This window comes from Colletes gigas, unplaced genomic scaffold (assembly GCF_013123115.1).
Source record: "Colletes gigas isolate AHSC1104 unplaced genomic scaffold, ASM1312311v1 Colletes_gigas_Sc00049, whole genome shotgun sequence".
In the NCBI taxonomy this organism is placed as follows: Eukaryota; Metazoa; Arthropoda; class Insecta; order Hymenoptera; family Colletidae; genus Colletes; species Colletes gigas.
The window spans coordinates 562,280-665,579 of NW_025106678.1; the positions used below are offsets into that span (position 1 = coordinate 562,280).

The following is a 103,300-nucleotide window of genomic DNA, read 5'->3' on the forward strand; positions in this document are numbered from 1 at the left end:
AATTGTCGTGAAATGGCGCGTGCCCGGCCTGGCGACCGGTTACGAGGAAAATGTGCGCGTCGCGAAGACAACGACAACGAATAGTGGAAGCGTCCACCCAATGACTCCGCGCCCTTCCTTCTCGTGCCGTAGGATAACGCGTTACGCAGAGGAAAAAGCCGAAACGATACGAGAATCGGCCGTGTTAGAGGGGCGACCGCTCGCCGTGAGTTCTTGTGGGATTCTGTCCACGAAATGCAGTTATCCCGGTGACTTCGCGGGGGGAAGGGGGGGTTGAGTAGGAGTAGAGAAACGAGGAGAGGGAGGGGGGTGTACGGGGGAAACGTGGAGGAAGGACGAGAACGAGGGGCGGGAGGGGACCGGGGGTGGGCAACAGAGAGCATTTAGAGGGGTTGCTACCGGTGGTAGGGGGTCGTTGGCTGTAACCAGCGCTCCCTTTCGCCCCCTAGTCAGCCTCGGCGTCGAAAGCACGAGGTGCTCGTTCCCCCGTGCCGATTGGACGACGGTGGGATACGTTGCCCGGACGACCGCCAATGCCGTTCGCCGTTCGCTCGCTTCACCCCTACTCACGCGGCAAGATGGCGGACTTACCAATAAAAATTCTTCTGGAAAATAACCTGCGAGCGATTTTCTTTCCACCCTGCTATCTAGCTTTTCCAACATCTCACACGAGCGAATCGCGCCGCGTACGTGTCACCACCATCATCGCACGGGAAGGACGTCCCTTCTACCATCGTCGCGTTTATGCTTCTACGGTCCTATCCCTCCGCTTCGACCTCGTCTTCGTCGTCTTCCTCTCGTCACACTCTTCCCAACCCTTAACATTATACGCTCGGTCTCTCTTTTTTCTTCCACCGTGCCCGGCGCCGTCTTCCTTTTTATTATCCCGCGGCAGATAGCTTTTTTAATTCTTTTCCTACCACCCTACGCCACCCCCCACCGCCCACCTGCACCGTCGCCCGAACCCCCCACGCAACCCCCCTCCCCCCAGTACCCCCTAACCCAGGACTGCCCGCCGTTTTCGGTATTTGATTGTAACGTACACCCCGCGCGTCTGATCCGGCTACTTTTGTAAGCGAGCAACCCTTTGTTACACGGCGCATCGTTTATCCGCGCGAGACCGCATTCGGTTCGCGCTTAGTAATGAAAAAGATAGGTTTTCCAACGAATTTTCAGCCCCGACCGTCTTTGTATCACCGGACTCAGCCTTTCGCTAGTAATTCGGTAAGCGAGCCCCACCCCTTCCGCCCGCGCCTCCACGCGTATCGTGCGTGAACAGTTATTTCCTTCTTTCCTTCCAGCCTCCTCTTTTATTTTGTTTAGGCTCTTTCGCGTTACTCATTCCATCATCGTGGCCAGGCTTTTAACAGTGCTTTTCATTATTTCGTTGCAACGAACGTGTTTCTGCGTCTCTTTAGTTCCGGGCTCTCATTGATACCAAAGTACGGGAGGGCGAGGGAAATTACATTCCGCGCCGCAAAGAGGTGCCCCTGGATGTTGATTGTATTTTTTTTTTCTTTTTTTAATTTATCGCTGCACGCAATTTTTTGTCTTATCGTTTATTTTTTCACAGCTTCTTTGTAGATTCGTTGCTGTTTTCGATTCTACGAGCGATTCCTTTACGACAACGACAATCTGCAATCCTTTTCTAAAATCTATTGTAGGTACTTTCGTGTTCTTTTTCACGAACAAGGCAAGATTAAAAATTTTAACTTGTGTTTACTTTCAAGTTCCACCAGTTTACCTGGATAACACGATATTAAAAATAGCACAATTTACATTAATAATTCCACAATCAATGCAAATGTGTCGAAACCTTTTAACATACGTTCGAAGTATTTTAACAAAATCGAAATTCAGATTGTGAATCATTCAACTTTTACTCTTTTAGATTGTGTTGGTCGAAACAAGAACGTGGAAATTTTGGTGGCGCCCCCGGGGAAAAATGAGTATTTCTTAATTATCGTATCATTTTCGAAATAACTTCCAATCCTATAAATTCCAACGGAGGAAAATATAATAAATAATAGTAGCGACGAATGAAATAAAATCTGACTCGGGAGAGGATTGGTCGTGGAGAACAAAGCCTTGATGAGGGTAACTAGTTTAATCTACCTCTACCTGTACGTTCCAGGCCATGTTTTTCGACCCTCCTCGGGAAAATCTTAAACGAATGTAAAAAACTAGTTCGTACAAACCGCGAGGAAACATAAAATGTACGAATACGATAAACGCTAATATAGAAATTTTAAAAAAACAAGGGAAGAGATTGAAAATATAATTAAAATTAGATAAAAATTTTGATAATTTTAAAAACTATATAAGATACAAATTAAAATGATGGACGACCAATTATAAAGTGATTTTATAATTAATTATTGCCTCTGACTCTGGAGTCTGCAGTGTATGATTGACAGATCGCATGAATAAAAGATCGTATGCGCGTTAGGTAGAAATTTGTAGCACAACGCTGAAAATAAATCGAAAATGCGAAATAAAATTTCTCCGCGCAGTGCCCCGTTTTCAGGAAAATCGATTTCCAAATTTCGTGCGCCACGTGTTCGGTCGAGTATGACTTCGCTGTGTCTATTACTCGTCCCGACTTTAACGGTGTTCGTAAAAATTGATCGCCGGCGTGATGCTATCCGTTTTCCGTCCATTTTGCTCTATGAATAGTTAAAATCAATTAAAACAGATTTTTATATAATAGCGTACCCGTCGTCGATGCTTACAAACGCCCACGCGGACAGAAGTAATGCGTAACAGGCCCGATCGCGCATAAAACAAATTTTCATAAATTCGAAAACAGAGCTCGACATAAAAAAACTTTATATTTCGAGCTGTTGAATATCACTTACGAATCTGAAAACGGTCAAATTCAATGGAAAAATATTATTCACCTTCGATTTTAAAAAATCTGTGATTTTGAAATTTGTATTCATTGTTCAACTCTGCTGTATCATAATATAGCATACTATATTTAAAAATTGTAAAAATATCGATAGTTATTATAAACACAAAGCTACTCGACATAGGACAAATATAAAAATATAATTAAAATTAGAACGAAATAATTTATAAATTCGATGCTACGAAATGAAAACATTTATTTGCTTATAAAAATTAATTAGTAACCAAATTCAGTTTAAAAAGAATATAATATGTTTTCTCATTTTGATTATAGCAGTTATCGGTTTTGAGGGATGTTTTTTCCGATTCCTATGTGTTTTTATTCAAATGTAACTCAAAGTTGGAAATTGTAATAGTTTAGTAGCCACTAGTAGAGAATTTTTCCGTTATTCGCCCCTTGCAAGTATACTATTCGGGCTATCGGAATGTTGGTATAGTGATTTTCGGTAATTTCGACCCCCACCATGATTCGAAATGATTCACGTGCTCAGGCTAGCCCGAGTCGAAGGTGGTTCCACGTTCTCCGACAAACTTCCACAAAACCCTTCGATTCGTCTACTTACTTGACGCCCTCTTCGTTCGACCCTCCTTCAGAACGTGGCGAGAGAGTTCCTTCGCCCGAGGGTGAGATCGAACAACCGTGCAGCCGAAGAGTATGAGAAAGAACGGCTATGAAGGAGAAACGCACAGTTTCGAGAGCTTCAGCGTCTTCCAAGTTTGTCCAAGTTTGGTAAGAAAAAAAAGAAGAAAGAAAAAGAAGTTCGGTCATCGTTTCCGCAGTGATAGCAAAAGTCAGTTCGTTAGTTATATTTTCCATATCTGGGTCACGCGATAAAACCATTGCTCGACCGTATGTACACCGAAATTAATTAATTAATCGAACGCCATTTTTTTAAACACATTCAAATTTTGTTCTTTCCACTCCTCAATACTCAAACGATAATATCAAGCAGACGATAACAGCTTTTCCCCTAAAAAAAAAAAAAAAAATGAAATTTAGTTTTAATTCTAAACTTGGCTAATTAAAAATAATTTGTTAAATATCGCTAATGGGAATTAAAATTGAGGTGAGATTTATATTTATCGAGTCCTGAACAATTCGTGACGCTTGAAGAATATTTTGGCAAAAAAAAAAAAAAAAAACAGATTCTAATTGTCCTAATAATGTACAATTTAATTTGAATATATTGGAAAGCTACGATCGTAATTTAGATGTATATTTGAAACAGATAAATACGCGTGTAAATGTTCGTACGCGAGGGACAAAATGTTTCACATTTTTAGAAGCACAATAACGTTTCGTGTTGCTCGCGTCTACCACGTATCACATCACTGTAACATAATGCAGTTACATAGTTACGTCGAATATTTTACCTGAAACCCTTCGTGTTTTGTTTTACAGCATACAATTTTTCGAGACGACAGAAACACGCGATTCCCTGCACACTATTATCACGTGGTTAACGAATATCTTAATTATTTTTATCGAAACGTTACGCTAAATTACTTTAATTATAAAATAAAATAGTAAATAATTTCTGCAAAATATTTCTCCTTAAATTCTAACTAGTGGGGTATTTCGACATTCTGGAAATTTATTATAATTGAAACAATTATTACTTTTTATTTTTCGAAAGTAGTTATATTTTGTAATGGCCCACGATACTAGCTATGTTTTAAAATATACGATACCATTTAAGGATTGATAAACACCCAGTATTGGCAACAGTTATAATAAGTATCCTTTCGAACCTCAATTTTTTAGTTTGAATTGAAGTTGGAAATAAAATGAAAAAAAGAAAAGTGCAAAGAATTTTTTTATAATTTTTTATTTGCAACAGAAACTAATTTCTTATCTAAGTAAATATGTTATATATTAATAAGCATTATAGATATGTTTCATTTCACTTGCAACCTTCAAATGGTATTTGCTATATAATTTTTGATTAAACGACCATAGGAACAAGTTGAAATGAAATTTACAGTTTATTAACATTCTCATTATTAAATTTTGACAAAGACTCGACGTTGCTAAGTATTATACATAGCCTTAAGTGTACAACGTCAGCGAACGTGCACCATTTGTCGACGGCATATAAAAGATGAAGTATCGCGTCGAGGAACAGCAATTTAATCTCTTTGAATCTCACTTTGAAAACAGAACGCCCACCACACGTGTCACGAGCCTCGAAGGCTGCAATACTATTGACAATAGCCAAAAAACTTACGGGCTGATAGTATCAAAAGCTGGCCAATTCGAGGATCGAAACGTCCCCATTGAGGTTTCTCTTTTCCTTTCGATAATAATTCGTTGAAATCTGTTTTATGCGCTTCTTTGTTGACGATTCCCATGATTCGAAACGAAAATTAAGTTCCATTTAAATTCATTTCACACGTTCTCAAAAACAACGTGAAACGTGAATTGAAATTTAGTTGTTAAAATGGTAACATAATAAATTAGAAAGAAAAAGTAATTTGAACGAAATTAGAGTATGGCTACTTATACGTTGATACGTATCACTGCGTTTGAACCAAAAGTAGTATATCGAGTGTGAATCTAGAGTAAATAAAATAACATTCGTCGTTCATTTTATTTTGTACTTTACTCTCTATGTATTTTGGAAATATTAATATCATGGAACCTAACTTTACAATCTGTAATTCGTAAAATTACAGTATAAGCTTGTAAGTTAAAGAAAATCGTCCATTTAAATGGTATTAACAGAAAATTTTTATACAAATCCTGATCGGAGATGTCAGAGAGAGCTCTGAAGTCTTTGATTTATAAAATTTAAAGAACTATTTGTACATGATGTTTCTTTCAGAGTGGTTTGAAATCTGTTGAGAGTCGAAGTACTTAAAAATTGAATAATTTACAATTGAAACAGTAGGTGAATAAAAGATTCAATATGCATGCATTTGAAATTCATCGTACGCGAATTCCACATGGATTTCCATGTAACGTCAAACCACTGTTTCTACATGATCGCCGTTTCACGGATCTAATTTATAAGGGGTAGATCGCTTAGATTAGATCAGATCTTTTCGATTGGAAAGCCGACGGTCTACATGGACCATATGCAGGTTGTACTTTATAAGGGTGCTCCGAGCGCGCTATTTAATCGATAAGATGCAAAAGTGAAAATAAACTTTGCGCAATTTTTCGAAACCATCTTTCGCGGGGAAAAAATTTCCATTACGAATATTTCTAATTATTTTCCGGTACAAATCTTGTATAAATTTAACGAATAAACAACATACAACTATCTATTTACATTCCACAACATTTCGAAAATATGTTAAGATTTTAAATCCACGCAAAATAGATGCTCCTTGAAAAATAAAGAGAAAAGGTAAAAATTCTCGATTTCGAGAGCTTCGAAGTTCCGAGATCTCGCAAAGTTTAAAAATCAAACTTCAACGTTTCAAGTAACATAAAAATTCTGTATTTTTTAAATCTAATTTTTCCTATTAACTATATTTTCATCTAAGCAGATTGTAATTGACCGAATTTTTAATGGGAATTTTTTATCGTGTATTTTAACGATATTGTTCGTTAGTGAGCATATTTATGTTTTAGTCGATGAATAATAAAGTGCAAATAAGAGCACTTAATGTGTAATGATGTTAGTTAGGGGGAAATAAGAATCACTTGTTTGCTATTTTCGATACAAATATCTCCTATAGGGTGTAGTTTTGGGGTAAAAATACCTTGCTGATCGTGATCGTTGATTGAAATCGTGCTTTGGTTTGGCTGATAATCATACTTCGCCCATACGGGATATCCGCCCACTCATTTCCTCGTGCGGCGCATGCGCGGTCGCAAGTACACTCGTTCGTGTTATAAGTCTATATAGCTTATTGGCCAGGAAATATGTACCCTTATATACTCTCTATTTATGCAGCAAAGCGGAAAATATTATATATTCACGCTATAATCTATTCATAGCACATGCTTAATACGTATGCGTAAAATAAAGTTAGATGTTTTGTGAATAATAACTGGGCTGCGAATTAAGTATTATAATTATGGTCAACGTTGCCACGAAACTCTCCAATAATTCATATTCTAACTTTCTATCCATCTAACTTCTGAATTCTCTCACTTTTCTACAAACAGTCTATTTACCATAAAATAAAACAATTTTTTCATACAAATATTCAAATTATAAACACCGATCGTGGATTAAATTTCTTATTTTATTTTTAGAAGCTCGACGGAACAAGATCATCGTGATCGAGTGGAAATAGTTTTAAAAGTATCTTTATCGAAATAAATGAAGATTGATATTACTTTCGAACATTTTGTTAAAATGGCTAGCTATAATGAAAAACTCTACGTTCGATGCGTGACTCCGTTTAGCGGATAAAAAGTCGATAAAAAAAAAATGCTTCAACGATAGAAAAATCTTGTCGGTGTTTTTGGATTGGAGGGTCGGTTCGTACGTCATATTTTCGAAAGTTACAGCGGCACCGCGAGGGAAGCGTGCTCCTTGAAAGAAATTCTATACTATTGCTGACAATGCATCAGTTTGTTCGTGGCTAGTGTGACAGATTTCGACCACGCCCTGTCGATATGGTGTGCACCCCCCTTTTCAGAATATCCCTGCACCCTCGATCAGTGCATTGGAAATTCACTAGCCTTTATCTGCGCGCAGTGCCTCTTCGAGGATCGTACGTGATGTCTCCGTTTTCGTACGAATGTTCGTCAAAGACTTTCAAACGCAAACTTTCTTCTCCGTTTTATCGAATGGCCTATTTGCATGCGCGATGGACCGCAACGGAAGTAGAAACGTCGTTCACGAATATCGCAAAACCCAGGTAAACAGGCTTGGAACAATCCACAATGGCTAAGTCTATCAGAGTAGCTTAAAATTGGCAACGATTAGACTCAATTAAGCCTTTAGTTTTCTTTTTTTCATATGGATAGTTTGAAAAAGAGGACTGTAACATAGTTATTTTAACTATATTTTAAAATTTCCTGTGTCCTGTATTCTTCTTTACAAGAGAAGGATGAAGAGAAAAATCATCGTGAAGAAATTAAAATTAGATTGTCTTAAAAATCACGAAAATTAAAATTATTTTCCGGTATTTTTTTGTAACATAATTTTCCTTTTTATCGAACAGACCGTGTTGACGATTTCACGTTAGAATCTTATTTAAACCCAAAGCCACAGAAGGATTAAGTTATTTCCCCGATCTTTGATTTCGATCGTAAATAAATTTCTTTTTTCGATATTTTTTAATAAGTAGACATCATTGTAAGTAACTATGTGGTCGAAACAGTGTACCAAAGTGCACACAAGTCGCACGACAAAATAAAATGAAAGCGTCGGCGACGTTAATATTTTTTTAGATCTTGAAAAGGATGGGCGTGTTTCGGGCTCTATTTTCATAATTGGCCTATTCAAATAGCGAGCAATATTTTGACATGGTTTTATCGGTGACACGTGCGGCGATCGAATTGGCAAGCACGTGTCGCTTGACTCCTTCAACTTCCCGATAATGGCCGCTTTTGTTCAATTTAAACGTTCCCTTAAGTGTGAACCGCCCCTTACGTGGCCACTGTATCAGGATTTTTAAAGCAAATATCAAACATTGTTCAATCAGCGCCATTTATTAAAGAATGACACCGTAATTCGTAATTGTATATTACATATACACGTCACAAAAATTTATTTTCATACATAATTTAAATGGCAATTGATAAAAGATAAATTTGTACGACGATCATAAAATTTCTGTTCCAATATTGTAAATAAAAACAAGAAATTGATATTATTGATTTTCGTCTTACTTTGGCCACTAGAATTTCCCAATTAAAATTGTTCCCAGGGGTGGTTGAACACCCTGTATAATCATAGATCTCCCATTTTTTAAATTTCTTTTAAATTTACACCTTTAAAGTTACAACAAATATGACGAATTATATTTTATTATCGTAATAAAAAACGAGCAGAATTTTATCTGCAAGTAATCTTTTGCTCGATAAATATAAAATATCAGTTCATTTTTAATTCAGATTGCAATTCTTCTTAAATAAATAGGGGCTCAAGAGTTGGACAAGAATTTTGCTCATATCTGGTTAGAATAAACGTATTAACTGACTGCAAGCTAGGTCAATAACATCATAAATGTGCAATACATACGAAATCGTAATAATCGTATTATCTCATATATGTACTAAAAATTCTAGGATTTAATAATATTACATAACTCTATGAAGCTCACAGATAGTGTCTCAATATTTAAAAAAAAATATGCCACGATACATTAAACAAAATTAATTAATTCTTCAGCCTAACAAAATTGCATCAAATCAAGAATTGCTATTTTTTGCTTTCTAAACCATGAAATAGCCATTCGTCGAAATGTTAAGATTTTTCGTACACACCTTTGGGGATGACCCGTTATTTTTTTACGTCTGTAAAAATGATCGAGCTCCGTGGCGGGTCGAGATCGATCCGAGGGATGGCCCGATTCGATCCCTCGATCCACCACGTTTCCTAAATAGTTTCCTCCGCTCTGCCTCCCTTTGTCATCGTCGTTCTCCGCCTTCGGTCTCCCTTTTCTCGCTCTCCCGTTTTCTTTTTTCCCCCGGCCGCGTGTTTAGCCAAGAGCCCTCACGGGCGGAAGCGTCACGTACAGGTCTGAAACAAAAACGTAGCGACGTCAAATGCGATTACGAGAGCTGCGAGAGCAGCTCCAGAACGCGGATGCTGCGCTAGGTTGGGTGGAGAACGCTGTGCGAGCGGGTGGAGGATGCCTGGCAAGGGTGGACCAGGGGAATGGGGGATGCGGACAACAGAGGATACAGGAAAGAGAGAGAACTCGAGGGAAAGAGAGTTGGCTCGGGGCTGAATCTATATAACGGCTAGGCTTAAAAATTATTCGCTCCACCCTCCGCGAAGAAAATAATCTTCCAGGTTGCTGGGCCCTTACCAATTAAAATTACCTGCACAAATAAAATTGCGATTTTTCCACGATTTTTTCAAGACTTTTATTACACTGGACAAACGTTCTTATTGCTATTTATTCTCTTTACTCGAGTTTACTAAATCGTAGATTATACTGTAAATAATGGATAGAGTTGAGGAAGAACTATCCTAAGTTTACTAGGCAAGGATTAAATAAATAAAATAAAAAAATATATTCTCTGTAATATAGAAAAAGTAAACATGTAAACTCGAAGTCATCTTAAGCCTAGAATTAAATGGATAAAATTTGAAAAATATTCTCCTTACTCTTTTATGAACTTCTTACCCTCTTTTCTAATAAGAACGAGAGGAACTTTGGATTGAAATAAAATGTTAATACTTGTTATATTTCAATGTACATTTGACTATAATTGAATGTGGTACAATTGAAAGTCCTATCGCTTTTATTAGTTCGACATTAATTATCGTAGAGATCGGATAAACATAAAATATTTGCATTAAATAAATTTGTTTATATACAGGGTGTTCTGCCACCGGTATTTAACATGATACGAGGTAAAAATTTAGAAAAGAAAATCATTGATGGCCTAAGAAACATGAAATCAATATCCAAACTATCTCAACGTTTAGAAAAACAATTTCTTCAACGATTGCATTTAGAAAATTTATAAAAACAGTCGACTTAAGAAAACAGTAATTAAATAAAACTGTAAGATTCGATATTTATCGATATTCGTACGAAAATAGTACATGGTCGTTTAGTAGTGGTAAATCTTAAAATCCAAGAAACTAAAAAGCAAAAACGAGTTATTTGAAATATTAAAAATTCGAGAACTTTTAGAACGGCAGAATCGCGATATAGAAACATTTAAATAATATTACAATTTCTGTAATTAACTGATTTAACTTACGTTTTATGTCAATAAAATATTAGCATGTTCACAGTTGATTTATAGGTTTCATAATATTAACAGCATTGACCCCCCTCCATTTTGCAATACATTTCATTCGAACCAACGTATCGCTCCTACCATTATTCTGTTTTATTTTTGAAAATACACAATTCACTTTTTAAACCAAATCGTGTAAAAAAGTATAGCAACTGTTTGACCCCAGCATTGCCAAATTTCATTTTACGTGTCACGTGTTGTACTATCTGAAGCACAAAGCACCGAATGCTAATTTATTAAATTATATGTTATAGACAGTGCACAATACGTATAATAATATAATTTTATTTGTATCAGAGAACGTAAATAAACCTGTAGATTATTATTACAGGTACTAAATTTAAATTCCATTCCACGTTGTTTCTGTAATGTACATATATATTGTAATATATTCATCAAAAATGCAATTTATTTATTTATTTCGAGCTATGCCCCAGAAAATAATAATAACACATCTTTATTGTATATGTTACAAAATTTACTATTGAGTATAGACAGAAAAAAAGGGAAATAAAACACTTCTATCGAGACATATCCTAAAAAATATAAAAATATAATACGTTTCCATTATACCAAAATTGTAACTATAAAAAAAAGATTTCCATCAAGTTATAAGCCAGAAAATAATTTTAATTGAAATGGCACGTTTTCGTTATATCAGGTTTGTATACACGGAGAAATGCAATATCGAGTAAACAAATAATAAAAAAAATAAAACATCTCCATTAAATTATAACACAAAAAAAAGAAAATAATAATATGTGTATTATAGCAATACTGGTCACATTAAGAAACGTAGTGTACTGGGTGAACAAAGAAAAGAAGAAATATTTCCATCGAGTTATACCTCAGAAAATTATAATAATTCTATATATTTTTATTGAATTATAACACAAAAAATGGGAAATAATAACATGTTTATTGTAATAATACTGTGTATAACAAGAAATGTATTACTAAGTGAACGAAGAAAAGAAGAGATGTTTCTATCGAGTTATACCCCCCAAAATATGTTGCAATAATACTGTGTATAACTAGAAATGTATCACTAAGTGAACAAAGAAAAGAAGAAATATTTCTATCGAGTTATATCCCACAAATATGTTGCAATAATACTGTCTATAACAAGAAATGTATTACCAAGTGAACAAAGAAAAGAAGAGATACTTCTATCGAGTTATACATCACAAAAAATAATAATAATTCTGCACACCAAGAGATCCACTTTTAAACAACGAAATAGAGAAAGAAAAGTACACATTTCTATGGAATTATAACCCAGAAGATAATAACAATAATAACGATACGTCTTTACTCGATAAAAATGGTATGTATTGAGGAATGCATTGTCGAATGAAGAAAGGAACGAAGAAAAGCATTGTACAGGAGTAAAAAGGAGTATACGTGCGGTACAAAGGGAAGGTACCAGCTGTGTTAACGTAACCTCGAATAAGAGATACGTTAAAAATTCCCAAAGAAGAGCGGAAGATGGAAGTGCAGGGCTCTGGAACCTCGGTATCCATCTATGGGTACGCCGGATAACAGGATGGAGGGGACCGCGTTCGAGACGAGGGAGGAGAGAAGGTGAACGCTTATGAGGGGTGGAGAATTGTCATAGACGCGGGGGTGGTCGGGTTCGGGGTTGATTTTGCGAGAGCTCGGAGCGATAGCTCGGCCCGAATGTGTGCCTCCGCGTATCTGTGCGTGCGTGCACGAAAAATCAATCGGTACATTCGACGCACAGAGCTTCGGGCAGCTATGATTCTAGAGATGTAAATGGAAGAGAAACCCCTCCATCGGGTTCACGGTTTCCCTTTTTCTAAATCGAGTCTAAGATCGAACTGTAAGACGAACACTCGAAGAATTAAACTCGAGACGTCGCGAAAGGAATTCTTAAAAATTTTTACGAACGCATTCACCGTGAAAGAATGTACTGTATACTCCATTTTGAATGCTCCAAATGTAGCGGCTGCTTCAGAGAATGTTTCGAATCGAAATTCTGTTTTCTATTCTTTGCTTTTTTTTTAAATTACTCATAAAAATTGGGAATCAAATCTTTTCGTACAGAATCATAAACTTTGTTGTATCTAGGCTTAGAAATTACGTACAGACGAGATCGAAAGGTGGATTTTTTATGGTTATTAGAGATTAGACTTTAAAAACGTGAACGACTTTGTAAATATTTTTGCCTCGAAATTTATGATTTTTTATTTGTATTATATTGCTATAGGACCTTTAGAAAGGCTTTCAACATAGATCGAAGAAGAATCTCTTACGAACAAAAATTAATTTCTAATTATTTCTCCTTTCTTCTGATTTTAATTTCTGTGATCAAATAAAATAATTATTATCAAAGACTTAGTAGCGATTTAAATTTGTAAATATCTCCTATGAATTTTATGAAATAAAAAATTTGTCATCGAACTTCAACATTTTGGATCTTTACTTTTGTCTACATAGGTATGTGGCTGTGCGCCTAACCGAACGTATAAAAAATATATATGTTTGTTGAGGCTTGTTATTTTTAGGAAAATTATTTTATACGTGTTAATATCGTATTTACCTGGATATTTATTTGGAAATATTGAAGTTGAATAAGAAAAAATTAGAAAAGTTAGGAGCTTATTTTTCAGGCGACACCCGTTAGAATTAATGTTTCAACATTGGCGGCGGGGTGATGGTCGCCAAGCCTCCATTAAAAAGTTGTTAAACGCAGCCTGACGGCGCCCTGCGGCAAATTGGAACCCCATCATAAGTCTTCATGGTATATAATGTATATGGCTGTTAGAGCAAGCCATCTACAAGATAGCGATATCGAAGTAATTAAGTATTCGATGAAGATATTTTGATCGACCTTATGGATGAAACTGATATTCACCAATGGATCTATAGCCAAGTATAAAGAATCCCGTTTTCACCATTTTTCTATTAAAACGTTACGACCTTTAATTTACATCCACTTCTGCCAAAAAATATTAATTCTGAATTGTAACTATAAAAGTGAAGAAAATAAAATATATACTAAAAAAAAAAACGTGCAATTAAATAAATATAAAAAGATACCTCCGATCGCTGAAAACCGTAAAAGGTGTAAATTTTTAAAAATATCAATTTTTTTAAAAAGAAGTAATCAACGAATATCTTTCGATTACAAGTAGGACAAAAATTAACGTTCTTTCGCAAATAAATAATTCGTGCAAATCTGCAACGAAGCAAATATTAAAATATTAATAAGGCAATAATTTTTTTAACATTCGTATCCGATCAAATAACACTTTTCGTTCTCTTCACCATTTTTGTAATTATTTTCCAAACCTGGAAAAACCAATTCTTATAAATGCTCTTTCTCTTCGCGTTTAAGATTTTAGTGGCAAATAATAGTCCATTGATTATAACCTTTTATTCTTTTATACTTCTTATTTCATTATTCCAATATTTCCCATTCTAGTGGAGAAAATACGAAGGTATAAAAACTGATGTACATCGATCGATCGCAGACAGATTTCGTCCCGAAGTTACTCAAATATCGCGGATACCAATTTATGACTGTACTCCGGCAGAATTTGCAGCTTAATTTTAACCAGAACGGTACAGCATTAATTATATCTTATTCAATTGGATACGAATTCTGTTTCAATATCCCGAAGGAAATGAATCCATTAACCGTAATGATAATGTCGTTGATTTATGTCCAGCCTTTGATATAATTGCACGTTTGCAATTACATTCTTCTTTGTCCACCCGTTCGGAAATAATGTTGCACGCAAACGGCGCGGCAGGATAATTTTTATAGTTTAGCGTCTTCGAAGACGCGATAAATTTGTTTGACATTTTCCTTCCATATCTCTCGTCTCCTCTGCCACTGCCTTTTTTTTTTTCTAAAAAAAAAAGAACTCTCGAACAAGTTCAACGTTTTCTACGTAACGCTGACTGAAAACTCTTAGCCAAAGCAACGAGAGGTTCAAAATAAGAGAAAAAGTGCGCCGTAAAAAGCATCGAAGTGGCAGAGTTTCGAGAGAGGATGGTTTAAAAGTACGTGGAATGGGAAAGGTGTGTGAAGGATGTACGGGGCGCTGCTGTAAAAATATAAACTTACGTAAATAAACAGTCTATCAAAACCGGTTTGATACGTTACGTGAAAATTCTGACGAGTGTGCATTTTTTTCCAAGAATTATTAAATACTAGTATTGGCTAACTAAATTCAGCTCGAGTGGTAAGAGCACATGGTTATTTAATAGTTTAACTGTGTATTGTAACAAATCTGAAAAAGTATTTTCAGCATATGCTTTAAAAGGAAAATCTTTGTATAAATTTATGCACGGTGATAGTTCCATTGAAGAACACGTGCATCAGAAGTTTTTGTTTAAAATGACAATTTCACCTGTTTCGTTCTTTGCAAGATTCCCTCGATGGACAAAGTTTCGATTCCTGAAACGCCATTAAACTTGATTAGTATTTTTAGATATTTCTTATTCAAGAATCATTCTACAAATTACTATTACATTTTCGCCAATTTCTTAATCGGGAAATAAAGAAATAAAGAAATTTTTCTTTCGTATTTTCTTAAACTTAGCTACTCGAGAATATTACGTAAACTAATTCGAACACCGTCCACGCGTAGCACATTTTCAGAACAGATTCCCGTGAAAACGAAACCACCCCTGTACGAAAAACTTTCATTCGTCATTTTCGACTTATTTTTGCAGAAAAAAATCACCCCTTTCCCGGCGATATCGTAAATTCGGCCGCACCCTGTACATCGATCGATAGTGAGAAAATAGATATTTCGTTTCGAAACCAATTGCGGGGGCATCGAACGGAAAGAAACAATACGGAAAAATTGGAAAAACTAGAAAAAGAGATCTCAGGGTTTCCATGTTTTCCGAAACGATCGTTTCGAGAAATATCAATTGGTACACGATTAACCCCCTCGTGTCCACTGTATTTCTTCTCGATACGCGCCACCTGCAATTTCTATTGTTATTACAAGACCACGAATACTTCGTTACATTTTTTATGAAAAATAGATAAAAATTTGGGACCTGAACAAGAATTTGTTTCGTCGTTAGGGTGGTATCTCGAGAAATACCGAGCATTCGTCGAACATTCGAAGACGATTACCGAGCAATCGACGAATGCTCGAGCAAAATAAATTTTTCTGAAATAGGGGATCAAAAGGATTATTCTATCTATCTCTACGAAACTCGAATAATTTGTATTTACTTCGACAGTGATGTTATTTTTTTAAACTTTTGCTATGTTGGGTATGTACACCCTGCTAATCGCGATCTAATGTATCTTCTTTTACGGGTAATATAATCGCGTAACACTTTTTAGTGGGATAAATTGCTCCCAGTTATTTTTAAAATACCCATAACGGAACTTGCAAGCTATCTTCCCTGAAATTTCGCAACACTCGAAGGTTTAACGCGCTTTAACCAAGGGGGGGATACTTAACCCTCGATTATACATGTCGGCCGGATGGGACTTCCCCGAAGATTGGTGGTTATCCTACGAAAGATTATTTTGAAATCCAGCGGTTTTCCGCGCGCACAACGGCGAAAGGTCGCGCGAAGGTTCGTGAGGGCGAAGAAAAAAACGAAAGGGTGCGTATAAAAACCGCGGTAAGTCGGAAACCGCGATGCGGCATTTTCAATTCTTTTTGCCAGCGAACGTCCCTCTTTTTTACGTACGCACAGGGTGGATGGGGTCAGCTTTCAGAGTAACGTGGTTAAGGAAATATTTTTAAAATAATTGTGTACTTACCTCGGTGCAACAAGCTGGACGGAGAAATGGCCTGTGAATCGAGTCGAAGAGGAACGGCGAAAAAAAAAAGAAGGGAGGACGAAGCTTTATAGACGCCCCCGCTCCTCCCCCGGTTCCACCCTCTTACGTGTATTTAGCTGAAAAATGAGACGGCGGGCTGAAGCACGATACAAGAACAATTTTTATATTTCTCGATATTGTTATTAACGGAATCTGAATCTATTTCTATGGGGGTCGCGAGGTTTTGGATTTTTGATAAATTATAATAGTGATACTAAACTTTTTTAAATTCACGACATTATTGAATAATGTTACAAATACGATAATGCGAAAATTATATCGTAAATTTTGTATTGGAATGTGAAATAATAAAATTTATATTTGGGTGGAAATGGATCCAGAGTCCGCCATTCGAGGGTTAAAATGAGGATTTTGAAAGCATTTGAAGTTTATTTAAACAGTTTAAAACAATTTTTTAAAGGAATTAGTAAACATTTTTGAATGTATTTCTCATTTTCAAGCTTTAAATTTAAGGGTTGTTTGAATCTTTTGCGGTGAAAATAAACTCATGCTAATACTAATGCTAATTTCTAATAAACTCATGTCCATAATAATACGAATTCGACGTTGAATATAATGGCTCAAGAACAACTATTTACAATTTATACATTTGAAAAGAAAAATAGAGTCTATGCAAATGTTACTATCAAGTATGTACTCAAGGAACAAAATGGTACTTTATTCACGTCCTCCAAGTAAAGTGCAGGCAAATGACATACAGTTAACCCTTTCATTCCCATTGTAGCCATACGGCAATTCGGAATTGTTGAATAAAATATTACCACCATCTATGTTTTTTAAATCCCTGTTATATTCATGCCTTACTTTTTATATTCCAACTATCATTCAAAATAATCTAATTTTAATTCCACACCCAAAAGTAGACTTTCAACAATAAATTCCACAGCTAGCAAATTAAGGGGTCAAGCATTGCAATATTTAGTAGATCTTGAAATATAAAAAAAACTCGAATATTATCTCTATCTCCAAGGAAAAATTAATTTTGTGCACTTTTGGGGGTTTTTGAGGCACCGGTATTCCAACTATCATTCGAAATAATCTGATTTCAATTCCACAACCCAAAAGTAGACTTTCAACAATAAATTCCACAGCTAGCAAATTAAGGAGTCAAGCATTACAATATTTAATAGATATTGAAATATAAAAAAAACTCGAATGTTATCTCTATATCCAAGAAAAAATTAATTTTGTGCACTTTTTGGGGTTTTTGAGCCACCGGTATTCCAACTATCATTCGAAATAATCTGATTTTAATTCTACGCCCAAGAGTAGACTTTCAACAATAAATTCCACGACTAACAAATTGAGGAGTCAAGCATTACAATATTTAATAGATATTGAAATATAAAAAAAACTCGAATATTATCTCTATCTCCGGGGAAAAATTAATTTTGTGCACTTTTTGGGGTTTTTGAGCCACCGGTATTCCAACTATCATTCGAAATAATCTGATTTCAATTCCACACCCAAAAGTAGACTTTCAACAATAAATTCCACAGCTAACAAATTAAGGGGTCAAGCATTGCAATATTTAGTAGATCTTGAAATATAAAAAAAACTCGAATATTATCTCTATCTCCGGGAAGAAATTAATTTTGTGCACTTTTTGGGGTTTTTGAGCCACTGGTATTCCAACAATCGGCCATTCGAAATAATCTGCAAAATCACAGCTAGCAAATTAAGGGGTCAAGCATAACAATCTTAAACTATAAAAGAAACTCGAATATCATCTCTATCTCCAAGGAAAAATTAATTTTGTGCACTTGTTGGGGTTTTTGAGCCACCGACCCTCGAATTTCTGAGTCCGCTCCGACCGTGCTCAAATCGTCGATCGAACATCGGATGTTCGTTTTAATTCGTGGCTGCGAGCGGAACGGAATCATAGAAAATATGGGAAAAAAAGAGGAGTGGGTGGGTGGTGGGGGAATAGCGAGAACTGTTCGTCCGTGTATTTTCGATAATTATTCGACAGTCGATTTGCGCGCGGAGTGAAACGCGGGATGAAAGGTAGTTACCGAGCTGGGCTAGAGAGTGGGGGATTTCGAGAGTCGTGTTCAACCATCCGGAAGCTATGAATATATTATTTGACGGGCAGTTTCGGTAGTCTCCGATCGGATGGAGCGTCGATCATGGCTGGCGCATCCCTTTGGGCCATTTTCATGCGTCAAATACGACACACCTCGATCGAGCGGCTGCTGCGAAATGAAAACAAAAATACTATTAAACGAACGGTATAGTTTTCAGGGAATGGGCGCGACCTGATTCCTGCAACGATCTAAAAATACACCGAGTCCCCGTGTACACTTACTTTAGACGACGAGTGGGTTCGACGGTGGGTCAACAGGTAGGGGCGACGCACCCCGTATGGTTTTGGGGAACGCGTAAACAACGGTTCGCCTAATCGGTGATCCCTTCGAAACGCCAAGAATGGCAACGATGGAAAGGACAATGCTAGAGATTGGCCAATTTTCGACCTGGCTGGCGACTAAAGTTTCTTACAGCGCTAACTTCCAGTCCTATTTGCTTCTAAAGTCTGTTTATTAGCCAAATTTTGCACCCCCAAACTATCATGTGTTCTTAAAATTGAAAAAATCGGCCATTTTGAATACCGAGAAACGGATTTACGGTAGCTTAGAAAATTAGTAGCCAAATTATATGTCCTATATGTAGACTGTGGATGTTCATGCACTTGTGGGAAATTTTAATTTTCAAAAATATAAGAAATACTTAAAGAAAAGAAATACGAATTATTATATTAAAGGATTGAGACACCCTATACGAAGCTCCTATTTCATTAATTTTATTAATAGAAATATGAATTTGTATAAAGAAAATTGTGTCGCACGATTCAACTATGTAACTATGATTATTGTACAAACACGATATCTAAACCTTTTATACATCAATATTTAAAACTTTTCAATCTACCTTCGGAAAATTGGTGATTTATTAGTTTGAGTAATGGGTTTTCTAATATTTTCTGAATGACTATTTTACTGATATATTAGCAAGTTTTATTAACGATGGTGTTCCCAAATTTCTACCAATTTTGTTATATTTTTCCCCATTGTCTTGTAGAACCAGAGAATGTCCATAGTTTACCCAATTTTTTCAGATTGCTTTCTCGTCATTTTTTCACCCCTTTCCTGATTTTGATGAAACTTCGTAGGTTTATAAAGCAAACCAAACGTCAATACTTCCTTTTTGATCATAATGGATCAAGTTCGAGGAAACTACCCTCCAAAGTTTCAGCCTTCCGGTGCTTTCTTCGAAACTATTGGCTACGCAAGTACGCGCAGCGTATCGCAAAAGAAGACTCGTAATTTTGCTTTTAAATAATTGTCGAAAGTTATTAATATTAAAATGTTCCAGACAATATTTCGGATTACTAGTCACTTTGCTCGCTAATTATTTTTAAATTGCCCGTCGAAACGTGACGTACGAATTATTTTTGTGCTGATTACGCTCGTTCGCGATTTTATTGTTCGTTCGGTTAATCGTCTAATGAGTCGCGAAAATTTCAATCTTTAATGGTTTCGCGCCGCCATTGGGAACGTATAATCCCATAAAGCATAATTCTATAAATGAAACTACAATTCGTCCAGTGTCCAGACTTCGTCGCGGCCGACTTTCGCGAGCGATGGCGGACTTTTGAAAGGGAGGCGATTCAATAATAATGACGACATCAAACGTGCGATGTGCGTAATTTTTTAAGTCCAAAGAACCGAGTATGACGCTGCAGAGGAATGCAATTGCTTTCAGAACGATGACGGAAGGCCGTGAATTATCCTGTTCGAAATTCGTTGCAGTTATCGGTTAATAAATTTAGTTTTTGGTCGACGCAATGATACGCCGTTCTCTGCAAAATACCAATATCCCCTATATTTGCTAAAACGCCTATTTTTTATTTTTGGCATTTTGTAGCTGCACAATTCAAAACATAGTCTAAAAATTGAAAATTTCTGTGTAACATAATATTTACTCCTTTCTGAACCAAGTAAGATTGGTTTCATTTTTTCCTGTATAAAATATAAAAGTAAACGAATTATTCAGGTAGTCTGTTTTGGGCACTGCATTTTAAGTAACATATATTTTTTTATAAAATTTTGATCTTCACTTTGCTATGTATAACGATTAAACGAGTTACAAATACCGTAAACAGATTAAAACATCTAAATAATTATCAGTGTTTAGAGCTTTTCTATTGAATTACAATTTTCGACGATCAAACCCAAGTCTTATTTCTGTTATTATTAAATAAATCAAGAAGTGCCTAGTCTTAAAATTTAAAATGTATACAAATGTAAACAAATTATTCGGGTAACCTATTTTGGACACTGTCTATAATTTTAACTAAGATATATTTTTTTATAAAATTTTGATCCCCACTTGGCTATGTATAACAATTATACGAGTTACAAATACCATAAACACATTAAGATATCTAAATAGTTATCAGTGTTTAGAGCTTTTCTATTGAATTACAATTTTCGAGGATCAAACTCAAGTCTTATTTCTGTTATTATTAAATAAATCAAGATACGTGAAATTTGAATATTTTCATTTAAAATAAATATAATATAGGTATTCTTTGATACCAGGTTTTTAAAACGGGTTCGATCGCTCACAGAAAGAAAAAAATGAAAAAGTATGACGAGGAACGGAGGATTCGAGAGCTCGGAACTTTGACTAATGCTCAGCATGATGAGAACTCGAAGGAAAGGCTGTTCGTACGCCATACGAATGAAACGCATTCCCTAGGCGGTAAACCGTTCATCCAGGAGATCTCGATAGGAGGTCCCGTTCGTTGTAATCGGGTAGAAAACTCAATCGCGATCTGACTTTCGCATCGGTGGTTCCACTCATTGTTATTGATTCGATTCTGAATTGATGGATACGGATAAAAATAAAGGATCCGTCGATTGATTCGGCTGTTTGGGGCTCCACGGACCGCCAACGATTCCCAGCTTTACATTTAGCGAAATTCATCCTCTCGTAATTAAATGCATCCTCGTCTCCGTCGAAACGACATAATTTTCTCATCCAACGTACCCACCTACGCTCGTGAGCCACTCTAACTCTCACCTGTTACTATAGGCATGCACCTAAACTCGCTGCTCCTGTCCATCACGCGTCCTAAGTTCCCGTGCCTCTTTCTCCTGTCCTCCCACGCATTCCTCGTTACCTTCCTCCTCTCGATTCTTCTTCCCCCCATTTCGTCTGTAAAAATATTGAAAAATTCGTTAGAAAGAATTTCTACATTCCGGAGAATCAAATATTCTATTCTAAATAATTTGTAATTGTAATTATTCCGTCAACTTGGAAATCTTGATAAAACAAATGAGATGCTTTTCAATGATAGAAGCGGAATAAATATTTATAAAATTGACGCTTCAATTATTTGTAGTCCTCTTCAGAAAATATTTGCAAGAAAAGAAAAGGGAGAAGATGGAAAAATTCATATTAATATGTCCGTGGACTCGTAATCTATTCCATATAAATCATAGCTAATTTCTTTTTAGTTTGACACAAATTGAATACAACAAATATGAATTGTATTTCGATTGACAGCGACTTAACTACTGTAATTGTAATTTATAAAATTGACGCTTCGACTATTTTTAATCCACTTCAGAAAAGAATCTACAAACATATTTGCAAGAAACGAAAATGGAGAAGATGGCAAAATTCATATTAATATGTGGACTCGTAATCTATTCTATAGAAATCATAGCTAATTTCTTTTTAGTTTCACACAAATTGAGTACAAAAAATATGAATTCTATTTCGATTGGCAGCGACTTAACTACTGTAATTGTAATTTATAAAATTGACGCTTCGACTATTTCAGAAAAGAATCTACAAACATATTTGCAAGAAAAGAAAAGGGAGAAGATGGAAAAATTCATATTAATATGTGGACTCGTAATCTACTCTACATAAATCATAGCTAATTTCTTTTTAGTTTCATACAAATTGAGTACAAAAAATATGAATTCTATTTCGATTGACAGCGACTTTACTGTAATCGTAATTTAACTATTGTGAGGTTTAACAAAATACCTATATTCGCATCTTTTGCCCCAAGTTCTGGGAATCTCCGCCTATTTCGTACAACTATAGTCTACACTTCTCTGGAACTAAACAATTACCAACGAAAAAAAACGAAGTTGACGAGAATTATTAAAATCGAAAAATACGTGTCCTATGGTTTTGAATATCGTTCTAAAATGGCTCGTAGATCGAGGAAAGGTGGATTCGCGCTGTTTTGGAATTCGTTTGGTCGCTTCAGACGTCACCGGGATCTATTACGGAGGCGTTCCTAATCGAGTCCCGAGCCGCGAATTGTACGCCGATAGGCATAAAGTATACATCCCCGCGCGTCCTTTACCTTTGTAGCCGGTGCATTTTAATGCGAAGGATAGGCAACAAGGTTCGCTCCTCTGCAAATTAATCGAAGGGCTCTCCTCGCGTGACCCTGCTTTTCTGGGGCACGTGCCCATGGATATCGGTATTTCGGGGAACGTTAATACCTCACTATTCAGACGGATAGAGAGAGAACAGAGCGAAACATTCACTCCTGTACATTGTTTGTGGCTTGGAATCAATAAAAGCATAGCTTTAGGCGACGGTAGTCGTCATGGCAACCAGAGACCCATCCGTGTACCCTATTCCTCTCGCTCTCTCGCTATCGCTTACTCTCTCACCCCCTGTTTTGTCTCTGTCGTTCTCGTAGTTCCTCGTTCCATCTCGGTTTCTCTCTGAACACGCGTACCCCCGTCTATTCCCTCTTACGCTCTCTTTTCCCGTTTCACGGACATCTCTCTTCGCCCCCTCTTTCTCTATTTTCGTATCCCTGCCCTTTCCAAACCCTCCACCCACCCTCCCCCTTCTTCACCCCCCTCCCCCCCCCCTGCCCTCCTGTGTTTCTGTTTTTTTCTTTGACTCTTTGGTCCTTGTACACATGCTGTCCAATTTTCTGTTTTCATCTCTGCCTCCATTTTCGCACACTTTCCCCCCCCCCTCCCCCCTCCCCCCTCCCAACCCTTGTTCGTTGTTCGTCTTTTCCTTTTGTCCATCCGTGCTTTGGTTGCCTCTTCTTTTTCCTCCGAACACGCCATTCACCGCTTTCGGGGCTTATGAACGCAAATGCGTGCACGCTATTTTCTGGCCCCTCGATCGTCCATACACGTGTCTCTCTTTCATTTTCCGCTTACGACCCTTCTTCCTCTTTGTGCATCCAATCCTACCAAACAGTGGTTCTTAATCTTTCTCGAAACGACTCTTTAAAATTGATCGATGTTTTCGCAAAAATACTCCACCAAATGGGAGTTAGGGATCCTATAGTATGTTTAGATGTTCACAAATATTGTTTTCTTGAAGAAACTGTAACTGATCTATCGTCGTTTTTGATTTTATTCTTGTTTTAAGGGTCGAGAGATTCCAACAGTCCATTGGAAAACATAAAAGAATTTTCTATTCATGTACTATTCAATCCTTGACAATTAATATTGTAACTCACTTATATTATAAACAGACTGTGAGTCTCTGGGCAAATTCATATTTTTATTAATAGAGTTAATGAAGTGGGAACTTTGTGAAGGGTTGTCTCAACCCCTAAGTATAATAATTTGTATCTTAGTTGAAGTGTTTCTTATATTTTTGCATATTAAGTGCGCTCTGTAGCTTTTGGAAAATTAATTATAGAACTAGATTTACGAAACTCGTCAATTCGATTAAATTTGATTCAGATTCGTAAATATTATTTATTTTGACTTTTATCGATGCAATAGACATTTATCCTAACTAAAAGAAAACCACGTTTTAATGGAGATGTCAAGATAACGAGTTTCTACATTTAGTGTTAAGGTATTTATAGGATTTTCATCGTGTTTTAAAATGGTATTGTTTGGAGAAAATCCACCATTAGGCGACGCGGTGAAATGCATGCGGCCACCTCTGGCTTTTGTGGTTTATCAATCAAATCGTGCGGTGCGATATGTCTAGTTTGTATACCTTCTCTAAACCATGTAAATACAGAGTGTTTCATAACGTGTGGTTCCCATTTCGGTGAAGGGGTGGATCCAGGGGAAGGGCCACAGGGGTGGGGGGATGATTGGCGAGAATTACGAAACCTGAAAAAAAATATACGTCAATATTATACACACAGTTTACATTACATTCTATGAACAGTTTTGCCTCAAATAAAATTTTCTCGACACTGTTTACGAAACACCCTGTGAACTTTTATCGTCTGACCCCATTGTGCTGATCTAGAATAAAAAATCTTCTGATTTGCTATTTTCAATATCTTCAATTTGGGATTAAAAAAATCGCCACTTTCATTATCTCTATTTTCATTTGTAAATTCAATAATTTAAGAATAATGCATTCCCTAAAACCAAAAATCAAATTCGTGTATTAATGATCAATACTTTTGCACTGCAAGTGTCCGTAAATAAATAAATAAATAATTGTTTTTTTCCCAATTTGCTATTATCCAACATTTTTAATTTGAGGTATAAAATATCGCCATTTTGAATATCTCTATCTTTTATTTATAAATTTAATAATTCAAGAATAATGTATTCCCCAAAACCAAAAATCAAATTCGTGTATTAATGATCAATACTTTTGCACTGCAAGTGTCCGTAAATAAATAAATAATTGTTTTTTTCCCAATTTGCTATTATCCAACATTTTTAATTTGAGGTATAAAATATCGCCATTTTGAATATCTCTATCTTTTATTTATAAATTTAATAATTCAAGAATAATGTATTCCCCAAAACCAAAAATCAAATTCGTGTATTAATGATCAATACTTTTGCACTGCAAGTGTCCGTAAATAAATAAATAAATAATTGTTTTTTTCCCAATTTGCTATTATCCAACATTTTTAATTTGAGGTATAAAATATCGCCATTTTGAATATCTCTATCTTCATTTATAAATTTAATAATTCAAGAATAATGTATTCCCCAAACAAAAATCAAATTTGTGTATTAATTTATTAAAATAATAGTGTAAAACATATAATTTGTTATCGTTTTGAAAAAAATAGTAATAACGACAAAATTGAGTGTTGCTTTTTTTATCATATTGTGCTCATTGTATGTTGGAGTGTTTTTTGTGTATAACTTCGAGTGGTTCGGTTGGTATTTTACGTGAAACAGTTTAAGGTGGCAGTAAATGGGTCCTTTACCCTATTTGGCAAAGATACGACGATTTGGGTGTTGTGTCTCGACGCACGTCGCTCCTCCCCGTCGATCGTTCGTGTTACAGGGTAGCAATTCAGCAATCTTGCTCGGGTTACATCCCGTCCGCGATACTCGGTCTTATTGTTAGCAACTCGACAACGATTCGGCGGAATCTCCCGCGCTAACTTCGAAAATCGAACCATCGACCCAACAATCTCAAGTCACCGATTCATGCTAATGTTCTAAACATAGAGAACCCTTATTAAATCAAGCCGGAAACCACGCTCCGCGACAACGTGTTCAACGAACCTCGAAATCTTTTTTATACAAATTAATTCGTTCTATTTGAAACAAATAAAAGTTCCATCGATTTTGTAACAGTGTTGCATCATTTATTTGGAAATTTAGCGATTACGTCGATGTTACGATATTTATAATAATTTGAAAACTAAAGACACTCGTGTTGCGTTAGTATCTCTGAAGAAGTTATGTAAACAAAGGCAAACAAAAAGAAGATTAACTCGTTTCTATTTAAATTGTTTCAATCCGTCAAAAGAGCGTGAACTTATTTTTTAGTGTTGCATGAATTGTGAAGTATTATTTTTTAAATTTAATACTGTTGGTTCCCAAGGATCAAATGGAAAGTTTAGTGTTGGTCCTTAGGGAACGAATGGAGTTTAACGCGTTACTGTCCTAATTGTGATAGTAGTATATGCAGAACTAAACAAGGAATAAACATAGACACTGTCGTTCAAAAGTTATGGAGCACCCTTTAGAATGACATGTTTGTTTTATTGAAAATTATACTATTTCATGTTAAATGAATGTTACTTAAATATGACAAAAGATGCAATCTGTGTATGGACAAATATTCTGTAGAAAAGCACGAAATGTTTATAATTATTTTTGATTATCTAATTGTTTTTACTTCGATACTCTTTTGTTGATGAATAACAACAGCATACCATTGTTAAGCAACAGTTTGTATTAATAAATGTTCATTTAAACAATAATAAGAAATTGAAAGGCAAAATTGTAATTTTATTAATGAAAGTTTAATAAAATAAACGAGTGAAAAGGGGTTGTCCCATAAATTTTCAATTAATTTTAATCTTGATGGACTTCAACGCGCCTCAAAATCCGAAAAAGTGAAGCGTTATAGAAAACCGGAGTATAATGCAATTTATGTGATGAAGTGCATCCAGTACAATGTAAAATATATTGAATTTTGTATCAAAATGCTTCCGAAAATTTTATACTAACCATTTCTAACGATAAATGTTTGTTGATTATTTTTCTTAACCTGAATGAAAATTGAAACTTTAACCAAATAACAAAATAGAGAGTTAGTGGCAAACATGAAATGCATTTTATCACTTTCCAATGAATAAAATTAATTTAATTGAATATATAATTTTTCAAAAACAGAAGAAATTATAGTTTTTTTAATTGAATATCATTAGTAATTCAAATGATCGTTACAAATATAATATCGAAATTTTATTAAAAATTGAGAAAAGAGTTTTTCCATGAAATAAGAAATATTTAATTTGTCACTTATTCCAACGAATAATATAACTTTAAATATATTGATTTTCGCCAATGTTAATTATATTTAGATTGTATAGGTTTTATTCATTTTTAAAAATTTAAAAAGATCTATATAAGAAAATCTTCTGAATCAACTATAATTTTTTTTAAATTTTAATAAAATCAGAAATATACTAAATATTTTATTAATGCTATACAAACAACCCTCCTTTTAATTGGTTCAAGTATTATATATTGTATATATTTTACCATTTTTTATATAGATAATTCATTAAACAATAGGTTACTTATATTTGCTATTGTTGCATTCTCTAATTTCTTTCATTCAATTTTAAAGTTTATTATACAAACAACATATAAGCAGTCGTTTATATTTTATTTAGATTTCGACCATTTCCATCTCAAGTGGCCTAGATATCATATTTCTTAATCGTTATTATCGGAGGGTGAAAATAAAACTACCCCATTTAAAAAAAGAACCGAGTATCTTTATATCTTAAAAGCAACATATAAAAATAATCATTACCATTGCAACGACAGTCTATCGTGCAACTTTTGCTCGACAAATTAACCCCCTCAACTGCTATAATTTTTTAAATAACTAAAATACCCTCGGTTCCTTTCATCATCGTGTTTTAATAACTCGTATACGCGTTCTTTACATCGCGTAAGGGCACGACTTAACAATTTTTCACGCAAGCAGAATGGCTGTAGCGTATAAATCTTATTTGGAGCGTTCCTTTTCGTTTATTTAGAAAATTCGAAAGCCGAGTGACCCGCTCGAGGGAGGAACAGTTTCGAGCAACTCTTCGAATACGCAAACTCCGCGAAGAACGTCGATAAATGTCACGCGATTTCCCCGTGAGGAGAAGCCCAGTCGAAAACACCGTCCGAAAGATCGACGAAAAAAGGTTGAACGGGCAGTTCGAGTCACGTTCGAGGATCGATAATCGGCCGATCGAACACGTCGAGTCCCAGGTAAAGTCCCATTATACTCTAAAATATGTCCACGCGAACGTGAACCCGTTCGAATCGAGTTGAAAGGCGAAAACTCCGGCTTCGTCTCGCCGTTAGGTTAGTCTAACCTAACTCGAGCTGAAGCGGATACGAGGGTAGTTACCCTTCTCGATGGTGCGCCAAAGATCGCGCTCCGATAGTCTCGGATGCCAGATATCGAAAGGCAAACAGCGCGGTTTATTTAAAGATATACTCGTCGCTCGATACGCCTTTCGTACGGATAGATTTAACGATCGAAGAAAAGCCAAGTCCCACTCTATGAAAATTGACAAATATACAACGTTAACCCCCGATTTCGATCCTCCCAGGTCGTTTGAAACTTTTCAAATATGACTTTTAAGTCTTCGATCGTGGCTGTAAATTGTTTTACAATTGTCTTCGCCTTCAAAACTATCGATTTGTTTTATTTTTGTTATATTAAGTTTGCAGTCCTATCGAACGATGATAAATATTTGGATGTAACTTATAATTGATATTTGAGAAAATTCTTTTGTTTATGTAATGTCATATTCGTATGCAATTTTATTTAAAAAGACTGAGATCTTCTTGAATCGTACGTCGCGCGCTTTTTTCACGTTTCACGCGCAAATGTTTATTTCAATATCCAAGTATTTATCAATTTCACACTCGTAAGAAAACACATACAACACGTGTAAATGATATTTTGTTCAATGGCTTCTCGAAAGACAAATGCAACGATCGTGTTGTTCTTGTTATTTTAACTGATACTTTGTTTACGTGGAATCAATTTTACCCAACTCATTTTTAATTTCTCAGAGGCTTAAGCCCTTTAGTCTTCATAATATCTCAAATACACTTTTGCATACTTAATACTGGCGATTTAAGCCTTTTCAAGCCCTGTTCTTTCAACAAATTGGCCCTTTCTGAATAGATTCAATTGATCATCTCATATATTACATATACGTATCCACTTGTAAAAATTAACACAATTTATACTAGTAATACTGTACTGTATAAACACCTAGAATTTTTCAGATGGTTTGAGAATCTCGTGAAACCGGGAATCCCATCATCAAACGCTACGAAAAGATTATTGAACACATATTTTACCAAATGACTCGAGTACTCTGATATCTACCACTGAAGAAACTACGATAGTATACAGGGTGTTCGGCCACCTCTAGCAAAAATTTTAATGAGCGATAGTAGAGGCCAAAATAAGACGAAAATCAAGAATACTAATTTGTTGATGGAAGCTTCGTTAAAAAGTTATTAACAATTAAATTCAAAAATTTCAAATCGTTCTGGAAAAATTATTTTCGGTTGCGGGGGGCAACTACAATCATTTTTGGTGAATACACATACCTCCGAAATCCTATCTACTTTCGAGTAAAAAATTCCTTACTGAAAATCCAATTAGGTGCCTAAATTTTTCAACGGAGAAAAAAAATTGCAAATCGTTGTGGAAAAATTATTTTCGGTTGCGGGGGTCAATTACAATCAGTTTTTGTCATTAGACATACCCACGAAATCCTGCACACTTTCGAGAAAAAAAATAGAGAAGGTGTGAAATTATTCGAGAAAATTAAAAAATTGCAAATCGTTGTGGAAAAATTATTTTCGGTTGTAGGGTTCAATTACAGTCATTTTTGGTGAATAGACATACCCCCGAAATCTTGCGCATTTTCGAGAAAAAAATTCAGTAAGAGCGGCACTTTAAACGTTAATAACTTTTTAACGAAGCTTCCACCAACAAATTAGTATTCTTGATTTTTGTCTTATTTTGGCCTCTACTATCGCTCATTAAAATTTTTGCTAGAGGTGGCCGAACACCCTGTATATAGTATATATAGTACATATACAGTTTTGATTACGAAAAGTGGTCGTCGACAACATTTGTGTTTAAGACTATAGATTCCCAAAATTCTAAAAAAAAATCCATACAGGCTAAAATAATAATGAAATCACGATTCTTTTTGCTCGAGGATCTAGCTTGAGAAGCTATTTTCACTTCGTGTCGTACGCCACGATTGAATGAAATATTATTTTAAATGAAATTTTATATGTTTTTGCTTCTTACTGGGTGTCCCCGATTTGCAAAGCAAACATAACCAGACTCCGATCGAAGGTTCTTAATAACGTTCTGAAAAATCTGAACTGGTCACAGATCCCCTGTAAGGCGACACAGGTACATATGGGCTCTCTCGGTGAATGGACCAAATGATATAAATTATTTATAGATTTCGACACCAAAGCGAGGAAGGGGGACCGAGAGTGTTCTGTTCCAACTGGGGGTGCGTACCCGGGGGGTCCACTTGCATCGAAAGCCCCTTGAGGCACCCTCAACATATGCATTCTCACTCAACCGCCGTAAGCCTATATAAAATTGATTCGTAAGTACCCCGGATTCCTATCTGTCTTTGCGTGTTTTTTAACACCTATCTCCGTTTATTCCGTACACAACGCGTCGAGTATTAAATTCGAGAACAAACACGACAAAAAGTGACACTATCTATTCGCTCCTCCAATAGCTACGTAACTTCCAAAACTGGTGTGCAACCCTCGTACAGAGCGGTTTGCTTTCTACCTACGATCCTTAAAATCTATCTCATTTCCGGTGTTTCTGTTCGATATAATTGTCCTTTGCAAAACCTATCGAGAGTTTACGTTTACGTTTAAAGCTAGAAGGATCGAAAAATCTCGATAATTTTAATACTTCGTGAAATAGATTTGGATAGAAACGTTATTTTGCGTGAAGCGAAATATTAATGTAATGTTCTTTTTGAAAAAGTAACATACCTCTTCTTTGGTGCCTTCTTGAAAATCTATTGAAGTCCCTGACGAGTGATGCGTAGCAAATTTGAAGACGGGCCCAGTGCCGTGCACTGCGCCCCCCGGGTCCAATCTAAATCAATGGGCTTGTGGGTAATCGCATAATAATTACTGGGACTCCCTCTACCGCCCATCTGTCGCTAGCTAAGGGGTGTTCAACCCCCTGGAAGTGGTAATAGGCACTACTACGGCAACACAGGCGATGAAAGTGTCCCAGCAGGTCCTATTGTCATTGGGCATAGTAAGAAATGTCGTGTAGTGTCATTCGTCAGTTGTCACCTCCTTTCACGTTCGCACATCCCGTTTACGCGTGTAAAAGGGATCGAAAATATACTGTAAAATCTCGAACGTACTATAAAATGCAACGTTTACCATATTATTAACGGTAAATGGAATTAATTCGTTTGGACAGTATGCGTTTGAGCAATTGAATTTGTAGCTCTCGTCGGCGGAAATATTGCTCATTGTTTTCGAGATTACGAACTGTCCTTTCCATTCGAATGGACGTTGAAAGTAGAATTGAAAATCTGAAATTGACTTTGAATTTTACAGTTTATAAAGTAAGTATCGTTGATTCATTCGTATCGCCATTAATCGTTCATGCATTTGAATAAAAAAATATATTCGTTTAAAAACAAAGCTACTCAATTGTAACAAATTGATGACCATTGAAACCAGTGATGGAATTCGATTCTGGTGTTAATGAGACAATTGAAATAAGCGATTAACACGATGACTGTCGATTTTCCGTCTCTAAAGATATCCACATTTGTTTAAACTATAGTGTCAAATGTAGAGATAATCTATAATTCAGTGGTGTGTTGTTTTATTAGTGAAAAGTTTGAAGCGTCGGTCACCAGTGGCCATCATGGCAGTCAACGTGTTAAAACTTTAGGAGCGTAGTACTCGACTTAAGAATAAAAAAATAAATTTATAAGATACGAACACTTTTTGTTTTTTCATTTGGATAAAAAAATTGCTTTGTCTTGTTGCTTTCGACTGGAACCGTCGGCTGCGCGAGTCGACGGATCTTTCACGTTGTATAAGCGTAAACAATGGCGAAGATAATTTCAATTATCCGGGGAAACATCGTTCCAGTTATACGGGGATCACTGTATTTTCAAGTTTATCACACAAAACGGCATAAATCTTATGAATCAGAAATCTACCGATAATCTGTCTGTAAAAAATACTAATACTGTTCTACTAATTTTGGGAATTATGGGATTTTCTTATAGAATCATCTAAACAGTTTAACGGGAAACTATTAAATAAAACCTGATAAATTACATGCTTAATACAACGTATAATAATTTCAATGTTCGTGAATAAAAGAACAAGAACTTAGTAGACATTTTTGCGAAACTCTATCCTAAACAAAAAGTGTTTCTCAGAAAGAAAAATTGTATAACCTTTACTTATCCTTAAGAAGCGTAAACCACGCTCCAAAAGTTTCACCGCCTGTTTCCGTTACACCCTGTATAATAACCGAAGGTAGCCATAGATAGTTGTCCAGAACAAGCCAAAGTGACGTTTCCACCCACACGTTTGCTCGATCTAACTCCTCCGCGTAGAGTAATTCTAATCAGTTCGCTGAAAATTTAAAAAAAACATGTTATTAAATTGTTTCAGGCGCGCAAATGATAACCACAGTTCTGATCAGTCTATGTATCGCATTCTCTAATGGTTTTCGTGGCCCGCATCATCCACGAAGCGCCATTTCTCATCACCATTATGCTCCGCAGAAAAACGTTAAAATAACACAGGATGCAAATCTTCTGCAGGATGCTACGTTAGTTATCTTTCAACTTGTAATTTCGCGATCGTATTCAACTCTAAGTATTCTACATCTTGTATTATTATATAAATATTTAATACCTGAGATGAAATTGCAACGATCAACGTCATATTTACATCGCAATTTTATTTAAATGATAACTTATAAAATATAGTATAGTACAGTTACTGTTCTCCAAAAATAGTAATACGATTTAAGTCCAATTGTCTTTAGTCGAAATATAAAATTATATAACACAAGTTATTTTGAGAATCCTATAAAAATAAGAAATATAAGTATATAATTTCAGCCATTTGAAAGAAGATATGGGATCCATGGCAGATCAACTGGACTTCACAAACATGACTGAACAGGAAATAGAATTCCACTACTTCAAGTATGTTCGAGCATTTAACGAAATTCTTATCTCCTAATGCCACAGAAATACTTTTCGTGTTGTTGGAAACGTATAAATCAAGTTTCTATTTGCGACATTAATTCCATGTATGTATGCAAATTTTCGATAAATCTATCGTCCAACATCCAAAACCAGCACTGAAAGGATTAATTTATTATCCACCGTTACCATTAACAATTACATTAATCACGGTACTATAATTACTGTGTTACTCGCAGAGTTCACGATATTGATAATAATGCCAAATTGGACGGATTGGAGATTTTACATGCTATTCAGCATACGTTCCATGAAAATCGACTCGCCGACGCTGAACGTGAAAGTATAATCGAGGAGGCGGAACACGCGAAACACGAAGATGATCTGCCTTGGATTGTTGGTATGTAGATTTATCGTTTTTAATTTAAATTCGACGCTATTTCGATAACTAGAACAGACCAAGCGTTTAGTTTTCGGTTACTCTCGTTAACATACAATGTACCAGAATTGAACGACGGAAATATACCGATCTGCTTTACAATAGCAAACGAAAATTCAATTGGTCCTCGAGATCCCTTTCCTGATTGTCACGACGTGCAAAAGTACCTACATTTTTACGGTATCGTTATATACTTTCATATTTGAGAGAAGCAACGAAAGACAGAGCGATGAAACATCGCTATATCGACTGACCAGTTTAAACATTCAAACGTAATTATCTCCCAAATGATGTATTATTTAAAAATAATGTATTAAGTAGAATTTATTTTCTTTAAAGGAAGATGCCTTATGATGATCACACGGTCGAATTAATGTCAACTGATGCCATAAGCACAGTCTGGAAGTATTTTACTGACCAATTGATTAGACATTAACCCTTTACACTATAAGCAATTAGACTATACAGGGTTGTTTGGCCAACCCTGGGAAAAATTTTAAAGGGAGATTCTAGAGGCCAAAATAAGACGGAAATCAAGAATACCAATTTGTTGATGGAGGCTTCGTTAAGAAGTTATTAATGTTTGAAGTTCCGTCCATACTGAATTTTTTTCTCGAATATGCGTAGGATTTCGGGGGTATATCTATTGATCAAAAATGCTTATAATCTACCCCTGCAACTAAAAATATTTTTTCCAAAACGATTTGAAATTTTTTTTCTCGCCGAAAAATTTAGGCACCTATCCGAATTTTTTTCTCGAAAATGCATAGGAATTCGGGGGTATGTCTATTCGCAAAAAATGCTTATAATCGAATCCCGCAACTAAAAATATTTTTTCCAGAACGATTTGGAAAGTTTTAATTTAATTTTTTAATAACTTTTTAACGAAGCCTCAATCAAGAATTGATATTCTTGATTTTCGTCTTATTTTGGCCTCTAGAATCTCCCATTAAAATGTTTCCCAGGGGTAGCTATCACCCTGTATCTCAATTATAGTTCCATTTAAAAAAGAGTTAGTAGTAAGTTCTACTTGAAATATTTTTTGGAATAGCGAATAATTTGGGATACAATTGCGTCCAAAGGTTTAAATGGGACACCCAGTGTTAGGGACAGCCCTTCAGTGGCCTTGAACTGCTATTTGAATTTGCGTACTCTATAATAGAAACAAGGAGAAAATTATTATACTAATTAAATAAATTGAACGAACAAACTTTCGTGTATATAAAATCACGTTCTATTTTAGTTGGAATATAGTTGGTTACTAGTCACATAAACATGGATAACAATGTACTGTCTTATCATTGATAAAATCAACCTTTTATCGGTGGAAATGTTATTACGAAAATTTTAATTTCATTTAGCAATTAATAACATTTACATTTTATTACTTTTTATTATAAAATTGCCAACGAAAATCAGTTACACCATAACTGATATAAATAACAATATTTAACACTATTTCAACTAAAAGACACCTTTTAAAATTTTTAATTCTATTTAAACTTTCGGTCGAAATAAGTATGCATAAAACTACGACAGAAATAGTGATAATCGTAACCATGTCATGTTAATTAAATTCAAATTGTACAAATGTGAAACAATAATGATTATTATTTGCTGTTATCAAGATCTCATAGACAAAGTATTGAAGGAGGATGATCTAGATAACGATGGATATCTTGGATACATCGAATACGTACTCGGAAGGCAAAGAGATCATACTGCTCAAGCTAAGAGGGATACTAATCTGAGAATCGGAAAATAAAATTCAAATCCGATATAAGTTTCTCATCAACAAAGTGCATTAAGAGAAACAAAAAAGGAGCCTACGCAACAAAAATTTACATCTACGGAAAATGTGTATGAAAAAAGATATACTTTCCTTTCGATCGATTTCTTTATAAAAAAACTGTTTTCTTCTACCAAAATATATTACAATATATCAACCCTTCTAACTAAACATTTTCTTTCCAACTCAACCTTTCCTTATACTACTTGGACTTGCATCGTCTCGACGTTAGCGTAACCATTTAAATTCTAATCGAAAAATTACAACGTATTTGCAATAAAACTGTTTTACTTAAAAGTCTCGTGCAAGTTTGCCAATTTTCTTCATAGCTATTTTTATACATTGCTTTAATAAACAACGAATAAAAAGTTCAAATTAAAGGATATAAAATCATACAAATTAAATGCATAGTGTTAAAACAGAAATACATTCATTTAAAAATCAGTCTGAAAATATATTAAAAAAGTATTAATTTAATTTTAATCTAAGAGGTCTGCCAGCAGGGTCTGTGGAAAGGAGAAGGTTAAGAAACACTTGTGTAAATGTATACGATATGTTAAAAATGTGTATTTAAATAATTTGTTAATATACACACTTAACATTAATTATCATATTAGAATAGTAAATGATTCCGGAAATTTTAGGTTCTAATATTTAATTTTTCATCGATTTTCTTACAAAATCTTTAAAAATAAAATTTACAATTACTCCAATGCATCTAATGGATTGTCTGTTACAACAAGGCATTTTTCCCATAGATCCTTAACTATTTGTATCTGTTAAAGAAACGTAATTATATTAAATGCTGTTGAACCAACTCTTGGCATATTCATTTAACTCACCTTATTATCTTCACCTTCAATTGGCAAGTCTTCTACGCGTACAAACTCAGGATATTGCAATATCATTTGTTTAATTGCAGGCACAAATATTTCACCAACTTCTAAAAATTGTGGCTCGTAGTCGCGATATTCTTTAGTATTTTCACTAGAATAATATACCCTAAACGTGTTATTCTCGTTGACTAATCTGTAAATAATAAGTAATAAACTTTAAAGGATTACAGATTCTTCTAAATGTCACCCACGGCCGATCGACATGAAATTTGGAAAGGGAATGGATGATAAATATAAAATTTTCGTTTCGAACCAAACCAAATACAAAATGGCCGAACCTAACCTACTATCTAGCTAAAATTTTATACTCCGCATCCATTCCCAAATTGGCCGCGGATTCCGTTCGGAAGAACGATCAAACATAACCATTATAAGTCATACCTTATGCAATGAGATCTTACTAATCGTATTCTCGTGTCAGGTTCTATTTCTACGCGATTCTCAACAATTCCATTTGCAGTCATTTGTTCGCCATCTTGAACAATGGAACATTGTTGTTCCCTTTCTGACAGAACAGGTGGTAAAAAATCATGAATATGATTCTTGGCCATCATGTCAGCAGCTTTATCTATATCAATGTAGTCTACTAATTTCGTAAGAAAGGTTTTAACTGTTTCCTTGAATTCTTCTTTGGTCTTACTCTGATTCTCAGAATGTACAAAACCACTGTGTCTTAAGTAATCGAGAGGCAGACCTTTCCGAAATTCACTGTTACGATCCATGGCAGTTTTTAATGTCTCTGGAAGTAACTTTTCCAAGAAGTCGCCCCAACTATTTTTTTGATAAACGCTCAAAGTAATGTGAAGACTATGCGTATCGATAGTTTCACCCTGATGTATCGTTCCTCGTGGAAAATATAACAGGTCTCCTGCATTTACAATGGTATCTAATATAGGTTCTCCAATCTCAGAGTCCGCAAAATTTCCCGAAGAATACCTCGGCAAATATTCGTTTTCATTTTGTGGTTTGTACAGCCGCCATCTCTTTCTACCCTCAACTTGTAATATAAATGCTTCAATGTCGTCATAATGAGGTGCAAAACCTTGACTATTAGGAGGTGTTAAATAAGAATTTGCACCAACAAAGCAACCAAAAAATTCCTGAAGTGTGGCTGGAAGCAGGAAATAGATTTCATAGTTTTCATTAACTAGGAGTATATGAAATGTATAAATTAATTCATTTAACTCGAAATTAAAAATACCTACCATTTAATGAATGTAATTTTGGTATGTATGTCTGGGGATTTAACATTCTAACGGAACATCCGTTCACATAATAATCCCAAACAACAGTTGGAACTGCTCGACCAATAGGATTATGTGTGTCTCTGACACCATTCTCGTACGAAGTTATGTCAATGTTTTTCGAAAATAGAATATAAGAATCCCTCAATATTTTATCCAACATTGGAGTAGACATAAGTAACTTATAATAATTGGGACAATTCCTTTTTATATGAACCGGTGTCTGTTCCCAATTTTTTCTGGAAAACATTACATATTTACAATTAAAGCACATAAAATTTATACATAATGAATCTTAATTATTCCATGCTTACTCAAAGAAGTCTTCTATTTTCATGGGATGTATTACCCATTGAAACATTGAACGACTTATATTCAAAGGATTTTCATGATTTTCTTCGGTCGTTTCAGCAACAGGACAACTAGGCTGTTGAACAACTTCGTTTGCTAACTTTTTATTTTTAGTTTGTTTTTGTTGCTTTTGTTTAATATGCTTTATTTTTGCAACACCTGTATGTACTGCTAAAACAGTACTCTTTAATTGAGTCTTTGGTGCCAAACTTTTCGAATTAGACATTATTGTTACTTTTTTATCTTTTCTATTAAATACTGGTTTTTGAATAGATTTATTCTTCTTGGTAGTGGCAGAAGTATTAGTTTTCTTAGATGTCACATTGTTCTTTTTATTTACATTCGGAACTTTCTTTACCACAGATTTATTTGTTTCTTTCAAATTTTCATATAAAAGTGCTTGCTTAGCCTTCTGTTTTGTATCATTTCTCAAAGTTACTCTTTTTTGAGGATAATGCTTATTCTTTAATTTCTTTGACTTTGCAGATAATTCTGTACTTTTACGTTTCATAGCATGCACAGCAAATGCGGATATTGGTTCATGATATTTAAGCATCTATAAAAATGTTACAATAAAATAGTACTGACATGGTACAAATTTTAGAATTACACTTTATAGTTAATGATAAAAATATAAAAAGTTAAATAAAATATTTATACTCTATGTAATAATTGATAGAACGATTCATAACATAATAATGATTAATACATCGTAAATGAACAGCACAACCGGTATATTTTAAGGTTATGCGTGAGCATTTCTTTCGATAAACTAATGAAATAAAATCTTTCAAATTTACCGTGAAAACTGTGCAGCTATATAAAATTCTTTGTTATGTCCTAGCTAAATTACGCGTTTATCTAATACTGTTGTTAACACAACTTTTACTTTAAATTTATCACTCGCATGTGCTTTCAATTGCACGTCATAGTAAACACTAATTTAAACAGTCAATACAATGCAGTATTAAATTTGTAATGTTTGTTTGCAATGAAGTATGGGTCAACATACAAATAAAATTGTTATTTAGTTATATTAACAATATGACTAACCAACTTCAATTTATTCTAATTTGAATTTTATTTTTAATATACATAAATTATGTTATAATATAATACAGTACAGACTGTTATAAAGAATTGATAAGTAATTTTATATAATCTATTCAACAATTCAGTATATGAAATAAAATTAATTATTGAATTAGTATAGTGGGAATTATACTTGATACTTCTAAATATCAAATTAATTCCCTTGAGTAGAACCGCACGTCCTACTCGAACGAAAATGAATATAATGATTTTACGAAAAAAACATCGTAAAATCAATTATATTTATGCAATACTCAGTAGATCATATTCATATTATTAATTTTTGGAGAGCTGTTTGACCATGTAACGTTGGATTTACATATCTCGCTATATATATTCTAAGAAATCATTCTTTAAATCGAGAATAAGACGCCACATAGCGTTGAAATTCAATATCACAACATGTTTTGTCTCATTATCCGTCCATGTATATTTTTTCTACAGACGAGGTATATATGTAGATCTGTATATGAATAGGAATTCACGTGGTAACGAACGAAAGTACCGACTTTGTGGAATTGGAGCAATCTCTTTATTAAGACCGGCAATTCTAGAAATTATGTTAAATTGAGTCACAGGAATTGCTACTGTTTGCAAACGCAGAATATCTGTCCACCCAGAGATGTGTAAAACTTCATTCGAATAATTATGTTAATAAAAATGTTAATAAAACACATTATTCTATTTGAAAAACTTAAAGTAGTTATCGTTATTTGTTGTGCATTCGATACCGATAAATTTTTATTAAAACTTTCCTTATTACATGACCGGAAATTCCTAAAAAAGAATCGTACCTCTGGAATACTCTATATGTATACAGGGTGTTCGACCAACCCTGGGAAAAATTTTAATGGGAGATTCTAGAGGCCAAAATAAGACGAAAATCAAGGATACTAATTTGTTGATTCAGGCTTCGTTAAAAAGTTATAAAAACATTTCCGACCACACAGTATATTTTCGGTAAAGAATTTTTTTCTCGAAAATGGTTAGGAATTCGAGGGTATGTGTATTGACCAAAAATGATTGTAATCGACACCTGCAATCGAAAATAATTTTTTCAAGAATGATTTGAAAATTTTTAATTTAATTTTTTAATCTCCAGAATCTCCCATTAAAATGTTTCCCAGGGGTGGCCGAGCATCCTGTATATTTTCAGCTTAATGTGTTTCAGGTTTGTTAAGAGACTGTAAAAAGAGCAATAAGTTTTTTTATTTATCTTTAAATCCGACAAACCCCTCCGTTGTAGTAGGTATGGGGCAGAACGAGCAGCTTATGCCACCGAGGTAGGCGTATTTATACGGAAACCTGTTTGCAATAATCGGATGCTGCTTCCCGAGAGCTTCAGTATCGCTTAAACCGGCAGAGTCGTCAAACGCGCTAATCATGAACGCTCTCCCGGGCAAATGGTTTATCCTTATTCTCGTTTCGTTGTTTAACATAATCTTGGAAAATGTAGCTGCGTACGAACCTCCGGTTCCCACCGTGGAACCGCTCTTTCCGAAAGGATTACGAATCTTCATTCCGCGTGAGTAGTTTCTTTGTCACGTATCTAATACCCTTCATGGGGACAAACATTTTCTGCAGTATCTTACATTTCACTAATTATTTTAAAAAGCATCTGGAAAACAATAAAAAAATTATGCTTGCGCTCGAGAACGAGAATTTTCGTTACCGATCGTCAATGTGGTAAAGAGAAGATCGTTGACCATTATGAAACGATCGAAACCGGAAATCATTTGTCCAGGCAATTGCTTTTAACTTCAAACGAAAAACTACGCGTTGGAAATTTTAATTAAAAACACAAATCAATTCCCTTTAATCCTTAAGAAAATTATTTGGTGAACACGCGTAATAAAATACTTTTGCTTTAATCGTATTTTAATGAGCATTAAAAAAATAGTTTCTTTATAATTCATGTATATTTTCATTAATTTTCATGAGGTTTGAAGTAGTCATGTTCTCGATAATGCATGGTCCCCGGAGACCTCTCATAAAACGTAAACAAAGATAAGAATGCTAGCGAGCAATTATTCATACTATTAGATCGTAACTCATAAAATTGCCGACACTCGTCCAATTGATAATTGACTGCGATTAATACAGTAAAAATATACCTAGTGATACATCTATTATGCTATACAGGTTGATTCTATCAATTCTTATCATCTACGTGCATTTGATTTTTAAACTAGAAGAGGCACGTTTATTTAAAAAAAAATTAATGAATATTAACTAAAATGCATGGTTTCGTTTAAAAAATAAGCACGTATTGCGCCAAAGCAACAGATCGTGTAGCGTGAAGATAATTTCCATTGCGAAATTCAATTTTTTCCTCCATCGATTGTTTACATTTACGCTAGAAAATTACCTACAGCTTCTCACAGCTTTTACGTCTTCCTGTAAAGTATTCATAAAACGGTATTACATTTTTAATTTTATTTTATCGTTAAGTTCTTTGATTTTTTCCTCCTTTTATATAAATTTTAACCGAGGCATAATGCAGGTAAGATAGAATTATTGATCTGACCTTTGGAAAGGGTTTCGACCTTGGTGAAAAATTTCATTCCGCGAATCTGAACTTGGAAACAGAGCCTTGAGAGTGACCCAAACCAGTTTTAAGCGAAGATTCATTAAGAGTTATGGGGCAAGCTAAGCGACAAACAAGAGCTCAAGGCCTTTCAGCAAACTTGGAAGTTGCTATTGCGATAGTTTCACGACATTTGGACAAAATAGAAATAGTAGAAAATTAAAAGTTAGACGAACGAGTATCGTTCCAATTGATGGACGATCGAACGATCGAACAAGCGCGATGGTTGGAGATATGCTTGGATTTTATGATGATCTGTGACTCGTATTTATGCAGGGAGGTGATTATTAACTAAGATGAATAGTTTCGATAATCTCAGTTGTTTTCCATTTTTTTTTATATTAAATTCTGGAATAATTTTGATTCTTCGAGGAAAAATAAATTTTATACGATTTTTAATTCGGATATTCCTAAAAGTTATTGATAAAAGTCTATAATTTTGTTTGAATGTATTATATTTTTCAAAACTAATGGTACTACGTAGTACTTGTATTAGCGTAATTTAAGTATGAATTACGATAATGGTCTCGACAAAATTAACGAGGAGGCATCTCACAAGAGGTATAGTGACTCATTGATTATGCGACACAAAGGCTCTTAAAGAATTATATAAAATAAAACGAAGTACAAGAAGGTGTGGATGAGGTATGAATTGCGTTAGAATAATTCACGTGGTCAATAGCTTGTGTTTGCTTATCTCGTAATAGATCGAATGTTTAATCATGAAGCCGAGGGAACTTATTTTCCTGTTTCATCTCACAGACTAAATAATGATTTTCGATTATCCTCGATCCATAGAAGCTCTATTGATCGAGGATATCTTCTTGATTCCTGATAAAGAAACTTTTGCTTATTTCGTTTTGGTCAATAAATATAAGAAGTTATCGATTCGTATTTGAAATCAATTATAGTCTTCCTATAAGCCATCGACAACAATAAATTTCAAAATTACATAAAATTGCGTCAGTGGCTGGGAATGTGTTATGATTCGATACAGTAGAGATCCATTTTTGGGAAAGAACCGTTACCTGCGATGAAATATGATATCTGACAAATGAAAGCGATCTGGACATAGTCAATACAACCGTCATCGCGATCGAAAACGATTCTGATGATCAATAAAATGCATAACTCGCTATTCCATTTGAAACGTAGGTCGAATCTCTATAGGATCAAAAGAGCATCTTATTTTTCTAGCGTTAGTTAACCAAAGATTACAGTTACGTGTCGTAATAGGAAAATGGGATTCCCAAACGTCGAGAAAGTAGATATAACTATAAAATGCAGCGCAAACAAGCGTACTGCACGTGTCGTCAAGCTGTAAATCGAAAATTTGTACAGAAATAGCTTTTAAATTCAACCTCCAACAGATTATATCGTAAATGCTTTTCCCGTGAAAATGTTAAACTTAGACCCGTTCGGATACAAGGAATTATATTACTTACATATAGTTTTACTATAAACGACGCTTTCTGCAATCAGACGAGGATGGAATCACCTTGGTCGCCTTCCACGTGAAATTCAACGAAGATTTCCAAGGTCTCGAGGCAGGGACCATTGCTAGAGATATCGTAAAAGTCCGAGGTGGACGTTGGCTGTACGAAGATCGAAGCACCAGGCTCAAGCATAATGATATAATTTATTATTGGATTCATGTGATCTACAACGGGCTTGGTTACAATTTAATTGATCAGCAACACGTGGTCAATGGTTGGTTTCCTTGAAATAGAAAAAGAATCAGTTCTATACATAGCAGACAATAGTATACCATAGACGTATATTTCTTTATGTACACAATATCTATATGATTTCCAATTTAGTTGCTCGTATACGTTCGACTTTCATTTTTTAGAATTTTACCATTACGATGGAATGCTCGTGAACAGGAACACCTCCCCTAGCGATGGCTGCAAAGTACACTCGCAGACGAAAGTATTCTCTTACGACGAAACAAGTAACAATTTCACGCCACGCAGCGTCTGCTCCGGCGAAGTAATTTTCGAAGAAAATTTCAATTCGTTTAACGCGAGTCGATGGATGGTTGTCGAGCGTTTTCCAGATGCTCCGGTAAGTGCAACGTATCTGAAAAGTACGAAACCGGTTATTGGGGATCTTATATTTATTTTCAAGCCTATATTAAACATAGAAAGCAGGATACCGAACGCAGTCGCCTCGAATAATATCTAAACTGTATATTTTATTTATCATTTATAATTTAGAATCTTTATTCATGAAATAAGTTCATGCGGCTTTCTTTTTATATTGAATATATTTTTGTGTATAATTTCGTCATAGGAAGAAGTTGTTCGGAGTGTTGACCTTTACAATATATTTTAAGACTATCGAAATCGGTGATGTGCTCCTTTCTTTTGCATAATCATCTAGTATAGACAGCATTCAATGTAATGGTAACGAAACCAGTTTTGTCGATACCATTTTTGTTAACACCTCAGAAACTAAAACTTTTCGACAGCTACTTGTACAGGAAAAAATTGTTAAAAATCTTGTCTTTCATAATAACGTTTTCAAGTTTGTTTAGAGCGAGACCCACTGTAAAATCTGCAATGTATAAATTAATACATTACAAGAAATAAATTTAATTGAAAAATAAGAAATTTTAATTATACAATTATTGTAAGATAAATTATATTACATCAAACACATCGAAGGTCTGTGTGGTGCACTCTTTCATGCATAATTGTAAAATTTGTTATCTCGTATTCCTTTAACGCTATGATTTCTCATAGTTACGCGAGATATTTTATATTTTTGTTCTTCTAGCAGAACTTTGAACTTAATGAACTTGATCTTGAGCTCCGCGGCAGCGTATCTATCATAGTTTCATTTTTATAATATCAAATATCTATTTATACCATAATTTTATAACGAAAAAGTTTCTTATCTTTTAATTTCAGAACGATGAATTTGTCATGTACATGAACAATGAAGAGATCGTTGAAGTTAAAGATGGTGCCTTGCATATCACACCTGTTCTTACCGATAATAAATATGGGCAAGGATTCGTACGTAGTGGGAACCTGGTCCTAGATAAGTAAGAATAACGTTATTACAATCCCTGATATGAAATACCATTACTATGCATTATATAAAAATGATTTAACATATATTACCAGATGTACAGGCGAAATGGGTACCTCGGAATGCAGACGAAGCGCGGTTGGCCCGCAGATTTTACCGCCTGTAATATCAGGACGTTTGAATACCAAACCATCCTTCAATTTCAAGTATGGAAATGTTAAAATACGTGCGAAATTCCCGCGCGGTGACTGGCTGTATCCTCGTAAGTTCTATTTCATACTGCAAACTTCAACCTGCAATTAATAACATGGTCATTATTGTTCAACAAAAATTTTCCATTTGTATGGAAACCATTTCGAAAAGCAATATAATATAATATAATAGCAACGTCCAGCTTGTTAGTGGCGCATTATACCACGCAAAAAGTTCATTTATCCTTCAGAATTAATGTTGCAAAATCTCACTTGCTACTATTAATACCAATTTTTAATAAATTATACAGAGTGTTCAGCTGCGTCTGGGAAAAATTTTAATGGGAGATTCTAGAGGCCAAAATAATACGAAAATCAAGAGTACCAATTTGTTGATCGAGGCTTCGTTAAAAAGTTGTTAACGTTTAAAGTTCCACCCGTACTGAATTTTTTTCTCGAAAATGCGCAGGAATTCGGGGGTATATCTATTCACCAAAAATGATTGCAATTGACCCCCGCAACCGAAAATAATTTTTCCAGAACGATTTGAAATTTTTTTTTCATCGTAAAATTTCACACCTTCTCAAATTTTTTTCTAGAAAGTGGGTAGGATTTCGAGGGTATGTCTGTTCACCAAAAATGATTGTGATTGACCCCCGCAACCGAAAATAATTTTTCCAGAACGATTTGAAATTTTTTTTTCATCGTAAAATTTCACACCTTCTCAAATTTTTTTCTAGAAAGTGGGTAGGATTTCGAGGGTATGTCTGTTCACCAAAAATGATTGTGATTGACCCCCGCAACCGAAAATAATTTTTCCAGAACGATTTGAAATTTTTTTTTCATCGTAAAATTTCACACCTTCTCAAATTTTTTTCTAGAAAGTGGGTAGGATTTCGAGGGTATGTCTGTTCACCAAAAATGATTGTGATTGACCCCCGCAACCGAAAATAATTTTTCCAGAACGATTTGAAATTTTTTTTCATCGTAAAATTTCACACCTTCTCAAATTTTTTTCTAGAAAGTGGGTAGGATTTCGAGGGTATGTCTGTTCACCAAAAATGATTGTGATTGACCCCCGCGACCGAAAATAATTTTTCCAGAACGATTTGAAATTTTTGAATTTAATTGTTAATAATTTTTTAACGAAGCCTCGATCAACAAATTGGTATTCTTGATTTTCGTCTTATTTTGGCCTCTAGAATCTCCCATTAAAATTTTTCCCAGAACACCTTGTACAGTACTTCTCGATGAGACCTTAAAATTCCGTTTTCTCACGAACCCCATGAAGGTATAACGCACCACTGCATTTTATAATTATAATCATTGACAGATACGTCCTATTTTGCAATTTCATTATTTCTTGTTATTTTATTTCAGTGTTGACTTTAGAGAACGCGAACTCTCTTAATGTAAATAGGTCATCCTATTCTGTCGTCCTAATCGGTCATTCGTTTGGCAATCCTATGCTCAGATCGCACGATGGAATAGACATAAGTGGACACGTCCTTATAGGAGGAGCATTCGAGACTAATCTGAATCAGATTATTCATCACAATACTCGATTTAATCTTCCTCTGAGAACTTCCAGCAAACTGTGGTCCGAGGAATACCACGTGTACGAGCTGGAATGGAAAAGTGGTATTATATCGGTTAAAGTCGACGGGGAACGATACGGGGAACAAAGTGTGCCGCCATTGTACGATACACCGGTAAGCAGAGGTGTCAGGGCACCAGAAAGTATGGAATAAAATTCCTGTTTCAAGTTTAGAGTCACATCAAATGTGAAATAAAAACTGAAACATTACCAAACATGAGCATACAATATGTGTGACTATTTACTCGTCTTTGTAGGTTTATCTTAACGTGGCTCTAGCTGTCGGTGGCCACGTCCTCTTTCCAGACGCGTCTGTAAGTGGCGACTACGAAAAACCTTGGAGGAACGTAGCTTCGAAGGTATTTGCAGTCGCTTGTACACATTAACAAACGCTATTTAACAAAACATTAACTGTATGATATTATGTGTTACAGGCATTGTACAATTTCTACCTCGCGAAAAACAATTGGCTCAATACGTGGAGGTACAGCAGCGTTGGTCTTCATGTAGATTATATCAAAGTAACAGCGATCTAATGGTCAAAACTAATTTGCCTGACTCAGAAATCTTCGAAGACAAATGCATTAGTTCATTTGTACCAGGGGTGGGGAGCCTTTTAGAATCGAAAGACCGCATATCGCCTCGCGGATTCATCATGGCGCTAAGTTTCGTTTGATCGAAATTTTTAAAAATCTTTTGACATAAGTTAATACCTTTTTAGGTACTCGTAAATGGACGAAATCTTATTAAATCCATGTACTATCGACTGACGCTGTGGTTAGTTATCGAATTATTCTGTATTCGGCAAAATATAAATTCAGTATTTGACTAGTCAAATATTTCGTGCACTGATCAAGAATCTGGATCTATTATTTGACTAGTATGACATGGACTTCAGTTAATTCAGTTAGTAAATTGATCGAGTAGTTCCAGTTCTATCGTGAACGAATTATCTACACATATTGTAAATACATATTATAGTTAACGAAATATGCAAAAAGCCGCAGGCTCCCCATGCCTGATCTATGATGTATCATTTCTATCATTTCCTTCTTCCCTGACCATTGTATGTATATAAGAAATTTTATCATTACATTTTACACTGAATTTAAACAATATTTCTACGTATGTCTAAATATTAAAATTTGCTTTTAGGATTTGATGTTTTTCAATTTGTGTTATTTAACTGATATTTAAGTTAGTAGCATTTTGCATTAAAAAAACGTTGTGATCAAACGAAAACGGATCAAAAGTTTTTACGAAGCATCGTAAAATCAATTACTGTGCCTTTGAAATACTCAGAATCGTATCAATAATCATTCTTGTAAGCTGAACGTATGTGTAATGTTATATGTTCGCAAATTTTAATGTACATGGTAGGGCAGAAACTCTGTCTACCTGAAATATTTCTGTTGTTCTTTAGATACAAATATAGCACGATGTAAGTAGTATAGTAACGTTAATTTCGTTTAGATGGAGATGCATGGGAGGTCTTAATTTTTTTAAATTAAAATCTCGTGTTTCGTTATCCTTTCGCGTATTAAAGTTCTTAGCATCTCTTTTGTACACGATCTTAACGGTATAAAATAACAAAAAAAAATGCTTATTGTTCATGTTTAAATTTTGTATAATTTTTCATGTAATTTACATAAAATTTTGTGCTTATACATACATGAAAATTTCTTATTCTCATGGTTGGTAAAACTCTCTCAAAGTCTGATGAAATATTTTAAGAACGTGTTACATTCCGTGTATTTCGACTTTACTACAGTTTTGACATGTAATATGAGCATGAATGCACTAGAAAAATTTGGATTATACAGGGTCAACGAAGTAAGACACTACGAGTATATACAATAATACGAAACTGATAACATGTTACACATGTGTTATATAGAAATTGAAATATGTAATAATTGTATTGTACAAATTGTAAATTTTATTGTACGTGAAGGCTGGATGTCTAATTACAAAATCCAGAAAATAGTGACCCCGCTTACATTTTCATATGTACTCGATATTACATATTTCTCACTTCTTGTGTTCTCCCTCGCATTCTATCCTTCGTATGGTGTTTTCTATCTTTAAAATTTGAGAAATCGTCACCCGCAATAATAAGTTCAAATTTATTGTTTGCCACGTCAAACATGCGCGGATAAGCGCTAGGCACTTATAGATAAATATAAAGAAGATATATACATTTTTTTTTTTTTTTTTTCACACGATAGGATGTCGAATTTAATTGAACAGCGCAGTTTGTAGGACGGACGACATTGTTCTGATAACGTAAAATAAATAATGTTATAATACTTGCATTTTGCACCTTTCTTTAATAAATAAACTGTTATAAGATATAAATGTGCATGTATGAACTTAACGATTATACGTTAACTTTTTGTGATTTATTAATTTTATTTACTCCCAAATTCAATATTCAATTGAAAATACATTGATAGCTTATGTTGTAAAAATAATAAAGAAAACATTACTTTTTTTCGAAACGTGTCACTAATTCAAACCCTAATTGGACATACGCTAAGTATTATACAATACATACTAGTATCCATTTCGAATACCTCAACAAAAAATATAACTATGAAATTTCTAATTTTAGCTTCTAAAAATTACGCTATCTAAAATGAACATAAATTTATGAATCAATAAAAGATATGTAAAATGGTACAAGCATACAAAATTGTCGTTATCAAACGGTTGAAACTGTACGAACAAAATCGTCTTGGCAGAGACGATTTTTTCTCTTTTTTTTTTAAATGAACGTGTTGACCAAATTCTATTGACGATGTTTAAACATTCATACTGGGAAGATTTTTCTTGAATTTGTATTTTCCAAAATTCAACAGGTACAGTAGCATTCTAATATTTGTTTCTGTTACATTTTTTTTTTTGTAATAAAAGCTCGAAAATAAAACGGCACACATGCAACATGAAACGACACAAATTTTAACAAAATCGTAATTTTTCACAGACTTTGATTACTTCACTTAAAAATTGTTTCAACGTTTTTTGAAACTATACAGCTGACATCGCGTCTCTATTACGATCAGCCCCATTCGAGAAACTTTGCCAATCCAAGTGTTTTGTTGCCCTTACACTATTCATTTTGTCTATTTCCACTTGCCGGCAACGCCTTTCGATAAAGCCGATCATAATTTAAAATGTATCGAACATCGCATTTTTTAACAGTCTTTCAATTTTTTTTTCATTTGTGATTTTAATATTTTCTTACTGCATACTTTCTTTACATTCACAACAAGCTTTACACGTACACTCTCATGAGCTTATGCTATTGTATCTTCGTCGAGAAAGTCGTGCATTAAACGCTAGAAATTACAACGATATATCACTGGATCGAATTGATACAAAAGTAAATGCAATTTTCGCTTAAATCGATAGTAACATGCTATGTTTGATTGTATCAGAAAATTCAGAAACTAAGCTTGAACCTAGCGTTTAAGTTTAAAAGAAACGTTTCATAAGTTTCGACTCGTTTAATAATACTTTATCAACGTCTAATTTCTTACTAATTGTCGATCATGGTACACGATTGAACGCAACAATTGTATTTAAAAAATATTTTAATTCCACGTACGAGCGACAAAAACGTTACACTCGCGATATAATATTCGTTAATTACATTTATTTTTAATCGAACTGATTGAATTAATTTTGATTTAAACGCGTTGTACACGATTCTATAAAATACGCAATAATTTTTAAAGAAATTTGCATCACTTTTGCATTAACAAAATAGTGATTACGATTAATCTGAAACATTGCAAATTGCTCAAATTATCGATATTATTCTACTGGTACAGTAAAAGTCGTCCGACAGACTTCCTACAAACAGCAATCATATTCGATTGTAATTCAGTTTCGAAATTACAAAGTTGCAAATATTTTCTTTTCCTTACGATAATTACGATGCTCGAGCCCGTTATCGCAAAGATCAAAAGAGCTCGTGCTTTAACATACAGCAACATAATAAAAGGTGCACAAGCATTCTTTGAGATCACTGATGGAGAAGCGCGTGTAAAGAAGAAATCAGCTTAGCCTATAAAGCGTTACTTTTATGGTTGGCTAATTATTATCATTATTAAGAATCCTCGTCGTATCCCCCTTAGTTCAATATGCTTATTCGTGCGATATTCATTGGTAGGTACAACACATTCACATTTAGAAACGAGAAATATCTAGATAATTATAAATCTACGATACTATATAATGAAGCTTGGATTAATTCATTATTCAATGGGAACGCCATCACTGATCTTGTTCGAGGTTCTGACATTCTTAAAGCTGACATTTCTCTTTTTTTTTTTTTTACATCTATTCACTTAAGCGCTCTCGCGTACGCTTTTTACTGCTTAAGTAAAGTAAATTTATACTATGATAATATAAGTTCCTGATGCTCTCGCAAAGAAATGTTCCCCTACGGGCCGTCGACCGATAATGGTCAAAAATTCGTAGGAAAAGCAAACTGTAACATCGTAAAAATATCGTTAAACATCTCTTCTTCTTCTTCTTCTTCTTCTTCTTCTTCTTCTTCTTCTTTTGTATACTATACGAAACTATTACATCTATTTCACGTATTCGTTAGGTATTCAAACATGTCCGATTCATTCAGAACCTTGTTGTTTTCAAAACAATTGTTTGCATTTCCTAGAAGTTGACCATTATCCTCTAACATCTAAACATAGTGCTAATCTCATTAACACGCTTTACTTTTTTTTTTTCTTTTAGGATAAACCTAAGTAGAATTTTTTTTAAAACTCATAATATCGCAACGTCAAGGCTTTGGTGGCGCTTTACGAGTCACTTACGAATACTAAAGAAAAAAGATCGCCACTCCCCTATACAATTTTGTGCACGCATCGTATTACAATGAAATTATTGATCAATTAATACTTATACTGTGAAATAATTTAGTAGACATTCAATAGCTTTAACAATTATCGTTACGCATCGAACTTAATTCGATTAATCTGTATGTGTAGTAGCTTATCGATGGACACCATTTAAAAATCATTGACAATTATGGGTCTCGCGGGAACAAAAACGTTGTTTAAAAATAAAAACGGCTTACTAATTACGAAAATCGATCACATGCAAAATACAATTAAGACGTAATCTAAGACGCTCTTCCAAATACAAAGATGTTTGTCGTTACCTTAATTCTGGAATTGTATAATTCATATGTATGTTTTGCACGCGGCATTTGTTAACAAATGCAATACAGTAAATTTTCACATATATATAATATATATCTGATATACAAATATAAATTATTTGCCTTATTTTAAAATATCTGGGACACGTGGTAGGAAGAAAACTCTTGTGTTTTGTGAATAGACTCGGTTATTTTATTACACACTAAGTTCATTTCATAAACCCGTTTCCTTGACAGTTAAGTTGTCTTATTATTTTCCTTTTTTTTTTTTTCCTTTTTTTTCTTTAAACGTATTAGGTACAAGTTTAGTTTGCGTTTCTGTGTATATCAACATTTAATATTCAATTGCTTTCTTTTAATGCCATCTGTCGCACCAGATTAAAAAGATTTTTAAACAATATACAACTAATACCTCAATTCATTGCGTCGAATTAAAAATTACAAAAATCTTTGTAAGATTCCATTCTTTGCCCATCGTACGTTAATTACTAAATGGGGGAAATGATTTATAGATAAGTTACTGAAGTATATTTACAAATGGAGGTCAGTTCCTTGATCGGGCGCAGGAAAATATCAAGTACTATCGCAGATCTCCGAAATAAGTCTCGTCGGAGCGACTGCTTAATTTTAAGATACAGAAAGACATACAGTAAAATGTAATTAAAACTTCAAGCTTATCTTTGACTTCCTAGTTACTCGATAATATTTTCAATTTTGGTATTTACTTGCGCACCGATTACACATAGACTGCAGGCTATTTGCAGCGTATGGGTTTACTTAAACACTATTACATCTGTATGGCCTCATTATGAATGGAATTGATTCTTAATTACTAACAATTAAACTCTTCACATTCGGACATTTTGGTTCCTTTATACCCCCTCAACAACACAAATAATAAACTTTTCCACCCCACGTTGATCGTAACTTGCAATTCTTTACTTTCTTATACCACCGTCAATATCTGTGCTCGTTTATCTGCTGCCTTCTGTTATTTGGAATTAATTTAACCGTTGAGCTATCGTTGCGAACGACCACAGATTATGCTCCAAACTTTACTCACGTTCAAATAATAATTAGTAAATTACCTAATTTTTCACGAAGTTAGAAAGTAGATATTAAATGTTATTAATAAGCGTTATGTAACTGTAAGTGGGTCTCTAAATTACAGACTTAAATTTACAACTAGAATAAATATTAATTACTGGTATATGAGGGTCCTTTTCATACTTTCCGCGATAATATTAACATTTTAGTACTTATAAATCTACAATTAGAATCATTAATACACAATATTTTATACATTCCATGTGTCACAGCTCGCAATAACCATCAAATTTTATTGCATGTATTTTAAGAACTTTTATAATTTAAGGAAAATTTTTAATACCCCATCAACACAGTCGATAACGATTATTCATGATCTATGATACTTTCTGGTTTCTTATGATCTTTGTCTTGTTATTAATACTATTGTATGAAAAGAAATTAAATAATATTGTAATTGTTGAAATGATTACGTTTAAAACAACGAGATCGCCTGAAACTTCGCCAGTGTATTAATGATTCTAATACACAGCAAACGATTTCCCGCGCACGGTATTCAATACATATTTATACATTTCATTACCCTATCTATTGGCTCTACGATGTAGTAGTCGCTTGTAAGGCTCTTAATTGTGAGGCTCAGTTATTGTGATTAAGATTATTGTTCCATGTAAATAGATTCTATTTGCGCACGAATCATTACTGAAGAATTCATTAAAATAAAAATTTGATGACTTTAAAATTTGCGTTATACGACAAATATAACTTATCCTATGATTTCACATTATATAATTCCGTATATAATTCCACATTATATTTGTCATCTAGTTTGCAATCACTAAATTATCCTTACCCTACTTTTACTCAAATCGTTTTTTGCATTGTTGGGACTTTGTCATTAGCCCAAATCTAATGCCATGTAGGTTTAACTTAAGGACAACTTTTTTTTTTTTGTTTCTTTGAACAGATATCGCTCCATTGTCGTACACACCGCAAAAAAGATACCCGTTCGTGCCCCCCTCCGAATGTTTACAACAATGTGAAATTGATATGAATAAATTGCTACCCCGGTTTAAGCTGTGTCTTATCTTTTCAGACATAAGCGTACAATGATTTCGATGCCACACGCAGAGAACAATGTAAATAAAGCTAAAACAAATATAATACAAAACCTCGGTTTTCATTCCGCGTAATAATGATTCAGTGATATCGTATTTCGCCATATAAACTTCTGGATACAATAACTCTTCATTATACGCGTTATTCCCAATCGTTAGTAATTATGCGAAAATATCCCAATTTACTATCCTCTGTTCAAATCAATGTTCTAAGTATCTTAAACAATCCCAACAAATGACATTAGATTTAGACGAAACTCAAAAATAAAAGATATTATTCCAGCCAATGTGGCACAATGTTGTTTACAACTCTTATGATATTATATAACACTGTGTTTAATCAACTTGGTATTTGGATTTTATTATGATAAATTCCTAACTTATTTTGGCCATTGGCTTGAAGACTTTGACAAATAACAAACCTTTTATTTATTTTCATCTCCCTATCAACATTTCATTACTTAACGTGACCAATTTTTTTAATGCTTAAGATAAATATAATAGGTGTCATAAATATATTTATAGAGAATCGTATGAGCATAATCGTAAATATGCTTGGGGGCATGATAATAGTGCATGCCAATTTCTTTTTTTTTTCTTCATCAACGCGTGACTCCGTACGTCTAGTCTTTTTACAAAAAATAGTTGATTCATCCCACACAATACGATAATTACGCATAAACGAGATAACAATCTCGTGAAAAGCGATTTATACAATTATGAATTCATGCAACAGTGTGTTTTTGTACCCTATAAATGCTAGAGTACTATTTTGTATCCTACAAAATTCAACCTCTAAAAATAAAATAAGCGTAATATGCACGACAGCTGATTTGTTTGTTCTATTATCCTCGTTCATTTAGTCCCTAACGCAAAACGATCCATCAGTCAAGCTGTGTACGTCATAATCTAATCGAAAACATGATTAACTAAAAGCACCTCTTTTAAAACCTACTTCCTAAAATGTTTAGAAAGTCCGTCTAAAACCTAGTCGATATGTTAAATAGAATACTAAGAAAAAAAAAGAGAAAAAAAAAAAGAAAAAGATATAATTCGATATAAGATTGTTCGACACATTTCAGATATTGGGCAGACTTATTTAAATAAGCAAAAAAATTGGCCACGTAAGAAGATTAATTCTCTAGCATTTAAGCAGTCTAGAAATATCCACATGCAAGATATGGTGATTATAATTTTATGATATTATATAGTTACATGTGTATGAGAAAGATTCAAAGAAGAAAAATTATGCAAAGTACATAACCCGCTTTGTGTTCGCATGAACTGTGATAGCTCTTGCCATTGCACCTGGTGTTCTGTCTTCGCTGCAGCCAGATTGATGAGATCCTTCCCCACTGAAACACAAACATTAAACGATACACTAACAAAATTTTAGTAGCAACAATAGGATGACGTAAATACTAAATAAATACACTGCAAGTATAAAACAATTGAAAATATACATGGAATATATGTTAGCGTCAAAATGCTTTTCGAAGCTAAGACACGTGTCGGGGTCGTACACGTGTCTCGGAGGTCACTTGGTGTAAGGAATAGCCTCAGGAAATTAGAAGAGGTTGGCCGATGCAGTTAGGATCGGTGACACCGTCGCGGATGTTATGATTACGAATCGATAACTAAGGGTCCGATTGCCAACCGCCGAACTAGACGCGTGTGGCCGATGACCTAAAGTCATGGCACGTGTACTGAGATAAGGATGTTCGAGAAGGATCTGGCCACGGAGTGGGGAAGGCTTTGCCTTTTGGTAAGAGGACTGTGATGAACCCCACGGCACTTACCCCAGAACTCTGATCGTGTGAACGTCTCGTAATTCTCAAAGACTATATAATTTCTAACATCAGAAGTGGGATACAAGACCGCAAAGTTAGAACGCATAGTAGCCGTTGTATTCTTTGATCGCTCGAATTCGTAAGAATGAATAGTGAACAAGGTGAAGTCGCTGAGCCGACTTTGGAAAATTTGTTCCGTCGGTTCTTGGAAACGGTCGCGAACGGGTCGGTAGTGTGGTGTGTGTGTGTGAATCATGAGTGGTATGAGTGAGTAACGAATACTTGGAATCGAATGATTGTTTGTGAAAACGGTGTCGATATCGATGGCGACAATGTTGCGTGTGGCGTCGTTCGTTTGGAAGTCGCGCGTGTCTGGCCCTGTAAAAAGGCAGAGTCGAGCGAGTCGTCGAAGAGTCGACACGAGAGTTGAGACGTAGCGTGTAATTACTATTTTCGTTTTGTTATATGTTTAAATAAATTTAACGTTCTTTATCTACATTTTAATTTTATTTCCTACAAATTGGGGGCTCGTCCGGGATTAGAACTTAAACCGAGTCATAGCAAAACGCCTAGTGTGAACATTCCGAAATTGTGCAACTAGAGAGTTGTTAGTAAAGTATTTTGAGAACAGAGTTTACTTAAAGGGCTGAGGTGTAAGTGTAGAGTGAAGACTGCGAGGACTAGTGTTGAAAGTGGCAATTTATAGTTGTGGTGGTCAATAAAATGGCTTCAGTAAGGAGGAATCCAAGTGATTTCTGCATCGCAGAATTGAAAGGAAAATTACGAGAAAAGGGACTTTCAACTTCTGGTTTGAAGGCGGAACTGATTCAGCGTCTGCATGAGGCCGATCTGACCGGCGAATGGTTAACAATGTGTACAGACGGCGCGGTTGAAGAAATTGCGAGTGAGAATGGTTCAGGTTGCGCGAGTGATATAGTACAGATGCGACGAGAAATTGAACTTTCGCAACGGGAAAAACAGTTGGTAGAGCGAGAGCTTGAATTAGCTCGTCAGCAAATTGGTTTACTTCGAGAAATGCAAAGGCTTAATCTCGATAGAGGTGAGGCAGGAGAATCTGCAAGCGTACCGACGGGGCAAAGACGACCGCCACCGGTAAATATTTCTGCCATTGCGGATTTATTAAGTCATTTTGATGGGAGCAGCAGTACATTCGTCACGTGGGAGCGACAAGTTCAAACACTGAAAATGACATATCAGCTGACGGATGATATGACCAAATTGTTAATGGGATCGCGACTGAAGGGTAATGCACTGGAGTGGTTACACTCGAAGCCTGAACATATTGCGATGTCGGTAGAAGAACTACTGAGGAATTTGCAAGACATGTTGTACCATCCTGGGAGCGTTCTGGAAATGTGACGACGTTTTGAGGCACGTGTTTGGAGGAAAGAAGAAACGTTTAGTGAATACGTGCATCAAAATGTTATATTAGGAAACCGCGTGCCAATCAGTGACACGGAAATTATAGAGTATATCGTAGAAGGAATACCTGATCGTGGATTAAGAGATCTGGCACGAGTGCAGAAGATTGCTACTAAGGGGGAACTGCTAGCAGCATTTAACAGGATTTATTTGCAAGGAAGATCGTTGCCGTTCAACCCAGCGACCAAGCCAAAAGAAAATAAGTGGTTACCGATGAAAACAGTGAAACAAGACGCTAAAGAAGTGCCGAATAACCAGTTACAATGTTTTAATTGCGGTGAAAGGAACCATCGAGGTGTAGACTGCCCCGTTAAAAGCAAAGGTCCGAGATGTTTCGCCTGCCGGGACTTTGGGCACAGAGCCGTAGATTGTACGAAGGGGCAGAATAAGCAAGTAAATGAATATACGGCAGTGGCCGTTCGGGACAATAAGATATACAAGCCGGTAATATTATTAGGTAAGCAGGTAGTAGCGTTTATGGATATGGGCAGCGATTTGCACTTAATGAAGGCCGAGCAATATATCAGGTTAGGATGTCCAATTTTACACGGTACAGAAATATCTTGTAAAGGATTTGGTTTAAGTAAAGTCACTACTTTAGGCAGTTTTTACGCGGACGTACAAATTGATAAAAATATTTTCCGATTTTTAATTCATGTGGTACCGGATGAATATTTAAGACACAATTTTTTGATTGGCTCAGAGTTATTGCAAGAGGCTAAATTAATGTTAGACGGCAAAAATGTTGAGGTTTCGAAACGCGATAATAAAGTAACAAATTCTTATGATGTACCGGAAATATTTTGCATAAATACTTTCGATGAGTCCGAGAACAACATAACTGATTCTGTAATAGATTTGCAACATATTAAAAATGATACCATTAAACAAGGGATAGAATATATAATAAATAGTTATGAGCCTAAAACCATTAAAGAGTCTAACATTAAAATGGAAATTGTATTGAAAGATGATATACCTATATATCAACCTCCACGTAGATTAGCGCCAGTGCAAAGAGAAATAGTTAACAAGCAGATAGATGAATGGATGCAACAAGGAATAGTGCGGGAAAGTACGTCGGAATACGCTAGTCCGATTGTACTTGTAAAAAAGAAAGATAATGGAATGCGTTTGTGTATAGATTATAGATTGCTTAATAAGAAAGTATGTAAAGATCGTTATCCGCTTCCATTGATAGAGGATCAGCTGGATCGATTACAGGGCGCGACGATATTTAGTACCCTTGACTTAAAAGATGGTTTTTTCCATGTCCCGATTGAGGAAAATAGATGTAAATACACTGCATTTATAGTACCTGATGGGCATTTTGAATTTTTAAGAACCCCATTTGGCCTCTGTAATTCTCCAGCTATCTTTCAGAAATATATCAATAGCATATTTCGTAATCCGATACAGACAGGTGTTGTTTTGACGTATATAGACGATTTAATTATTCCTGCGAGTGACGAAAATGAAGCCGTATCGAGATTGAGTGAGATATTGTGTATTGCAAGTGATTATGGATTGCGAGTAAATTGGAAGAAATGTCGTTTTCTTCAACGTAGCATAGAATATCTAGGTTACATAATTGAGGATGGTCACGTACGTCCGTCGAAGCGTAAGACAATAGCTGTTATGAATTTTCCATTAGTAAAAAGTGTTAGAGACGTGCAGAGCTTCTTAGGATTAAGTGGGTATTTTCGAAAATTTATTCCACAATATTCAACAATAGCCCAACCTTTGTCGAACTTGTTGAGAAAAGACATAAAATTTGAACTAAATGAAAAACACATGCTAGCGTTTCAACAGTTGGAAATTGCATTGAGCAAGGAGCCGGTTTTAAAATTATACCACGTGGGTGCGGAAACAGAGCTCCATACGGATGCGTCGAGTGTCGGGCTCGGTGCCATCCTGTTACAGAAGGACGATGTCGATCAACGTTACCATCCAACATATTATGCCAGTTGGAAAACATCAGAGGCAGAATCGCGATACATTAGTTATGAATTAGAGATATTAGCTATAGTTAAAGCGTTACATAAGTTTAGAGTTTATCTTTTAGGGATACCATTTAGAATAGTAACCGATTGTCGTGCGTTTACTCTTACTATGAAAAAAAGAGACTTATGTGTTCGAGTTGCAAGTGGGCATTATTGTTAGAGGAGTTCAATTATACTATTGAACATCGCTCAGGAAGTAATATGCGACATGTCGATGCGTTAAGTCGAAAGCCTGTTCCGGTGTGTATGCTTGTTAATGAGTGCGAGACTAGCGTGCTTGTGAGATTGCGAAAAGCGTAATGTGCGGACAAAGGATTATCTGAAATAATGGATTCTGTGAACGGTGCACAAAATAATGGTGGCGACTACGTAATAAGAAACGGACTTTTGTTTAAGGTGATTGACGATGATGTTCGCATAGTGGTGCCGCGCGCTATGCAAAATCAAATAATAAGACAGTTATATGAGAACGGACACTTCTCTAGTGGTAAAACCGAGACCCTTGTTAGAAAAGACTATTGGTTCAAAGGTCTAAGACCTAAGGTGGAAAAAGTGATTCAGAATTGCATTGCGTGTATTTTAGCTGAACGGAAGTCTGGAAAACGAGACGGACTATTATATCCTATCGACAAAGGAGACGTTCCGTTAGATGTGTACCACGTTGACCACTTAGGATCTCTCCCCTCAACTCGGAAGAATTATAAACACATATTCGTAGTAATAGATGGATTTTCTAAATTTGTGTGGCTTTATACTACAAAATCTACTGGCACTGGAGAGGTCGTCAACCATTTAAAAAAACAAGCGACAATTTTTGGCAATCCCCGGAAGATTATTTCGGACCGTGGAACTGCATTTACTTCGGCAGAGTTTCAGGAGTACTGCAGAGAAGAAAACATTGAAGCTGGCCTTATCACGACGGGTATGGCAAGAGCGAATGGCCAGCTAGAAAGAGTGAACAGGACGATCATTCCTGTCTTAACTAAATTGGCCGCACCAAAACCTGATGAGTGGCACAGGTACCCAGACGTATGCCAAAACTACCTGAATGCAACTCCTCACCGCAGTATCGGCACTGCGCCTTTTAAGCTCCTATTCGGGACTGATATGAGGTTGAAGAACAATCCCGAGGTCCGAGAAATAATAAGCAACGAGTGGAACGAACTATTTCAAGAAAATCGAGACGAATTGAGACGGCAAGCAAAAAGCAACATTTTGAAAATCCAACAGGACAATCGACGTAGTTTTAACCGGAATCGTAAAGAGGCTCATCGGTATCAAGAGTCGCTATTAAAAGGACGCAATCAGGACCAGGTTTAAAGTTCGCGCATAAATATTTAGGCCCGTATCAAATTACCCGTGTACTGCGCAATGATCGGTATTTGGTCGAAAAAGTAGGTGAGCACGAGGGACCACGACAAACGTCGACAACTGCAGAGTACCTGAAACCCTGGATTGAGGACTTAGAAGATGCATTGGCGTGAGAACACATCTGATATCTGAGGGCAGATATCTCTGCAGGATGGCCGAATGTGGTGTGTATGTGTGTGTGTGTGTGTGTGTGTGTGTGAATCATGAGTGGTATGAGTGAGTAACGAATGCTTGGAATCGAATGATTGTTCGTGAAAGCGGTGTCGATATCGATGGCGACAATGTTGCGTGTGGCGTCGTTCGTTTGGAAGGCGCGTGTGGCTGGCCCTGAAAAAAGGCAGAGTCGAGCGAGTCGTCGAAGAGTCGACACGAGAGTTGAGACGTAGCGTGTAATTACTGTTTTCGTTTTGTTATATGTTTAAATAAATTTAACGTTCTTTATCTACATTTTAATTTTATTTCCTACAGTAGCTTCCTCGGCGCCCCCGACGCCTAATTGTTTCGTTGAGGCAATACCCGATTTTAGTGGTACCGATATCGGTGAGGACGCGCATAAGTGGTGTGACCTAGTTGAGGCAATAACTGATAAACTCTCAGCTACTCAACGATTGAGTCTGGCTACCCATGCTTTAGCTGGCCCCGCGAAAAAGTGGTATAGGGAATGGGAAGGCAATCCGCGAACGTGGCAAAAATTTCGCGAGGATCTTTGCTCCGTGTTTGTGTCCGAGGATCGCCTTTGTGAACGTTTGACGCGCGCAGTTTCGTATACAAGTGATTCGGCGAGTTCGTATACTGAATACGCGCGTACTAAATTCAAATATTATGGACAAACGCAAATAGCATTTAAGCCGCATGAACTAATTAGTTTAGTTATTGGTCATGTGATGGACGCAAGTGTGCGACAATCCTTGATGAATGCCCGTTATACCTCTATTGCTGATTTGCTTAGCGGAATGGGCAATTTTGTGAAAGTGCCGAAAAAGGACACTGAACGCGATCGCGATCTAATACACGATCGTGGAGGACAAGTGCGCGAATACAAGAGACGCTCGAGTGATCGTGTAGTGTCGGCGCGGCTGCGAAATTTCCCCCGAAAGCGTTGTTACGAGTGTGACGAAACGGGACACATAGAAAGGGAGTGCCCGAAGAAAAGAAAAAACATTCACGAGCCGTCTCGGGAAACGGCGAAAAGGTTCCCGACTGGTCCTGTGTGTTCCTTCTGTCTCAAGCGAGGGCACGAGGAGAGCCAGTGTTGGGCGAAACAGCGTGCGATGCGAGATGACCCGCCTCGGAAAAAAGCGAACGCTGATTCAAAAAAATTAGAGGCGAATGCTGCACGCATTAAAGAACTGGGACTGACCCCCATATTGTTCCGCGATCTGTTGGTGCAGTCTTTATTGGATTCAGGCGCGGATTGTTCTATGGTTCGCGAGAAGATCGCGAAGCAGGCAAATTGCAAAATTTTGCCGCACTTTACAAGCGTGCGTGGTCTCGGAGGGGGCCTCGTGTCTGTCGTCGGCCGTACTGCTGTAACCATTCAGACCGAAGACACAGCAGCTGAGGTTGATTTTCTGGTGGTGCCTGACTCGGCTATGGTGTATGATGTCATTATCGGGGAGGACATCCTAAATTATGAAAACCTCTGTGTGAAGAAGGTCAACGGGGAGAAGAGGTTGCTACACTTTCCGTCGGAACCGGTAGCCGAAGAAAAGAAGGAGCCTGTGAGGTGCAACATGCTCGAGAACCTGCCACTTGAGATTAGTCAGCCCGTTGAGAGCCTGTTGTACAAGTATAAACAGATGGTTGGGGAAGGGTATCAACTTCGAACCGTAAGTACTGGGGAATTAAAAATCACATTGAAAAAGGACAAAACAGTGAGATACCAGCCCTATCGTTTATCGTTTTCACAACGAGCGGAAGTGCGCAAAATTATTGACGAATTGTTAAGAAACGGTATAATTCGCGAAAGTGTTTCGCCGTTCGCGAGTCCCATTATTCTAGTTTCCAAATCGAATGGCGGTACTCGAATGTGTGTAGATTATCGCGGGCTGAACAAGATCACTATTAAAGACAGATATCCGTTGCCCTTGATAGACGACCAATTAGACCGATTGGGACGAGGACAATATTTTACCACGCTGGATATGGCTTCTGGGTTTCATCAGATACCAATAGCGGACGACGAGGAAGGATTAAAGTATTTAGAATCCGTGTTGCACGCGTTAGATGCTGCTGGTTTTTCTTTAAATGTAAAAAAGTGTAAATTTTTCCAGACTACAATTGAGTATTTAGGCCGAGAAGTATCTGCAGAAGGCATCCGTCCAGGGAAACGTAAAGTTAACGCGCTGTTAGAATCACCGATTCCCACGGACGTAAAGAAAGTTAGGCAGTTTATGGGCCTCGCGAGTTACTTTCGGAAATTTATTCCCGAGTTTGCAGTACGGACAGCATGTATAACCAAATTAACTAAAAATGATGTTCCGTGGTCATGGGATAATGAGCAAAATGTAGCGCGGCAATATGTATTAGACCATCTCATATCTCAGCCATTATTAATAATTTTTGATCCGAGTAGAGAGACCGAACTGCACACAGACGCTAGCTCGATTGGTTATGGAGGGATTCTATTTCAGAGAGTTGACAAGGAATTGCGTGTTGTTTCGTATTTTAGTCGCCGTACAACGAAAGAAGAATCAAAGTATCATTCATACGAATTAGAAACTTTGGCAGTTGTGAATGCCTTAAAGTACTTTCGAGTGTATCTTCTTGGGATTCATTTTAAAATTGTAACAGATTGTAATGCTTTAAAAGCGACAAAAGATAAAAAGAATATTTTACCTCGCATTGCTCGTTGGTGGGTATATTTACAAGATTTTGAATTTGATATAGAATACCGAAAGGGAAAGTGTATTGAGCATGTTGACTTTCTCAGTCGAAATCCACCTAAGCATCAACATGTAAATGTGTCGCGAATAGATAAAAATGTAATCTCCACGGATTCTTGGATGAGGATAGCACAAAAGAATGATGAGGAAACCCAAAATTTAATCAATCGAGTTGAAACAGGGGGCGCAGTTAATAGCGATTATTGTGTATCAAATAATATTTTATGTCGGAAAATATGTAGTGATAAGGGAAATATTTTATTAAGATTTTATGTTCCGAGAGGGTATCGTATTGCACTATTGCGGCTGTATCATGATGAAAACTCTCATGTGGGTTTTGAAAAAGTATATGAGTGTATTTCTCGGAAGTTTTGGTTTCCGCGGATGCGCTCATTTGTGGAAAAATATGTAAAGCATTGCCTGACTTGTGTCGTCTCCAAACGTCATGCTGGACCATAGCAAGGTTTGCTGCATTCTATTCAAAAAAGACCGATACCATTTGACACAATACATTGAGATTGTGTTGGCCCCTTTGCCCAGATAAAAGATGGGTATCAGCATGTTTTACTAATAATTGATGCGTTCACAAAATATTTACAATTAGTACCTTTAAAATCATTGAGTGGTGCAGAGACATTTCAAGTTTTTAAAGAAAGATTAACGCTGTTTGGTAGACCGCGAGTTGTAGTGATGGATAGGGGTACCAATTTTACTTTTAAACCATTGCAGTGTTGGCTGAAAAAGCAAAATGTCGACGTACATTTAATTGCAACTGGGGCTCCGCGTGCTAATGGCCAAGCTGAACGTTACGTGGCAACAATCACAAATTTGCTCACGGCCGAAGTTTCTAAATCGTCTGATTGGTTAAATAAACTTAGCAAAATCCAAGAATCGCTAAATACTACTAAACAATCTTCCACCGGGTTTGCGCCAAACCGATTGCTGTTTGGTGTAGAGCGCAGCGCGGGTAGTGCTTTGCATATTGAAGCCGAATTGCCGAATTTGGGTGAAAAGATAGATGTGGTGCGTGATCGGGAAATTGCTTCAGAGAGAATGTTAAGAAACGCTGAAAAGCAGAACAATAATTTTAATAAGAAGCGGCGGACCAATGTCGAATATAAAGTTCGTGATACAGTTTTTATTAAACCAGCTGCTACTCGCGGAGCAAAATTAGACAAAAAATACGTTGGTCCATTCGAAATTATTGAGGAGTTGCCGAATGATCGGTATAAAATTGTTGGTGAGTCGGGGAGACCACAAACAGCTCCCAAGGATAGGTTGCGACTATGGAATGGAGAATGGTGTGCAGACGAAAATCTTGTCGAGAGTGACAGTGGTAGCGCCGATGAGCCGTGTTAGCGATATAGATAATTGTTGTAAAGCAGGAAAAAGCTTTAGTTTGGTTAATTCTGAGTAAATAGTTCTTCTGTAAAATTTTAGTTTCTTTATAGTCAGTTTTGAATAAATATTTCTTTTGTGAAAATTTGATTTTCTTTTTGTTCAATTTCAAGTTTCGTTATTTTCCCTCTGTTCTTGTTTATTTTATTTGTCTATCTTTCGTTTGTATGGAGTATTGCGGAAGGGATGGCGACATGAGACAAGACTATAGTATAGTTGGCTAACGGGACGCGTTGCGTCTACTAGCAAAGGAGACTGGCTATTGGGACGCGTTGCGTCTACTAGCAAAGGAGACTGGCTATTGGGACGCGTTGCGTCTACTAGCAAAGAAATAGGCTATTGGGACGTATTACGTCTACTAGCATAAGGGTGGCTATTGGAACGCGTTCCGTTCGCTAGCAAAATAAAGAGAAGATGCTTTAGAATAAAGAGAAGGGTGCTTTACGTGGTAAAGAGTAGCAAACCCAACGTTAACTGTTTTGGTGAAAAGGTTGAACACGTTTCAATACATGCCCGATTTATTGATGCTTCCCGAGAGCGTGAAGCAGGTCAGAATTGGCCGTGTTAGCGTCAAAATGCTTTTCGAAGCTAAGACACGTGTCGGGGTCGTACACGTGTCTCGGAGGTCACTTGGTGTAAGGAATAGCCTCAGGAAATTAGAAGAGGATGGCCGATGCAGTTAGGATCGGTGACACCGTCGCGGATGTTATGATTACGAATCGATAACTAAGGGTCCGATTGCCAACCGCCGAACTAGACGCGTGTGGCCGATGACCTAAAGTCATGGCACGTGTACTGAGATAAAGATGTTCGAGAAGGATCTGGCCACGGAGTGGGGAAGGCTTTGCCTTTTGGTAAGAGGCCTGTGATGAACCCCACGGCACTTACCCCAGAACTCTGATCGTGCGAACGTCTCGTAATTCTCAAAGACTATATAATTTCTAACATATATGTAGAGATCAAATAAAAACTTTGAAGGAAACTTGAGTGTATAAATGAAATATTAAATTATTAAAGCAAAATATTTTATTTACCTATCATGCTCTTTTTCTACCAAATGATATCTGGCTCGGAATGCTACGAGATGAGCATAATACGCTGGTGCAGGTATACTAACGGATCTTGTGCACCTAACATACGTGTGACACAGTTGATACGTAAGAGACTGTAATTCATCGCTTTCAAAATGATTATCATCCCAAAGTACGTGATAATGTGACGGTCGCGAAGTGCCCTGTAATAAATATGATGTTCGTATCAAATAAATTAAAGTAAATATAAAATAATACTTGGCCATAAATTTTGATGTTTACCTGGATGCCTTGATGGCTACAAAGATAAAAGTCAAATTCGGTTGGATGCGTTATACAAATATCAACTGTTGTACCAGCTGGTATGTTTCCACTTCTTCCACTTTGTTCTTTCTTATCGGAACAAAACAATCGTGTATGGTGTCTTTTCTGTACTACAATAAATGTTACCCCAGGTTTATAATCATCTTCTAGTTTCATGCATGCTTCACGAATGGCAGTTAACTCGTGCTGCAAAACGTGCAGGAACTGGCCTTCTGAGACACCATCACGATAAAGAATTATTCTGTGCGGTTTATATCCCCCAGTGCTTTTATAAAACCTACAGAGAAGTTCCCTGAAAAAGAGAAAAATATATTCTTAGAAAATAACCTAGTCAAAAGCTTTTGAAGCTCGGAGGTTCAGATAACATTAACCCCTTAGCTTACAATGACGTCTCAGAGACGTGATAAGTCTACCGAGCCAAACCTAGGTGTCGCTTTTGGCACGCACAGTTGGAAATTAAATCGTAAGGCAAGGGGTTAACATAACTAATTTAAAAGAGTATTGTGGATACTCATCGTATAAATTTCAATAACCAAAGTTTTATAATATAATTTGTAATGATTCACTTACATCACCATTGAACTAAGTTCTTGAATAATCTCTTGTCTATGTTGTTGAACTCTGACAGTAGCTGCATATCGAGACGGATGAGCATCCATACTAGCAACCACTGCGGCTATGCTAGGTTTTTTATTATCTCCAGCAGGCGGATGAGTTACATCAGCACCAAAGAATATGACGGGTTCGTCAAACACCTTTGGTCTAATACTGGGTACTAAAATATTATTAATGCCACCTAACTTTACATTAATTTTCAGGCATAAATTGGACAACGTTTGTGGCGACGTTTTATTAACATTTTTCGCCTGCACACATTGCGTTGCCATGCCCAGTAACGTATCTCCGACTCTTTTGACTTCAGCTGCAGACAAATAAAATATGCGACAATGTAGAATCATACGTATTACTGATATCTCGTATAGTATAAAATCTAAACAATTACCATATACAGGAGTTTTTCCGGGCAATATAACACACACAAGTTGCAACGATGCAAATGTCATTTTTAAATATTTAAACATGGGTTCTACTTGATCTGGCCCAGTAGCATATTTACAGAAACACGGTTGCCCAATAATTGGCATTCCGGCATCATTGCTTATTCTTTGCAATTGTGCTATAAATAATCGTATTGCGTCGTCACGTACAGTTCTTTGTGGTGCGAAACAAGCAATTGCCCAAACTCTGATTTCCACACCCGTGAAGAATTGTTTGCCACGCATGTCCCAAACACCTTGAGTAGGCAAGGCCTGCTGCTTTGTCTTTAGCAAAAAAATATAAAGATATATATTATATACACAAACATACATCGCTGAATATCATAATATGTACTTTAAATTCGAATAAATAAACAAGGTAGATGCACCAATGTTTCTACACAATCCATGCAATTATTGCTTCTTTATCTTCTTTGTATAGAAGCTACATAAATATTATTATTTAAATAATATAAATAAAACTTTATAGAAAATATGATAATAAATCAAAATAAATAAGAATCCAATTTATTTTACTACTGCATGGAATGGAACTGGTAGCATCAGGGAGTAGCAAATGATATTGGACTGTTAATGTAATGCAAATTGTATTAACCCTCGTTTGGCAAATAAGAGTCTATTTGGACCCATCCTATCAAATTACTTATGTTAGAATTAAATTAAGTCTCTTTTGCTGAAACTAAGGCAAATATTTTACCATCAAATTTATCTGTTGAGATTATATTTCAGTTATTAATTACGGAAAAATTTAATTGAAAATAAAGGTCAACAATATCTCAACTATGTTTAACTTTTATATATTGTAATTGTTCTAGACTTTGAACGTTAGCTTGAATAAATATATGACTGAAGAATAATGAAAATATGTTTGCCATAGAAAACTGTAAAATGTACAGTGTTATATGACATACACCATCATAAACTTATCTTTTCTCAATGTTTCATTCTTTTTAGAATTCTTACTTTGCCAAATAAGGCAAACAAAACTACATTTTTTAGGGTACTGTAAGTTGAACTTGAAATATCATTACTTATAGTAATAATAATTAATATCTATTGTTTATATTTAGAAAGAGCCTTTCAGCACCAATACTAAAACTAAGATTCACGCGTCACTAATCGGAATTCCCAACACGTAAGCGGAAAAGTAGTTATATTAATAAAGAACTCTACACAATGGACACATTTCAACCACATCCAACATGGAAATAATAGTAAATAGGCCTACACCCAAATGTTCACTTCTACAAACATATACTTCAAATATGTCATCAACTAGATGAAATTGAACTCAACAACCTTCCTAGAACATTACAGAAACCGTTTATAATTCGAGTTAATTTCATTTTATAAACATCGTGATAAATATTTTTGCGGCAAACTGTGAAGAATCTTACAATGCTTCATTTAATGACACAATAAATGCATAACACAGTATGCATACAGTTTATACTGTTTGGGGCTTTCAGGTATAAATTATGTCCTTTTGGTAGTGTTTCGACGTTTCATTCTTATTGTACCTAATTGAAAATATGATGGTACTGACACGCATTGGCACGTCATCAGGCTTTTGGCAAAACGTCAGAATAGCTTTTCAAAAGGGCACAACTTACATCAAGAAACCTCAATCAGTATTAATTGTAAAAACGCAGGCAATGTGTTTGCGTTGCGTTGAAACGGAAATGGGGGGTAGGTGAGACGATTCTAAACAACAATTTCCTTTGCAAAAATGTCGGATGGAGCTTCGTTTTTGAATTATTAACGAAAAACACTGACCAATCACGGCGCTCGCCTTCCGCGCGCTCAGGGCCGTCCGACCTCGGAGAGCCATCGCGCCGGGTAGGTAGCAAGATGCGCGTTGAAAATACATCGAGGAACGAGTACAAATAATTAAAAATACTACCACTGCAACTGTTACCTATTTCGTGAATTACTACGTAATTAGTACGTAAATTACTAAATGCAATTTACTTTTTATTAATTATTTGTATTCGCTGTTTCCAAGGAAGAAGGAATAAAATCTCCGAATTTTTAGAAAATTAACCCTTCGCACCCGAGTGACGCTTCTCGCCAGAGTGTTTTAAAATTAAAATAAGAATTATTATCAGAAAACTAAAATAAATGCGGTAAGAACCATTTGTAACCGTTTGTTATTAAAAACTGTACTGAAAAAGCAGACTGGATTTCTGCGTACCGAAACATTCCTCGAATGCAAAGGGTTAATAGAGAAATAATTGAAATTCGACTTACCCATTCATCTGCAAGTTGACCTACTGCGCTGACAATAGGGCCCGGCCAATGCACCGCTGTCGGTCACAGCAAGGTCAAAAACCCCAACGAAAATCAGCTGATGGGATGGCCCGATCGCTGTACCTGCTTCTCACCCCGAAAAAACTTCACAGCACGGTCACTAACACTTTTCACTTTCACATACCGATGCGTTCCGTTGCACTCTTCTTCGATTGTTGCTCCTTCCTGGGTTGATAACGGTGCCTGGATGTTGCTCCCTCCTGAATTGTTACTCCTTCCTGAATGGTTGTTGCTCCCTCCTGGATTGTTGCTTCTTCGAACCTTGCTCCCTTCAGGATTGTTGTTCCTTTTCGCTGGGATAATGGGCGCGATACGTGCGGGCGGCTTTCTTCGCGTTCCCCTTGGAGTCCGCGAAAACGAAGAACGAACGATAATACTCTGCGTTTACGCGTTCCATCGCGTGCGTCCGCTTCTGTTCAGAAACGCGTAGGTTCTGTGAAAAATTTTGACTGACAAATTGCATTTCCCTCCTCGAAAAAGTTCCAGGTAAGGCAACCCATTGTCGCGCGATTCGTAGTTACCTGCGATCGGCGAAGGTGCAGACCATGTTTGTCGCAAATGCTTGCTGCTAAACCGTACGGTCGACTCTTCTAATAGAATTTTTAAGATTCACCATGAATATTTTTTCATGGAAAATTTGTTGTAAAAAAGAAAGAAGAATATACCATGAAAAATTCCATGCTTTTAAATTTTAAGAGTATAAAATAAAAAGGTATTGTTTATAAAAAATAATCCACAAAGAAGGAGGCAGTTACATAATAGATAATATGCGATAATAAAAAATATTGGAGCAACAAAAAACAAAAATATTTAACAAAAATATTAAATAATATTTCTTCTAGTTTTTATTTCTGAAATAAAAATTCCAAGAAGAAATATTTTTTAATATTTTCGTTAAATATTTTTGTTGTACAATTAAATATGTTTTGTGTACAAAAATATTCACGGTGAATCATAAAATTCGAATAGAAGAGTCGAACGCACGGTTAGCAGCAAACATTTGCGGCAGTTTTGCAGTAATAAAAAAATAACTCCGCCAGGGTCAACTAGCCGAAGAGACGTTTGGCTTTGTGCGATACACGGCAAAAGCATGGTCTGCACGTTCGCCGATCGCAGGTAATTCCGAATCGCGCGACAATAGGTTGCCTTACCTGGAACTTTTTCGGGGAGGGAAATGCAATTTGTCAGTCAAAATTTTTCACAGAACCTACGCGTTTCTGAACAGAAGCGGACGCACGCGATGGAACGCGTAAACGCAGAGTATTATCGTACGTTCTTCGTTTTCGCGGAGTCCAAGGGGAACGCGAAGAAAGCCGCCCGCACGTATCGTGCCCATTAATTATCCCAGCGAAAAGGAACAACAATCCTGAAGGGAGCAAGGTTCGAAGAAGCAACAATCCAGGAAGGAACAACAATTCAGGGAGCAACAACAATTCAGGAAGGAGTAACAATTCAGGAGGGAGCAACATCCAGGCACCGTTATCAACCCAGGAAGAAGCAACAATCGAAGAAGGGTGCAACAGAACGCATCGGTATGCGAAAGTAAAAAGTGAAAGTGAAAATTGTTAGTGACCGTGCTGTGAAGTGTTTTCGGGGTGAGATGCAGGTACAGTGACCGGGCTGGCCCATCAGCTGATTTTCGTTCGGGTCTTCGACCTTGCCGTGATCGACAGCGGTGCATTGGCCGGGCCCTATTGTCAGCGCAGTAGGTCAACTTGCAGATGAATGGGTAAGTCGAATTTCAATTATTTCTCTATTAACCCTTTACATTCGAGGAATGTTTCGGTACGCAGAAATCCAGTCTGCTTTTTCAGTACAGTTTTTAATAACAAACGGTTACAAATGGTTCTTACCGCATTTATTTTAATTTTCTGATAATAATTCTTATTTTAATTTTAAAACACTCTGGCGAGAAGCGTCACTCGGGTGCGAAGGGTTAATTTTCTAAAAATTCCGAGATTTTATTCCTTCTTCCTTGGAAACAGCGAATACAAATAATTAATAAAAAGTAAATTCCATTTAGTAATTTACGTACGAATTACGTAGTAATTCACGAATTAGGTAACAGTTGCAGTGGTAGTATTTTTAATTATTTGTACTCGTTCCTCGATGTATTTTCAACGTGCATCTTGCTACCTACCCGGCGCGGTGGCTCTCCGAGGTCGGACGGCCCTGAGCGCGCGGAAGGCGAGCGCCGTGATTGGTCAGTGTTTTTCGTTAATAATTCGAAAACGAAGCCCCATCCGACATTTTTGCAAAGGAAATTGTTGTTTAGAATCGTCTCACCTACCCCCCATTTCCGGTTCTTACACTATTTACGGGACACCCTGTATATGTAGTATGTATATAGAAGATAAGGAAAGAGACGTTTTTGAAGGAACTACAGAAAGAAGTGTTATCACAAAGCATAGATAAAATACTTCTACATGTGGGAATTATAATGTAGAACTTCTTAAGAATGTTGCAAATGCGACCGAAAGCAACTGATAGGAAATTGAAATGTGCTAGAAAGATAACTACAAATATAGGCAGAATTATGACAGACGCCTCAAACGCATTTGTAATATTCATACAACAAAAAAGATAATTATTGTATGCATACATTATTTAGCAATGGAAAAAATTACTCATTTGAAAGAAAAACAGAATTTGCAAACATAAGTTTAAAATCTAAATCTACATCTATAGATCTAACTAGACTCGCCTGGCAAACAATTTGCCGTCCGAGGGTTAACGACAAATGTACTTTTCTTTTTACTGATCCGAATAACATTTTAAATAATAATTGCATGTATCATTGTTCGTCAATGTTATAAAAATAAAAAGTCTTCATTACAATGACAGCCCAAATATCAAAATCAACCAGGTCTAGAACCCATGCATTCATTTGGTGACTTTTCATTTTATTGATTTCTGTAAATACATTTCAATTATAGAAAGTTAAGGCCAAATGTATTATTGTTTTGGGAAACATTACAGTATTTTCATTCCATTTTTTTTTTTTTAAATTCGTCCTTTGGTAATAATAATGCATAAAAATTGGAAAGAAATTTAAGCTAGTCTAGCATTTTTATCTTAAACTAAAAACATGACTCATATTTCTATTGCATATTCTTAAAAACAAAAAGAAATTAATACTGTTTGAGACTTTGAAGTGTAAGCCGTGTTATCTTTGAAAAGTATTCCGACAGTTTGCCAGCACTGCAGTTTATTTTCAGGGATCCGAGGACACATTATATTACTACTATTGTGTCTTATGATTATCATTTATGTTTTACTGTATCTTCTAAATCGGAGTTATCCGCAATCTGGTCAGACAATGAATTATGTATATATAACGGTGCCCGTTTAATCCATAGATTGTAATTGTAACTCAAACCAGAGTCAGTTTTTAACAGTGCACAGTATATCAAGTAACCAGGCATGTAATAACCCTATAACACCTGCATATTCTTGGATACATTATAATTCTTTATATGTATCATCACTATTTCAATTTCGTACTATAAGTAATCCACATAACAATAGTCAGTTCCCCAACGAGAGCCACAAGAGTTTCACTACTAGCCAACCGAGTCTACTACCATCAGACAGCTTGCTACGTTCCACACTAAATAATAGGTGCTCTGCTCTGCACAGCAGGCATAAAAAGGACAAATTCTTCTACGCTTGAGCGGAACAAGAAAATAGGAGGAGCCACAATTGGGTCGCTAGTTGTCAGTTCACCAATCCTGAAGTACTATGTCATCAGATTGGTGGTCCAGCCCCTAACCTCGAGTTATATGTAGGAAATTCTATTGTGCTAATTACATATCTAGAGAAACGTCTAGTTCGTGAATTTTAAGAAGTTGACAGTTCCCCGACATCTTGGATTCCTTCGAAATGCCTTCCCACAAACTGGTGATAGTTATTTCTTTCTATTCTATAGTGCTTAATATGTTTTTCTGAATCTTTATCAAATACCACTTATTATTTTGATCCTGGAAACATTTGAGGATTCCGAAGATCTTGCTAGTTTTAACGTATATATTTTCATCCCTAACTACATCATATCCATATTTAAGTGACATCTTTCGTCGATAGATGTTTCAATGTCATAACAAAGATATATAATCTTCGACATACACTGCGATATCTAGATCATTTTTAGGTTATAAAAGGTAGAGCACAATCTATTGATCGTGGTATCTCTTCAAAAATTCTAAGATGTAATTTCGGTATTATAAGAGAAAGATTTAACTTTCTTCAAAATAGTGTCCTCGTGGTGTCGCTTTAACATATTCACGATAGGCTGAACAACCGGTGGTACATTGTACATAGTACAAATTCAGGCCTGTCGTGAATGTGTTAAGGTTCGAATTTTTATAATTGATACTGTTTGAAGATTCCGGATGTAAGCTATATCCTTTCAAACTACCTCTATTAAAAGTTCGAGATCTGGCCGATAGTGATATACGTATTATTGCTTGTTCATATTATATGCATACCAGTACCAATGCATTTTGAAACTGTTGGGTTTCTTATCTTAAGAACGTGAGAACTCATTTTTAAAAAGCTATGGCTTACACTCGAAAATCTAGAACAGTATTAATTGTAAAATCCCAAGCTATGAAAACATCCAAAATCTCAATTTAAAAAATTAAATCATACCTAAATGATTGTATAATATACAGTGTTGCAAAAAACATCCCTACCAAAAATAATACAAAGGCCTCTGCAAATGTGTGATTTGACTAGACCTGACTGATTGAGTTGGAAGTCTCTCACCTGTCCACTGAGGGAACTTACGCGCCCTCCGTATTGTAGCTTGGGCGGAGCTAGAATACGTCCCCGTACTTCCACCATATTGTTTGATATTGTCAGGCCAAATTCTTGAACATATGAATCGTTATTAAAATCGGCTCTTCTAACTAGGTTGTTTATTTCTCGTTCGCGATCTGGAGCAGAACGGGCTGTAGCTTTTATCATAGTGGATGTCTGCATGTCAGTCAATTTCTTGATGCAACGTTGTCCAGCGACAATGTTACAGACCTATTAACATATTTATTGTAAAGCATTACCTGTTTTCTATAGATGGTCAACTAAATATAAATTGTATGATAAATACTACATTCAACAAACCTCAAGAGGTAAATATGTATGTTTATGTTCCTGTCCGACTTGTAGACAAGGAAGATGTGGATATCGCAATTTCATTTTATATTTGTCTAAAAAGTATTTTGCAACAGTGCACTCAACTGTTTGTCCATTTTCCAATTGTAACGGAAATCTAAAATTTTCGCTCGGTTAATATCGCATATGTTTAGAATAAAACGATTGCTTTTATATATACTTACGATTGCATCTGAGCAGGTTTGCGTGTAACATTACATACTCTATACTTTCGTCTCATTGTTCCGCAGTGCGTGATTTCAATTTTAAGTCCTTTAATTTCTTTGGTAAATTTAACTCGTTGAGAATCGGTAAGGGGCTTCTTTTGTTCGTTTATGTCTCGAATATCTAATACTTCACACATAAATTCTATGACAGGTTGTGCTTTGTAAAATGCAGTTGCAGAGACTATAATATAAATCATATGTAACATAAGTAATCGATTGGTATAGTAATGATAATTAAAGATATATTTCGTATGTACCATCAATATTCAACATCATTTTCCACTGTGATGGTCTAACAGACTGATGAAAACCAAACCAAACTTCTCTGCCACCACCTAATGGATGATAATACCCATCCGGCGTACTAAAAAATGATCTACCTACTGGTGTATATGTCATAGATGGTAAATGCCTCATTACAACATCTAAAGCAAGTATAGCATCATATGGAATTTGTCTTGTACGTCCTTCTAGAGCTTCTTCTAAAGCAAACAGTGAAACTTGAGCTAACCATTTCATCACCACTCTAAAAACTCTGTCTTTACCTTCACCAGGTAGTGTTACCTAAAAAAAAAAATCATTAAAAAATGAATGCTTAAAAATAAATAAGTACACAAACATTCATCAATATTGTAATTACCTCTAATTCTATTTTGTCAGAACCAATAGGTAAGGGATCCCTTGTATATAAATTATTTCTGCCATCAAACACAGGCTTAAGAGTTCCAAATATTTTACTATACGCGTGAACCATTGTTTCTATAATTTCTCTATTAACTTTACGGGGACATTTATCAGGTTGAATGTTAATATCATAATGATGCACATAACCACGTGGCATTGTAATTTGGAAGTGATTGGCTCTTAAACTGATTGGTCTGCCTTCACGTCCTATATCTGGCCTCCGAGGACATGAAAACACTGTAATAATATATTTTTCATTCATCTTTTACTCTAAAGCACATCATCATCATGATGCACACTATTCTCTTAAATTTCATTTTATCTCTAATTCATCTATTTTATTTCATATTTACTCAAGCTACAAGTATGTAAATGTGATAAAATGTGATAAATGTTCTATGAAAATATTATTAATTAACAATGCTACGTAATTGTTGCATTTGTAAAAACTATTTTTTTTGCAAAGAAAAATTTACAAACCAGACTTATAATTAATTTCATTACACATCATACATGGTTTATAAATATACTATTTCATTTAAATCTCGATTATACTTTTATATTAAATATACATACTATTTGATACATTAAAAATATAACAATTTCTACTAACTTGATTATTTTTATTCTATGTATTAATAGGTATATACATATAAAATGATTAATGAGGATCTTCAACTTCCTAAATAAAATATGTATGTAATTTTTAGACAAATTCTCTAGTAAACATGTTTTATTTCCTATAAACTTGTACAACATGTAACTTGATCGAATTTATCTCATTATGTATTTCCTATCTATGTTAAAAGAGATAGGAAATCTATTTAAAACTTGTAAGTGACCTTGAAATGTCCATTGTACTTCTATATATTTAGTAATTATATCTAATATACAATATGCTCCCAACAGAACATTTTGCTCATGAAGAATGGCTTTTTATTATGCTTCAAATTATTGAAAAAATCATATTGATCCCTCTTAAAGAATTACTTAAATGTATAGTATAAATATAAGAAAAGTAATTAGGAAACACTTACTTGGCAGTTCAGGAGGTTGAGGAGGAGTGTGTGTTTGTTGTGTAGGAACAAGTCCTAAAGAACTAGGAGCCACAACAACACTGCTCCCAGTTGCTCCAGCTGTTCCAACAGAAGCACTGGTTGAGGGCCCAGCTGTGGGAGCTAAAAATATTATAATTTGATCACATTACATTTTACATTAATGGATAAATTCAAACGTTTTTTCTATTTTAGATCATTTGATTCGGAAGAACCTAAATGCAAAGTATAGTACATTTTTACACAATAATTTAATTTTTATAATTATACAAATCAGTTTCTATGCATCCATGTAACAGAGACAACTTAAGCAAACATATTATCTCTACTATCAGAATTAAAGGTACGACAGGAGAAGTATTCAAGGGAAATAATATACATATACTGTACACTCTTAATCCAATATTCCTGATTAAAAGTGATATTTTATATGAACAAAACATTCAAGAGAAAACTAATTATTGTTAGATGGAGACTAGATAAATTATTTATGGTTTTTTGCTATCGCAAAATATTTAAGTTTTATGTAAAATATGTACTTAGAATCCTTTTATTAATTTGAAGTGAAACTTATGACAAAACAATAAATTAAAAAATATTATTCATAAATATATTTCATTAATGCTAGAAATATGAGATCACAAATTGTAAATGCATATACAATAATTAATCGAGACATTCTATTTCAATATATGAAATTCCACTGTAATATTAAATTGATTACTTTCAAAATAAATGAGTGATTAATAGAAATATTTAGATATCTTGCATTTTGTTTTGTTTCATACTTCATGTAATGTAATTTTTCTCCTGCCTGGTAAAATGGTGGATTGGCAGATTGAGAAATGCGGGGCTATATTGTGTGATGCTTTAATTTTGAGGAAATTGCAAAATAAAGTAGGAATTTAATCAATGTAAAGTATGTTCATTGTATTCTGCAATAGACCAAATAGATGAAACATAAAGAATTTATGCAACGACCTTGCTTAAATGAAAAACACAAAAAAGTCTGTCTAAATTTAGCTAAAATTCATGTTTTTTGAAAAAAAAAAGTAAAAAAAATATAATTTTAAGATTTGAGGGGACAGGAAGAATATTTAAGCCATCAAATAGACAATGATATTGTTATGGTATGTGCTGGTATTATAATGAACAAAAAATATATCAATAGAAAACAATTAAACAAGCAAACAGTTTTTATTGTAGAAGGGCATTATATATTTCTCAGCTGGATAAAGCTTCGATATATACTACAAAATCAGTTGAATAATTTTTTTATTTTTCAAAATGTAATAGTTTAGGAATGACCCACCCTCTTTTCCAACCTCAACATTATTGAAAATGTTTAGGTCGATCTGTTGCGGTATAAAGACAATTTACTGATGTTGAAAAATTAAAAGAAAATACTATTAAAAATTAGAGCCTATTAAAACAAAAACCAATAAAAATTTATATAAAACAATTCCAAAACATTTAATAGACATCGTACAACAAGAAGGTAATCTTTCTATATATTAATATCTTATTTAATAAAATATGTTCCTAAAATAATAATAATTTCTTAATAGTGTCCTATCATTTTGTTCAGCCAAGATCAGCTCATGTTTAGATTTTCCTCTCTAACATTTCTTGTATAAAATACACATTGAAATTTATAAGGGTATAATCACTTTTAAAAAACATATACAATATATAGGGTGTATAAAATGTACATTCTTTTATTTTAGTTACATGAAATATTCAAATCCATCGAACGTCCCATCATTTTGTTCGACACTGTACTTGAGAACTTCTGAAATCTTTTTCGAATTTCGTTAAATTCGAATTTGTTATACATACATTTCATTAACGCATTCATCGTTACACAAAATTTTGATTGCCTGGAAGTAATCAAAGAGGAACAAAGAACCAGAACCGCTCGACAACGATATCCTATTCTTGCTTAGACAAATACAAGAGAATCCGTTTTCGAATATTTTTAGATATCGCACGAAAAAATATATATTTTTAGATACTTACATTGTCCTACAGGATACATTTTCGCAGCTGACGATGAAAAATACCAAATAATCACTAATAAATAAGTAAAAAATTTAACACAAAACCCAATGACCACACGACACACTTCTCTACACACGCACTGCGAACGAGACTATCTTCTACAATGGCTGCCACCAGCTTGATTCCAATTGGTCTTAAGTTAACCAATCAGTGTACACCCGGCGACAAGGATTTTTGCCGTGAGAAGGGAAAGTCACAAAGTCCCGCTGCCCCTTCTCTTTCGTAGTACGCTTTTGTTAATCACACAGCTGTAACACTAGATGGCGTTATTCAACGGTATGACGTAGTAGGTACGCACAGCTCTTACGTACCACAATCACATGATGCGCAATCACAGACGAGGTGCATAAGTAATCTTAATTTGATGTATATGTACAAACGAGTCCATGGCTGGCCACAAATTACTCGCTCCTGTATTGGAGTTTAATGAGAAACAACAATGCTAGCTCAAATTTGTTGTCGAAATGATGACTGCTTTTTTTTAATCCCTCTGTAAGGTGTAAGGTCTACATATGTATACCTCGTCTGTGACGCAACGTTCAACTAGTGACGAGATTTTGAATCGTTTCGAAAATCTATAAAATGGCGGCAATTTCGAATCGTGTTGAATATAATATTGTTATTTCATAGCGTGTGGTTACATGTTTTGAAACTACTACTCTTTCATGCATTTAATGGTAGAATGGAATTATTTATCCCATGGTAAAATAACTGCACCATGCACCATATACATAGAACTCCATCTAGCGTTTTAACCATGAAACGTTAAAAGAAATAAGGTGCAGCGTGAACGAAGCCATAAGACTCTCGGAACAGTACGAATACTACACGTGAATGCACCGAACTGCATTTTCAATTTTTGAAATGTCGTTTCCTTTTAGTGAAACTCGTATACGTTCAAAAGAATTCTCATAAATATAATTATAAAACAATTACGTTCTTTGATTTTAAAATCAGTAAAATTAATTCACATAACATATAATTTCGTCTATGATAATGCTTTGGAAATAAGGTTAGTTCACTGAAATTTCTTTTCCTACGAATATTTAGATAATAATTAATTCTTATAAGTACAACCAATTAATTTCATTCGTTTTCAAGTCTATAACAAATAATATACGATACATTGCTAGTTAAAAATTCATTTTTGATAAAAAGTTATGTATTACTTTCGTATTATAAATGAATTTCAATAATTTTATAAAGCACGTTTATGATGTGTAGTTTGATCATTTACTATAGTTTTCATTAGAATAAATGTAATATTCAAAAACTAAACATAATGATTAATAATCTGAAAGTTGCGCATGTCTTCCAATAAAGAGTAGGTAGGTAACTTCACATTCTGCAAAGATTAGGTTATATGCGATGACGTCAATACTATGCGCATGCGAAATTTCTAGGAACTAGCAGACGATATGAATGTTCGTATTTTTAGAAAAAGTTTTGAAATTACACCAGTGATAATCACGGGTTGAGTTTTATACACGCGTTTTCCCCCCTTTACGCACCATACTGTGTTTAATAAGACTATGCACATAATGTGACACTAATTAGTATCTATATGATCCATAGAATCAAAGAACAGGGTGGTAGAACAAGTTCCTAACAATCCATGTAAAGTAATTGTGCTTTCTAGATTGTAATGACTTGATAAAAATGAATTATTGATGGTAAACTGTTTAATATATAGAGAACTTTAATTTATAGTTATGATAGATGTGTATGATTAAACATTAATGTTCTGGGTGGGTTTAGGTTAGTTCTCAAGACAATAAAAGGTTATTGATAATTATTTTTTGTACCAGAATACTAAGGAATTGGATTTAATTTATAAGTATATAACAATCTCATTACTACAAATATCCTGCACTCTATAGTGAATGTTTTCATTAATGATTCAGAGATTGAATGATAATTAATATCTAAAAATAGGTGGAAAATTTAATTATGAATTTATAAATATTATTAGTAAAAACTTACAACACAATTTTAGAGAATTAATAAAATATGAAACTAATGAAGTAAATATGTTAAAAGTATAATTATTTAGAATTAAACTGACTTTATTTAAAAGTCAGAAAAACATTATGAGCACAGTTGCAGTTTTATATGATATACTAACTAAGGGTTCTATTGACATAAATTATTGACTTTTTCATATTGTTCTATACACACAAAAATCTAAAAAATACTTCTTCTTGTCGTAATGTGAGAAACATATGTATGCAATCATGTAAATTAACTATGTATTATTCAATTTTCACTTTAGAATGATTTTTTGAAAATAATTTCAATTACTATACTTTTTTATATTACATAATAAGTAGTCATGGTCTAGCAAGACTTTCAGTGAATACTTATTTTCATGACATAAATTATTATCTATTTTAGAATTTAGTACATAATGTTTATTGCAAACAATTTATCTCATGTTCTTGTGACTTTCATTGGTTGCACAATTATAGAAATATGTTAAACTTACCATTACAATGTCCATATCCACGTACCTCCCCAAGTACAGTAAGAAGATTGTCAAATTTTTCCACTGGAACTGGTTGTTGTAGTTGTTTCAATTCTCTGAATTGTTTGTTTTGTTCTGGTTGTTCCATTTTATCTGAAATATTATAAAAATAAAGATAAATACAGAAGTTATTGAACAACTTAAAACTTTATAAAAAAAATAATAATTGTCAATTATTTTGACTAACTTCAAAACACAACATTTAGTTAAGAAACTAAATATAATTATCTACTTTTACCAGTAATGATACATTATCTAATAACATGTGTATGTGTGATATATTTACAGAGATCTTTTCTTCCACATTACAACTCCAAAGATTACTGCAATGAATCCATTTTGCATTGTGAAACCACAAAATACCTCAAAGTACCTGGATCCACAGTTTCATTGAAGTTATGTGAGTAATGTTATTTTAAAAAATATTTTTGCATTAATTAATAATTCATATTTTTCATTTAAAAAAATATACAAATACTAAAAGAATATATGTATATATAAAATTAAAAAATAAGTCCAGAGTAAATAAATGAAACAGTAGGATTAAATGAGATAAAATCATATATTTAAAATTGAAATACTGTATGAAATTATATTTTTTAAATAAAAAACAGCAGAATTGTAATATTGTATTCTTGCATTTCTATCTTCTAGTAACAGATGATTGTGTGATATTTAAACTTTATAACAAATACATCCCTACTTTGGCTCCACCTAAACCTAAAATTGGAAGTGAAAAGACAGTTGCAGAAGAGAAGAAAGCAAAGGACAGACCAAATTTAAAATTGACCAGGAAAGCAAACATAGAAGTACTCATATATTAGTAATTTTTTAAATACGAAAATAATTGATACAAATGCAAGTATAAGTTAAAGAATAAAGTTATCTTTTATTTTAAACATTCCCAATTCTTTTGTATTCATCTGTAGAATATCACAAAAAATTATGTAATTAGTTAATTGCTTTTTCCCTTCCTAATCTACTTAAAAGAAAGTATTTAGATTTCTCACCATTAGAGAAATATATTTATAAAATGGCTAGTCATACTTCAAACAGTAAGAATTATAATATGAAACTCATTGTCACTCTTTATAATCAGGTGCCAGCTTTTACAGATGTCTTTGATAAAGAAACATTTTATATTTTTATTGCCTGCTTTGTAGCAGGATTTTTAATTGCATTTATTCTTTCAAGATTTATTACACTAAGACCTTTGGAATAAACTATTTTTGAGAAATGGTATTTTATATTTATATGTATACAGTATTATTTATATTTGAAACATTACATTGTAGTGATTAGATATCTTAGTATTCTGATTATAAATGTTAATTAATTAAATAAATAATGTCTATGGCATATCAAGATTTTATTATTTATTATTTTCAATACTATATAATATTAATAAAAATTTAGTAACTGTATTTTTTATTGTATTTCTATGATTCTGGGGATTATTACAAATTTGTATTTTTAATGTAACAAAAATTATATAATATCCAAGAATATAAAATTAAGAAAAAATCGTTGTAGTAATGTATAATAAATATCTAATTACAAAAATGTATTATTATTTATTACTTACAATTCGTAGTTTTTAAACATTTCAAAATATAGTTACACTTTTTTTTTATATTTTAATATTTAATAATTATAAAACAGTGTAATTGCATACCAAAATTTTGATTAATTATAGTAACGTTTTATTGCATGTAATTTATGCATACTAAAACAATATTATATGTACAATTTAGTGTTACAGTAACCCTATACATTTTGAATTATTGTTAAAACTGTATTATAAGTGAATACAACTTCTGCACATATTAATATTATATTCATTATATGTAGAATCATATTAAGTATTATTTTATAAGTGTATTTCATGGTATTGCCATTTGAATGAAACCTTTGTAATAAATGTTGTTGTGTGTTTTAATATCACAGGTAGCCATCATGATTCTATTCAAGATGTTACAAATTAAAATTAATATGTGTAGATAAGTTAAACTCGATTAGGTTTAAAAATCTGAATGTTCAGGGTAAGTCTCATTTCAAATTCATAATGTCTGCTACTTCTTTTTCTTCACACATTTATTTACTTTCTATTTTTACAACTTAAATCACATTAAACATTTTATAATATTCGCTCGACGTGTATCACATAATAACAAGAAAATATTAATGAAGTAACTTAGAAATACTTACTTGGCAGTTCAGGAGGTTGAGGAGGAGTGTGTGTTTGTTGTATAGGAACATGTCCTAAAGAACTAGGAGTCACAACACTAGTTCCAGTTGTTCCAATAGTAGAATTTGTTGGGGGTCCAGTTATGGAAGCTGAAAATATGATAGCATAATTTCATCATTTTGATTATTTCCAATATTAGGGGACTGGTCCAAACTTTTTCTTATTTTAGATAATTCGATTCAGAGTGATCTAAATATTGAGCACAGTACATTTCTATAAAATGATTTCATATTTTACATTTTCAAGACCAGCTTCTACTTTTTTTTTTTATCAAAAGCCTATAATTGTTCTCATTTATCTTTTAGCAGGTATAGAGACGAATTAAGCAAGCACAGCAAAATATTTTCTTCCCTATCTAAACTAAAGATGTGGTAGAAAAAGTATTCAAGAGACATACTATGATCCTATCTACTTTCCACTGTTGCTGATTAATAGTGACATTTCACATGAAAAAAGTATTCAAGAGGAACCTGTTACTGCTGTTAAAAAACGCAACTACCCTGAGACTGTATAAGGTAAGTTATTAGTAGTCTTTTACTACTGTTTTTGTACTAACTGTGTACTTTAAATCCCTTTGATCTATGGTACATTCTTTGACAAGACTAGAAATTTAAAAAAAAGAAATAATGCCAAAAATATCTGATCACAAATTGTAGATGCATGTATTTAGTATCCACATTTCTCTTTTTGCATGGTAAATACGTTTCGAAGAAGTACGAAAAAAGATATTGCCTATTATAAAACAAAAATTGTTTTTGTAACTTTCAAGAATCATGAAAAAATTCAAAAAGTACTATTTATAAAGAGAAAAGCTCTAATAAATCATACAAAAAGTGTTTAAGAAAAGTCAAATATTAAATTTTTAACATACACCACTATTGACCAAAAGTTTGAAATCATTAGATAAATTAAGAGAAATAGAATCTTCTTAAAGAAAAATGAAAGCTTTGAAAGTCATTGAGAAAGATTTATTTACCTATCAGAAAAAAATAACAAGCAATATATTTTATATTTTGTACCATTTTTAGCAAAAAGAGTATTTTTTATTTTTTTCTGAAATTGTTCATTCTTCGAAACAACCATGCTTACTTTTAAAAAATGGTTTGATATATTTTGAGCATTTAGCAATGAGTTTGTCACTTGTTTCTATTTTTATATTGTTCTATACTGTTTGTAATATGTAAAATTGCCATTTAAAGCAGCATGCTTCAAAGCTTGATGACAGGCTTTAAAAGCAATATTTAAACAACTTGCAAGTTTGGAAAGGTTAACATTTTTATTTGACAATTGCTGAATCTCTTGTTGCATATTTGGTATGATGTACTTCTCCCTCTGACAATTACTAAATACGATTTTTTAATGATATTATTGTAACAATATTAGAACACGAATATATAATCACAAATTAAATGTGATGCAATTTTTTAAATATTAATATTCACAGTACAGAAACTTCAGAGTGACTAACAATGTAACTATATAATTTAATATTCTTCCAACACATTACATTAATTGTTAGCTCTGATTTTTTTTTTAAATTAATATAATACATAATAGTAGTATAAATACGAAAATGCATGTAGCAGAAAAGCTACATATGAATATCTTTACAAATTAATGCATTAATATTCTTTCAAAATAAAACAAATTACTTTTATTCACAATATTAACAATTGCCGTTAAAATCATTTTTGGATTCTGGCCTTTAATCAAGTTTTGAACTACGAATTGCATAGTTAATGTCACGCGCGAAATATAAATATGTAACAAAAGAAAAACATAAAATTAGGCGCGTACATTCATTTATAAACGTTTGAAACATTCGAATAGCTTGAAGTTTGAGCCGCATAAAACACGTTTTATCGAGCCAAGCACAGTAGGAGAGAAAAAAAAGAACAAGCTACATAGAATAGAAGGAAAGAGTATAGCGGACAGAGAAAAGTATAAGAATCACACGGCCGCATAATTCGTTCTCGTTGATGGGGCTCATGATATTCGTATAATAATATTTTTTATAATTATTTTAAATAAATATCTGCTGTTGAGAACTGGGGGAAATTTTGAAATCTAATAAAATAAAGAATGTAATACTACTAATCTCCTTTATAGACCAATTTTCAAAGAAAGTGATACTTCAAAATTAACCATATAAAAAACAATTAAAGTTAACGCTGTGTTGAATTAGTGATATTAAATCACGATCAAACAGTACACTGAAGATCGTTTAATATTAAATGGCCCCCGCACATTATGATTTCTCGCATTCATAAGTATAATAAATCGTATTTTTTCTCGAACGAGCAATCGTAATGTGTACGACTCCTATTAGAATGATGTTATTTGATCTTAACATATAATAATGCATTGAACATAGTTTTAAAAATAAAAAGTAAATAAATTTTATAAATACGTAATTAATTAAATTCGTAAATTTCGCATAAATTTCTAAAGAATTTCTGAAGTTTTTGCAAAATTTATTTATTTGTATATAAAAAATTTGAAACAGCAAACATTACAGTAATATTATATACACACGACCTGAAATAATTTATATTCTTTATTCATTAATAACATTAATTAGTTGTTCAAAGCATCGTCTAATATAAGTGACCGGAGTATTTAATATTCGACGACAATTTTATTTCATTTTAGAAGTATTTCAATTATAACATCATTTTAACGTAATATTCATCCATGGTAGTTATTATACAACGTATGACGTACGCAGTCATGCTAGCACGGAGGTTCGAACCTTTCTAAATATTTAACCTAGATGCAACTAACCTATGCGAGGCAAATCGCATAAATCATTGTGAAATGAAAATTCCGTGGCATTATTAATTTAACGAACAAAGGATTATTTATTCAATATGTATAATTGCGTTTCGAGAATGAATTTGATTTATATAACATACATTCTGCCTTTGTTTTGCAAAAAATAAAAAATGATACTGAACATCCGCCATGTATCAGCTTGATAAATATTATAATTTAATGTTACTGTTGAACAATATATTTTTATTACATCCCAGTACCGAATATAATATAAAATACTTGAAATTCTTCAATATCGTCGACATTATTCTTACTTCATACAGTAGTGTCTAGGTTACACGTACCGGGATTCGTCTTCAAAATATAGTGATACATATTTAATAAATAACATTGTGTTCATTTGATTGATAATCTATCGCGAATGTTTAACGTCGCTATTAACAAAACTGTTGTTCTTATTTGAGACAATCGAGTCTAAGTTACAGGTATCGAAATTATCGAAATTCATTCTTGAAATTCAACGATACAGGTTTATTAAATAAACTAGAAATTTACAACTTTTGTTCATTTGACTAAGAATCTATCTTTAAATATCGTAGAAATACAAACAGATTATTATTTCGTAGCGATTTATCCAGATTGTCTCATTTGGGTTTAGGAAGGCTCGTCGAGCCGTTCTATGGTACGATCGACGGCAGAATGATTCTGCGTTTACGTCATACGATTGTAGTAACTACATCTAGCGACTAGCGTTACAACCGTGTGACGCTAGAAGTGCACTGTGAAAGAGAAGGGGTAGCGTGAATCGAGTCATGAGCCCCTCAAAAGGGAATGAATGCCGCAAGTTTGTTGGTAAACAGAAGTGTTTATAGTTCACTGTTCTCGGCAGTGCAATGCGTAACACGTCTTACTACCGCGCAACCAATGCGCGAGTCCACCATGTGTACTGCTGGGATTTCGCTCACCCTCCGAGCTGATTCGTCCTGACGCCTTCAACCCTTTCGTCCAGCATGCTGTTACTGACCCTAACCTCCGTCCAGTAGTCCTATCCCCTTCGTCTTTCCCTCTCGTCTTTCCCATGGTACGCACCGCCGTTTCTTCATTCCTTCGTTCGCCAGCTCTCTCGGATGCACTCTCCTCTACTACCTTCCACCTCGCGCGTTGCATCTTTTCTACGGCTTTTCTTTTCAGCGATTCACTCGCACGCCACGTAACTGATTATAAATTCCATGAGGAATGTTGAAAACATTCAAGTCAGAGGCGCAAGCTTTTTGCTATGGGCGCATTTTACGACACAAAATAATGACCGCCGTCTGTATCTGCCCTCTGTTAGCCGCGCAAGGAAGGAAAAGTAATTGCGTTTCGTCCTGGATTTACTAGAGGGCTTCGAGCCAGTGGGCGTGCGCCAGAGAGTCTGAAGTTTGACTTATAAATACAGTAATACCTCACGAAAAGATGGAATTTATATTTGACATTCGAGATCAAAAGTCATGATCACTGTTTGTTTTTTTTTTTCCAGCTCGGTCTCATCTTTTATAATACGACATTTAAACACAATAACGTTATGTAGAAATCCAAACGAGTGTTTCAAAATTTGGCCTCTGCATAAAGTTTTGTTTAAATTAGTCAAATTAAAGGTATTAGATTAAGAGGTGTAGAGGCAAACTTTTATGACATACTATATACATATTTTGTACATTCAGACTCTGATTTCTTACAATCTAATATATCTATGTGATATTATAAAAAATGACATTATAATATTATAATAAAATAAAAATTTAATAACAAAATAAAGTAATTACAACAGTATAACGTAGTTCGTTCCATAAAACAAAGTTGGATATAAACGAATTTTGGCTAAAACATTATTTGCCCCCATTATATCGAAATGATTTTAGTCAGGGATTTACTACAGGCAATGATGCCAAATGGTTGTAATAAAATTATACTTTATCTTACTTACCATCGTATTAATATCAATATAAAGCGAAATGTATTATTTAATGTAATACGACGTAATAAAAATTATGCTTCGTGTGATACGATTATTAAAAATTGGACAATATTGTTGACAATAATCTTGAATTTAATATTACTAATATAAACGAATATAGTTCATATAATTAATTATTAGTTTTCTGTTTTAAGAATATTTTGTATTGTTATTTAATATGTTTCCGTGTTTATAAATATGTTTTTATTTTTGTTACTTTATTTGATATCTTTATATACTTTCTTTCGTTAACATAGCACATGTAGATTTGCGAAATGATTAATTGTTATTTATATACATAAATAATAACTTTTATCAATTTTTTTCTATTTTTATATATCTGGAAATAATCTCTGGTCAAACAGATCTACCGCATTTACGTGGTTTTATTTACATTCATTCTACCGTCCATGGAACATATTTCATACAGAAAGATTCATTTTGTGCCATGCGTCGTATAATCTAGCAGCTCCACCTAACGCTTCGACCATGCAACTACTAGAAGGGAATAACGTGAACCAAAATCATGGGATCCTCGAAAGGAAACGAATAGAGTTGAGTTCGTGCTCGACTTTCAAAATGTCGCTTCCTTTTAGTGGAGCTCATACACGTTCAAAAGGCGTCATAAGTGCAATAGCAAAGCAATTACGTACTTTGTCTTTAAAACCAGTAAAATCAATTCAGATAAAATTCGATCCCTTCCATGAAAATGCTTTACAAACAAGGTTAGTTCATGGAAGTTTCAATTGTTACGAATATTCTTTTGTAATTCAATTAATTCTTATAAACAGAGTTAATTAATTTTATTTTTTGCTTTAATCTATAACTAATGATATACAATGTACTGTTAGTTATAAATACACTTGACACAAAATTTTATGCATGTTACTCTGTCCACATATATTAACCACTTAATGTTCATTTTCCTTGAGGTTGATGGTTAAAAATATTTAACAATATTTAGTTTATTAAAATAATTTGATTTATTTATTTTTTGTAATTTTTATATTGGTTATTTTAAATGCTCGTAGGTTAAAGGAATAATACATTATGCATGTATCCAAATATACTTTATTTAGAGAATTAAGTGGTTAAAATAGATCAAAGTTTCAGTAATTTTATACATACTGTTTATTTGATAAATCATTAAGGTTTATGTTGCAAATAAATGTACTATTATTAAACAAAAATACTCATTTATGTGCATGTTTTTAAATAATTTCATATTCTGCAAAGATATGACTATATTCGATGATATCAATCATCAATTTCAAAGAAATCATTATAAACACAGTTCTAGTTTTTTAGGCTATACTAAAGTTTCTGCTGGCACAATACATTTTTCTTTACTTGTAACAATCTAAAGAATACTTTTTATCATAATGTAATATACACATGTGTTTTATTGTGTAAAGTAATTAATTTTTATTAAATTTTCAATTTGTTCATCAAAACTAATTTTTAAAAACAATTTTAACGATAGTATTTTTTTTATACAATGTAATAACTAAGTAATCATGATCTAATAGGACTTTCAGTGAATACTAATTTCTGCGCTATAAATTATCTACTTGGGAATTTAGTACAAAATATTTATTGAAAACAGCTCATCCTATACTATTGTAATTCTCTTTGGTTACATAATTATGGAAATATTTTAAACTTACCATTACATTGTCCAAATACCTCCCCAAGCATGGAAAGCAGAGTATTATATTTGTCCACTGGAAATGGTTGTAGTTGTTTAGTTTCTCTGAATTGTTTCTTTTGTTTCACTTGTTCCATATTTCCTGAAATATTGCAAAAGTAAAGGGCAGTATAAAGTTATCATATTTTTTAATGTAATAGAATAAACATAAATTTCAAAACTAATATCACTTAATGGATTAAACAAAAACATTTACTATTACCAGTAATGAAAGTTTATTTAATAACAAAGTATATGTGTGATATATATTTGCAGAAATTTCTTTTTTCAAATTACGACACCAAAGATAATTGCAACAAATGCACATTGCATTGTGAAACCACAAATTGTCTCTGACCAATCTGAACCAACAGTTACAATGAAGTTAAGTAAGTATTAAATCATTTTATTGAAAATTATTTTTGCATTAATTAATAATTTTTTTTTTTCACTTTAATGTACATATAAAAGTGTTAAAGGAATATACGTATAAGAATTTAAAAATATATCTAAAGTAAATAAATGAAATAAAATCATACATACAAAATTCAAAAACCTAATATTGTATAAAATAATATTGTTTGAATCAAGAACAGCAAAATCATGATTTTTTTTTGCATTTCTATTTTTCAGTATCAGGCGATAACGTGATATTTAAAGGTGCACACTTGTCATGTCTAAATATGTTGGAACTTTACAACAAACACATTACTCCTTTGGTTGACACTAAGTCCACAAATGAAAGTGACGAAGCAGTTATAGAGAAGAAGAAAAAGAGGGGTAGAGTTAAAATTAAACAATATAGCAAACATAGAGGAGTATTTTTATAAAACTTATCCATAGCTTAATGACATGCTCATACACTAGTAGAGTAGAAAAATGTGGTTAAATCATCCATTTTCTCTGAAGTAAATGCTCGATTTTGTTTTAATTCAGTTGCAGAATATCACAGAAAATTAAACATATATTGTTAGTTCACGAGGGAGATTTAGTAATGAACCATTTATTAATAATTATGTCTTTAATGATTTAACCTTCTTTTTGTGAAATAAAATATAATTAGTTAATTTTTTTTTTATTTTTTATTTTTTATTTACCTAAGAGAAAGTATCCAATTTTTCAACACAAAAAGTGTTACTGAAAAGTGATATTGTTTATATTCAAGAACTGGCCTTTACAGATATGTTTAATGAAGAAACCTGATATGCTTTTATTATTTCCTTTCTACACAAAAATATTTGTATTTTCACATATTTTTTCAAGATGTATTATACCAAAGTTTAATTGGTTATTTTATTTTCATAAGTTTAGTAATCATTAAAAATTTATATTTTTAGTATAATATGAATTATAATATCCAATTATACAACATTAACGAAAAAATTAGTATTATGATATATAGACTACTTATTGTATGCATTTATGGTATATGTGAATATGGAAAATATATTTTAAACATATATAGATTAAATATTAATATTAATATATATGCTGCATTTATTTTTTATGTTTTCTGTATTAACATATTTCATAAATGCATACAGTTTGCAATACCTATTGAACTACCTGCGATAAAAAGTACCTATAATTTAAAATGTTGTTAGACATACCTAAACTTTTATTTTTTAATATTTTAAGAATGACATAGTATAATTACTTATTAAAAGTTTGGATTATTTATTATAACTTTGGTATTTATGAATAATACTATTTTGTATCTATAATTTAGTGCTTCAGCATGCATTAATATTATATCTATTGTATGCAGAATCCTATTAATTATTATTTTATATGTTTTAATATAATAAATCTTTATGATCTTTATGAAAAATAAAACAGGAAGGTAAGTTAAAAAGTTTGAATGTTGGGGTAAGTCTCATTTTAAGTTTACAGTATCTTCTATTAATTTTTTTTTGTATATCTATTTAGTTTCTTTGTTTTTTTTTATGTTTGTCTGACCTCTCGTCGTTCATAAATATTATGCGTATGTATTTCACATAATTATTCTAACATCTGAACAATGAATTAAAATGACAACCACAAAGTATGGTAAGTATGTTTATTTTTTTTTACGATCGAAATTAATAAGAAATTATTGTAAAAAATTGATTATAATACGTTTTATATGTATTTCTTTGTTATTTAGTACCTTCTATTCAACAGACAGTTCTTGTTATAAAAGAATTTGAAACAACATAAATCTATGTCGGTCGTGTGCGTCTTCCATTCTGAGCGACGCACTAAATTGGTAAAGGGTTAATTTTTGTCTTCCCTCACTACGTTACTACTGACCTTGTTCATGCCTATTGAAATTTTTAGCGTAGATAGTTTGTATACATACTCGGAAATCTTGAATTGATATTTGAAAACTTTTTTCGGAATACTTTCTATCAAGTTATAAACGAGTGACAAAAAGTTACAAGTTATAACAATATTTTTGCGATAAATAATGTTTAAATGTAGATATACGTACTATATAAAGACACCTATTTTGTAGATTCAATATTTAAGTAGAATGTGCAATGTTGATAGCCGCACTGTAACTTCGCTTCACGTAAACATTGTCTTTGTATTATAATATACAAACTACTGTAGCGATGTGCTGCGCATCACAATACACCATCATATTCGTCACGCCCTCTAGTTGCATCTAAAACAAGCATAACTCGTTAATCCCAGAGGCACTGGTAGGTGGCGCCTTTGAATGAATGAAATGTTAGAGAGTTGGGTTGCGTTTCTAGAGAACAGAAACGAATTTACGTTGTATTGCTTTCTAAGATATCCGTTTACGTTCAAGCCTTGCTAAAGAAATCGTTGGTAAAGCTAAGTGATATAACAGACTCTGTTTTCGATGGTAAGATATTAAATGGTCAATCAAACAATGCATTTACACATTTGGATAGTTAGCGGATCGGGAGCTTGTGAGAAACAGGGTTTAATTGAACAACCCTCTGGTGACGAATATAGGAGAAGTACCTTACACCAGTTCTGTAACGCAAATGCGAACGAAAGAGACAGAAGAGGGATCAATACAAAGATGTAACTCATTATTAAGAATATACATAAACTTCGCTGAATTAACAAAGGTTTTTGCACGTTTAGCTGAATAACAATTGTACGAAATTTTTTTTCTGTTGTACTATTGTTATACTTGCTTGTGTAACTCTACGACTATGTTTACATGGCTTACATTTACGCCGTAGTTATGATATAAGTGTTCATCCATAGTTGGGATTCGGTTAGGGCGGGTTTCCATTCGCAGCAACCTTCACGTGGTGAGACCTGGGTAATATTATTTACCGTTTAATTAATAATCGTATCACTCTTAGCTGGGTAATGCAATTACTAATTAAAACCTAATAATATTAGCAAATTGGCTGTGATCCGCCTTGCATAGGTTATCATAAATATAGAACTTTTTCAGTAGGTTAGTTTTGATTCTCATTGAGTCATCAAAGATTCTAGAGTATTGTCAGAGACGAGGTATACGAGTAGATCTTTCACCCAATGTATTTTTTCGGCCCATTTTTATGGGGTCTCGAAACCCCATTACCATTTTCGTGTCACTCGCAACGTTACCAACAGATTTAGAAATGAATTTCAATCTCTCCCTATGGGCTTCACGCACACACTACAGCTGCTGCCAATCAATACTAATTCAGTGAATAGTTTCTCAACTGACCGCCATCCATGAGAAGAGGACGCTAAAGTCACCACTGAATTTTCAGGTCGGTATGGCAGTCAGATTCGGCCGCGAAAGTCCATAAGGTGAAATCACCACAGACGAGGTATATCTCTAGTTCTATACAATGATAAATGTATTTTGTACTTTGTCTATGATTGGATATAATTTCTACAGTCATTGCTTTTTAAACAATGAGTTCTCGCTGGATAGCTATTGATGTTTTACTAGGTCGGTATTTCAGTTCACACCAACTCCCATAAGATAAATGGTCTACCCTGTTCCTTGTCGAGGATAATAGGTATACTATCCCTACACCATATGATTAGAATAATTCCTACAGATTTGTATAACAAGTTGTTTCTATGTATTTTAATTTATGTTTGAATTTTCTGCGTAGCTACATCATTATTGAAACTCTTCTAGTTTGCACGGATGGCTGCCAGATGGCTTATTTGTCGATACATGGGAACGATTTGCAATAGTAATTTGTATCGATTTTTATAAATCTTCATTATCATTTACACAAGGAAAGAAAAATACGAGATACACGGGCTTACGCTTATTAATGCATTACGTTTATAAAAGTGTTGAGGTTATCGATATTATCGTAACATCTAATCTTTTCCTCGCTCTAACAAATTCTTTTTTTTCAGTGTCGAATAACGACGAATGGCAATTGGCTACCGGAACGATGGAAGGAAGTAACAGAGTCTGTTGAAAATGATGTCATTAATTGAGTGAATCACTTTCCGTAAAAACAAAATACAGTCGAATTTATTTAACAGAAAAACGCTTTTTCGTTCTGCCCTTAGAATTCGGTATTGACTATCGATACGAGGCAAATGATGGATACGATTTTTCGCTTTGAAGCGAAGAATTAACGTATGAATGAATAAACGTTGAAAAGTGTTGGGCGTAACGTTTCTTGATGAAATCGTTTCGACGGGGCCCGACGAGTGTCCAGTATCGGTGACACATAGCCACGGGGAATATCGATAAGCTTCTCGAAATTCAAAGCCCGTTTACAGACGGTACTGCCGCGACTCGGGAACGGGCTTTCATGTACGTCTCAATTATCGTTATGTAAATTGACTCGGTCTCGCGATGTGTGTTCTGCACGGGATGAGCATGAACGCGGCGAAGCCTTCGGGGGTCTACCGATGTACGCGCAGGGGATTCGAATCGGTCGTGGCCAAGACCGTTCAATTTTCGAATTTCGAAATCGAGCGGGAAATACGATACACGGTATCGAAACGAATTAACGCGACTATCGTTTGTCGTCGACGATATAAAACGCGTTTCGTCGGACAAACTCGAGCGAACTTTAATGAGCAATTTCGATCGGGTCGCGTGGCCCGAACACGTCCATTTTGGGGTTTGCCGCGAAGGGATAAGCGCAAGGCGGATTATCGCAAGTGGTCCTGTCGCATCTGTCATACACAACGCGTTATTATTCCATTTCTATACCCGTCTTGCTGTTTCTCCCTTTCCCATTGCCAGGATCATGGCTCGTCGATCCGAAATTCCCGTGTAATCTCGCAATCGGATTATCTCGCGGACTCCGAACGAAAATCGAATCATCGCCTGTCGAAGGATACGCGCTGGCTCAATAAATGCGCCATCTTATCGTTGATAAAATATAGCGCCCTATAAGGCACGACGATAACAAACTAACCAGGACTAGGACTAGGGGTTGTAGCCATCGCGGGTTGGGGTAACTTTAGACCAACATTTGGTCCTCTTAATGCAATATTTACAAAAAAATTATTTCCTTATTATTGTGACAATGTTTTCGTGTAAACCAGGGATAGAAGACAGATATAAGAATCAAAATGATAGTGTAACAGTTATGAATAGAAAAGATTGATAAAATATAATGCTCTATAAGGTACGACAATAACTGACAAACTAACCAGGACTAGGATTAGGGGTTCTAGCCACCGTGGACTGGGGTAATTTTAGGCCAACATTTGGTCCTCTTTACAAATTTACAAAAAGACTGTTTCTTTATTATTTTGGCAATGTTTTCGTGTAAACCAGGGATTGAAGACAGATATAAGAATCAAAATGATAGTGTAACAGTTATGAATAGAAAAGATTGATAAAATATAATGCTCTATAAGGTATGACGATAATTGACAAACTAACCAGGACTAGGGCTAAGACTAGGGGTTCTAACCACCCATTAGGACTGGGCTTGGGGTAATTTTAGGCCAAAATTTGGTCCTCTTAATACAATATTTACAAAATAACTATTTATTTATGATTTTGACAATATTTTCGTGTAAACCAGGGGCTGAAGACAGATATAAGAACCAATATGATAGTGTAACAGTTATGAATGAAAAAGATTCAGGCGTGTATCGATTATAGTTCACATATCGTCTCGAAAACGATTTCGTATAGACTCTGAGGCGATTCTAAAGCGTTTTTATCGTTTCTAAAATGTTTCTACTTTCTGTACGGTCTTAAAAGTATAAAAATTTTTTCAAAATTTCGTATCTCGCGTGTACTTTGAAATCTTTGTTTTAGATTCGCATTGCCATATTTAAGACATTGCAAAAAACTTTAAATAATTTCGAATAGTTTGTTTAGAAACGTCCAATGAGAAAAATTCAGTTCTGACAGAAATATTCATATGAAATTTGAAAGAAGCAAAATCCATGTTTCGTGGGGGCCTAGAGAAACGGAGGATCGATTTTCGACCGAAAGCATCGATTGGCGCGAGAATTGGGCGTGCAAGATCGATTTTAAAAATCTAAAATATCCTGAAAAAGATCGATCTTTTCGGAAATCGATTCGAAATCGGGCAATCCTGGTCGAGATAGGTACGTTTGTGGTGAATTCTTTAAATACAGTGTCCGATTCCGATCGTCAAGAAGCCGCGCACTCGTCGCGCCGTAAGAAGCATAGCACAACACGTTTTTTCCATTTTCATCTGTCGGAACGGTAAAAAGAGGAGAGGGGGGTGAGCGGGCGGGGGCGGGGGAGGGGGAGAATCGGGGGTGCAATTCATATTTGTCCGTAGGCAGCAGCGGAATTGCACCTTTAATCAAGATTTCTACCAATTTGCGAGCGCCGACGGCGCGAAGACAAAGCCTATTGTTGCCGTAACTGGTTGGGGCTTCAAGTGTTCCAACGCAACGGTGAGAGCCCGATGCGCGTATATACCGGGTGTACGTTCAGACGGGGCCAGTAAACCGTATAGTTGATCGATTAGGGGAGGCAGATTCACGGGCCAGTCCTTTAAAAACCATTAGAAAACGATCGAAGGCTCGAATCCAAGAATTAAACTGCTAGGTACCGTATCATTCAGGATCACTTTGCAAAGTAGGGACAGTCGTGGATTAGAACAAATGACGTTCTCGATTAAGGCAAAGGTATCTGTAGTCTAGAGGCGTTTTCGTTTCATAATTTAAATACTATCGCAAGAATCTGTGCGTGATCCGATCGAGAAACGAGATTTTCATCCGCAGATTTGCAGTGCGCGATCATTCCTTAAGTAGCTGGCCTTAAATTAGCTTTGTCGGGGAACTTGTTGCAGTTAAATGTACCATCAGAGTAGCCCTGAGACCGGTTGAAGTGGATCTTAATTTTTCACCTCCGGTCCTAGAAAAATACGACCAAAGCGATGGCAACTTCGAGACTATAGTTAATCTCTATAATTTCTTCAGGTCTACTGTTACTATTAAGATTAGATATTAATACAAAATTGTAAATTTCGCCTCCAATTGATCTCCGTTTGAGACATCAAATATTACAGATAATTTGACACTAGTGTTAATAAAAAATCATATTTATTCTTTACAGAAAATTTCATACCTAGAATATGTTATTTTCCGCGTGGTCGTAATTATTAATTTTTCAATGAATTATATTCGTCTAATTGGACGTACGCGAATGTACTTTCGATCGACGAGAATGTGAAGCGCGGGCGTACAATTGGTGTCTTCGAAATTACCGGCTCGGTCCGATTGGTTTGGAAGAAATTTGGACGTAAGTGGGTGCAATGGACCGCGCACACCCGTTATCTCCGGAGCATACATGCGCCTTCGCCGGTCTCTGTCGGGCCGGGAGTTGAGAAGAGTATTCTGGAGCGGAGGCTGACGCTCAGGGACTGCCAAGCTAGTCGCTTCGCATCCCAGAAGTCCCTACCCCACCGTTTGCTTCCGGCTAAGCCCGTTGCCACCGCGTCCCAAGCAACTTGAAGCCACTCGTACTTCTGTTTGTGTTTGCTAATTGTGAATTGTCTACTTCTTGCTGGTGGGCCGCGTGCGCGCGGCAAAGTTAGAAAGAGACGACGAGGAAGAAAGGGAGCCAGAGAGGAGAGGGCAGTCTGAACCGGAGCAAAAGAGACCGATTTCTGCGCGTATGGGCACACATGCACGCGTCGCTACGCGATCCACACGCGAACCAAGACGAAGCGAGCCAAGCTGCCAAGCGCGTATCGTCTATGGAATGCTCAGACCGAGGAAAACCCACCTCCTTTCCTACCCCCAGGGCAACATCCCCCGGTCGACTACTATCCCTCCTTCCTTACACCAGCCGGAGCGACGACTACTCCTCGCCCCCGAGCTCTCCGTTCCCCTTTTACCCCCTCAGACACTCGAGTTTACCTCACTAGTCACTGCTTACGTGAGTACTACCCACCAAGAGGCACCCGCGAGCAAGAGGGTACCAATTTTTAGTCATCCTACGTCCCTCCATCCCTTGAGGTAACGCGACGCTCTTGCCTTTGAAACGGGAAGCAGTACTTTTCAGCTGGCATCGACCGTCTCGTTTAACACGAGTAACTAGCAAACGCTATCTGGGCCCTTAAGCGACCACCACCGATACCTCATCACTCAAATTGCACTCTCAGGAGTCGATATTAACAAAATTTATTAGCAATTATAGAATATCTCCGTTGCAAGGGAAAGTATTCCACGACTTTCTTACGAATTAGGCATTCCTCAGTTTTCTGAGTAAAGACCTAGCTCTTCATCCTTGCAAGTTTCAGTTAACTTGAGAATCTCTGATCTTGGTTTTGACAAAACATGAAGCTCACTTTTGGATGGTTCAGTGCATAAACGTTTCAGTTGGTCGTTTCTTTTACGAGGAAACGTGAGCAATTAGCAAACGGTATCTGGGCTCTTAAGCTACTATATCAATCATTAAATTGCAGTCTCAGGAGTCGATATTAGTCTTTATTAGCAATTCTATTCCTTAAACTTCTGTGCTTTTCTCAAAGAATGAAGTTCGCCTTTGGATGATTTTCTCAATAAGGGGTGATTCAATATAGGGTGGTCAATATAGGGTGGTTTCTCGTTCGATAGAGGGCCCCTCATTGGTCCCTGTTTTTTCAAAACGAGCGCGTGACCGTGACCGTGCACTGGCGAACATTATTCTTCAATAATTTCATCTTTTCTCTGGCATAATTTACCTGGAGATGTGATTTCAACAAGATGGCGTCACACGCCGCGCATCTGCCGAAGAAATCGCGATCGAGGCTCAACGATAAGATTATTTGGAGAAACGCAGCTGCAAACTGGCCACTGAAACATTGACTTTTGGTCAATGTTACGCAAAAGCATCGATTTGCGAACGATTCGTAGAGAATTCTGTTCATCCACGCGTAATCTACCCCACCCCAAGAAGACAACCGGGTCCCGTGTAATCGATCCAAGTTAAACCCAACACGTTCGGTCGGTGATAATGAGTCCATTTGCGGATCTTCCCCGCGGCCATATATATCGCCCCCGCCGCGAAATAAACCGGGATCGTGGCTCATTGTAAGGAAAACGTGTTGGCACACCCTCCGTCGGATGCTGCCAGGCTGCTCGGTCGAAATATACGCCGTCTCTCCAGAGACGAGGGACATATTGTTTGGTTCAGTAATTCCTCGCGTTATTTCCCGTGTTTGCTTTTTATCATTGTAAACTGATATATTGTCCGGGGCAGCTCCCCCTCGTAGCCACGTCGGACCCTGGAAAGAGAAAACGGCGAAGGGAACGCGAACGAGACGCGGCGGACACGAGACGGTCGCTACGGCTACCAATTCACGGAGTTTAACTCCGCGAACCGACGGATACGAGATTACTCGCCGACGCTCCACGTCGCCCCGTTCGAACGGGACGCAAATATACGTCGGCGTGCACGAACGTGGCTGGCAAACAATAAAAGTATACTGCCCCGGACGGGAGATTGAAATTTATCGCGCCAAGAAGCGTTTTCGTGGCGATATTCTCCCTTCGGAAGCGCTTCAATTATTTCGTTAACTTATTCAACGATTTTGTTCGCAGGGAAGACAAACGATCGGGGCGAAATTTTACGAAGAGAACCCAGCAAATCGTTTCAAACGATAATTAACCGCCTTGGAATTGTCGAAAGAAGAAACACCTATTTGCAACTCGATAGCAGAATGTCGAAAATGTGAAGAAACGAAGAAAAAGTTTAACCTATCAGAAACTAAACGATGTTAAATAGTGTGTGATGAAATGTTAGAATTTTTGAAAGAATTTTGAATTAAAAAGCTTATGTGACTTGCCAAATAAATAATACACTGTGAATCTTGAGGCACCATTATAGCTAAATCTATACTATTCTCTGTATACTGATACAAATGAACCACACAAATATGATCGAGCGTGAGGCTTGAAATAAATTAATTAAAAAAGATTCTGTACAGTGAATTGACCCTCGAACCTTTGTACAGTCTACTTATTAAGAACCTGGACGCAATAGATCTGTAAAAATTGTTATACAAATCGCAAGTACATTTAAAAACCTAATACACGCTTGTTTAATGATGCACGCAACTACCATCACTGACGATTATATCTTTGCAACGTTTAGGGACATGCTTCTTATTAACTTTTCAGTATATAGCGTGGATTAAGATCTCCATATTTTACGAATTTTGTAAATTAATGTTTCAAGTGACAGATTACGTTGTTCTCGAAGTTTAGGTATATTTAATTACTGACCAAACATTTTCTATTAGGTCAGTCTAACAGATAGATAAAATTGTTGTAACGAGTTTGGTGCTTTGGATTATTATCTTCTTAAAGACTCAATTCTCATCCATCGTTAAACTAAGGTTTTGCAGATTTTAGAAGACCTCTTTCATGCAATTTAATCATTTTTTTTTCATCCAAGTTGTTTGTGAATATTCGAACGTTAAAGCAGCCCCAAATGTACACTTTTTGTACCATTTGCTACACCAAGCCAGTTTAAGAGGAATCATATAACCTTCAAAATTATCCCAGGAAGATTATTATTCGATTTTCATTCACAAAGTTACAATATTCTAAACATTGGAAACGTTTCGAGCAAAAGTAATACTTATGTAGCTTCAATCGTGGTCAAGATTGTCCAGCAATTAAGTAAGGGGACTGAATTTGTATAAAATCAGCACAAATATATCTTCAAGTTTATCATCTAATCTATTAATAGCTAAAATTTAGAAAAACTTGTCAGAGTTAAGAAATTACGGTTATAGAAGTCGAAAATCTACGATAATAACAATGTTATTCGTTATGAATTTATTCTACACGATGTAATTATTACTAGTGGTTATTATTTAGATATTTGAAATGTTTGGGGAGGCTGATTGCTAGCCAAGTCTCTTTACTACGCGATAAAGGGTTAATTCCTAGAAATTCCTGGAAATTTCTCATTTAAGAAACCCACTCTCAAGAATTGCTCACCTTCTGTCTGCTCCATATTTGGCCCCATGTGATTATTTTTATTTTTTTAAATTTAAATTGACCCTAAAAGAGAAATTTTTTCAAAGATACAAGTCGTTCCAATCAAGGATCGATCGTGTCATTTATTGTACTGCTGGTATTTCGAACAAACTAGATTTTAAACACAATTATAACAGATTTTATGAAATAAAATCAACCTCATTAGTCGATTGTCACATTCTGTAGATGCTAGCTGTGACCAGGATATTCTACGAGTAGAATTTTTAGCGTCAACTTGAAAAACTTTGAAGACGCGTTAGCGGTTTGTTTAAAATTTCTCGGCGTTTTGTTTTAAATATAATATAAAAGCATTTCGACAGGGACGGACTCGCGAGACGGTGTTCGAATTTAAATTTTCCTTTGTCTTTCGAGTGCTTGCGTATGACACTGCGTCGCGCACGCTCGTCACATGACACGGCACGTGTACCGACGCCAAACTCGTCGCGAAGCAAACAATGAATTAAGCTTTCATCCTGGCACTTCAGATCAGGATGAAAGCTAGTTCAATATAAGATTTGTAAATAAACGCCCGCATGTCGAGGTCCCTTCGAGAAGTTAATCCCTTCCGGAGCTACGATTAACGCGAGATCTTGTTCAATTTCCAAGGAAATCGCCAACACTCGGAACGCAAACGTTACATTCGGAAATTCACGATAATTCGCTGTAATGGTTACTATATAGCTTCTATTTTGGCAGAGTTTTGTCGTTATTATATTAATATTATTGATCTTTCCGCCATGTTGTAATGATCATTTTCATAAACAATGTAAATACAATAATGTACGAAAGAGATATTATCAGTTCAAAAAAGCTACATTTATAGAAACTGCAAATCAGAAAATTGTACGAAATCAACAAAAAAGACATAGTCTACAACTTACGTGGTGTATGTTCAGCTTAATTACACGAAGTCACCAAAGAACAAAATTACAAGTTACTTTTCAAATGAAATTTTTTATGCATAAGACAAGATCAAACAAGAAAGATTAAGATGTGTATGGATCTAAATACTGTAATTTAAGGTTTGCCGAAGGAGTCTGACGAGTCTACCAGGAACGAAACGCCATTTTCCAAAAACGATGTCCGTTTCGGAACAGATCGATCGATCGTGGCAACTATTTGCATCGTATCGAGGTAACAAAATACTTAACGCGGTCGTTTGGACGTTCCGTCGCTTAAAGTCCAAACTCCCGACGGCGACGGAGAAAAAAATGCGCCCGCGTATTCACCCCCTGACGTCCCTTCGTCCGGACACGAGCTCCGTAATCCGTTAATCACAGTAGACGCGGAAGAGGGTAGGAAACAGGCGCGTAATCTAAGAAAAGGCGTCGGAGCATTGGCGTCAGTGGAAAGTGGTTGTAAGTGAATGAAAGTGGATGCAAAGGTGGAGGTGTGGTTGCTACGAGGTCGTCTGCCTAGCAAAGCTGGCATGATGCGGCACGGAAGACAGAGGTTTGTCTGTCTTTATCAGCCAGCCAGGTAGAGCCCTCGAAGCCGAGCTACGCGTCTCTATCGCCACCCCTCAGGGAAACCCGTAGGGTGACGGACGCCCCCGATTGGCGTGGCTCCCTCGAACGAGGGAGGAAATCCCGCGCCACTATTGGCCACTCGCGAATCCATACTCGTTATTCATTCGTTGCCTCATTCGTCGACCCCTCGATCCTGTACTCTCTTTCTCTCTTTCTCCGTCTCGTTTCGCTTTTAACCCCCGTGGTAGCCCGATGCAACTCACCCCATGCGCGCCACGGGAATCTTTTCAATGCACTTCACCGCCAGCTTTCACCTTTTGCCGGATATTTCTAAGCAAATATTTTTTTAATAAGCACGCGCGTACCGATTCGTCGTTAATGCCATTCTGACGCGACCTCCTCGTTCACTTCCGCCCCCGAGCTTCCCACCTCGCTCCGA

At 35.0% G+C, this 103,300-nt stretch overlaps 5 protein-coding genes and 1 long non-coding RNA gene across 12 annotated transcripts; 4 read left to right on the forward strand and 2 right to left on the reverse strand.

Moving 5' to 3' along the window:
- The first annotated feature begins 28,269 nt into the window (after positions 1-28,269).
- On the forward strand, positions 28,270-35,762 carry LOC122403329 (multiple coagulation factor deficiency protein 2 homolog). 2 transcript variants are annotated; one of them, XM_043406807.1, is made up of 6 exons: positions 28,279-28,375; positions 30,616-30,768; positions 32,840-32,999; positions 33,295-33,381; positions 33,621-33,781; positions 35,449-35,762. In XM_043406807.1, exons 3-6 carry the CDS (start codon positions 32,848-32,850, stop codon positions 35,583-35,585), a joined length of 537 nt encoding a protein of 178 aa, XP_043262742.1. In that variant the 5' UTR covers positions 28,279-28,375; positions 30,616-30,768; positions 32,840-32,847; the 3' UTR covers positions 35,586-35,762. The 2 variants fall into 2 exon arrangements, with proteins under 2 accessions (XP_043262743.1, XP_043262742.1); XM_043406808.1 differs by lacking the exon at positions 30,616-30,768 and having other exon boundaries at positions 28,270-28,375.
- LOC122403328 (ribosomal oxygenase 1) lies at positions 33,295-39,025 on the reverse strand. Of its 2 annotated transcripts, none has more exons than XM_043406805.1 (6): positions 38,901-39,025; positions 38,064-38,656; positions 37,711-37,988; positions 36,887-37,616; positions 36,452-36,638; positions 33,295-33,539 (listed from the first exon to the last, which is right to left on the reverse strand). In XM_043406805.1, exons 2-6 carry the CDS (start codon positions 38,654-38,656, stop codon positions 33,459-33,461), a joined length of 1,869 nt encoding a protein of 622 aa, XP_043262740.1. In that variant the 5' UTR covers positions 38,901-39,025; the 3' UTR covers positions 33,295-33,458. The 2 variants fall into 2 exon arrangements, with proteins under 2 accessions (XP_043262740.1, XP_043262741.1); XM_043406806.1 differs by lacking the exon at positions 33,295-33,539 and adding an exon at positions 36,247-36,385.
- Positions 39,026-40,534: 1,509 nt separating this feature from the next.
- On the forward strand, positions 40,535-49,683 carry LOC122403343 (beta-1,3-glucan-binding protein 1-like). Its single transcript, XM_043406824.1, has 8 exons — positions 40,535-40,717; positions 43,262-43,489; positions 43,632-43,846; positions 44,695-44,831; positions 44,914-45,080; positions 46,390-46,721; positions 46,864-46,965; positions 47,041-49,683. The coding sequence occupies exons 1-8, from the start codon at positions 40,576-40,578 to the stop codon at positions 47,140-47,142; spliced, it is 1,425 nt and encodes a 474-aa protein (XP_043262759.1). The 5' UTR covers positions 40,535-40,575; the 3' UTR covers positions 47,143-49,683.
- Positions 49,684-51,173: 1,490 nt separating this feature from the next.
- Positions 51,174-92,589, reverse strand: LOC122403341 (protein argonaute-2). Of its 2 annotated transcripts, none has more exons than XM_043406823.1 (16): positions 92,454-92,589; positions 89,961-90,083; positions 87,263-87,511; positions 83,483-83,611; positions 81,236-81,367; positions 76,672-76,812; positions 75,591-75,871; positions 75,208-75,514; positions 74,909-75,131; positions 74,694-74,841; positions 74,361-74,603; positions 67,208-67,526; positions 66,775-67,126; positions 66,163-66,496; positions 65,884-66,083; positions 51,174-55,314 (listed from the first exon to the last, which is right to left on the reverse strand). In XM_043406823.1, exons 2-16 carry the CDS (start codon positions 90,076-90,078, stop codon positions 55,206-55,208), a joined length of 3,285 nt encoding a protein of 1,094 aa, XP_043262758.1. In that variant the 5' UTR covers positions 90,079-90,083; positions 92,454-92,589; the 3' UTR covers positions 51,174-55,205. The 2 variants fall into 2 exon arrangements, with proteins under 2 accessions (XP_043262758.1, XP_043262757.1); XM_043406822.1 differs by having other exon boundaries at positions 74,340-74,603.
- On the forward strand, positions 79,597-87,950 carry LOC122403345. 4 transcript variants are annotated; one of them, XR_006259611.1, is made up of 4 exons: positions 79,597-79,762; positions 81,563-81,674; positions 83,828-84,037; positions 87,489-87,950. It is a non-coding gene; the product is annotated as an uncharacterized LOC122403345 (long non-coding RNA). The 4 variants fall into 4 exon arrangements; XR_006259613.1 differs by having other exon boundaries at positions 83,831-84,037; XR_006259610.1 differs by lacking the exons at positions 83,828-84,037; positions 87,489-87,950 and adding an exon at positions 81,929-82,214.
- LOC122403344 (39S ribosomal protein L53, mitochondrial) lies at positions 88,621-91,138 on the forward strand. The gene is made up of 3 exons (XM_043406825.1): positions 88,621-89,018; positions 90,257-90,369; positions 90,614-91,138. Exons 1-3 carry the CDS (start codon positions 88,783-88,785, stop codon positions 90,808-90,810), a joined length of 546 nt encoding a protein of 181 aa, XP_043262760.1. The 5' UTR covers positions 88,621-88,782; the 3' UTR covers positions 90,811-91,138.
- Positions 92,590-103,300: the final 10,711 nt, after the last annotated feature.

Coding starts and splice junctions, on each gene's coding strand:
- LOC122403329 (XM_043406808.1), top strand. CDS start 32,848: ATGATAACCACAGTTCTGATCAGTCTATGTATCGCATTCTCTAATGGT. Junction 33,382..33,620: donor ATAGAATTCCACTACTTCAA/GTATGTTCGAGC, acceptor TGTTACTCGCAG/AGTTCACGATATTGATAATA. Junction 33,782..35,448: donor TGATCTGCCTTGGATTGTTG/GTATGTAGATTT, acceptor GCTGTTATCAAG/ATCTCATAGACAAAGTATTG.
- LOC122403328 (XM_043406805.1), bottom strand. CDS start 38,656: ATGCTTAAATATCATGAACCAATATCCGCATTTGCTGTGCATGCTATG. Junction 37,617..37,710: donor AAAATTACATTCATTAAATG/GTAGGTATTTTT, acceptor TCCTGCTTCCAG/CCACACTTCAGGAATTTTTT. Junction 36,639..36,886: donor GTAAGATCTCATTGCATAAG/GTATGACTTATA, acceptor TATTATTTACAG/ATTAGTCAACGAGAATAACA.
- LOC122403343 (XM_043406824.1), top strand. CDS start 40,576: ATGAACGCTCTCCCGGGCAAATGGTTTATCCTTATTCTCGTTTCGTTG. Junction 43,847..44,694: donor AGCGTTTTCCAGATGCTCCG/GTAAGTGCAACG, acceptor TTTTAATTTCAG/AACGATGAATTTGTCATGTA. Junction 46,722..46,863: donor CGCCATTGTACGATACACCG/GTAAGCAGAGGT, acceptor TCGTCTTTGTAG/GTTTATCTTAACGTGGCTCT.
- LOC122403344 (XM_043406825.1), top strand. CDS start 88,783: ATGCAACTACTAGAAGGGAATAACGTGAACCAAAATCATGGGATCCTC. Junction 89,019..90,256: donor GAAAATGCTTTACAAACAAG/GTTAGTTCATGG, acceptor ATATATTTGCAG/AAATTTCTTTTTTCAAATTA. Junction 90,370..90,613: donor AACAGTTACAATGAAGTTAA/GTAAGTATTAAA, acceptor TCTATTTTTCAG/TATCAGGCGATAACGTGATA.
- LOC122403341 (XM_043406822.1), bottom strand. CDS start 90,078: ATGGAACAAGTGAAACAAAAGAAACAATTCAGAGAAACTAAACAACTA. Junction 83,612..87,262: donor AGGACGAATCAGCTCGGAGG/GTGAGCGAAATC, acceptor TCATATTTTCAG/CTTCCATAACTGGACCCCCA. Junction 75,132..75,207: donor AATGATGTTGAATATTGATG/GTACATACGAAA, acceptor TTTATATTATAG/TCTCTGCAACTGCATTTTAC.